This window comes from Hemicordylus capensis, chromosome 3 (assembly GCF_027244095.1).
Source record: "Hemicordylus capensis ecotype Gifberg chromosome 3, rHemCap1.1.pri, whole genome shotgun sequence".
In the NCBI taxonomy this organism is placed as follows: Eukaryota; Metazoa; Chordata; class Lepidosauria; order Squamata; family Cordylidae; genus Hemicordylus; species Hemicordylus capensis.
Window position 1 is genome coordinate 7,764,736 of NC_069659.1, and position 111,930 is coordinate 7,876,665.

General features: G+C 48.7%; 2 protein-coding genes across 4 annotated transcripts; both read right to left on the minus strand.

Moving 5' to 3' along the window:
- Window positions 1–11,516: 11,516 nt before the first annotated feature.
- On the minus strand, window positions 11,517–30,343 carry LOC128349839 (uncharacterized). Of its 2 annotated transcripts, XM_053306907.1 has the most exons (3): window positions 30,316–30,343; window positions 23,299–23,355; window positions 11,517–20,762 (listed from the first exon to the last, which is right to left on the minus strand). In XM_053306907.1, exon 3 carries the CDS (start codon window positions 16,499–16,501, stop codon window positions 14,816–14,818), a length of 1,686 nt encoding a protein of 561 aa, XP_053162882.1. In that variant the 5' UTR covers window positions 16,502–20,762; window positions 23,299–23,355; window positions 30,316–30,343; the 3' UTR covers window positions 11,517–14,815. The 2 variants fall into 2 exon arrangements, with proteins under 2 accessions (XP_053162882.1, XP_053162883.1); XM_053306908.1 differs by lacking the exon at window positions 30,316–30,343 and having other exon boundaries at window positions 23,295–23,312.
- Window positions 30,344–40,466: 10,123 nt separating this feature from the next.
- MAP6 (microtubule associated protein 6) lies at window positions 40,467–101,291 on the minus strand. Of its 2 annotated transcripts, none has more exons than XM_053308670.1 (4): window positions 99,469–101,291; window positions 58,062–58,278; window positions 53,763–53,959; window positions 40,467–40,649 (listed from the first exon to the last, which is right to left on the minus strand). In XM_053308670.1, the coding sequence occupies exons 1-4, from the start codon at window positions 100,302–100,304 to the stop codon at window positions 40,520–40,522; spliced, it is 1,380 nt and encodes a 459-aa protein (XP_053164645.1). In that variant the 5' UTR covers window positions 100,305–101,291; the 3' UTR covers window positions 40,467–40,519. The 2 variants fall into 2 exon arrangements, with proteins under 2 accessions (XP_053164645.1, XP_053164646.1); XM_053308671.1 differs by having other exon boundaries at window positions 53,800–53,959; window positions 99,469–101,290.
- Window positions 101,292–111,930: the final 10,639 nt, after the last annotated feature.

A 111,930-nucleotide genomic window follows, 5' to 3' on the forward strand; every position in this document is an offset into this window, starting at 1 on the left:
ATGCCCCCTGCCACCACTTCAGTCCGCCCAAGTTTGTCCATCCCGTTCATGGCCGGAGTGTGGGGGATGAGAGCCATGTGGGTGTGGCACTTGGCATCCCCTGGTGGGCCTATCTGGACCTGAGAACAGGTGAGATGCTCCTACACACCTGCACAGTGCAAGTCTTCTTGAGCACTGCACGTCACGGACTAGGATGCTTGAGATTCTCAGTGCTCAGGCACGCGGGAACGAGTCTCCTGTGCTCAGGCCCAGACAGGCCCACAGGCTGCCACCCCCGCCATAGTGGAAGCCTGCTTGGCTCTCACCCCACACCCTAACCCACCCCTCCAGCCGTGCACATGGCAGCCAAAACAGGAGATATTGTCTGCAGTGGCTGGGGCTGCTGGGGAGGGAGGGGGAGCCCCCCCCCCATGCTGAGGACTGGACTTCATCCCAGAAGTCTGGTCTACAGAGCAGGCTTAGTCTGTAAGGGCAGGATCACATGTCTGAATCCTTCTCTGTGCTCACCTTCCCTGTCCCGATGGGATGGAGCAAGGGCATCATTCACAGAGCCAGGGAAATGTGTGCAGAGGGAAGAGAAGGCTTCTGCCCCGACTTCGCCTCCTGCTCCTTCAGGCCCCAGGTCAGGCGAGCAGAGGATGCCTAACAGCCCGACCCAGTAGGGGAGGATGCTGCAGCTGCCTCCGAGAGAGAGAGAGGCCCGCAGAGGGAGGCGCGGGAGGCCGGCGGCGGCTCGGAACCCAAGAAGCAGCAAGGCCTGTGGAGCTTCAGGAGAAGCAGGAGGGAGAGGAAGGCCCGCTCCTGTGCATGGCATGAGTAACAAGCTTTGGCATTGGAAGCAGCAGCGGGGGGGGGGGGGGGACGGAAGAAGTGAAGGGGCGGAGTCCAGAATTGTTGGGGGAAGAGTCCGCAGGAACGGCCTGAGCTGCAGAAGAAGCCGGCCGCCACGAAGGGAGAGGGAGAGCCTCCATTCCCTGCAGCCGGTCCCCTGGATCTGGAGAGCGGGGCAAGAGGTCGGAAGCGCTGCCGGACACGTTGCACGTCCTCTTGGACCCGCAGCAGCACACTGACCCTGCGCCCGCCCGGGAGGCTCCTCCTCACTGCCGGCGGAGCCCTTTGGATCAAGAGGAAGGTAAAAGGAGAGAAGCTGCATGCTGCGGGAGGGGAGGAGATAGGAGGTCTGGTCTGGTCTCCCCTTCGCTCTTCTCCCTTCAGCTGCTCCTGCAGTGAAAATGTCCCAGAACTGCAGTGAGTGTCAGCCAGCAGCATCAACTCTGGGGGGCGGGGGGGGGGGGCGGCTGCCAGAAAGAGCGAGCTCTTCCCTCCAAGCCCAGGTTCTCCCGTTGCTCTCAGCAAGCAAGCCGCGAGTCTTGAGCTGCGGGAAGGGGAAGGTTTCTCCTTGCAAATACGACTTTTAAGTAATCCTTCTTTCCTTTCTGCTCCTCTCTGCAAGGAGGTAAAGGGGCCAGTTCAGACGATTCTTTTAAACGCGCCTTTAATATGTCAGGCTTTTTACACGTGGGTAGAGTGTATTCTTCCAACAACATATCTGGAAGCCTATTGCCCATCCCTCCCCTCTCTCTATGGTTCCCAGGCTTCCTTGGTTGCATTTCCTGCTCCAACCATAGACACAAGCACATACAATGGTAGAGTCATGCACAGTGATCAACGGTTGAGATGTAATGCTTTTCAGAGGCATGCTTACCTGCCTCCTAGCTTGAAGCCTACAAATTAAATGGGCATGTTTGGCGATCTCAGGGTACACCCCAGCTGTATATATTAGACCAGGTGCTTGCAGTTTGCAAGCATTCCTCTAACTCCCAAATTCTTACCTCGCTCTCTGTGATTCTAGAATTCCCACCTCTATGAGGTATCCTGCCCCATGTTTTTCAGTGGAAGATTTCTGAATGTTTCCTAGCAAAGTAATGCATTTTGATTGGGTTTGGAATAGGATTTCTTTTTTGCTAGTCTAGGTGAGGTCCGCAACCTACCTCCAAAAACTACAAAGATGTTTCTGTCTTTTGTGCATTGGTCTGGGAGTGTGTATGTCAGTGAGTGAGTGAAGCCAAAGCAACGACAGACAGACAGACAAAAAACAAAACAAAACAAAAACAAAACTGGGGGGAACCCCTTTTACAGGCAAGGGTCCTCACAGATTCCAACCCCAGATTTCTCCTGGAGAATGAAAAGAGACAGTTTTGCAGCTGAAAGTGGGGTGCTAGATAAGGCAAACAGGAGGCAAGGGACCAGGGGATCCCTCCAGCACAGCCCCAAGCGTGGCCCCCCCTGCTTTGCCAAGTCGCCAGCTCAGCAGCGACAGCTCAGTCCTTGGCTCCACACATGCGCGGAGTCAAGAACCAAGATGCCTCCGAGCCCTTCGCCCAGTAAAGGAAGGGGAGAATGGTTGGGGCTGCACCAGGAGGGCCAGTAGTGGTGAGTGGTGGAGCCGGCAGCCATGCCACCCGGATAAGCTGCTTTTCCCCTCTCCCGCCTGGCCACCACTTAGCTTTGGAAGGGCCCTCTCCCCTTGTACTTATAATGGAGAATCCTCACCACATTCCCTTTTACAAGTATATTGGCATCCAAACCTGTTCGATGAAATGGACCAGCCCATCAGTTCGACTGAACTGGCTAGTTCAGAGCTATGGATCAGGTTGAATAGCTTTTTATTCAAACCGAATGGTGTTTGGGGTTCATGTACACCTCTAACCAGAGATCATTCATCAAAACGAAGTACTTTTCCACACATCGCATAATTAGTCTACTAAATCCTCCTAAACCCTTTTATAAATTTATTGGGACACCCACTCACCGCACCCACTTGCTCTTGATAGAAGGAGATGGGTGGCAATAACCAGCATTTTGAACTTTTACACAGAAACCTATTGGGAGCTAGTGCAGTTCTTTCAAAATTGGTCTTATAGGGCCCCTTTGGTTTGTTCCACAGACGATTCTGGCTGCCGCATTCACTTCCAATTGCTGTTTCTGGACTGTGTACAAAGGCAGCCCTATGTAGAGTGCATTCCAGCAGTCAAGCCTAGAGCTGATTACCATGTTAACATAAATGATTTAAGGTCATCTACTTCCAGAAATGGCTGTAATCGCATAGCCATCAAATGTAGGAAGGAAAGTTGCCAGCCTCTTCTTTGCATTTCCACCATTACTTCTAAGAAGATATCCTCTTCTGTTATAGGCTCTGACCAGTTTTCTCTCTACACTGCAGCACTGTGACAACTGGAAGATGAAAAATGGGGGGAAAGCCATGTGAGGATTGTTAGGAGGTGACAGATGGAAAAAGAGAAACCAGAAGAGACTGAAACCTGGAGCAGAAGGGAAGAGCAGGACTGGATCACCTGCTTCTCAGCATGAAATCCAACACGTAATGAATGAAGAAAGAGTGAAAAGCCTGTGCCCTCCTCGTAGGAAAGGCTTGAGTCTTGAGCCAAGCTTTGAACCTCAGTGGGAAATGCACACAGAGAAGAAAATGTGTGAGAGCTTGGAGTGTGGAAATGGGTTCAGCAGGGGTGGAACTCTTACTCTGCACCATAGGAGCCACACTGGGGAGAAAGCATATGAATGCTTGGAGTGTGGAAAGAGTTTCCGCAGTAATAGAGATCTTACTGTAACATAGCAGTCATTGGATAAGGGGACAAGTACATGTGTGGATTGCTAACCAGTTGAAGGACAGGAAACAGAGGGTAGTATAAATGGAGAGTTTTCACAATGGAGGGAAGCAAGAAGTGGGGTCCCCCAGGGATTTGTACTGGGATCAGTGCTTTTTGAGCTGGTCTCGGAGAGGAGAGCTGGTCTTGTGGAAGCAAGCATGAACTGTCTCCTTAGCTAAGCAGGGTCTGCCCTGGTTACATTTGAATGGGAGACTAGAAGTGTGAGCTTCTTCCCCTCAGGGGATGGAGCCGCTCTTGGAAGAGCAAAAGGTTTCAAGTTCCCTCCCTGGCTTCTCCAAGATAGGGCTGAAGAGATTCCTGCCTACAACCTTGGAGAAGCCGCTGCCAGTCTGTGAAGACAATACTGAGCTAGATAGACCAATGGTCTGACTCAGTATATGGCAGCTTCCTATGTTCCTATGTAGAAGCAGGGTTAAGCTGTGAGGTGGTCAAATTTGCAAATGATACCAAACTCTTTTGGGTAGTGAAATCCCAAACGGATTGTGAGGAGCTCCAAAAGGATCTCTCCAAACTGGGGGAGTAGGCAACAAAGTGGCAAATGTGGTTCAGAGTTGGCACGTGTAAAGTGATGCACATTGGGACGAAAAACCCCAACTTCAAGTATATGCTGATGGGATCTGAGCTGTCGGTGACTGACCAGGAGAGGGATCTTGGGGTTATGGTGGACAGCTCATTGAAAGTGTCAACTCAATGTCAGTCAGATGTATAAAAGGCCGATTCCATGCAAGGGATCATTAGGAAGGGGATTGAAAATAAAACGGCTAATATTATAATGCCCTTATACAAAACTATGGCTTTAAAATATGCTCTCCATTGAATAAAGCATCCCCTTCTCTGTCTGTTTTCAGGAAGGCCCTCAAGACTTATTTATTTTCTCAGGCTTTTAACTGAAAATTTCAAACTATTGTTTTTTATCTGCAAGCTTATTTTATTTGTTTTGTGGATTTTAATTCTTTTATATTGTTTTTATATTTGGTTTTTTCTAATGTGTACACTGCCTAGAGATGTATATATCAGGTGGTACATAAAGATGATAAACGAACCAATAAATATTTTTTTAAGCCCTTGGAATCATATTAACTAAAGAATTGAAAAGATCTTGCAAACAGAACTGGCTTTAGACCCTTTTATTTTGTATTAGGTGAAGCATTTATCCATGGAGAATATGGAATCAGTTGGCTAGAAGCTTGCACCTGACAGGAGGTGCCAGAGGCGTATCTAGGGAAAATAGCGCCTTGGGCAAGCAATGAACTTGTGCCCCCTGTCCAAACATCTGACACCCATCTTTCAGATAACTTTACCATAATATCAGCTGAAAAATACAAGTCTGAAGGTCACATACAAGCCACATATCTGAATATGTGTACAGTGACTTACATTATATTAATTTTAAAAAAAATTACCTGTAGCCCCTTTGGGGGGCTTCCTAAAGGCTGTGGCTGGGGGTCTGCAAAGGTCCTCCCTCCCCCCTGATGTCCTCTAGGGCCTCACAGGGACCATTTGAGCATGTGCAGTGGCCATTTTTAAAAATATATTTTTTAAAAAAAATGGCAGCTGAAAACAAAATGGCCACCATGCATGCTCAAGTGGCCTCTGTGAGGCCTGGTATGGCTTAGGGCCTCACGGAGGCCATTTGAGCATGCACGGTGGCCATTTTGTTTTTGGCAGGCTTTTAAAAAAATTAATCTTAAGAAATGGTGCCCCCGCCCGGGGCACGTGCCCTGCCTGCCCCACCCTAGATATGCCCCTGGGAGGTGCTATGCAAAATGCTCGAAGTAGAGAGCTGTTAACGTGAATGGCAGCAGTGTGTAATGTATAATACATTATTATATTCCACTCTAGATACAACTCTTTCTCACACACATAGACACAGTACTCTTTGGACCTAACTTCCAGGCAGAAGTCCAGTCCTCCATGCCTCAGGGTCCCTGATAGCTGAGCAGACATCTGATAAAGTAGTGATTCTATTAGATTAAGCAGAGGGAGAGCAACTGGCCCTATCCAGCCTCAGTAGAGCATTCCTCCCGTGGTTGTTGGTGGCATTTGCCTTATGTTCCTTTTTAGACTGATAGCCCTTTGGGGACAGGGGCCCATCTTATTTATGTATTATTTATTTTTCTCTGTAAACCACTTTGGAAACATTTCTTGAAAAGCAGTATATAACTATTTCTTGTTGTTGCAGTAACCCAAATAAAACGTTAACTTGATTTCTGGAGAGTGTCCTTTGAAAACTTGGCTGAAGAGCGGTATATAAATAGCGGTAGTAGTAGCAGGTCATGGTTCCAAAATTACCTAGGTATGCCTCCCTCCCACACCAGGAATATGGATGGAAAGAAATGCATTTTTACAATTCTAGTCCATTCAAAAAACTGGATTTTTACTTTCTTTCATTTCACATTGATGTATAATGAAAAGCATATAGCTTAGTATCAGAACAAACCTAACTTATGAAATACTGAACAAGATACTTCCCACTGACCTGCACATACCACATTTTGCACAGGCAATGCCACTCAAATCAGCTGAATGCATTACTTTTTACACCAGAATATGCTCAGGGAAAGGTTGAAACATTGGTGTGGGGAAGGGGAGTATTTTTAGAAGAAATTCTGAATCAGACACTCACTGACCTGAAGATAATTTTGTATGGACAGTCCAACCAACCACTCTCTCCACTGCTTTGAGCCCTGAAATGAGACCAAAAGCAAGTGGGGGAGGGGAGACCATCTTTCCTCCCCATAAGACATCCAATCACACAGATGCTCTTCCCTGAACTATGAACTCATCCCCTAAGGGAGACGACTTACATCAGATAGTGCTTACATGTAATCAGTCACCCATCAAAATGGAAAATGGGATTTAAGGGAGAGTGAAACCTCAGAGTTGGTGGAGAGCCAGAAACAAACACCAGCGCAGGTGTGTGTGTGACGAGGGAACAAGAAGGGCCAGTGTCCCAAGCCAGCTGCCTCTGCACCAAGTCTTACTAGTAGCCTCTTACCTCAGCCCTCCTGTCCCTCCCCTGGAGGCGCTGGACAGAGGAAGGACACAGTGCTATCTAGCTGCTGCCTCTAAGAGTGAACAGCTCGCGCTGTGAGCCATCGTGCTTGTACGGGATAGAGGCGAGCTGGCCACCTCCGAAGCACAAACAGCCAGGAGGGGTGTGTGGCGACGGTGAGGACCTGGAAGCAGGCTGGTTTCTGGGTCTCATAGTGCCTTCCCCCTCACCAGCACAGCGTTTGAGGCGGGGGAACTGGCTCTCCCGCTCTGACTGCAGCAAGATCAAGGGTTTTCTTTGGTAGAATACAGGAGGGCTTTACCACTGTCTCCTCCCGCATAGTGTGAGATGATGCCTTTCTGCATCTTCTTCCTATATCACTGCTACCCGATATAGGAGTTTCCCATAGTCTGGGAAACATACCAGTGGGGATTCGAACTGGCAGTTTCCTATGTTCCTATGTAGACTAGACCCTCCCCTCTCCCAGCGTGCTACTGCTTTCCTCTTACTTTCATAGGAACAGAGTAAGCTGCCATATACTGAGTCAGACCCTTGGTCTATCTAGCTCAGTATTGTCTTTACAGGCTGGCAGCGGCTTCTCCAAGGTTGCAGGCAGGAATCTCTCTCAGCCCTATCTTAGCAGTAAGGAGTCTCTTTTGCTGGGCACAGGGTCAGTGAGTGTGTAAAGGACTTACAACCTTTCCTGCAGCGCTGCTGAGCTCTTGCATCGCCCTCCAGATCCGAGGGAGGGAAACTCTCATTCTCCCTTCCCAGCCGGCTTCTGCTGCTCAAGCCGCTCCTGCGGGTGTAACGATGGTTTCTCCTGCCTGTCAACAAGCCCTTCCCTGTAGGGTTTTAAGACAAGCTAGCTTTATTCAGATTTCACTGCTTCCTCCTCCTCTCCAGATAAACTTCCGTTTAGCATGTCTTCTGAGTTTGCTCATGCTCAGTCTCCCTGTTTGTAGCCACTCGGTTGCCCATACCTTGAAGAGACTTTTGGCCCGTAATATCAGAACCTGTTACCCTGGAACAATATCAGAAACATGATGTCTGGAATGGTTTTTTTGAGCAATGTAATTCATTATCTTTAAAACATTAAAATTTTCATTTTCATTTTTTTAAATTTAAAATGTTTTGTCTTGGGCACAGATTCAGTTATTAGAGTTTTAAATAAATAAAAAACTAACTACATTGTTAAAAATTATGTTTAAGATGTTTGGAATGTTTTTTTCTCTGAATAATGTCGTTCATTATCTTTAAAACATTTTTAAAAATGGTGCTGTGGGAACATGCGCAAGCCTAATCAACTGTGCAGGTTTGCTCACTGCATCTGTCATGTCCCCTTATTAGCTCTCATTGTGTGGGGTTGCAGCAGAGGCACTGCTGTTTGCACACACAGGTCCTGAGTTCCAGTCCTCTACTGGGCTCCAATCAGTTTCCAGGGACCATGCTCCCACTCCTGGGCTGGGACCCAACAGATCCCACTCCCCCCTTCCTTTCAACTCCAATGGGTGTTCTTTTCAGGAGGACTGTACATGTTCAGCACCCTCTCTTATTCCACCAATCCCACAGATTTCAACCAGGTGGGCTTTTCTGATGGTTCCTCATCTCTGATGCACGAGGCTGTCGGTTTCCCCTTTCCCTGTCAGATTGCACTACCCCCAACATATTTCTTGGATACATGTTCAGCTATTAGAGGTGTTGTTACTCACAGCAGAGGTGTTTAGTCATCTGGACAGGGGCTGAAAATGTTTTGTGCTTTGGGAAGATGTGCAAGCCTAATCAACTGTGCAGCTTTGCTAACTGCATCTGTCAGGTCCCCTTATGAGCAGGAAACCCATACCCTGTTTTCACTTCTCCTGATTAGAGACTTGATAATACATTGTGTTTATCACCGGCTTCACCCTTCTGCAAGATCATGGACAATTTTTCTGATAACATCTTTTACTGCAGAAGCCTGGTTGTTTCATGAGACACTAGGCCTCGTGAAAGAGATTTCAATCCTATTTCAACAAGGTATAGTATTTTTGCCTGGGGGCAGGGACTGTTTCTTTTTAGACAGGTTTTTATGAGGATATTGTTGACGGAGAGCTGGAACACTACCTTACACGTGGCTTAGATGGGGACGGTGAAGATCCCGAAGGCCAGATGTCACTGACGAATCACCTTTTTGTGGAGAATGAAGTCAGGTAGACTGGACGGAGATTGATTGCCCCGACAGAAGTTTGTAAGTATTCTGGCAGCCAGCATGGTGGTTAGAGTGCTGGACTTGGACCGTAAAAACCTGTCCAGATCCTCATTCGACCATGACACTTGCTGGGTGACACTGAGCCAGCACTTAAACGGCCTGACCTGCTTTGAAGGGTTGTTGTGAGAAGAAACTTAAGTATGTAGTACTTTACTCTGGACTTCTTGGAAGAAGGGCTGGATATAGAAGAGACTGTATGAGGCTACAGGAGAACAGGACTTTATCAGCAGTTGCACCCAAAAAGCCTTTGTGAAATTCAAGTGCTGGAGTTTATGTTGTGGCCTCTCAAGTGATAAGACTATGTTCGACTTGCCAGGTTTTTTAATGTCTCTTCAAAGTCACAAACCCACAAGGGGGGTGAATGTGAACATTATTATCATTATCATTTTTTTTTCCTTTTGGCTTTTATTGCTTTTGCCTCCTGCCCAGGATTGCTCATTGGGTGAAGCCTTCCCAGGCTATATAACACAGCCACAGCAGCTGCCACAAGCCCCATATTAGGACATTATCCCCTGTTTGGGACTTTGGGAAGGGGGGAAGCTAGGGCAAGCAAGGAAACAAAAAACAATTATTGGAAAAAATGCCAAAAGACCAATTTGGAGTGGCCTCAGGTTTTACTTATTGTGTTGCTTGCCTTGAGAACTAGACCTAAGAAAGGTTATGACCTTACTCTTTTGGGGATGTTGGTTGGCCCACCCTGATCCCAGCCCAGAATGTTGTCCCTACAAGGCGGAAGGAACTGATGTCTCGTATGCCTATTTTCTCTCTCTCAGTAAGCAGGGTCCTCCCCAGGTTCTGTTAGTGAAACCGTGGTCAAGTACAAGGGAAGGAGTACCTGGATCCCTGCGCCCCATAGCTAAAAGGTGATCCCAGGGGAGTCTCCAGAAGACATTAACCCTGACCCAGAAGAAGGAACTGCTGCAGGCCTTCTTCGGGTACTGTGCCAGCAATTCCACTTCAAAGGCCACTGTGCAACTCAGGTCATGGTAGATGCAGTGAAAACCCAGTCGTTTGCCCAAGAGGTCTATGCGGAGGCCTCCAAGGTTTCCAAGCTCTAAGCGACCTGCCAGGCTTTAACCCTTCCTCAGGGCCAAAGACTCACACAGGGGGGCGTCTGGGCGTCTCTCCCTTTTGAACACTTGCAACTTGACTCTATTGCCTTACCTCCTGCACAGGGCTACCGCTTTGTCCTTGTGATCCGGGATCAGCTGAACATCACGGATAACAAGGCCCCTAGAGAGAAGTGAAAGGAGTTGAGGGGTGTCACTCAGAACTCAGCCACGGCCAAGGAGGAGTGGTGGGACGCTTTCTGCTCCTGGTTACCCAGCCTCTCTTGGCTCCGAAATCTTATACTCAGTATTATCATAATCACCTCCCTTCTAGTGGAGGAATGCTGTTGTATCCTTATGTCAATGCTCCCCAGGATGGGACAAGCTCCAAAGGGTCATGGGACCCCGAGTCTCATCAAGTTGACTCGTGAGGAGATAGATGAAATAAGGCAGAACGTGGACGCCAAATACTGTTCAGGCGGGCCCCTTTAAACAGGTTGTTTAAGGGGCCCGAAGGGGGGAGTGCTGGAATATTATTCAGCCTTAGCTCAAGTTTGTGCGATACAGGTAACTTGCTTCAAAGCAGGCTGTGACAGAGGCGCCCACGTGTATCTCTGTAACAGGAGGCAGCTAACCACTGATTGTTCCAGGATGTGACTGTTTGCTAAGAGCTAGTTTTTAGCCGACACGCTAAAATACAAGTAACAGAGATAATGTAGAGAAATGGGCCTGGCCGTCTAGGAAGGGCAGGAGCATCAGATGACTTGAATGTGTACAAGAGAGGTAAGAGGCCTATGCCAATCAGAGCTTGTATGTCTGAAATGTAACCATATCGGGATGCTTGCCTGAACTGAGCTTGTGTACGCAGGTGCAAGAACAAGTTGTTTATTGCATGGTATATAAGGAGGCTGCCCCAGATCTTGGGGCAGCCGCCACCTGAACTGTTTGCAAACTTGCTAATAAAAGCTTGTTTGAAACTCTGATACTGGTGTCCGGTGAACGACCTAACCAGGAGAACAAACAAGGTTCCAGGGAAGCCCCCCCAGGCCTACTCCCAACAGTATGAACCTAAGCGCTCCAGGTTCACACCTGATGGCAATCGGTTCTTGGAGAGATCCTTTGACTAATCAGCTAGCTTACCTGCACACCATCTCTCCCTTAGTTTTGATGTTAATGTTGAGAGGCAAAGTACCAAAGTGTGTAGCAGGCTTTTATATCCATTTTTCTGTTCAGTGGGTGTTAGATCAAAATCAGAAAACAAACCCTTATTTTGACTAAATTTGGAAATGATGGCTCCTTGTCCTTGCTCTCCAGGGGGATTTCCGAGAAAAATATAGGGAACTTATGAGAACAACAAACAACAAAATTCCCCTAGTGCTTATGCACTGTAAGAGATTTTTAAATGCCGCAAAATCCCTGTAGCCAGGAATAAATGGGGACCCAAAAACCCCTCACGCTAACAGGAACTGTGGATTCTTTTAATGGTCCTAGCTGTTGAGACTCCCAATACCCAAGAAAACACAAGAAGAATGAAGAGATTATATTTAATCAGAACAGATTTATTTTCTTACCAAAATTCAGACGAATTACAGTAGCAGACACAACACCTCTCTCTTCCTTACAGTAATTAAACAATATTAAGCTGACAACCCAAAAGATTGTCAGAACTTTCTCTCACTCTCTGTGGCTCATTCAGTTCCCCTGAGCTTACCAAAAAGGAACCAGGTGTTTCCTCCTTTGCGAGATGTTGGGTGTGCCAAATTGATCGATCAACTCCCTCTTTTCTCCTCTTGCTCTCTTCTTCCCTTACCCCCTGCGCCTTTCTATCCCCAGACTGGGGTTTTAAGTACCTTCACTCATTCCACCTACGTATCAATAGTGATTGGATAAAGAAGGGGTCTTGACCATCCATGACCTTCAGTTAAACCTGTTCCTTTTGACATTTAATATGATTGGCCAGAAAAATGGAATAAGGCATGCAGTGAGCGACTCCTTTCAAGTGGAACATTGAGTCTTGATGTACTCTTGTTCTGAGACAGTGAAAAAGAGGAAGTTTGCCTGAGCTGACAGGCCAACTTTCCCCAATTTTAGACAATTAGACAAAAGCTTTAGATGGGGACTGTCCTTGATGGAATGGAAGATTGCTAGGATGGGGAGTTTGGCATGGTCAAGGATGTCTAATTTGGACGTATTATGGGAGGCTTGGGACAGGCCCAAAGTGGGAGTGTGTCCTGGACCGTGAAAGGATGTCCAATTTTGAGCACAATGCGGGGGATCTGGGACTTTACCTATATAATAGCACTGCTCATGGGTTCATGCTAAGATGAAGGCCTAAACTGTATCGAGCAGACAGACTCATATCAAGCATTTATCTAATATAATATGGCTAACTTATCTAAGCACTTATTCAATATAAAAGTGACCTGACTAGGCCTTACAGCACCAAACCTTCCTCCTTCATGTCAGCTTGACGTCTGAGATGGAAGCTTGACAGTCTGCAAATAACAAAAATTGCAGAGAAAAACACATTCCTTCCTGAGTATGTACATCTGTTTCCCCTCAGTATTTAAAAACTCATTGGCCAGAACAGACTGCCGTAACAACCAGATTACAAGATGCTTCAGGACTTTAGACATACACCAGGCCTTGTGCAACAGCATGAGATGTGCAGAGTTCACGACCTGGCCCCAAATGCAGGCCTGTTCACAACAAGGTATGAGCAGAACCACTGTAAAACAGTGCCTCTTATACCCAGAATACTCAGACCATCCAGAAGGATCAGGCAAAGCAGAAAAATCCACTCCTGGCCACTGTCTCCAACTCTCTCCCTGATATCTCGGGTGGGTCCAGAAGTACTCCCAAACTGTGAACTTGTTCCTTCTGGGGAGTGTAACCTCATCCGGAATCAGTAGAACAGACACAGTTTGTTATCCCTGAAATTGCCCATGACCAAAGTTTATTGTACCATCTCTCCACATTTAGGTTAGCTAGTAGTTTCCATTGCTGTGCCACAACTGCCTTAGCAGGCAGTATTAAGAGAGTAATAATTCTTTATCTTCAACTTTAATATTATTTCCTGTAAAAATATGTAATAAAGCCAAGTCTGGAGAATACCCTACTCTTTGGTTCATTATATTACTAATTTCAAGAAATATTTTATTCCAAAACAGTTTAATTTTCTCACATGTCCACCACTTATGGTAAAACATACCTTTCTGTTTACAACCCCTCCAACATTGTATGGAATTTTGTTGAGAGAATCGAGCGAATATTGAAGGTGTTAAGATACCAGCAGTATAATATTTCCAAATGAAGTTCTTGAATGGAGGCTGAGAGAAAGAACATTGGTCTTACTGTGAAGGGTTCTTTTTCCCTGAAGTAGGAGATCCTCATAGTGGGTACTGTACTGCGCATGCCCGAGACAGGACTGGAACACTTGATTGTTTTGTGGGCATTACTGCCTCCTAGCCCAGTTCCAGGGCTGACGAGCGAGTAGAGTAGTGGTTGGTGGAGAGAGCTCGGAGAAAACAGAAAACAGTGACAGAAGATAGTTAACAGAGAACATACTAAATACTGATGAACCCTGAAGGTCGCCTCTAACTCCTCCCGGATGTGAAGACGTCAGTCTGATTTCCCAATACCCACGTCTGGACTATAAGAGGTACAGCTAGGGAGGGGCTGAGGATCTCCTACTTCAGGGAAAAAGAACCCTTCACGGTAAGACCAATGTTCCTTTTTCCCCTGAGTAGGAGATCCTCATAGTGGGACTTGCCCAAGCTGTAGAAGAGAGGTTCCAGGGATGCGAAGCTGTATCTCATAAGACTTGTTGAAGAATCGTGCGGCCAAATGCCGCCTGGGCGTCAGAGAAGCCCGATATCTTGTAATGTTTAATAAACAGTGTGAGAGACGTCCAAGTTGCTGCTCTGCAGATTTCCTGCAGGGGGACGTGTGCTGCGAATGCGGCAGACGTAGCGGCACTCCTGGTGGAATGAGCCATGATGCCACTGGGTGGGGGGGGATGTTGAGAGCAGAATATGCCAGGAGGGTGCAGGATTTGATCTATTTGGCAAGGGTGGCTTTGGAGACCTTCTTCCCCAAGGTAGATGGGTGGAAGGACACGAAGAGTGCATCAGAACGCCTAATATCTCTAGTTCTGCGGATGTATGTGCACAGGGCCCTGTGGACATCTAAGTGGTGCCAAAGCTTTTCTTTAGGGTGGGTTGGGGATGGGCAAAAGGAAGGGAGGACTATAATCTGGGATCTGTGAAATACAGAATTGATTTTGGGTAGGAAGGTAGGATCTAAGCGAAGATGTACTGCATCAGATTGGAACTCTCAAAATTCCTTTGCTGCAGAAAGCGCACTTAGCTCGGAAACCCTGCAGGCTGATGTAATCGCCACGAGGAAAAGGACCTTGAAGGCCAATATTTTCAGAGGGATAGAGGAGAGTGGCTCAAATGGAGGCTTGGTAAGCGCGTTGAGGACTTTGTTGAGGTTCCATGAGGGAAACCTTTGGATAGGTGGGGGGGCTAGATTGGTAGCTCCCCTCAGGAAATATGTGGATGCAGAGAGGCTTGAGCGGAGCCCGAAGTTGAGATATGGAGCACAGATGCGAGCGCAGAGGCTTGCCGGCGGAGAGTGCTTGGACGTAGTTGTAGATCTAGGCCAGATTGCAGGAATGCTAGAACCTCTGGGAACCCTGCGGAGATTGGGTCCAGGTGACATGCTAAGGACCATTTGCGGAATGCTGACCAGGTGACCTGATAGATCCGAATGGTGGACTGCCTTCTGGAAGCTAGGATGGTAGTCTGAACTTGGCGGGAGTAGCCTTCAGCCTCTAGGTGCGAGCACTCAACCTCCAGGCGGACAGCTGAAGCCATTGGGGGTTGGGATGAAGTGTTGGCCCTTGACTGAGTAGGTCTTTCCGAGATGGAAGAAACATGGAGGACCGACTGCCATTCCGACTAGGTCTGGGAACCACGGCCTGCAAGGCCAATGGGGGGCTACCAGAATGAGTTCTGCTTTTTCGAGTCTCAACTTTCTGATAACCTTCATTATTATTGACGTGGAAGGGAAGGCATAGAGAAAAGCTTTTGGCCATGGGGCCTGTAGAGTGTTGATTCCTTCCGCTAGAGGCGAGTGGTACCTGGAGAAGTAAGGTTGGGGCTGATGGTTGGCTGGAGATGCAAACAGGTCCACTTGTGGGTTCCCCAGCAGCTGGGTGATCTGAAGAAATACTGCCGGATGCAATGCCCACTCGCCTGGGTCCAGCGACGTGCAGCTGAGCCAGTCTGCTACATGGTTTTCTTCGCCCTTCAGGTGTTCTGAAGAGATGGACTGCAAATTGTTTTCCGCCCATCGGAGCAGGTGGTCTGTTTCCTTCACTGGACCTCGTGCCCCCTTGACGATTTATGTGGGCCTTTACAGTCACATTGTCGGTTCTGATGAGTATGTGTTGGTTCCTGACCATGTGTTGGAAGTGGAGGAGTAGCAGTTGAGCCACTCTGAGTCTGAGCCAATTGATCGGTCTTCTGGCTTCCCTCATGGACCAGGTACCCTGGGCCATTCGTCCCTGACAGTGGCCCCCCCAGCCTGCCAGGCTGGCGTCCATCGTAATTATTACTCGCCATGGTTCCGCCAACTGACGTCCATGACGGAGATTCAGGGATAGCCACCATTCCAGAGATTGACGGACGGAGTGGGGTATCGGAATCTGAATGCGGTGAGCTGACATGATTTCATTTTGCCACGGGAGTAGGATGTAGGAGTGCAAGATGGCACTCATGCCCACTGAAGGGGGCGAGTGCCATCTTGCCCATTGGGAGCATTCTATGCAGGCTATCATGGAGCCCAGAGCTTGTGCCAACACCATGAGGTCTTCTGAGCATTTGTGTAGAAGCGGGCATAGCTGACTCTTGATTTTGTCCCAACGTTCTGGGAGAAGGCAAATGGTTCCCCGTGCCATGTTGAATAGAGCTCCCAGGTGCACCAGTTGTTGCGAGGAGATGAGTTGGCTCTTGTTCCTGTTGACCACGAAGCCATGGTCCCAGAGGGCTAGAAGCGTGGTTTCCATGTCTTGGATGGCTTGTGGTCTCGAAGGCGCTCGGAGAAGGATGTCCAGATATGGATGGGCCCAGATGCCCTGTAGGCGTAGGTGGGAGATGAGTGCTACCATTACCTTTGTAAACACTCTGGGTGCTGAGGAGAGGCCGAAAGGTAGAGCCCTGTATTGGAAGTGTTTGCTGTTGTATGCAAAGTGGAGAAACATAAGGGATTTCGGATTGATAGGGATATGGAGGTAGGCCTCCGAGAGGTCGATGGAGGCTAGGAAATCTCCTGGTTGAATGGCCTCCTTTATCGTATGTAGGGATTCCATCTGAAATTTTCTTTTCTGTACAAATTTGTTCAACGACTTCAGGTCGAGGACCGCCCACCAGGACCAGTCCTTTTTTGGGACAAGGAAGAGGATGGAATAAACGCCTAGGTGCCTGTGTTCTGGTTGGACAGGCTCTATGGCTCTCATATGAAGTAGATGTTTCACTGCCTGGGATATCAGGTGGTGTTTGTGAGGGTTTGAAGACCTTGGTGTGGGGATGAATCGGTGGGGGGGGGGGTAGATGAGATGTCTATGGAATAGCCTTCTGAGACGACTTGAAGGACCCAGGCGTCTGAGGTGGTAGATATCCAAGTGGTAGAGAAGTCTGCGAGCCTGTCCCCTACAGGTATGGAGTCATTGTCTCCTGTGTGGATTGGGTGGGGAGGAGAACTTGTTGAGTGAGCCTCTGGCATTGCCCTTGAAACGGGGACGCCACTGGGTTCTGTAAGAATCTCTGGTGGGTTGAGGTCTGTGTTCTCTGTACGAGAATGGTGGCTGGTAGGTTCTCCTGTATGGACGAAAGGAGGAGTGTGAGCCGCAAAAGGACCTGCGGAAGTCTTTACGCGATGAGGGCATCGCCTTCTTTTTATCGCGCGTTTCAACTAAAACCGGCTTGAGTACCGGGCCAAATAGTTCTGCCCCTGCGAAGGGCGCCGCTGTCAGGGCCGCTTTGGATTTGTAGTCAACATGCCATGATTTTAACCACAGTGCCCTACGGAGGGCCACACCAGCCACCATTGCCCTGGATGACGACTGTATGCCGTCTAGACTGGCATCGGCCATGAGGGCAGCAGCTTTGGCCATCTTATTGATGCCCTGTCTTAGTTTGGGAAGCCCAGGTGGGACCAGTTTGACCAGGACTTTTGCCCACAAAAGGGATGCCCTAGCAAAGATGGAATTGGTAGTAGAAATTTTTATGGACAAGGCCGAAGCCTCGTGCCCTCCTATCCTCTTGTGATTTCAATTGTTCTTGACCCTCTGTGTGGAGGATGGCCCCTGACACTAGTTGGGCCACGGGTAGGTCCACCTTAGGTACGGCTAGCAATTTAGAAATGTCCCCTGGAAGCTGATAGTGCTTTTGGGGGGATTGATAATGGGCTTGGCTGAGATCGGGTGCTGCCACTCTGCACACATGACATTACGGAAGAGCGGTGGAAAAGGTATCGCCGGGGAGGGTGGTTCAGCGTTAGGGAAGACCTGCTGGTCGAAGGATGAGGATGGTTCAGCTGGGTCCGCTTGAGTAACATCGTTGATTGTGCACTTGGCTTTAGCCAGGAGGACCTCGAACTCGGCTGAGGAAAAAAGTCTAGTAGAGTTAGTAAGGGGGGGATTTCCTCCTCAGACAATTCCCCCTCCTCTTTGTCTGGTAGGGAAGGGGATGGGGGGGTGGATTCCCCTTCAGATGATGAGGCAGAGGATTGCGGGAGTGTAGGATTAGCAGGTGGGGGGAGGGGTTGAGGGAGAATGGGAGGAGGTTGAGGGGTGGGGGCTGGCCGGGTTTTGGGTCTCTTACGCCTCTCCTCCTCATTATCTGATGATGGGGAAGAGGAGAAAATATCTTTGTGCTTACGCTTGTGCCTGAGAGGCAAGGGCCTTGGGACGAAGAGACCGCGTTCATAGTTAGGAATAGCCCTGCGACGTGGGCTAGAGTCGGGCGAGGAGGAAGAGAGCTTGCCCGTGCCGCGCCTGCGTCTCACTTGCCCAACAATAGGGATATTGTCCTGAGGGGCGGAGATCGGAAGTGGACCCGTGGGGGCGGACTGGTTTTCTGCAGGACAGTTAACAGACAATGGTGCCCCAGTAGTGGAACTCTGGGCCACAAGGGAGTCAATGGAGAACTCCCTTCTGAAAAAATCCCTCAGCCATTGGGTAGCCCTGGGTGAGAAGGGATCCTTACTCACTGTGTAGTGGTGTCGCTCCTGAGTAGTGGGTGAAGAAGCAGGCAGTGTGGAGGGGAGATGTGGAATATTCGTTTCCCCCACAGTTTCTGGATTCACACTTGGCTGTGGGCTAGGAGTTGGTAAGTTGCCCATCGGGCTCCGATCGCCTCCCTCTACTGCTGCATGTTTAGGGGCTTCCGCTCTATGTTTGGTGCCATTTTTAGCTGCTTTCGCTTTTGATTTGTGGCAGACTGCCTGTATTAACAGGCGCTCGCTAAGACGCTTCCTCCCTTTGCCCCGATTGCTGACTTTCTTCTTCTTTTTTTATGGTGGCTTTAGTTGCAAGCAGATTAGTCTGCTGTTGCGATGCTGAGGCTGTCGCTTTAAGGGAGCGAGCTGAATCGGAGGTGCTGGGCTGAGCCACAGCAAATTCAATCTTTGAGCCCCCGCTGCCCAGGTACTGCGGCAGCTGTGAGGATTCCGACAGAGATCCCTGCAGGATCTCGTCTGCGTGGGCGGGCTCCATGGTGGAGGCGCTGACAAAGGAACAGCAAAAGGCAAACTGAAAGGAAAACTTTTAGCTGAGCCAATCGCAAATTGAAATAAAAAAGCTTTTTTTGGTAGATGGAAAGTTTTTGGAGCCGAAATCATGGAGGCCGACCCCCTTCCTGCCCTTGCACACTATAGGAAATGGTAGCGGAGAAAGGAAGACTGAGCAAGGGGGTAGATAGAAAGGGGAAAAAACTCACAGGAAAGCCTCCAATGGCTGCCGGGAGACAGAAAAAGCGGAGCATACAAGTGAAAAACGGACTTGGTAGAAGAGCTCTCTCCCATACGACCTTTCTTGAGCGAAACAGAAATGGAACTGGGCTAGGAGGCAGGAACGCCCACAAAACAATCACATGTTCCAGTCCTGTCTCGGGCATGCGCAGTACAGTACCCACTATGAGGATCTCCTACTCAGGGGGAAAAGCCACCTGGCTTCCATACTGAGAGCCAGTGTGTCTCCTGTATATTTTTACCTAAATCAATTTCCCATGCATTCCTTAACCCTATTGGGGGGGGGGGGGTCTCCGATCTCTATTTGTATAAACATTTTGTGTATCTTAAGCTTCATCTCTTTAGTAAGAGATTCACTCCTGCTAAAACTCTTTCCACACTACAAGCATTCATATGGTTTCTCCCCAGTGTGGGTTCTATGGTGTAATGTAAGATGTCCACTCTGGCTGAAGCTCTTCCCACACTCGAAGCATTCAAATGGTTTCTCCCCAGTGTGGGTTCTATGGTGTACCGTAAGATCTCTATTAATGCTGAACTTCTTTCCACACTCCAAGCATTCATATGGTTTCTCCCCAGTGTGGCTTCTATGGTGTAATGTAAGAGCTCCACTCTGGCTGAAGCTCTTCCCACATTCCTGACATCTGTACGGTTTCTCCCCAGTGTGGGTGCTATGGTGTGATGTAAGTTGTGCTCTACGGCTGAAGCTCATTCCACACTCCAGACATTTGTGTGGTTTCTCCCCAGTGTGACTTCTATAGTGTAATGTAAGATCTCCACTCTGTCTGTACTTCTTTCCACACTCCAAGCATTCATATGGTTTCTCCCCAGTGTGGGTTCTATGATGCTGTTTAAGATGTCCACTATGGTAGAACTTCTTTCCACACTCCAAGCATTCATATGGTTTCTCCACAGTGTGGGTTCTATGATGCCGTTTAAGATGTCCACTATGGTAGAACTTCTTTCCACACTCCAAGCATTCATATGGTTTCTCCCCAGTGTGGATTCTATGGTGTAATGTAAGTTCTCCACTGTGATTGAATCTCTTTCCACATTCAAAGCATTCATATGGTTTCTCCCCAGTGTGGGTTCTATCGTGTCGAGTAAGTTGTCCGCTACTGCTGAAGCTCTTTCCACACTCCAGACATTTGTGTGGTTTCTCCCCAGTGTGGCTTCTATGGTGTAATGCAAGATCTCCACTCTGGCTGAAGCTCTTCCCACATTGAAAGCATTCATATGGTTTCTCTCCAGTATGGGTTCTATGGTGTACTGTAAGTTGTCCTCTACGGCTGAAGCTCTTTCCACACTCCAGACATTTGTGTGGTTTCTCCCCAGTGTGGGTTCTATCGTGTCGAGTAAGATCTCCATGCTGGCTGAAGCTCTTTCCACACACAGAACATGTATGTGTTTTCTTCCCGGTGCAGGTTCTACGGTGCAGAGTAAGAGCTCCACCCCTGCTGAACCCATTTCCACACTCCAAGCTCTCACATAGTTTCTTCTCTGTGTGCATTTCACACTGAGGTTCAAAGCTTGGCTCAAGACTCAGGCCTTTCCTACGAGGAGGGCACAGGCTTTTCTCTCTTTCTTGATTCATTAAGTCTTGGATTTCATGTTGAGAAGTAAGTGATCCACTCCTGCTCTTCCCTTCTGCTCCAGGTTTTAGTCTCTTTGGTTTCTCTTTTTCCATCTCTCACCTCCTAACAATCCTCTGCTGGGTTTCCCCCCATTTTTCATCTTCCAATTGTCACGTACTGCAGGGAAGAGAGAAAACTGGTCAGAGCCTAGAATAGGAAAGGATGTCTTCTTAGAAGAAATGGTGGAAATGCAAAGAAGAGATTGGCTGTTTCCCCCCCTATATTTGATGGCTATGTGATTACAACCATTTCTGGAGATAGATGACCTTCAAACATTTATGGTAACATGCTTATAGCCCTAGGCTTGACTGCTGTAAGGCACTCTACATGGGGCTGCGTTTGTGCATAGTCCAGAAACGGTAATGTTATTGAATGCAACAGCCAGAATGGTCTCTGGAACAACCCAAATGGACCCTATAAGACCAATTTTGAAAGAACTACACTGGCTCCCACCCAATATGTTTGCGTGTAAAAGTACAAAGTACTGGTTATGACCTATAAAACGCTTAAGAGCTTGGGTCTAGAGTATTTCTTCATTGTCATGAACCACTATCACCTATTATAATTGTCTGAAGAGGTCTGCTTACAGTTGCCATTGTTTTTATTTTCCCCCCTAATGTGTATACTTCCTAGGGATGTATATATCAGGTGGTACAGAAAGATGATAAACAAACCCATAAGTAATTTTGAAAAGCTATTGGAATCAAATTAAATAAAGAATTGAAAAGATATTGCAAACAGAACTGGCTTTAGACCTCTTATTTTGTATTAGGGGAAGCATTTATCCAAGGAGAATATTTAATCAGTTGGCTAGATGCTTTCACCTGCCAGGTCGCGCCATGCAAAATGCTTGAAGTCGAGAGCGGTTAATGTGAATGGCAGCAGTGTAGGGGGCTTTAGGGCAGGCCAGGAATTAGAGACAGCTGGCAGCATACATGGCTGCCACACCTGAGGCAGGTTGAGGTTGGGGGTGTGGACACCACCAGGAAGATGGGATGTGAAGTTCTAATAGGGGAACATCAATATGGAGCCTCCGATCCATCATCAGCCTCCAGTTACATGGTGGCTTAATGTACAGAGTGTTCAAAATGGCCTAACATGTCAAGCTGTTCGCAACAAGACATCATCGTCATAATCGATGATGATGAGAACAATGTTACAGAAATCTGCATTCTATGGGAAATCTGTGGGCTGAAGATGCTTCTTTGGAAAAGAAGAAAGTGAGCTCTAACTCTCACTTGCCAAACAATGAAACTGACATTCTTTTGACTAAATCATGTCTTCAGTAATCAAATTATTACTCGGAGTAATCAGTAAGAGGGGATGTCAATACTAACATCTTTTGCTTTGACATTCATTGTCCTTAGTTTATGTTTTAGGGTGATGATTTTCTGTGGAATGAGTGACATCATGGAAGAAGACACACGAGTTACAAGAAAATCTTTGCCCTTCTCTTTGGTTATTACACCTCCTAATGGCATTGCTCCATATTTGATGGCATCTTTATGGAAAGGGCTGAAAAAATGGTGGCTCAGTTCACCACCTGACAAGGTTTTTACTAGTCAAATGACTCCTTGAGATATGGCGGTGCACTTGCTATTGGGAAGAAGATATACTAGCCTGCCATATTGTATAAGCACACTGACTGATGATAATACATTATTATATTCCACTCTAGATGCAACTCTTTCTCACACACTTACACACAGTGCTCTTTAGACCTGACTTCCAGGCAGAGGTCCAGTCCTCCATGCCTCCAAGTCCCTGCTAACTGAGCAGACACCTTTTAAAGTGGTGATTCTATTAGATTAAACCAGGGTGGATTTGATTTAAATCAAACTGATTTAAATCACGATTTAAATCACTAGCAGGGTGGATAAAAATCAATGATTTTTTTAAAAAAATCAAAAAAATCCAATTTAAATCCAAAAAATCCATTTTTTTAAAAAAAAATCATTAATTTTTATCCACCCTGCTAGCGATTTAAATCAAATCCACCCTGGATTAAACAAAGGGAGAGCAACTGGCCCTATCCAGCCTCAGCACAGCATCCCACCATTGGCTGTTGGTGGCATTTGCCTTATTTTCCTTTTTAGACAGCCCTTTGGGGACGGGGCCCATCTTATGTATATAATGTTTATTTTTCTCTGTAAACTGCTTTGGAAACATTTCTTGAAAAGCAGTATATAACTATTTCTTGTTTTTGTTGTTGCAGAAACCCAAATAAAATTTTTACTTGATTTCTGGAGAGTGTGCTTTGAGAACTTGGCTGAAGAGTGGTATATGAATATCTGTTGTAGTAGTAGGTCCTGGTTCCAAAATTACCTAGGTCCGCCTCCCTCCCACACCATGAATATGGAAGGAAAGAAGTGCATTTTCACAATTCTATTCCATTCAAAAAATGGATTTTTACTTTCTTTCATTTCAGATTGATGTATAATAAAAATCATAGCTGAGTATCAGAACCACCTGAACTTGTGAAATACTGAATACTTCCCACTGACCGCAACATACCACATTTTGCACAGACAATGCCACTCAAATCAGCTGAATGCATTACTTTTTACACCAGAATATGCTAAGGGAAAGGTTGAAACTTTTTTTGGGGGGGGCAGTATCTTTAGAAGAAATTCTGAATCAGACACTCACTGACCTGAAGATAATTTTGTATGGACAGTCCAACCAGCCACTCTCTCCTCTGCTTCGAGCCCTGAAGTGAGAGCAAAAGCAAGTGGGAGAGGGGAGAGTGTTTGAGGGAGAAATTGGCTCAATTTCCACACTATCTTTCACCTTACCACAGCGTTCGAGGGGGAACATTGGCTCTCCAGCTCCTATTGGAAGAGGCAATGGGCATGCATACACCCTGACGCTATTATCAAGGCACATGTGTGCCTGTCGCCAGTTTCAATGCCAGAGCAGGTCAATCAGTTCTCTTGCTTCCACAAGAGAATCAGTTTTCCCACTCTGGCTGTGGCAAGAGCCAATATGGCAACAGCGGGGGGGAAGGTGGCAGTGGAGGCAGGAAAAGGAGGCATGAGCAGCAGTGTGGGGAGAGACTGCGTGGCTGCTAGAAACAGCTGCACAGAGGACTGGAGTTTTGTGCGTGAGCATGCAAGCGAGCACCTTAGAGGGAACACAGGTGCCGAAGGAAAGGGACGTGCTAACTCAAGGACCAGGAGGGTGGGGGGACTGCTCAGTTCAGCAGGTTCTGCTCTAGCCAGAAGCCCAGTGAGGAAGCAGCAGTGGAGGAGGAGGAGCCGCTCATCGGAGAACCCCATTTTGTGATGGGCTGAGCATAGTTTTTCACTCATCTCAGAGTAGTACTCGAGTAGATTTCGGCAGCCCTGCTTATATACACCATGGAATCAGGTGTGTTTCAAACGGGAAGAACTGAAACAACACAGAAGAGTTTCCCAGCGGAGCTTTGGCCATTAGCTAATGGTCAACTGACAGTGAGATTATGTAAACCAAAAATACAAGCTATGTAAGCCAGCAATTCATACTTTTTGCATACAAAGCAATAATGTAATGTGTGCTGTCGAGTCGATTTCGACTCCTGGCACCCACAGAGTTCTGTGGTTTTCTTTGGTAGAATAAAGGAAGGCTTTACCACTGCCTCCGGAACGGGCACGTACGTGTTACTGACTTCAGCTCTGGAAGGCTAATGACGGGGGCAGGGGCGGCAGGGAGGAACGCTGCCACCCCAGAAACTTTAACGAAAACCACAGCGCCGGAGGGGGAAGGGATAAGTACTACCCACCCCACCCTTAAAGGTACAACCCCCCCTCTGTGCCGAACCACCGGACCAGATCGGAACCGGACTGGTTCGGAGGCCTCCAGCATGACCTCAGAACCAGTTCGGGTACATTCCTAATATTTTCTCTCTAAGGTGTACCCGTAGCTAATCCTGTGCATGGCGTCTCTCCTGAGAGTTCACGAGTGGAAGCACCGTGGTGATTGGGCAGTGGGGATTCCTTATGCAGATAAGAAGGAGGAGCCTGTGATGGTTAAGGTCAGTTGGAATGCAACTCTTACTGGCTGGAAGATCTTCCTGATTGTAGAGGAGAGGAATTACACACACATGTATGAAAGGATAGTGGTCAGGGTTTGTGAGGGCTGAAAAAGCCCCTTCGGGGAAGGACGCTGCCACTGTGTGAATTAGATGAGGAAACAAGATGAAAAAGATCCGTTAACTCAGAAAGTGGGGGAGGAGAGAGAGAGAGAGAGAGAGAGAGAGAGAGGTGGGGTGGGAGAAAGACAGAGGGGAAGAGCGAGTGGAGGAGAAAGAGAAAAAAGAAGAGAGGGGAAGAGAGAGAGAAAAGGAAGGGTGAGGGACGGGCCCGAGCCTGTGAACGGTCTGAGGGGGAATGAGTGGCCATGGCGGCGCCTAGTATTCATTCATTCATTCATTCATTCATTCATTCAATTTGTTTCTATTGGCAGCAAGGAAGGGCGCAGTCAACCACTGCTGTTGTTGGGGGGGCTACCGAGGCCATTTCCAGAGGGAGGGAGGCAGGCAGGCAAGGGATGGGCCCGGGCCTGTCAGCTGCCTCAGGGGAACAAGTGGCCATGGTGGTGGCAGCAGCGAGGAACGGCCCAGTCAACCACTGCTGCTACTCCTGTGGGGGGAGAGAGAGAGAGAAGGGAGGGGAAGTGAGAAAGAAGGGAGGGTGAGGGAGACAGGCAGGCAAGGGCCTGTCAAGCAGACTGAGGGGATCGAGAGGCCATGGCAATGGAAGGGCTCAGTCAACCGCTGGTGCTGGTTGTGCTGCTCCTTTGGGGAGGAGCAGGAGTGGGGCTCGGGTGAGGAGATTGCTGGGGATAGGGGGCTGCAGCTTGGCCAATAGGCGCCAGCAATGCTGTAGTCGCGAACAAGAGGGGTGAGGGGGGTGGAAGCAATGGGATGGAGGAGGAGGAGTGGGGCTTGGGTGATGGTGAGGAGATCTCAGAGGGGAGGGGGCCTGTGGCAGGGGGTGAGGGGAGCAATCAGGAACTAGTGAGCAGATACTCTATGCGGATTAAGCAAGTAATCATCATCATCATCATCATCAACTAGTCAGGCATGTGGGATAGACTTTTGGCACAATTTTCTCTCCCTGCCTGAGATGTTGTGGGAGAGTTGTTTTAATCTCTGACACAGAAACATTCTGGTACGAAATAAATTGAAAACTTTGTGTGTGTGTCAAACATGAATTTTTGGTTTTTGCTCTGACAGGGGGGAAAGGAGCAGTTCTACCCATCAAGCCTGAAGGGTCACCCCTGTTGTCATTGTGGCACCTAACAGAGCCCCACTTATAGCCTCTTCAGGTGCTTCTCTCCCCCGATTTCTCCCTCCTGGGATCCGACAGAGCACTTTGCCCAGGAAGGTCCCAGTCAGGTTGGGGGTGAAGAACTGACCCCAAGATTTTACAAGAGGAGAGAGCCCAAGGTGGGGTGGGGAAGCCAAACTGACAGGCAGGTCCCTTAAGGCTTGCTTCTCACTTATTTATTTAACATATTTATGTCCCGCCCAAAGCCCTCATCTCTGGGAGGCTCACAATGAAATAGAAAAATTGGTCTAAATGGATTATCTAGACCCATTTCAAACTGGATCAATCAAGTACTAACACGCAGATGCTCTGCATAGGTCAAGCTAGTAATTTATTATTTTTCGCAGATAAAATCTCTTGGATTCAGGCCGACCTAGATGGAGACTCCACAATTAATTTGATATCTGAGCTGGAGCTGCCCAACGACTCCTCTTATGTGATTCGACTGGATCGGTTTCAGTCTGTGACTCCTGAGGATATGGACAAGCTGCTTGGAGCAGTGAGGCCTACCACTTGTTCTCTTGACCCTTGTCCAACATGGCATGTTCAATCTAGTAGGGAGGTTGTAGCAGACAGCCTGGTGGAAATCATAAATGCTTCTCTGAGGGAGGCAGGATGCCTCCTTGTCTTAAGGAGGCAATTATTAGACCTCTTCTAAAGAAGCCTACATTAGACCCCTCAGAGTTGAGCAACTACAGGTGAAACTCGGAACATTAGAATATCGTGCAAAAGTCCATTAATTTCAGTAATGCAAATTAAAAGGAGAAACTGATATATGAGACAGACGCATTACATGCAAAGCGAGATAAGTCAAGCCTTAATTTGTTATAATTGTGATGATCATGGCGTACAGCTCATGAAAACCCAAAATCCACAATCCCAGAAAATTAGAATATTACATGGAACCAATAAGACAAGGATTGTAGAAGAGAACAATAAGACAATATACTCTGAAAAGTATAAGCATGCATATGTATTCAGTACTTGGTTTGGGCCCCTTTTGCAGCAATTACTGCCTCAATGCGGCGTGGCATGGATGCTATCAGCCTGTGGCACTGATGAGGTGTTATGGAAGACCAAGATGCTTCAATAGTGGCCTTCAGCTCTTCTGCATTGTTTGGTCTCACGTCTCTCATCCTTCTCTTGGCAATGCCCCATAGATTCTCTATGGGGTTCAGGTCAGGCGAGTTTGCTGGCCAATCAAGCACAGTACACTGTATGCTTTTCAGAGGTCCGATATTGTTCTATTCTTCGAGATCTGAGCTTAAGTATGGTGTCCCTCAAGGCTCCGTACTTTCTCCAATGCTTTTTGACATCTACATGAAACCGCTGGGAGAGATCATCAGGGGATTTGGAGCTGGGTGTTACCAGTACGCTGATGACACCCAGATCTACTTCTCCATGTCAACTTCTTCAGGAGCTGGCATATTCTCTCTAAATGCCTGCCTGGAAGCAGTAATGGGCTGGATGAGGGAGAATAAACTGAAGCTGAATCCAGATAAGACGGCGGTACTTATTGTGCGGGGTCAAAACTCCAGAGATGATTTTGATCTCTATGTTCTAGATGGGGTCACACTTCCCCAAAAGGAAGAGGTTCGCAGTCTGGGAGTACTTCTGGATTCACACCTCTCCCTGGTTTCTCAGGTTGAGGCGGTGGCCAGGGGTGCTTTCTATCAGCTCCAGCTGATATGCCAGCTGCGCCCGTTTCTCGAGATCAATGACCTCAAAATAGTGGTACATCTGTTGGTAAGCTCCAGACTCGACTTCTATAATGCGCTCTACGTGGGGCTGCCTTTGTACGTAGTCCGGAAACTTCAGTTGGATCAGAACGCGGCAGCCAGGTTGGTCTCTGGGTCATTTCGGAGAGACCATGTTACTCCTTTACTGATGGAGTTACACTGGCTGCCAATAGGTTTCAGGACAAAATACAAAGTGCTAGTTATAACTTACAAAGCCCTAAATGGCTTAGGCCCTGGGTATTTAAGAGAGCGTCTTCTTCATTACAAGCCCCACCGCCCAATGAGGTCATCCAAGGAGGTCTGTCTCCAGTTACCGCCAACCCGTTTGGTGGCTACACAGAGACGCACCTTCTCGGTCGCTGCCCCGAGATTGTGGAATGCGCTCCCTGCTGAGATACGATCCTCCCCATCTCTGGCAATTTTCAAAAAACACCTGAAAACCCATCTTTTCACCCAAGCTTTCTCAGCTTCCTAATATTTTTGGGTTTTAATTCCTGTTTATTTTTAAATTGTTAAAGTGTTTTAAAGTTTTTGTATATGTTTTTAACTGGTTTTATGTTGTAAACTGCCCAGAGACAAAAGTTTGGGGTGGTAGACCAATTTGATAAATAAATAAAAAATACAAATTACAACAGATAAAATGGATAAAATCAGAATAATGCAAAATTAAACAAGGTTAAAAACTATCAAAAGAGTATCTAATTAAGAGTCTGGGTGAGCAGATATGCCTTGACTGACTTTCTAAAAGTGGCCAGAGGTGGGGAGGCTCTTCTTTCACCAGGGAGCGCATCCCGGAGCATCAAAGCTGCAACAGGGAAGGCTGGTCCCATAGGGGTCCCCCGGTCCCTTGCCTCCTCTTTGCCCTGTCCAGCACCCCACTTTCAGCTGCAAAACCGTCTCTTTTCATTCTCCAGGAGAAATCTGGGCTTGCAAACTCTGAGGACATTGCCTGTAAAAAGGGTTTCTCCCAGTTTCTATCTATCTATCCATCCATCGCTTTGGCTTCACTCACTCACTGACATACTCACAGATCAAAGCACTAAAAACAGAAACTTCTATGTAGTTTTTGGAGTTCCAGACCTCACCCAGATGAACAATTAAGAATTAATAATAATAAATTCCATAACAAAATGCATTACTTTCCCAGAAAATGTGTATAACTCTTCCACTGAAAAGCTTGGAGCATGAAACCTCATAGAGGTAAGATGGGTTAGAGTTGCAGAGAGTTACCTACGTGGGTCTGTCCCTCTGAATCTGTTCTCCAAGTGGGTATAAAAATGGGGCAGTTTTACCCATCAAGCCTGAAGGGTCACCCCTGTCTTCACTCTGGCACCTTACAGAGCCCCACTTATAGCCTCTTCAGGCACTTCTCTCCCCCGATTTCTCCCTCCTGGAATCCGACAGAGCTCTTGGCCCAGGTAACCAGTCAGGTTGGGGGGTGAAAAACTGACCCTGAGATTTTGCAAGAGGAGAGAGCCCAAAGTGGGGTGGGGGAAGCCAGACCCCCAGGCAGGTTTCTTATTTATTTAACATATTTATATCCCACCCAAAACTTACATCTCTGGGAGGCTCACAATGAAATACAAAATAAAAAGGATAAAATCACAATAATTTAACATTTAGACAGTGTTAAAAGCTTTCAAAATGGTACCTAATTAAAAGCCTGGGTGAGCAGATGCACCTTGACTGACTTCCTAAAAGTGTTCAGAGGTGGGGAAGCTCTTCTTTCACCAGGGAGCGCATTCTGGAGCCTTGGGGCAAATACATTGAAGGCCCATCCCATAGGGGTCCCCTGCCTCAATCTAGCACCCCACTTTCAGCTGCAGAACTGTCTCTTTTCAGTCTCCTGCAGATATCTGCAAACTGTGAGGACCCTTGCCTGTAAAAGGGCTTTCCCCCCATCCCCCCCCCCCTTTTCCATCTATCTGTTGTTGCTTTGGCTTTACTCACTCACTGACATACACTCCCAGACCAAAGCACAAAAACCAGAAACATCTATGTAGTTTTTGGAGTTCCAGACCTCACCCAGATGACCAATAATTATTAATCATCATCATGTAGTGGCTAGAGTGCTGGACTAGGACTGGGGAGACCCGAGTTCAAATTGCCATTCAGCCATGAAACTAGCTGGGTGACTCTGGGCCAGTCACTTCTCTCTCAGCCTAACTTACTTCACAGGAGGAAGTTGTGAGGAGAAACCGAAGTATGTAGAACACCGCTCTGGGCTCCATGGAGGAAGAGCGGGATATAAAATGTAGAATGTAAAATCATCATCATCCTTCTCCTCCTCCTTCAGATTGAAATGAAAAGGTTGTGGCAGAAGAGGACCAAAATAATCCCAGTAGTAATTGGTGCCCTAGGTACAGTTCCAAAAGACCTTGAAGAGCACCTCAACATCATAGGGGCCAAAGAAATCACCATCAGCCAATTACAAAAAGCAACTTTACTGGGAACAGCCTACATTTTGCTACAATATTTATAACAACAACCACATCGACAATAAAATTCAGGCATCCCAGGTGCTTGGGAAGGACCCGATGTCTGGATAAAATGAACTAGTCAATAGCATATGTCTGACTGTGTGAATAATAATAATTAAAATCCCATAACAAAATGCATTACTTTCCTGATAAAATGTGCAGAACTCTTCCACTAAGAAGCTTGGAGCAGGAAACCTCATAGAGGCAGGAGGGGTTAGAGTTGCAGAGAGAGAGAGAGAGAAGAGGTTGGGAGGAATGCTTCCCAATTGCAAGCCCCTGGTCTCATAGATATACTTGGGGTGCAATCTCCAAACATGCCCATTTAACTTTGAGGCTTCGAGATTGCAGGCAGGTAAGCAGGTTTCCACAGAAGACCAAGGAGCCAAAGCATGCAGTTCTGCTTTGGAGAAGCATTGCTTCTCAACAGCTGATCACTGTGCATGACTCTATCATTTTATGGACTTCTATCTATGGGAAGGTGCCGTGTTTGGAGCAGGAAATACAGCAGAGGAAGCCCGGGAAGGAATCATAGAGAGAAAGGGGAGGGATAGGCCGTCATCTGGGGAGGGGAGGTACACAGTAGGATTCACTCCACCCACGTGGGTAGAGTTTAATCTGAATCTGTTTTCCAAGTGGGTATAAAAAAACCATAGACATAATAAAAACACATTTAAAAGAATCCTCTGAACTGATCCCTTTTTCTCCTAGCAGAGAGGAGGAGAAAGGGAAGAAGGATTGGTTAGAGCTTATTTGCAAGGAGAAGCTTTCCCTTTTCCATAGCGCAACACTCGCTGGCTGCTGAGAACAATGGGGAGAACCTGGGCTTGGAGGGAAGAGCTCTTGCAACACCACCCCCGCCCCTTGATGCTGCTGGCTGTGCTCCTCACAGTAATGCCGAGACACTTTGCGCTGCAGGGAGGCTGGGCCACCCTCCCCCCCTCCCCCCCGCGTGCTGCTGCTGCTGCTTTCCTCTTACCTTCCTCTTGATCCAAAGTGCTCCGCAAGCAGTGAGGAGGAGCCTCCCGGGCTGGGCGCAGCGTCAGTGTGCGTATCAAAGGACGTGCAACGGTTCATGCAGCTTTGCCGACCTCTTGCCCCGCCCTCCAGATCCAAGTGAGGAGGAGCAGCTGCAGGGAACGGAAATTCGCTTTTCCTTCGCAGCGGGCTTCTGCAACTCAAGCCGCTCCTGCGGGCTCTTTCTCTCCACCCCACCTCCCTCTTGCTGCTTCCAATGCAGCACCGGCTTTTTATACATGCAATGCACAAGATCGGGCCCTCACGCCTTCCTCCTGCTCCTGTAGCTACTCAGCCTTTGCTATTTCGTGGCGTGCAAGCCGCGGGTCTCCAGTGCCTCCCTCTGATTGGCTCATTCCCTCAGTGGGCCTCTCTCCCATTTCTCTCATTGGCTAAGCCATAAATGAGAGCGCTGGGGGTGGGGCGGAGACGGAGGCAGCAGGGGGCTGAGGAAGAGAGGAGTCCATGGGGAAGTGGGGATGATGCAGGCAGCAAAATTTCCTGGCTGCCATCAAACAGCCGGTCACAGCATCATCCCATCTGTTTCTGAGGTGGGGGGGGACAGTCCAACCACATCTGAGAACCCCTGCCACAAGTCCTTTTTTCCCCTGAGAGCCTGCAGCTTCTTTGTATGAGCAAATGTTCCACTGTTGCGAGAGTGGATACACTTTTTACCATTCTCCCCATATCTTTTGTACACATAGAAATCTCTCTTCTGCTCCTCCATCATTGTCTTTTAGTTTCAAAATTAGAAACCTTTAAACCTTTCCTCACCGGGAACATTCTCCGGCTCCTAGATGGTAAACATAAGGGTGCTTTCCAGCTTAGACCCTGCAAGGGGGTTGCATCGGATCTCGGAAGAGTGCTTTTACTTTTCCTGCCTTGTCACACCGCAGTCCCCATGCTGACCGCAGGGTGCTGTTCACATTGCCAATGTCTTGTCTCGAATTTAATCGCTGCAATACAGAGCTAGGACGTTGTATATCAGGTGTAAAGAAGTTTCAGTTTGGGGGGGGTTGTTAGTTACTGCAAGACAGTTCCCACTGCCGTTTACATTTTCAATGCGACTTGCTTGAATGGAGGCATTTTGCTGCTGTTGAACAGCTAGCTGGAAACTGCCAAGGTAAACATATGAAGTAAAGTAAACATAAGTAAGGTAAACTTAAGAAGCTGCCTTGGATTAAGCCACAGTCCATCATGCTCAGCACTTCCTGCCCCAGGGCTGCACAACTTAAGCCCTCCAGTAGAGGTGTGCAAACAGATTTGAATCCGAACCCGTTCAACATTGAACCGGTTCGGTTCCAAGGTTTGGGGTTGAGTCGAATCTGTACCCGGCCACTCAGGTTCCCACTGTGCAGGTGCGACAGCCTCCAAAATGGCCACCGCGCCAAGGTATAGGGAAGGCTGGCAGGGGGAGGGGGAACTGTTGCTGACCCCACCACCACCTTGAAGAAGCCCCCCCGGAGGGGTATGTTAAAAAAAGGAAAAGAAAATTCATTTTTTTAAAAAAGCTCAATGAAAATACACCCCTGAACCAAATCAAAAAGTGGGAGGGTGTTTGAAGGGGGCCCAGGTGTGGTTCAAACTCAAACTGACATGGGCCAAGTGGTTTTGTGCACACCCCTACCCTCCGGATTTCCCCCACACACAGCATTATTCTCAGCATGCCCAACCACAATAGTCAATAGCCTGGGATGATGGGAGTTGTAGGCCAGCATCTTTAGGGGGCTATGGTTGTGGAGCCCTGGTTGACCCTGACTGGCAGCAATTTTGCAAAGTCTCATGGAGAAGTGTTTCTCAGTCCTATTTGAAGATGCTGCCAGGGACCAAGCCTAGGACATTCAGCATGCAAAGCAGGTGCTCCAGCAGTGAGTGATAGATGCTCCTGATGTACATATGAATCTACCATACTCAGTCAGACTATTGCTCCAGACAGCTCAGTATTAACTTCACTGACTGGCAGCAGCTCTCCAAGGTTTCAGATGGGGAATTTCCCAGTCCTGGAGATGTCTGAACATGCCAGCGATTAAACATGGAGCCTTTTGCATTCATGGAAGGTGCTCTACCACTGAGTAACAGCCTCATCCTCATCCTCCAAAAAAAGCTGCCTTCTACTGCATCAGACCATTGGACCATCTAGCTTAGCATCTGGCCCCTTCAGAGCTTGCTACGCCCTGGCCTTGTTCTGTCCCTTTTGCATTTCCAGGACTGTAAGAAGCTCTAACTGAGAGCAGGGAAAGCCCCCTGGCCCTGTTCATTTGGTTATCCACACCCTTCCCTAAAGAAGGCAAGAAGAGAAACTTTGCCTACAAATCTCCTCTTGGACAGTCGATTTAGAATATGTCACCCAGAATCCATACTCTAGAGACCCACACAGAAGTGTATTCACAATCAATGAAAAGAAGGCATAGATGTAAAACACTGATATTCATTAATTGATTTGAACCAATTATGCACATTTCAACATGCAACAGACACAAAAACACATCCATCACCACTGGTTCCCAAGACGCTTCTAAAGTAACAGTTAGTAAAAGCAAATCAAATCAAAAGAAAAAATCTTATGAGGTTTTATACAACCATCTTGCTCCAACCACAGGTTTTGAGTAGTCATGTAGTAGATTTACCAAGCCTTTGTCCTAGAGCAAGCCCTCATGAGGGGGAGAAAAATGCTGAATCATCCCCTCCATGTGTTCAGAACACAGGCTTTCCCCTTCACTTTCCTGTATCTCCAGTAGATCATATGCTTCCACCAAACCCAATTATCAACAGAGTGTTGATAATTATCAACAGCACTTCTCTTGTCACTTCACCTCAGGCAACATTTGGCTCTCTAGATGTTGCTGAACTACAACTCCCATCAACCAGAGCCACAATGTATTGCATCTGGGAATTATGGGAGTTGTATTTCAGCAACACTGCTTACCCTTGACCTGGACAGTCCACCTCATCCTTTAATAGAGCGGAAGGATGCCACGGATTTGGGTCATGACAGTCCAATGGGGATATCCTTATGTTCACCTACACCCTGTAGGGCTGCAGTCCAAAACCCTACCATTTCAGCCCGCCACCTCATTACTCACCATCTGGAGAACAGCTGGGCATCACCACATATTAAGGAGGAGAGCTGGTCTTGTGATCGCATTAGCAAGCATGAATTGCCCCCTTAGCTAAGCAGGATCTGTCCTGCTTTGCATTGGAATGGGAGACTACACATGTGAGCACTGGAAGATCTTCCCCTCAGGATGGGGTGGCTCTGGGAAGCGCGCCTGCACACTTGCATGCAGAAGGTTCCAAGTTCTCTCCCTGACATTTCTAGGAATAAGCTGAGAGAGATTCCTGACCTGCAGCCTTAGAGAAGCCATTGCCAGTCTGTCTAGACAAAACTGGGCTAGATGGATCTATGGTCTGACTGGGTATAAGGTAGCTTCAATGTTCCTATGTTCCTAAGGATGGTGTGACATTCCGCCTAGGCTAATCCCTGCAGGGAAACCAAATGCATAGTTTAACTTTAAGCAGATAGAAGGCCAGATGCATCATGGGAATGAAGCCATGCCAGTTATGGATGTGACACTTTCTGGATGGTCACCATGCTGGCCACCCACCCCCACCAGCTCCTATTTCAGAGTGCTGATAGAGTGCTATCCCGATGCTCTCTCTGGGAAGCTCCATCTCATTCCTGCAAATCTTATTGGAGCTCTGATAGCATCGAATCGGTCTCTTGTTGAGAGGGCACTTTCTCCCTCTTTCATTTGCTCTCACCATTGACTCCTGTCATTAATATTGCTCAGTTGACATTTCCGTTCTACAGCCTGGAGATTCAGGGTGGGGCGGCGGGAACTAGAGGCTCACACCGTTGTTCTGAAAACTGCATCAAGCAGCATCTTGATTTGTATTCTAGGGACTGAATCCTGCTTTCCAAACCTGCTGAGGTGGTGTCAGAAAAAGGCCAAACTGGAGATCCTGCTTCCTGACTCCAGCTGGCTCCAGATTTCTTAGCAACTTCCCTCCATGGTGGGACCCGTCTTTCCTGGGTGACACCCCCCACACCCCAAATGTTTGTGGTGCTGCTTGCCTTGGCAGATTGGGGAGAAAGGTGGTGATGGAGCAAGAAACATTCCACCACCCCGTGAAGGCTGTTTGCACAGAGGAGGTGGTCTTAGGGACCAGTAGGAGCCCTTTCTGAAGATGCTGGGCCCTCCGCAGCTGCCCAAAGATCCTGACCCCTGACTCCATCCTTGTAAGCACCATTTCATTCCCACAACACAACAGAGAAGGCATTTATCTCAAAGGTGCTGACTGACTGATACATAGTTAATGAACCTATTTAAATAATGTATCCTTCATTAAAAATAGAAGACGATAATTTCTTTTTATGTTTTTACCGAGAGGGAGAAATCCTGATTGTGACCTAGATATGTCACAAAGGCTGATGGTAATGTGTGGGGAATCCTACCCAGCATAAATAATAATGGAAAGCGGGATGAAGATATGACTAATGCATGCTTAGACAGGAAAGGAAAAAATGAATGGAACGATTAGGAAGGGAAGGGAAACAAAGGATGAGGGGATTGTATCTGAGCAAGGCAGGAAGTGTAGGTTTTAGTCTTAAGGCTTAAGAATGTTGATTCTTAAGGCTTAGGAATGTTGATTCTTATGGGAATGCATGGAAAGAGATGAAGAGGCCCGTTCACACATTACGTTCAACACTCATACGACGAGTGTACAGTGTACGCAGGTCCATATCTGTACACAGGTTCAGCAATTCACACCTTATGCTGAACACAAGTACAGAAGTCCACTTCCTATCTGCACCAGCATTTCAGGGGCCTGTATCCAGGTCCACTTTTTAAATGAACACAGGTACAGTCATTCACACAAACCCATGTATGACTGTACAGACATCTATACACTCATACAGCATCATGTCTGAATCGGGATTATGTGTGATAGCTTGTCAGATAAGAGGAGAAAGACATAAAAATACTCGGGACGGCCTGGAAATGTTGATATAAAAGGATAGATAAAACTATTATGAAACTCCTAATAAAAACCAGTAGAAGGTGTGGCTGGCAAACTGGGAGGTATGGTGTGCAATGTGTTTGGGGTGTGGCCAAGCTATCTTGAGTGTACAGACATCTATACACTCATACAGCATCATGTCTGAATTGGGATTATGTGTGATAGCTTGTCAGATAAGAGGAGAAAGACATAAAAATACTCGGGACGGCCTGGAAATGTTGATATAAAAGGATAGATAAAACTATTATGAAACTCCTAATAAAAACCAGTAGAAGGTGTGGCTGGCAAACTGGGAGGCATGGTGTGCAATGTGTTTGGGGTGTGGCCAAGCTATCTTGAGTGTACAGACATTACAGCATCATGTCTGAATCTGGCAAGTATTCCGATTCAGCTCGAACCAGATGGATCTTTGAGGAACTTGTGTACCCTGGGTATAAGCCCCTTTCAGTGAACGAAAGGAGTGGGGCGGCATCCTTATGACTTCCTGGTTTCACTTTTGCACAGGTGGCTGGTGGGGTTGCCGGTCTTGTTCGGGAGTGAGACAAACTAGAGATAAGGTGGGATAGTATCTTGTGCGGGAGTTGTTTTCAGCTGTGAGCAGCAGCTTATCTCCTAGGGAAGACTAGGATAGAAGGAGGTGGGTCTTACAGTGATGTTGTCCGTTTGAGTTAGCACACAGTATCAAATGTGTGCTAACTCAATTAGCACACTTTCTGAACCATGCCACGGTTTTTCCACTCCATGTCTCCTTACTTTGGCGGCTTGCCCCAATAGTACCAGTTGCAGGGGAGTAACGAGAGGGCATGCCCTCAACTCCTGCCTGTGGCTTCCAATGGCATCTGGTGGGCCACTGTGCAAAACAGGGTGCTGGACTAGATGGGCTTCCTTGGGCCTGATCCAGCAGGGCTGTTCTTGTGTTCTTATCTATGCAGGAATCTGCAAATTGAATATTTTTGGAAGTGACTGATCAGTACCAAACAGGTGAACTTCAAGGACCTCTGTGTCATCTGAACTGACAGCAGGAGAGGAGAATTGAGCCAAGGGCTGAGATTTCAATGCTACAAATATGACTGTTAATGAAACTTCTTCTGCAGCCATTACACTTTGGTGGCTCCTTTGCAATTGGTTAGACTGTTGATCAGCAAGATGTTTTAGGATAGTATTTGCTTTGAAACTTCAGTTCTCAATGGGAGAGTATTTAATTCAACAAGTTGTCTTATTGGTTTGTAGATGTATTGTTTGACTGGAATGAATAATTGCATATGTATGTGGAAATATTTTTCATTTGATCCTTTATTTTCTTTTTCATTCATGTTCTGCGGTTAGGGGACATTTTTCCCTTCCCCTCTCTGTGCTTTTATTTTGCCTTTACGCTCTGAGGTGGCTTTCATACTTACTGGGAAACTGAAACTTTGGAAGAGATTGCCGAAGACTGATCATTACCAAATGGGTGGCCATCAAGAACTTGGGCATCAACTGAACTTACCACCAGAGAGAAGACGGATTCAAGTCTTGAGATTTCAGTACTACAAGTATATAAAATTCCTCTACTGAGGACCACTTATATATATATATATATATCATTCATGGGACTCCACAGTGTTGTAGAATATTCTGGAGTGTGTCCAAGAGTGCAGACTCAGTACATGCAAGGTGATGCTGACCATGCCTAAAACAGATTTAAGTCACGTTAAGCATCTTGACTGGGGTCCAAAGAATATTTTAGCTGCACCCAAGACATGGCCAGCCTGCTAATGAGGCTGGGTGAGGTGGCCACCTCAAGTGGAGGACTGACAAAGGCAGCAGATTGAGAGACCAGGAGAGCTGGTCTTGTGGCAGCAAGCAAGAATTGTCCCCTTTGCTAAGCAGGGTCTGCCCTAGTTTGCATTTGAATGGGAGACTACATGTGTGAGCACTTTAAGGTATTCCCTCAGGGGATGGGGCTGCTCTGGGAAGAGCATCTGCATGCTTGCATACAGAAGGTTCCAAGTTCCCTTCCTGGCATCTCCAAGATGGGGCTGAGAGAGACTCCTGCCTGCAACCTTGCAGAAGCTGCTGCCAGTCTGTGTAGACAATACTGGGTCGGACGGACCAAGGGTCTGACTCAGTAGAAGGCAGCTTCCTGTGTTCCTAACATTGCTCAGCCCACTGTGCCCTCAAACCATACCCACTACTGCCCTCCACCCGTAGCCAGACCAAAATTTAAAGGGTGTGTGTGTCAGACATAGTAGGGGGACCTGCTTATCTGTCCTGAGCAAGAAACAACAGATTAGATTAGCTCCTGCCATGACAGTTACAGGCAGTGTCCACCTCTTCAGATGAATGCTGCTGTAACCGTGAGCAGCATGGCGAAGGGGTGGTGAGCAACCCGCCAGGGTAGGAATTCTGACCTATCTTGTAACCCTATGGGGCTTTTCAGCATAGGGCCTCAGCATGTCATGATCCATCCCTGAGCCCAGACACAGGTTTATCATCTCTTGAAGAATGAGGCTAAATTCAGGGGATTTGATGCCTCCAAGGGTGTAGGAAGGTTGGAGTGGGCCCTGGGACAAAAGTGGAGAGGCTCCCCCACCCGCCTGCTCTTTCTCTTTCTCCCCCACCCTGGGTCTTTGCTACAGGAGAACTGTGAGACAGGGGTGTAACTATAATAGGGCAAGGGGAGACAGTTGTCTGGGGGCCCACTGCCTTGCCCCCCCCAGGCAAGTCATATGACTGACTCCCCCAGCCGTACACCTGCCCGGGCTTCCTTCAGTTGTATTCGTCTTCCGAAATTGATGTGAGTGTGAAGACCTGGAGCTACCAGAACAGCAGGTCTTTCTCTAGGACCATTAAATGACTTGCATCGTCCACAATTGACAAAACCTCTGGGCCCACTCCAACCTTGCTATGCCCCTGCCCTTCAGGACTGGGTGACCACCAAAATGTTCTTGGCACACCCTTTCTTTCACTCCTCTGCAAACAACAACAACAACAACAACAACAACAACACACACACACTCTTTCTCTCACACACAAACATGAATGTATTCATCCCCCTGGCTCAGAAATATATATATTTTAACCTATAGACTTACTACCTACATACTGTAATGACCTGAGTACAGTAAAATCTAGATTCCCTCCCCCACTCTAAGCTTCTTCGATGAGGTCATCTTAAATTCAGAGACCTCTTCCTTTCGGGTAAATACAATATAAACTGTATTTAACCTGTATTTTTAAGGAGGCCATCTTAAATTCAGTCATCTTCTATTCGGGTAAATACAGCGCTGTACATACCTCCTGAAAGTCACCTTAAGTGGCGCAGCGGAGAAATGCTTGACTAACAAGTAGGAGGTTGCCAGTTCGAATCCCCGCTGGTATGTTTCCCAGACTACGGGAAACACCTATATTGGGCAGCAGCGATATAGAAAGATGCTGAAAGGCATCATCTCAGACTGCGCAAGAGATGGCAATGGTAAACTCCTCCTGTCTTCTACCAAAGACAACCACAGAGCTCTATGCATGCCAGGAATCGAAATTGACTTGACGGCACATTTTACCACTTCATATATCTCCTGGAGAGGGCTCGATAGTGTGCCAGTACACACAAAACAATAACAAAACTCTCTCTCTCTCTCTTGCTCTCTCTCTTCATCCCCTTGGCTCAGAAGTATAATTTTAAAACCTATAGACTTACTACCTATATTATATTGACCTGAGTACAGTAAAACCTGGGTCCCCTACCCCCCAGCTTCTTGGATGATAGAAATCAGGGGCTCATCTTCAATTCAGGGACCTCTTCCTATCGGGAAAATACAGTATAACCTGTATTTAACCTGTATTTTTAAGGGGGGCATCTTAAATTCAGAGTCATCTTCTCTTCCGGTAAATACGGTGCTGTACATACCTCCTGCAGAGGGCTCCATAGTGCACCAGTGAGGTGGGGAGGTGGGAGGGGGAGAATGAAGAGCTCTCTCTCTTGTCCAGCCAGTGGTGCCCCCTCCCTCAGGGACAAGGGATGTGTGTGCCCCCCACCACCAATTATAGCGATGCCTTGGGTGCCTTATGCAGAACTGCAGCTGGCAGAAAACATGCGCAGCTGCTCCTCCCGAGTGGAAGTGCTTTCCCACTCAGACAAGGGTCCCAGCTGCTCTTGGCTTGGCTTCCACAACACCCTCAGAACAATCCAGGCTCATTACGAGTGGGAGGAAGACACTGCCACCCCTGATCCAGCCGGCCCAGGGAGACCTTCAGAAGTGATTCACAGGCAACCGGAGGTGCAGCACCAGTGTGGGATTTCTTTATTGTATTCAAAGGAGGCTTTACGGGTTTCATGCAGCCGACATGCTGGTCCCAGCAACTTGCTCAGGAGTGGAGGGCAGGGGTTGGACTTCCGTGGGCTGCTCCTGTCCTAAGGAACCTGGTTCCTCGGCTGTAGCACCTGTGGCTTGATCAGGGGTCCTGCAAGCAAAAGAGAGGGTGTCGTCATTCCACACCAGTGACTAGACTGATCGCAACCCTTGATCTTGGTAGGGACCTGTTGCTTTGTGGTGGTGGTGGTGGGGATTTCCTTAGGAAGGCAGGGAGTTCTCAGGCTTGGATCCCTTTGGACTCATCTGTTGGAGATGGAGTCCCAGGGCACCGACTTTTTGCACTGACTATCCTAATGACCACTAGGGGCACTGGGAGGGGAGGTAGTGAGTGAGGGTCTCCTTACTTGCCCCTGCTTGCCTCTACTCGATGACCCCTGCCTGCCTTGACTCCTCAGGCACTTCCTGCAGTGAGTCAGCCCTCTTACTTTCTTCCTAGAGAGAAGATGGAAACATCTCTCCCTATCCATTATGTAGCTGATAGATAGGACTAGGTCTTTCTTATCCCAAATGTACTTCACCAATACATCAACTTAGTATTTAGATTGTACAATAGGCTCCATGCGCCATGCAACAACCAAACTCTGGAACTGGAGCGGGTAACTTCTTTTGCTGGCGTTTTGATAAATCACAAACCCCAACGCCATCATCCTTTCGATGACAGCTCCTTTGGCCGTTGGGGCTGGGGGTGATGGCAGTTGTAGTCCAACAACATCTGGGGACCCACATCTGAGAGCCTCTGTTGTAGGGAATGCAACAATGAGAGCCCAGTTCATAAGTCATAGGAACAATCTGTGGGATTGATTCTGCTCTCAAAGGCTAGTCTCAACTGATGCTACCAGTCTGGGCCTTTAAACTGGTTTTTACAACACCTTGTGTTCTCTCTGCTGGGCGTTCCCAACCTTGGGTCCCCAGATGTGGTTGGATTTGAACTCCCATCATCCCCAGCCACAGTGGCAAAAGGATGATGGGAGTTGTGGTGATACATACCAGCAGGGATTCAAACCAGCAACCTCTGGCTTGCTAGTCAAGTCATTTCCCCACTGCGCCATTAGGTGGCTTAAATACCAACCCTAAAAAGGAGGTTTTTGAAAAAGCAGTTTCCTGTGTCCCTATAATCAATTCTTGTATTGAATATAGCTGTGCCTGTACTTTCACACATCTTTAAACAGACCAGGTCAACTCCAAGGGCTCATGTTGTGATGCTTAAGATAAAAATATAAGCATAGGACACAATGCGGAATATTTATTGGCCAAACTGGCTATTCATCCCGCCCCCTCCTCCTAGTGTTTATTCATTAAAAAAAAAATTTCTGATAGTCAATCATTCCTTTCTTTCTATTTGACTTGTCATAAATTTGGGTAGGGAATTCTCCTAATTCAAATTGTCTTGCAAAAATTCAAGTTTCATTTTTTATCATGGTCTGAATTGGACCTGCAGTGTGTGTGTGTGTGTGTGTGTGTGTGTGTGTGTGTGTGTGTGTTTTGCGGGGGGGGGGGGCGGCTTTAACCCATTAGTCTCACCAATTTCTCCATCCAAACTGTCCTCTAATACCTTGTGGTTGTGGCTGCTCCTAACGCTGGAAGGAAACTCCATTAGGCGCTGATGGGAGCTTCCTTCATGGGGTCAACAGCAGCTGTGGGGTGGAGTGGGGTAGGGTGTGGGGAATATTTGCCAGGATCCCAGCACAAGAAGTGAAGGTTGAATACTCCCTCCCCATATGTGCTGGTCTTGATCCTAATCACCTCCCCACAGTGGATATTTTCATTTTTTACAATAAAGAGATGGAAGCCTTAATGATGCATTGAACAGCCTGTGTGGTGGAGACCCACAACGTCCCTGTGAGGGAGTCTAGGCTCCACAGTGCTGGCTGCACCAAAGTAACAAGGAGAGTTTCATATCTGAGCAGGGTATTGGAAACCTGCCTCTCTCTCAATGCACTCCAACCCTCCACCACACGGAGGAGGGCCCATTCACATGTAACAGAGTGGGGAAACCCGGCTTGCCACTGAAAGTCCCCCAGGCAAGGAGTGGCAACTAAGTCTGGCTCCCTAGTGAGGGTGTGTGTATGAGATGCAGGCTTGCCCCGTCATGTGTGAATTGGCCCTCAGCTTATTTTTGTTGAGTTGATAGATCAGTACCGGCCCATTGCTGTTGGTGACTGGAGACGAATGGCAGTGAGCCCCCTTGATCCTGCCCCCTGGGCCAGAGAGCTTTGGTCCTTTGCCTCCCATGCTGGCCCTATTCTCTACTTGACAGGCCCTGAAGCCACCCCTCTTCCCCACACTGGCCTCCCCTCCAGGGTATGCCGCTGCTTGGTGGTGTAGGCTAGTGTGCTTTGCACGCGGAAGGTCCCGGCTTCCATTCCTGGCAGTATCTCCAGTTAGGACTGGAAAGATTCTTGCATGAAGCTTTGGAGAGCTGCTGCCAGTCAGTGTAGACAACACTGAGTTGGATGGACCAAGGGTCTGACTCAGTAGAAGGCAGCTCCCTATGTTCCTATGGAACATAGCTTGTATCCAGTAATAGCTTCGTCTTCTGGCCTTTCCAAGTTGCTGCTGCTGCACCAGCACCCACTTATTCTCTCCCTCTAACATCAAACTTGTCTGCTTTGTCTCCTCCATTTCAGGAGAAGACAGACAGGTTTGGTGTTGGGGGGCAGGGAGAGTGAGCGAGAGTGCAAACTGTTGCTGGTGAGGAGGGGCTGGCAGACAAAGCTGTGGCTGGAGTAAAGTTCCATTCACACTGCCTTGATGGCCTACACCACCAAGGGGCAATTCCAATGGTAACGGAATCAGGGTTTTTGGACATCATTTCGTTTCTGATTCCGTTACCAATGTCTTTTGATGGTTTCAGACATTGTCTATAATATTTAAGAGTTTTGTAAAACTATGGCCAAGTAAATGTTCTCTTGCCAGTGGGCGTATATAATATCAATCAACTTGAAAATCTGCCTATATTTAGACATTGAAAATGTGGTAACATGTCTGATTCCGTTACCCTTGGAATTGCCCCAAGGTGCACACCAGGTGGTGAGGCTGGTGAGAGGAAGAGGGGTGACATCAGGACCAGTGAGGAGGGGGATGGGACCACTGAAGGGGGGAAAGCCAAATGACTGGGGCAGTGGCAGCAGTGGCACAAATTTCATAGGTGAAATTTGCCGCAAAATCAGTAGAACTGAATCAAGTAAGAATCGAATTGGAGGAGGGGAAAAGAAGCTCCAGTTATGCCACAACATGTGCCACTCGATTAAAAATCTAGCCTTTTGGTTTACAGTTCTTGTCATTAGGTTAGTTTACACTATCATCATAATCGTTACAGTTTAATTTACAGTTGTGAGCGCATTTTCAGTTTTGCATGTCGGTTTCTGCTTTTGGCGTGTTTACATGCATGTATGCACACACCCAATTTTGTGGACAAGATGGCAGGTGGAGTCAATGAATCTTATCTCGAACCCAGCTCATCACATTTTTGTGTTCTTAATAGGCATGTCATTGAGCAAACCATTTCATGAAATGGGTGTTCTAAGACTACCCCAGAGCTGAAAATAATGTTTTGAGTTTCCCAGAAGCACATGTCAAACAAACGTAAGCTGCTGTTCGCATGTGCAAAAGTGTGTTAGGCGCTTCTAGATCAGTTGGTCAGATGAGGGTGTCTTAGGAAAAGCATAGGAAAGCTGTTTCACACATGAGCCACGTTGAGTGGAATCCTGATGGAATATAGACCTATTCGGACATTACGTTGTGGTGTCAATGATACTTTTTGGTGTCAATGATAACATACACGTCTTTGTGTCAATGACTGTACATGGACACAAAACGCATATGTGCATATCTGAATCCATGCGTACAGGTTTTTGTGGCAATGACTGTACATGGACACAAAATGCATATGTGCATACCTGAATACATGCGTACAGGTTTTTGTGGCAATGACTGTATGTACATGCATTCATCTTAAAGGTATACCTGGGTACAGGACCCTTCAAATGCAGGATAGAGATAGGAAGTGTACCACTGTGCAGGGGAGAGCTGGTCTTGTGAGCATAAAGTGTCCACTTAGCTAAGCAGTGTCTGCCCTGGTTTGCATTTGGATGAGTGACTACATGTGAGTTCTGTCTGCTATAAGATAGGGGAGAGGACCGTAGCTCAATGGCAGAGCATCTGCTTGAACGCAGACGGTCCCAGGTTCAATCCCTGGCAGCACCTCTTGGAAGGGCTGGGAGTGTCTCCAGCCTGAAACCTTGGCGAGCTGCTGGCCTTTTGACAGCAGGTAAGCATGAGTCTGTTTCAGTTGACCTTTGAAACCTGAACGCTGTTATGCCCCTCCCTCACCTGATCTCTGCTGTGAGTTTCCTGGTCATCTTTGCAGTTTAGTGTTTTTGTAGGATTTTTCCAGTGTTTATTGTTTGTTATTGTAAATTGCTGTGATATTTTACTGAACACTGGTATAGAAACATTTCTTAAATACAACAAAACATTAAAAATGTGATTGTTTCCAATCCATGAGATAGTTTTGTTGATTGCTTATTAACTATTGTTAAATTGAAATATACACATTGCCAAAATCTCAGCTTTGATGCCTTTTTGAGGTACTGAAGGAAGCATGATTTGAAAAACTACAGCTGTTTACTTGATCATATGTACACTCTGACGTTCTTCCATGATAGAACACAAGGCAATGTTCATAGGGTTGCCAAGTGGCCTCCCATCCAGGGGCTGGCGAGGCGAAGACAAGCTTAGCTTAGCTTTAGCAAAGTGACTGAAACTCACGCCATGCCTGGGGGCAGCAGCTCTTACTCTTTCCTAAATGGAAAGGCCATCTGTAGGATTTTGAGGTCATTCACACCACCGAAAACTCTTTGGGAGCTGTCTGTGCTTCCCATTTTCAGTTTTGTGGGAGCAAACAAATAGGTAGGAGGAGGAGGAAGTGATTGTGTGGAATCCAGGCAAGAGGAAACGCTGGGTAGGAGGAGAAGGTAGGAAGGCATCTTTTCCTCCTGTCTTGGTCAAATGCTGGGTATGGAAGTGGGGTAGGACAGTGCTGTCCCACCCAGCCTTGGCTCCTACCTGGATTCTACACAATGGAGCTCTTCTCACGATCAGTGAGAAGAGCTCCTCCAAAGTCTGCGGGGAGAGCAGGTTTGCCTGACCCTCCCCACAGATGATCACTCGCCCTTTGCTGGGCGGTAGGATTGCCGCTGTCCTGCGGTCCACCCACGGCTCTCCTGGCAGCTCCAAGGGTCGGGTGCAGGGAAGTGCCCCCCCAGGCCCCAAGAATGCACCGTGTGAGTGTGCAGTGCGTTACTGGGATCCCCCCTCCCCCGAGTGTGCCTGCTCCCTTAACCTCATTTAACTGGGAGGCAACATAGGTGGGTTTGCCGCCATGTAGCCAACAGGATCGGGTGCCATCCTGGTGGTTCACATGAGCGTGCAAAGCTGGGCTAGGTTCCCTTAGCCCGGTTTCGCACGCTCATGTGAATAGCCTCAATGACATCTCCCTCCTCCTACCTAGTTGTTTGCTCTCACACAACCAAAAATTGGGAGCACACACAGCTCCCAAACCTAGACAGGACCCATGTCCTGAGCTCAGTTTCCAGCTGTGTGAATGACCACTTTGGGTTGGTTGGTTGGTTTTTTAATTCCCCACTATACAAATATAAGAATACACTGGAATCAAAAGAAGCTGAAACAGTGAACTTGCACCCCCACCCATTAAGCATTTGCGGTTACGGACTGATCCGCTAAAACCTGAGTAGAGCAATCTGCCAGTTCAATGGATCAAAACTTGCAGACTGAACTGAAAACAACTCAAGGAATGAGCAGATTTGATTCACTGCTGTGCCTTCAACGTTCCACAGTCATCTGTGTAAATCCTTTCGGTTGGGGGTTCTCAAACTTGGGTCGACACTGGCAGATGCTGCTGGACTAGGACTCCCATCACCTGCACCCGCAGTGGCAGTGGATAATGGGAGTTGTAGTCCAACCACCTCTGCTGACCCAAGTTGGATAACTCTGCTTTAGGTTCTCAATTCTAGGTGAGGCCAACTTCTAAATAATCAGGATTGTGCCAAGTTAGCTTAACAGCTGTCTTAAGAAGAACCAGACACTGCACCATTTCTTTGTTACTTCTGCCACCTAAAACTGACATTGCACCATTTCTTACTTCTGCTACATAAAACTGGCATCTTCCACAGGACTTACCCTCAGGTTGCTTTTTTGACTTACCCAGTCACAAAAATAAAATAAAATCAAGAGGGTAGGTGTTCATCTTCAGAATTTATGATTTATTCATCATTGTCCAGAATTTTTTTTTTAAGGAAGAAAGGGAAGCAGGCCTCCTATTCAAGCAAGCACACAGTCCACAAGCACACTGCAATCTATTGGCAATACATTAATATCAATTTGGTTGTGATTATTAACAGCAAAGTTGAAGATAGTGCCAGGAGAAGACGTGTACTCTAATGCTCTAACCTGGTTTTGGGAAACTTTTTTATTTTTGGTGTGATATGGAATTGAACCCAGGCCACAAAATATTAATTAGATACCTCGTATCTGCCTCCCGGAGGCCAGAGCAGAAATGAATCCATGGAGGACCATGAGTTTTCCAACATAAACACTGCGAATGAGCAAAGCAGGTGATTGTGGTATTTATTTCTTTTTCTTTTTTCTTTTGCAAAGCCAAGTGGGGGTATATAAACAAGCCGTGGAAAGGATTTTTAGCACCATCTTGCAAAGAGGGCAAAATAAGAGAACACGAACAAACAGCGGCTGTGATCAAACAAGCAGACAAAGGTGTCGAGATATTCAAAAGGGAAGGAGGGGAGGGGAAGCCAGCAATCAAATATTTGTACAAGGAATGCAAAGAAATATATTACACAAGTTTGCCAAGACAGAGATCTTATTTTAGAAGAAAATTTAAATTGTTTTTTAAAAAATCATCATGTTGGCATTCAGCACAATAAATTTCAGGTGATTTATGGTCAGCCTTAGATGAGACACTTGGTAGTTTATCAGAGAATTGTGTGTGTGTTTGGGGAAACCCACTAGAAGTCTGTTGCTTCCTCAATAACCCATGAGATAAAGCAAAAGAAAAGAAAACAACCATTTCCTTAGAGAGGAGTTCCCACATGGACCAGCAGGGGGCAGTTTAAGCATTCTACGAATGAATGATGAACCATCCAAAGGTAAACATTTGTACAGCCGGTGGTATGTATGTTTAATGGAACTTATTCCCAGATAAGTGTGCACATAATTGCAGCCTCAAGAGCTACAGAAGTCAGTGGGAGTGAGATACTGGAAAGATGCAGTCTGAACTGGCCCACTGATTTTATCCGATCCCAGAAAGGAAAGCTGACTGAAACTGAGTTGGCGTTCTTGCCCCATTGCTAGAGGCTGGGAGGTGAAATGCCACATTGGGCTTCTCAATACCCTACCAATATTCCCCTGTGCATCCCAAGATGACAGATCAACCAACTGGAAGGGAAGGGATGGTTCCACTTGAGACACAGCTAAGGAAATGCCGAGGGCAAGGAGGAGATGAACGTGCTTTGTAGCCCTCATCCTGTCTCTACATGATGCTGCATTTGACATCTGGAACAAACTCTGACCCAGAGAAGTTCTACATTTGGGGATTCCCAGTTTCAGATGCACCTCTAAATCTGGAGTTCCCAACCTGTCTACTCCAGTGCGCTTTCCAGATTAAACCCCACAACAGAGTCCCTACAGATCTGCTTAAGTGTGCTTCCGTACTCCCTGTGTTGTGACACCACAGTCTCTGCTCGGACAGCAAGGTGCCTTTCACATTTCCGATGGCTGACTTCGGATTTTATCTTTGTGTTATCATGCGACAACGTTGCCAGTCCGTTGCAGAAAAGTAGCTGTATTTTCCCACTGTAGGAGTTTGAAATTCTGGGGGTCGTTTTCCATACGATTCTGCCAAGCCGAAGCATTTTACCCCTGTTTTAGGGTTTAATGTGGAAAGCACCCAGATGTTACTGAAGGAATTGCCGCTTGGGGTTATGGGAGCTGTAGTTCAGCAGGATCTCTGGGAAACCACAGGTTGGGAATCCAGGTTCTAAACCATGGCCCAGATTTCTTTGATGCTTGGCTCTTCTTGGGTACCTAGCAAGATGCTTTAGGATGGAGAGGCATACTTAGGTTGCACACCTCTTCAGAGCTGTGCTGTACATAATCACACAATGTCCATGTGCCGGTTTTTCTCTAAGCATTCTGAGTAGCAAATGAGCATTATGGGCCAGTGAAGGTCACTCCATGATGCATGCACGTGTTTCTTTAAACAAACGAAACCTGCGGGAAATGTCAAATAATTTCCACACTTCCTGACAGAGATTCCTGAACGCCCCATTTCCCCCTCAAAAATACACACAATCCTGGCTATACGTCACACTCTACACTTCTAACACAGCTACGCCTGGAAATACACCACGAAAGAATTCATTACACAGACTTAAGGGTCAAAAGCGTCCGGGCACAAGCCATATAGAACACGTCACACACGATACGCTACAATTGGGTTTCTGCATTCCATTCAGTAATCAAGCCAACCACATTTGCTAACATATATATCATACAGCTGTCCCTAGCCTTTAGATATGTTCTCCTAAGCCAGCATTATTTCTGCTTATTCTCAGCTATCTCCAAAATGAGCATTTGCATTCTGAAAATTCCATCGCTCTAGAATCATCATCATCATAATTAATAATAACAATTAATAATAACAATTAATAATAATAATAATAATAATAATAATAATAATAGGTCCGGGGTTCAACATCTCCATAGCAACAGGGTCCTTGCAATGCAGACCTTGTGATGCTCCTTAACTGCCTTTCTCTGTGATTTCGAAAACTAATTGGCAAAAATGGGGCCTGGCAAGAATACCACAGAATGCCAGCTTCTCCTCACTCTGCCCAGTGTAATCTTCTAAGTCTTTTTAAAAATAATAATAATAATTTAATGACTGGCCACAGTGATCTCACTTGAGAAACCAGCAGATTAAACTAAACTTTTTGACTGTTGGAACCGAACACATCCAGGGCAGGGATGTGGTCGGACTACAGATCCCATCATCCCCTGCTACAATGGCCTTTGTGGCTAGGGATGATGGGAGCTGTAGTCTGACCACATCTGAGGGCCCAAGCCCTGATCTAGGAGCTCAGTGGTAATCAATCTAAATTGTATCGTCAGAAGCCATGCAGACAGAGGAACACGCTGCTTTGCTTTTTCACTCCCTTTCTGCTGAACAGAACATTACTCTTCTTTTCCTTGGACCCCCGAGAAAGGTTTCCCTCAGAGAATCAGGATGTTTCAGTTGGAAGGGTCCCTTAGAGGTCTTCTAGTCCAACCCCTTGCTCAGTGTAGGAAACTGCTCCAGCATCGCTAACAGATGGCCGCCCAGCCTCTGTTTGAAAGCTACCCGTGAAGAAGAGCCTGTCACTTCATGAGCCGTGTTCCCTCTGACAGGAATTCTCATAATCCCCAGCCAAAGGCCATTGCAGCTGCGGATGCTGGGAGTTATACTGAACATCTGGGAATCCATGTTAGAGGGAATACTGTTCATGAGGCAGGCTGTTCCACTGGCAAATCCTTCCCAGTACCGAGCCTGAATCCACTTCCTTGCCACTGCAACCCATTGGTCCTAAGCAGCAACAAAGAACATGGCCACTTCTCCTCCTTGGTGACGGCCTTTCTGGTATTTCATGACAGGCATCATAGCCTCCTTTAGTCTTCCCTTCTCCTGGCTAAACATAACCAGTTCACCCATTCCTCAGCAACTGGATCCTGTTCGTGCCCATGTGATAGTCATCATCTGAAATGTGGCCGTCTACTGAATCTATTGAAGTGAGTTCTGACCAGAACATTTAGACTGGTCAGAGAAATCCCTGGGTATTTTTGATTCCCAAACCTGGACATTTAGTTTGATTTTCTGAGAGCTTGACCTACATTTCATAATCCTGCCCTAGGAAGACCTGCAGGATGGGGACAATTTGGGTCGTTCCCTTGTTCAGCACTCCATGTATCCAATGGATGTGCAGTGAGGAGTGGGATCGTGTCCACTAGCGACACCCCTGAAGCCTCTGCATTCGGCATGTGAAAGCGGCTTATTATGAGCCTCTCCTCCAGGCGGCAGGGTACCCTGGAAAGATCTGGGCTCCTGATCATGTGGAGGAGCCTTTTGTGTGTACACACGGACAATGGAAATGCAGACGTTGGCGGGTGCCGCCAGAGGGTGCACCAGTTTCAGGGCCGGGCTCGGTGGACCTGATCCAAACGCCCCTCTGCACATTCAGTGACTGTATTGGGGGGGGGAATGTAGGGGTCCCTAACACAGGGATGGCCAGCTGTTCTTAATAGGCTTCCCAGCTGTTGTCAGACTACAACTCCCATCATCCCCAGCCCTTGTGGCTGTGGATGATGGGAGTTGTAGTCTAACAACAGCTGCAGAGTTTCAGGTTGACCACCGGTGCTCTAATGTTTCCCGGCGGAAACCCAGAATGTGGCGATAGGCAATTTAACATTTCAAACCTCCACTAAGTAGACGTTAGATCTCCAAACAGCCTGGCAGTCAAACCAGATGTGACGGCCCATGTGCGGCAGGGGCTGAATAGACAACGGCACACCAGTGTTCCCTCTAAGAGGGATTCCCAGATGTTGTGGACTACAATTCCCAGAATCCCCAGCTGTAATGCCTTTTGCTTGGGGACTATGGGAGTTGTAGTCAACAACATCTGGGAGTCCCTGTTAGAGGGAACACTGTTGCCCACCTAGGTCTCCCCGTCATGTTTCTAGCAGCACTTTCCTCCTGTTGTGACTTCACAATGGGCTACATCTCCCACCCAGTTCCACATCACTGGCTGCTGCTAACAGCAGGGGTGGGGGAATGCGGAACATGGTGACACTGGACAGAAAGGGGGGATTGGGGGGAATGGGGCTGCCCGTAGCTCAGTGGCCGAGCGTCTGCTTTGCATGCAGATGCATCTCCAGGGAGGGCTGGGGAAGACCCCCTGCCTGCCAAAACTCTGGGGAGGCACTGCAAGAGGAGAGCTGGTCTTGTGGTAGCAAGCATGACTTGTCCCCATAGCTAAGCAGGGTCTGCCCTGGTTGCATATGAATGGGAGACTAGAAGTGTGAGCACTGCAAGATATTCCCCACAGGGGATGGAGCCACTCTGGGGAGAGCAGAAGGTTCTAGGTTCCCTCCCTGGCTTCTCCAAGATAGGGCTGAGAGAGATTCCTGCCTGCAACCTTGGAGAAGCCACTGCCAGTCTGTGAAGACAATACTGAGCTAGACGGACCAAGGGTCTGACTCAGCATGTGGCAGCTTCCTGTGTTGCTAAGTCAGTGCAGACAATGCCGAGCTAAAACAGCCAGTGGTCTGACTCGGTATGAGGCAGCTGAGGAGGGTCTTATACATTCAGATGGGATGCCACAACATGCGGAGGAGCAGCAAGAGAGAGGGCATGCCCTCCCCTCCGGCCACTCGTGGGCCACTGGGTGAAACAGGGTGCTGGACTAGATGGGCCTTCTTGGGCCAGATCCAGCAGGGCTCTTCTTAACCTACTCAATGCACAGTGGCTGGGGATGATGGGAGTTGTAGTTCAGCAATGGCTGGAGGGCCAAGGCTGCCTGGCTGCCTGCCCCTGGGCTAGATGCATTCACCACCACATCTCCCTTGGGCCCTCATCCTGAAAGCCACTGGTTAGAAAGGGTTTGACGCTACATCTTTTGAACGGTTTAGAAGGCCCCGGAGGAGGCGGGGGCCATAGGGCAGCCCTTCCGTTGCCTCTCACAAGGGTGCAAATGTGGAACTGGTCCATTATCTGGACCAGAAAGGCTCAAGTTTAAGGTGGGGTGATGGAGGGGAGGGCTGATGCTGCAAGTTACTGAGCGCAAGGATTTGACTCCTGAATTCTCTTAGTGGCGCGAATGGAGGTTTTTCCTCCACCAGAACTCCACGGCATAAGGCAAAGCTTATGCTAAACTTCCAAGCGTAGATCCCAAGATGTTGTTGGACGACAACTCCCATCGTCCACAAGCAATGGCCAACAGGGGGTGATGGGAGTTGTAGTCCAGCATCAGCTGGGAACCCCAGGTTGGGGACCCCTGGGGTAAGGCATAGAAGAGGCATTAGCCCTGTGATCACTTTTCCTTCCTCATGTTGACTGAAAACGTGGAGGGCTGGCTAGGAGTCTGTTGCTGCCTGGACCCCACCCTCAACCTCCAGGTATTTAGCAGAGGTTGAACGTGGGACTCCACACCTGATGACTCCACACACCTGGTAGGGCTTTTGATCATGCATGCAGCTCCATAGCCACGGGATGAATGCACAGAGCAGAGGTGCACCACTCAGGCCCTCCCTCTGTTGCTGGACTACAACTCCCATCATCCCTAGCCACTGTGGGCAATAGTCAGGGATGCTGGGAGCTGCAGTCCAATGACAGGTGGAGGGCTGAAGTTGTGTTGCCCTGGCCCAGAGGCCGGAAGCTGGGCCAGCAGACCTACGAAGGTCAAGGACAGGACCCAGGGGTGATCCGTCTTCCCCTCCATGCCTTCGGTCAACGTCTGGAAGGAATGATGCAACCAGGGCTTGTTGCCTGAAGACCCTTGATAGTTTTCAGGAGAGCTGAAAGCAGCTCATGAGAGTTTTGGCTTAAAATGGTGAATGCACACAATTTTGTGTGACCCAACAGGTCTTGCAGGTTCCTCTAATCAAACAGGCCTCGTGGGTTTTGGTTATTTTTTTTTTTTTTAAACAACAGAAAAACCAACCCAGCCTGTTTGCCAGAGATCAACAGGGGATGAGTGTGCATGCAACCAGCAGCAATTCTCTTCTGATGCGCCTTCGACTCTCCAGCTCCGTCTCCCATCATGCCCTAAATCCATAACGCACGGTAATTGAAAGCGGCTGTAATCCGGAGCGCCTTTTCCAGCCCAGATCCCCACTTGCCTGCCCTGCAGCCAAACCCCAAAACAGCAGCCTTCTAATCCGCCTTGGAAATCAAACATAAAAAGCTTCTAATCGAATCGGAACACAAGCAGATTAGAAGCCTCTAATTAATTTTGTGGCCTTTATTTTTTGGAAAAAAGAATGAACGAAGGAGAAAGAAAGGAGGAGAGAGAGAGAGAGAGAGAGAGAGAGAGAGAGAGAGAGGAGGAGAGACAGTAAGTGCAGTGAAATTTACTCTTTTGCTTCGGCCAACTTATTGTTCATCTCTTTACTTTTCTCCTTGTCCTCGGCGTTGGTGCTGCTGGAGCCCTCGGCGCTCTTTTTCTTGACGGACCGACTGGACGCCACCTGCTTATCTTTGGCCTTTTTCAGCGGTTTATGGCTTGTGGTCGTCTTTTTTGGTTTAGAAGGCTGAGGGCTAGGCTTCTCCACCTGGGCGGGCACAACCGACAAACCACCGACACAGAGAGAAATACGCACGACACACAGGGAGAGGTAGGAAAAAAGGGAGTTTAGAGAAAAAGGCGCGACCTGGTGGCAGGATTTCATTTACCGGGCAGGATCGGAGACCACGCCTGCGGTTCGTAACTGATCAAGAAAGTGAATGGTCACTTCTGAGAATCTCGAGAATCTCTGGTGTGTTGCTCCATCAAGGGGTTTGATTTGGGGAGGGCTAATACTGATACTAATACTGTCAGTCCCAAATGTATGCACTGGATTTAAGCGGGGGGCAGGGGGGAGAGAAGAATCCCCTGCCCTGGAGATCCAATTTCAGACCAGTCACCATCACTAGTCGAGTCTACTTCCTTTTAGATTGTGAGTCCTTGGGGATAGGGATGTGAAAACACGTTTGACGGCGAATGTGTTCGATGTCGAAACGGTTCAGTTCGACGATTCAGTTCACCCCATTCGGTCCGACCCCAGACTGAACTCCCTCACCCTGTTCAGGGGGTTCGTGATTAAATTACAAAAAATGTTTTTAACTTACTCTCTCCAGGGGTGTTCTCCAAGGCAGTGGGGGGGGGGGTGGGGGTCCTCAGAGGTTTCCCCTCCCCCCACCAGCCTTCCTTGGGTCCAAAACTGGCCCGTTCAGCCGTTCTTCGGCCCATTCGGGCCTGCCATTTTGGAGGTCACCGCACCTGCACAATGGGCCTCTGTGTGGACTGGGAATGGCCTGAACGGGCCGAAGAATGGCCGAACAGGCTGGTTTTGGACTGAAGGGAGGCTAGCAGGGGGAGGGGGAACCCTAACCTCTGCAGACACCCCCCCCACTGCCTCAGAGAACAACTCCAGAGGGGGTAAGTTTTTTTTTTTTAAAGAATGTTTGTGAACTCCCCCTGGACCGAACCGAAGGGGGGGGGGGGTTTCCGAGGGGGTGCTGGACCAAACTGGCCCAGTCCGGTTTGGTCTCGAACCGGACCAGCCAGTTCCATGCACACCCTTACTTGGAGACAGGGAACCATCTCTCTCTCTCTCTTTTAAAAAATGTAAACCATTTTGAGTAGTTTTGTGAAAAGTGGTATATAAGTATTCCTAGTAGTCATCATCTGGAATTAATGTAAGCCAGGCCCTTAGAGCAATAATCTTCACTTTTTTCCAAGCAGGGGCCAATTTGGCAAAAAACCCTTCGATGCGAGAGCCCTCTCCCACTGTGCTGACCTCAGCCGAGTCCTGTGTTTTCCTCAGTGCCGAGAGGGCCCTTTAAGAGAGATGGAGGCCTCTCTTAAGGGCTCTGTGGGGAAAGCCCTGGGAAGGCCTATACTCCCGCATGCCCTTCAAGATGGTGCCGGGGCTCAAGAGGGCTCCATTTCCCTTAAAGGAGCCCCTTCTCCCGGCCCTGGGCAAAGTGCAGCACTGCATGTTGGGAATGGTGATCTCCGCATGGTACCAGGAGGACTGTGCAGAGTACTTCGCTCTGGCTGAAGCTATGCACAAACCCAATAAACAATTAGGGGGTCACACCTTTAGGGTGGGGGGGGGGGCGCACACCAGACCCCTGGCCTTGCAGTGAACACTGCCTTAGAGGCTTCCAGGCACTGGGGAAAAGTCAGTCACTGATTTATTTATTTATTGAATTTATATACCGCCTAGTATAAAACTCTCTAGGCGGTGTACAGAATTAAAAACATAAAACATAACACAATTACAATCTATTAAAAAATAAAATCATCATAGATAAAAACACATTAATAACACATTGAAATTTAAAAAATTTAAAATGTACGGCAGAGGTGTCCAGCCTTGAGTTCCCAGATGATGTTGGAAAACTTCCGCCATCCTCAGCCACACAGTGGATGATGGGAGTTGTAGTCCAGCAACCTCTCAGGACCCAAGGTTGAGAACCCCTGAGCTATGGGAAGGCCAAATGGGTTCCCCCCCCTTTCAGTTTCCAAAAAGCTCCCATTAATTGATAATCAGGACAGGAAAATATGGTACAATCATGTCAAAAGTATCTGCATTTGAAAACCCAGACACCATGAGGCCACAATTTCCTTTGGGATGTACTGGGGGGAATGTATTATGTTTTGGGATTGAGCCTCTCATTAAAAAAGAGGAAAATGTCCACATAGCAAGTCTGTCAATAAACTGAGTAGCGTTTTTTATAAGCCTTGATTTCTGCTTATAGTCCATTTTGTTCTTTGTTTGCGCCAGTTTTTAAGAGTTCCTCCCTGTGTGTTTGGAAGTTAACGAATTGAAATCATTTCAGTTCAGTTCTTTCTATTGCCTTTTATGTCAATTTTGAATTTTTTTTATCGCCCCACCCTTAAAAAAAAAAAAAGGCTACAGGCGGGCCTATTGCTGAGTGACCGATCACGAGTTCTGCAGGGAGAATGTCTGAAGTTCAACCTTTGCCATTTCTAGTTAAGAGAATTGCAGACGAGAGGCCTGAAATACACCAGCCCACAAGGTTGGCCAGCTGCTGCCAGTCTGCACAGACAATACTGGCTAGATGGAGCAAAGATCTGACTCGGGGAGGCAGTGTTGCATGTCAACAACAGGGCTCGCCATGTGGCAAGGCAAGAGGCCCCCTGTCCCGGCTACGGCCTTCATGCCTTCCTTACACTGCTTTTCTCACTGGAGGAGAAGGGAGATTTCCTGGCAGGGCTTTAGACGGGATTGGGAAGGGCTTCGGCAAAGACTCTGCTGCACACGTGCCGTTTTAGACGTTGAAATGGAAGACGGGTCCTCTGAGATACAGAAAAACCAGTCGGCTGACTCGTGATTTCTTCGAGATCTGACTGAGGTGGGGAAACCTTCCTCCCTACCTCCTCTAACATTCCGGCGGTGGTGCAGGAGGTCTCTTCCACCAGTGATCTTTAAGCTACCCGCTGCTGGTACCCAGAAGGCTGTGCGGGGCAGCGGCGCCCGACCCGGCATCCCGCAGGGGGGCTGCTCCACCCCTGCTGTTCAGCTGGCCTCTGCACATGCGCAGAAGCCAAATGAGCAGTGGGGGATGGGCAGCCTCCCCGCAAGATGTGTAGCTGGGGGCCAGTGAGCAGCACTCTGGGGATGGGGCATGGGAGGGAGGGGGTACTCTGATGGGGGGGCACTCCAGGGGAGGGGGTGCTGAGGGCTGGAAAAGATCACTTTAACTTGTGGCAAACGTACCCGCCCCTGGTAAATGAAATGCTGTGTGGGGTGGCAGGTACGTTTGCCACGGGTTAAAGTGATCTTTTCCAGCCTTCACTGCCTCTCACCCCCAGCAGCACTCACTGGCCAATACTGCCCTACCAATGAGGGCGTGCGGAGATACTGTGGGGACATCCTGAGCCCAGAAAACAGGCATCTTTATCGGGATATAACCTGCAGTCCATATATAAATTCTCTCGGGTTGTCAACTGTAACTGCAGTTATTCCTGGAGATTCTCCCCTCTGCCCCCCCCCAAGTATTTTTCACATCATCTCTATTTTCACAAATCTCCAGAGTCCCTTTCAAGAGTCTCCTTGAGATGGATGACGATTCCCAGAGAGGTGGGTTTTCTGGAAAATGTTGAATGGGAACATTTCTCAGGAAATTTTCTGGGGGGAAATCCCATGCAGATTTCCCCTCATTTGCATAAAAAAAATCTATTGAAGAAACCACAAAGCCATAGTGGGAGAGGAAAAATCACTGAACTGGGTGATCAACCAGACAGAAAATGGACAGGATACAGATGGGTCAGTTCTGCAACTGACCCAAACTTTCCCTTAGATCAAGGGCTCTCAACTTTGAATCCCTAAATGTTGCTGGACTACAACACCCATCACCCTCAGCCACAGTGGATGATTGGTGTTGTAGTCCAACAACATCTGGGGATCCAAAGTTGGTAACCTCTGCCTTAAGACTGTGGGGAGCAAAAGTTTGGATTTCAGGGCTTGGAATGGATGCACCAGCCCACTTTTATGCCACCAGCATAAGAAATCTAGCAGGAACATCTCCTGCACAAACCCCACCAAAGCAAGCGGAGGTTGTACCTGAACATGTCTTGTATTAAGGGGGCTTGCACTGAAGCCAGATTGCACTGCCAATCCCCTTCCTTCCTTCCCTCCTTACCTTTGGAGATTCCTTATGGGGCTCACTATAGAGGCTGCGTATCCTTCTTCTCTCGAGGAATTTGTTATCTGATGGACCAGGTTTAGCGCCCTCGGCGGTGAATTGAGCATTGTAGCTTGTTTCGTGAAGCATCTTCTCTTCCGGAGGTTTGTACTGGAACTTGGCTTTGGTGGCTCTTTCTGGCTGTCTGCTTTCTGTCCAGGGTCGAAATTCGTTTCTGGAGGAAGGGCAGGGATGAATGAAAAATGGGAAATAAAACAAGATGGGAGAGGAACCCCAACACAGGGTGGAGTTCCAGTTGCCTTCCCAACTGTATTGGCCAAGGCTGCTGCTGAGACTCATGAGGTGGAGCCTGGGAGCTAAAGGGAGGAGCTTCACAGGTGAAGGGGTGGAGCCTGGCAGCATAGAAAACTGGGGCATATTTTTGGGTGGCACAGAGCCCTTCTGGGGGAATGGGAGGTCCTCAGAATTACTCCCCTGTGATCACTAATGCTGCATTAATTGAACTCAGCAGCAGCACCGGTGCTTCTAACATAGCACCCGGGTTTCACCAGTTAGGATGTTAGCCATGGGGGAGGGATTCAATTCACTCTTTCATTTCTTTTCTTCTGGCACCATGTAATACGTGCGTCTGCAGCTTGATAAAACAATTGCACAAGACCCAAATATAAAGCAAGCAAATTTTACTTAACACCACACACTTGTGCACAACTCTTCTTACAACAGATCCCAAAATGGCTACTGACCTAGGTTCCAGTTCTGCTGGTGTTCCCCAGAACTGCGTCCCCCCCATGCACCCATTCACAGAACATTTTGGTTCCTACTTTCATCACAAGGAGGCCATGCAGGAGGGGGCAATGCTATTGAGGAGATTCCACACACTACCTAGGGACAGGAAGTGCCCGCTGTTTCCAGGAGGTACAGTCCAGAGATCCATTTGAGATCTTTGGCCGCCCCCCTCAGCGAGACAGAATGGCCTTCAGTCACTGTGGCTTCATTTCATGTTGACATGGAATTTTGTATCTGGGAGACAGACCTCATACTGCATCTCTGTCTGCTTGCTGACTGAAAGGCTACAGCTAGATACTGACAGCAGACTTGCAATTAATCACCGTCTAATCAATATGGCAGCTCAGTAGCCTGTCTTGGATGGATCCTAGTGGTCCCCTGGGATCTCCACTATCTAAAAGCACGAGCAGAGCTGTACTCTTCCTTGTATGTCTGCCAGTTGGGAGTGGCCAAGCACATATACTCCAACCGGCCATATAACCTCTAATCTTTCCTGGTTCCTGATCAATCACTGCTCCAGCCCTATTCAGACATCAAGGGCCTTGTAGACAATCATATGGGAGTGGTTTGTGGGAGTCAGTTTATTAGCCCACATCCAACCCTTCACCGCCTACAGCCCCCGATATGCACGGGCTCCCTAGGATCAGGTGATAAGGAGAGAGAGAGAGAGCTGAGTGTCATCTGCATATTGCTGACAACTCAGTCCAAGTCCCCGGATGACCTCTCCCAGCAGTTTCATGCAGATGTTAAACAGCATGGGGGGACAAGACCGAACCCTGCAGGACCCCACAGGCCAATGGCCACGGGGCCGAGCAGTAGTCCCCCAGCACCACCTTCTGGACCCTCCCCTCATGAAAGGACCGGAACCATTGCAGTGCAGTACTAAGTCGCAGCGATTAAATTTGAAACAAAGCATCCGACATATGACAGGGAAGAGAGCTGATTTTGTGGTAGCAAGCATGACTTGTCCCCTTAAGCTAAGAGGGTCTGCCCTGGTTGCATACAAAAGGAAGACTAGAAGTGTGAGGTCTGGAAGAGATTCCCCTCAGGGGATGGAGCCGCTCTGGGAAGAGCATCTAGGCTCCAAGTTCCCTCCCTGGCAGCATCTCCAAGATAGGGCTGAGAGAGATTCCTGCCTGCAACCTTGGAGAAGCTGCTGCCAGTCTGTGTAGACAATACTGAGCGAGATGGACCAAGGGTCTGACTCAGTATATGGCAGCTTCCTATGTTCCTATGAACGGCACCCTGGCACTTTCATCGGGAATGCGGTATCACGACACAGGAAGTGTGGAAGCACACTTCAGAGATGTGTCATGACCCCGTTGCAGGGTCTAGTCTGGAAAGCGCCCTGGTTCAGTTGAACCAACCAGCTGGTTCCCAGTCAGTTTGACCAAACTTGCACGAACTGGTTCGGCGGTGAGAGGGGTGAGGGTGGCAGCAAGCTGTGCAAAGGCACCCCTGGCCACTGCTTCCACCTGAACTTCCAAAAGCAGAGCCAGGTCCAGCAAAACCCCCAAGCTGGATACTTGCTCTTTCGAGGGGAGCGCAACCCCATCTAGAACTGGTCGAATCCCCTCATCCCGATGGGCTCTCCTACTGACCAACAGCACCTCCATCTTGCTTGGATTCAATTTCAGTTTATTAGCTCACATCCAACCCATCACGGCCTCCAGCCCCCGATTCAGGACATCCACTGCCTCCCTAGGATCAGGCGAAAAGGAGAAACAGAGCTGAGTGTCACCTTCATATTGCTGACAACTCAGTCCAAGTCCCTGGATGACCTCTCCCAGCAGTTTCATGTAGATGTTAAACAGCATGAGGGACAAACTGAACCCTGCGTGACCCCACAGGCCAATGGCCATGGAGCTGAGCAGTAGTCTCCCAGCACCCTCTTCCCCCAAGAAGGACCGAAACTGCTCAGAAGCAGTGCCTCCAATCCCTATACTTGAGCGGAGGTCCAGGATGATACCACGGCCGGTGGTATCAAATGCCACTGAGAGGTCCAGCAGAACCAACAGGGATGCACTCCCCCTGTCTATGTTAAACGTGAGCTTGGGCACAGGCCCCTTGAAATGCAGGATACAGATAGGAAGCCTATAGCAATAGCAATAGCAATAGCACTTACATTTATATACCGCTCTATAGCTGGAAGCTCTCTAAGCAGTTTACAATGATTTCAGCATATTGCCCCCCAACATTCTGGGTCCTCATTTTACCGACCTCGGAAGGATGGAAGGCTGAGTCAACCTTGAGCCCCTGGTCAGGATTGAACTTGCAACCTTCTGGTTACAGGGCGGCAGTTTTACCACTGCGCCACCAGGGGCTCTTTCAGCCTACTGCTGTGCCTGCATCCAGCATCACGTGAATCACTGTAGCTGTGTGCAGATCATTCTGTACCCATGTACGGTGTACACTCGTGCAAATGTTGAACATAAGGTCTGCAGAGGGCTCCTAGGTTTGCCATTTGGAGAATGCTTTGCTAAAATGTCAGCCCTATTCAGGTATTAAAGCCCTATTCACACTCGTACAGCAAGTGTACAATGTACAGAGGAGCAGATGTTATAAAGTGCAAGCAGCACTCACAGTGGAGAAAATGGAGAGGAGAGCTGGTCTTGTGGTAGCAAGCATGAATTGTCCCCTTTGCTAAGTAGGGTCCACCCTGGTTTGCATTTCATTCATTCATTCATTCATTCATTCATTCATTCATTCATTCGATTTCTATACCACCCTTCCAAAAATGGCTCAGGGTGGTTTACACAGAGAAATAATAAATAAATAAATAAGATGGATCCCTGTCCCCAAAGGGCTCACAATCTAAAAAGAAACATCAGATAGACATCAGCAACAGTCACAGGAGGTACTGTGCTGGGGGTGGATAGAGCCAGTTACTCTCCCCCTACTAAACAAAGAGAATCACCACATTAAAAAGTGCCTCTTTGCCAAGTTAGCAGGGGTTGAATGGGAGACTACATGTGTGAGCACTCTTAAGATGTTCCCCTTAGGGGATGGGGCCGCTCTGGGAAGAGGACCTGCCTGCTTGCATGCAGAAGGTTCCAAGTTCCCTCCCTGGCATCTCCAAATGGGGCTGAGAGAGATTCCTGCCTGCAACCTTGGAGAAGCCACTGCCAGTCTGGGTAGACAGTACTGAGCTAGATGGACCAAGGGCCTGCCTCGGTATATGGCCGCTGCTTATGTTCCTATGTCCTGCTCCCCACTGTCACCCGCCCACCATCCCAATGAACATGCTTACAGTGCTGCCCTCTTCAGACAAATGGCGACATAAGTATGTTCGTCAGGCAAGAGGGGTGAGTGACAGTGAGGGGGTGGGATTAGCGGACAATCTAAAAGAAAGAGGGCACAGGAAATAATGGGTTGCCAGCTTTTTCCTGGCTAGACTCTTGAGCCTTTAACCTGGAGCTGCACAACGTCAGCCCTACAGCCGTCCCTGGACTGCAGCTCCCATCATCTCCAGCCACAGTGGCCAAGAGTCAAGGATGACGGGCATTGTAGTCCAACATTTGCAGGAGGGCTGAAGTTGTGCAGCCGGCTTTAATGGCTGAGTGACAAGCAGAAGTTCAACGGGTGAACCTTTCCCCCAGCGTGCACATGGGGTGACAGGAAAAACTTTGCCTCGTGATGATTTCTGCTTGTGGACCAGCTGGCTCTTAGGGAAAAGCTTGGCAGGGCTGCCTATGTCTCTCTGCCTTCTACACAAGCCCCTCTTTCAGCCACCACCAAACTCAATGAAAAAACATCACGGAGAACAGGAGTTGTGAGCTGACTGATGGGGGAATGCCTCCTTCCTAGGTTGTTCAATCAACGGGGTGATCTATGTGAGTGACAGCAGCCACTGGGTCACCTAGCGCTGTGCCCTTCCCCAGGGCAGAAGCACACCCATTGATTAAAAGCAAGCAGGTCGTTAATATTCTGCACACGCTCCAGACTGGCAGCAAACAGCTTGTTAATCACTGAAGACCACACTGGAAACCACATCATGAGTTACGAGGCTGCAGCTAATTCGTGAAATGTATCTGCACACAAATGAGCTCTATTTGCATTAATGTGGCAGGCACTGGGGCCTTGATTCAGCCAGGGAGATTTGCCCATGGATGCAGCAGCTTCTACGAGCAAGATCAGGATCCATGCACACAACCGTGTTTTGCACATAAGAACAGCAACATAAGAACAGCCCTGTTGGATCAGGCACAAGGCCCATCCAGTCCAGCATCCTGTTTCACACAGTGGCCCACCAGATGCCTCTGGGAGCCAGCTGAAATAGCACAGTCCTTGCTGCCCATCTAAAAACAGGCAGCAAAGTCTGTTCCACCTTATGGGTGCCACCACCAAAAGGGTCCTGTTCTGAGCACACATCCGCTATAAATTGGAAGTTGGACCCAATTTATTGTTGGACCAGAGGTGAGGAGAGCTGGCCTTGTGGTAGCAAGCATAACTTGTCCCCTTATAGCTAAGCAGGCTCTGCCCTGGTTGCATATGAATGGGAGACTAGAAGTGTGAGCACAGTAGGATATTCCCCCTCAGGGGATGGAGCCACTCTGGGAAGAGCTGAAGGTTCCAAGTTCCCTCCCTGGCAGCATCTCCAAGACAGGGCTGGGAGAGACTCCTGCCTGCAACCTTGGAGAAGCCGCTGCCAGTCTGTGTAGATAGTACTGCGCTAGATGGACCCATGGTCTGACTCAGTGTATGACAGCTTCCTATGTTCCTATGACCCAGAGGAGGGCCTAGGCTGGCTCCCGCTGCCAAGGAACCTTTGGCAAACTGTGTCCAGTGGGGCCCCCTCCAACCTGGGAAGAGAGGGCCCCACTGAGAGAGTCCTGAGAGAGTCACTCCGCCCACCACATAAAGGATATGGGCACAGGTGTGGTCTCAAGGGTCGGCAGTGGACCCTCAGCACCCACCCAACCACAACCCTAACCATGAAAGGACCTCCAAGGCAGAGCAGAGTTATGGGGCAGGCTCATATGGTGGGGTGGTGGAGTCATAGGATGGCTTTAAAAGCTTTAACCAGCACTGCCCAAGGAGGAGAGCTGGTCTTGTGGAAACAAGCATGAATTGTCCCCTTTGCTAAGCAGGGTCCACCCTGGTTGGCATTTGAATGAGAGACTACATGTGTGAGCACTGTCAGATAGGATGGGGTTACTCTGGGAAGAGCACCTACATGCGCTTGCATGCAGAAGGTTCCAAGTTCCCTCCCTTGCATCACCAAGACAGGGCTGAGAGAGACTCCTGCCTGCAACCTTGGAGAAGCTGCTGCCAGTCTGTGTAGGCAATACTGAGCCTGATGGACCAATGGTCTGACTCGGTATATATGTTTCTCGGTATATATGTCTTATGTTTATTTTTAGAATGTGAGCCCTTTGGGGACAGGGAGCCATTTTATTTGTTTGTATTTCTCTTTGTAAACTGCCCTGAGCCATTTTTGGAAGGGCGGTATAGAAATCAAATTAATAATAACAACAACAACAACATACAGCAAGTGCCGCCTTTGTAAAGAAGCAGATGAAACAGTGGACCACCGAATCAGCTGTTGTAAAAAGATTGCACAGACTGACTACAAACAAAGGCATGACAAGGTAGCAGGGATGATACACTGGAACATCTGCAAAAAATACAAGCTACCTGTAGCCAAAAACTGGTGGGACCATCAAATTGAAAAAGTTGAAGAAAATGAAGATGTAAAAATATTATGGGACTTCCGACTACAAACAGACAAACATCTGCCACACAATACACCAGATATAACTGTAGTCGAGAAGAAAGAAAAACAAGTTAAAATAATCAACATAGCAATACCAGGGGATAGCAGAATAGAAGAAAAAGAAACAGGAAAAATTACAAAATACAAAGATCTACAAATTGAAATTGAAAGGCTGTGGCAGAAAAAGACCAAAGTAATCCCAGTGGTATTGGCGCCCTGGGTGCAGTTCCAAAAGACCTTGAAGAGCACCTCAACACCATCGGGGCCACAGAAATCACCACCAGCCAATTACAAAAAGCAACTTTACTGGGAACAGCCTATATTCTGCGACGATATCTATAACCATTGACAATAAAATTCTGGCATCCCAGGTCCTTGGGAAGGACTCGATGTCTGGATGAAACAAACCAGTCAATAACACCTGTCTGACTGTGTAAGTAAATAAATGATAATATGGCAGCTTCCTATGATCCTATGCTCCAGAACTAGTAACCAGTGAAGCTGGTACTTGCTGGGTATAGTGTTCTCTGAGAGGAGAGCTGGTCTTGTGGTAGCAAGCTCCACTTGTCCCCTTAGCTAAGCAGGGTCCACCCTGGTTGTCTATGAATGGGAGACTAGAAGTGTGAGCACTGTAAGATATTCCCCTCAGGGGATGGAGCCACTCTGGGAAGAGCAGAAGCAGGGATGTAGCTAGCCCGCTGGCGGCCCGTGTGTGGTCGCGGCGGGTGCCCCAATAGCCCCGCCCCCTGCGCCTGACATCAGACGCAGGGGCAGTTAGACAAAGGCTGGTGCTGCGTTCGCAGCGCAGCCTAGGAGCGGCTCTTCCCTGCAGGGAAGAGCCGCTTCTGGGCTGCGTTGCGAACACAGCACCAGTCTTAGCTTCTGAAGGGGCCAGGTGGCCCCTTCAGGAACTAGTTAGGCTGGCGCTGCTTTGCAGGGAAGAGCCGCTCCTGGCTGGTGCTGCGAACGCAGCGCTGGCCTTTGTTTAGCTCTCGAAGGGGCCGCGCGGCCCCCGCTCGGAAGCTAAACTCCCGCCTCCGCGTCTGAAGTCAGATGCGGGGGGCATGTCAGGGCCGCTAATGGTGGCTCCTGATTGGGCATGGCTCGGGTTCTTTGAACCCATTCGCCCAATTATAGCTACGCCCCTTAGCAGAAGCTTCCAAGCTCCTTCCCTGGCAGCATCTCCAAGATAAGGTTGAGAGAGACTCCTGCCTGAAACCTTGGAGAAGCCGCTGCCAGTCTGTGAAGACAATACTAAGCTAGAGGGTGGGCCACTGTGCGAAATAGGATGCTGGACTAGATGGGCCTTGGGCTTGATCCAGCAGGGCTATTCTTATGCTCTTATGTTAGATGGACCAAGCGTCTGACTCAGTATATGGCAGCTTCCTATGTTCCTATCTCTTGTATCTTATCCTAACCTTGTACTGGTATCTGGAAGAAAGAATTCCCACAAGGTTCCCTTGGAGTTCCCAGCAGTTCAAGATGGCACTTTCCCCAATGGGCCTAGAGATGTCATTTTCTTGGGCTTAATGGGAGGATATGGGAAGAGGCGTGCCACTAAGCATCCCTTCATTAAGAGCTCTGTCTTGTGCACATCATCAAGACAAAAGACACATGAATAATGTAACAGGCCCATGTGAGCAGCTAAGGAAAAATCCAAGAAGCCAATCTCACTCGGGTGAGATGCACCAACCGATTACAGAATTCGTGCAGAATGAAATTTCCAGCCCCATGCTTTGCTGCCCCATCTGCAGGTAGTGAAAGGAGTGGGGGCATTGGGGGGCTGTTCATAGGTGCAATTAGGAGTTGGGGGAGAGGACAAATCTCACTGGCAGCTGGCATGGGCACAATTTTTTGGGGGGGGGCAGAGTATGCTACATCACCATATCACATCATTTTTGGTGTGTGTGTGTGAGCGTAAAACAAGCCCCCAGGCAAAAGAGAAATAAGGTGATCTGGGGGTCTGATTTCAGCCCCACTCGTGCCAATGGCCCAAAGATTTAAGCATAATGTTTTCATGAGAGAACTTCCTGGGCACCCTTCTGAAGCATGATCAAGAGTGACATTAAGATAAGAGTCTTGTTTTTAGTCAAAAGAAAGGTCTTATAGCTGCAGGCAGCCTAGTCCACCACTAGCCATATACACTCCCTGTAGTGAAGCGTTTTATGCACCTATCGCACTTACTGAATGCAGCTGCACCAATGTTGCAAGCACTCATGCATATTTCACAACATTTAGCTGTGGGGAATACTGGTGCATCTGTGGCGAGTACGACTGCCACGCCAATCCTGATTTCACCATTGCATGCTCATTCCTGCCCCAAGGAATAATAGAAATAAGGAGGAAAAATAAAAGGGTCTAAAGAAGCCAAAAGTTGGACAGACTGTGTGAATCTATCAGTCTACAGCTGAGAGAGCAGTTGAGAAGAAGAGGGAGAAAGTGGGGTGGGGAAGGGGGAGGTCTGCTCAAGCCTCTAACAGTTTGTTGTGGCTGGGTTTACACAACCTTTTCAGTCTAGGTTTAATGTGGGTTGCCACCACTAGAACCAGGTGTCATCCCATGAAACTGATTGCCAAGAAAATTAGGACCGACAAAAGGAAGTACTTTTGCACACAATTAACCTATGGAATTCTCTGCCACAAGTTGTGGTGATGGCCACCAGCTTGGATGGCTTCAAACAGGGCTTAGACAAATTCACAGAATACAAATCCATCAATGGTTACTAGTCTTGGTAGCTACAGGCTACCCCCAGGCTCTGAGGCAGGATGCCTCTAAAAATAAACCCCAGTTGCGGGGTTAAACTGTGGAACCCTCTGCCACGGGCTGTAGTGGTGGCCACCAGCTATACGGCTTTAAAAGCATTCTATCAATGACTACTAGTCCTGATGACCATAGGCTACCTCCAGACTCAGAGGCCCAATGCTTTGGAATGCCAGTTGCAGAGGTGTAACAGCAGAGAGAGGTAGGGATGTGCACAAACCAGTTCGGCGTTCTATTCCTAGAATGCCGAACTGGTTCAGAAACCGGCGTTCGAACCGGTTCCAATGCGGGGGGTGGGGGCTCCTTTAGGGATCGGGGAGGGTGCCCTTACCACCACCCCCGTGTTTGCCTCGCCGGTGCTGTGTTTAAAGAAGGTCCTGTAGGGCGGCCGTGTACCGTCTTGCTGCCCTGGTGCATGTTGGACCGGAAGTACCCGGTGCACACGCATGCGCCCTCCCCTATCCTTAAACATAAACTCTCTCCCCCACCACCGCTGAACCGGCTGTCGCCACCTCCATGCACATCCCTAGAGAGAGGGTGTGCCTTCATCGCCTGCCTGTGGGCTTCTCAGGGGCATCTGGTGGGCCACTGTGTAAAACAAGATGCTGACTAGACAGGCCTTGGGTCTGATCCAGCAGGGCTGTTCTTATGCGACTGTGTGAACCTAATTCCAAGGTGGGAATCTCAGGACACAAACCACCTCGGCATGGCTTCACACAATCACATAAATGCTGGTAACCCACATTAAACCTAGGTTCAAACGACTGTGTGAACCAGGCTAGTAAATATCCTGGAGGAGAGAATTAGGGTGGGGGGGGGGATCTGTGTGTTCCTGTCCCTGTTTCCCATTCTGTTCAGGGTTTCTTTTCCTGGAGGGAGGAGCAAGGCTGGCTGAATACATCCTCCTCCTCCTCCTCCTCCTCCTCCTCCTCCTCTAAGGGACTGGGAAGACATTTCATTGCAACTCCAATTTGTAACACTTCCAAAGAGCCACCTCAGTCTATTACACCTTTCTTAGGCTGTTCTCTGCCTGCCAAACACCGTACTCTTTTATCCTTCAATAACACTTTCCTTTAAAAATAAAATAAAATTAAAGGCTGCTGAATAGGACATTTCATCTCACAAGAGATCTGGCTGCACTTATTATAGAACTGCTGCAGTCTGGAGCCATTCAGAAACAGTTGCTATCTGGATAGATAGTTGTGGAGGTGCCAGGAAGGGAAGTCCACGCCTTCGAGTGCACACGGGCACACAGAAGCACTTTTCCTTTTCCAAAATCAGGAGAGAATGGATGCACTCGGTGGTGGACGTCCCATGCATTATTATGGAGATGCTCGATACTGGCCAGAAAGTCAACACATTTGGGCTGGACTTCGTAGCGAGTTGAAATTTGTAGTTGCCAGACCCCTGGGAACATAGGAAGCTGCCATATACTGAGTCAGACCATTGGCCCATCTCGCTCAGTATTGTCTTCACAGACTGGCAGCGGCTTCTCCAAGGTTGCAGGCAGGAATCTCGCTCAGCTCTACCAAGTTGGAGATGCTGCCAGGGAGGGAACATGAAACCTTCTGCTCTTCCCAGAGCGGCTCCATCCCCTGAGAGGAATATCTTACAGTGCTCACACTTCTAGTCTCCCATTCATATGCAAGCAGGGCAGACAGCAACATAGGGAGGCTGGCAGCAGCCCGTGTGCGGCCGCCATCACGCCCCCTGGCCCCGCCCCCACATCTGACATCAGATGCAGGGCCCCAGCTTGCCACGCCCCCATGTCTGATGTCAGGTGCGGGGCGTGATCTCCCTTCCAAACGGGGCTGTGCGGCTGAAATAACGCCCCTCGCGTCTGACGTCAGGCGCTGGGGGCGCGTCTGGGGCCGTGCTCATGGCCTACGATTCGTGGCGTCCCGGGTTCTTTGAATCCGTTTGCCCAATGGTGGCTCTGCTCCTGAGGGCAGATGCTGCTTAGCTAAGGGGACAAGTCATGCTTGCTACCACAAGACCAGCTCTCCTCTCTTCCCTACCCCCTTGCAACTCATTGGGTGGGTGGGGTTCCTTGAGGTCTCTGATGTCACACTGGGCCCTTACCCCTTACCCCTTCCCCACCTCCATCTTCCATATGACTTTGAAAACTAGAATCTTGCAGATTAGTCTGTGAGCCAGGCCCACAAATTTTGGCTATTGGTATCATCTTAAGGGACAAATGCTCATAGAAGGTTGTGGCAAAAGCAGGGAAATGCTTGACTAACAAGCAGAAGGTTGCCAGTTCAAATCCCTGCTGGTATGTTTCCCAGACTATGCTGCAATATAGGAAGATGCTGAAAGGCATCATCTCAAACTGTGCAGGAGGAGGCCATGGTCAACCCCTCCTGTATTCTACCAAAAGACAACCACAGGGCTCTGTGGTCGCCAGGAGTCGAAAGCGACTTGACAGGACACTTTACCTTCACCCCCAGAAGGGAAAAGAGGTGATAGCATTGTTGCACTTACAGTTTTCTCTGTGTTATCACCCCTTCTTCATCCTTACCAGCGTTCCCTCTAACGGGGATTCCCAGATATTGTTGACTACAACTCTCATAAACCCCAAGCAAAAGTCTTTACAACTGGGGATTCTGGGAGTTGTAGTCAACAACACCTGGGAATCCCTGCTAGAGGGAACACTGGTCCCTGCCCCCCCCAAACAAGTAGGGTAAAATTGCAGTTGTTTTTGCACAGAGGGGAGGGTCAGGGTTACGGCAACAATGAACCAATTGTACTCTCTCCATGGAGTCAGGCTCAGACTGGCCCACAGGGCAAATTCCCGGTGCACCCCACCCGCAAGGCACCCTTGCGCCCCGAATCCCACCCTTAATTACCCATTCTGCTCAAAACCCGGCGCCCTCGCCACATACATTCCACCGCCCTCTCAGTGCCTTCAGTCCGGCCCTGCATGGTGTCATCTTTGGTGGACATTCCCACCCATTTCCATTCCTGACAACCCTGAGAACATTTCATTGAAGGTTTTGTGTCCTTAAAACTTTGAAAAGTTATCAAAACACCCTTGCACTTTTGACCACAGCAGGCCTGATGGTCAGGACAACCAAAGCGTGAGCACACCCTGGAAGCTGAACGTCTTGCAAAGTTATCACCTCTTTAGGGGTGTAAACCATGTCAGAAATCACAATGAGCATCCATCCATCCATCCAGAGGGTACCAACCACTCCAGCGGGCTCATGTACTAGAATAAGCAGAACCACCAAATATATGCAACGTTTGCAATGTATTCTGGTTGCGGGATTTGGGTTGCAATACAAAAGTGTGTGTGTGTGTGTGTGTGTGTGTGTGTGTGTGTGTGAGTGATGTATGTACACAGACAGGTTTTGATCAACAGCACAGTCAATGCCTCAGGAAAGCGCTCTGGGGACTTCTGCATCATTTAAACACTGTTTCCTACTCACTGATGATTATTTCATGGAAAAGAATTACTGAACCCAGGTCCTCAGCAGCAAATTTAGTCCTGTGCCAAGCAGCAGCTCCAACATCAGGACCACCCCCTTGGGTCTTGGGGGAGTCTGCAGGGCAGGCTGAGTGCTGAGCAGCAGATGGCCAAGCTGGGAGTCTTTTCCCCCTAATTAAACACCCACTATATAAGGACTTGGTGAACGAAAGTGGAGACGGCAATCGACAGCTTTTTGCAATGTCACAGGTGGTGTTTGTGTGGAAGCCATCATTAAAAAACAACAACCAAAAAAAAAAAAGCCACTTACAACTCTTGCTTTCAAGACTGTGTGAAATGAAGCTTCAATCTCTTTAAACATTAACAGCCATTGTGGCTTGTTTTAAAGGGTGCATCTAGACCTGCTCCTTTGCCACATTTCTGTTCTGAGAAATACTGTGAAAGCCAGAGTGGTTTAGTGGTTAGAATGTGAGATGAGGACTGGGGAGACCCGGGTTCAAATCCCTGTTCAGCCAAGAAACTCACTGGATGATTCTGGGCCAGTCACTTCTCTCTCAGCTTCACCTACCTCACAGGGTTGTTGTGGGGATAAACATAACCATGTACACGGCGCTGGGTTCCTTGGAGGAAGAATGGGGTAGTGGTTAGTGTTGGACTAGGACTGGGGGGGGGGCTGAGTTCAAATCCCCATTCAGCCATGAAACTCACTGGGTGACTCTGGGCCAGTCATGTATCTCCCAACCTAACCTACCTCACAGGGTTGTTGTGGGGATAAACATAACCATGTACCTTGCTCTGGGCTCATGGGGGGAAGAATGGGATAGAAATATAGAAATAAATAAATATCAGATGCTGTCCCAGAACAAATCCTCTCATCTCCCCTGAATAGTCATGGTTCCTTATGACTTTCCCTATAACAATTGTTAAATTTGTGCTATGCGCGCATCACTCCAGTTTTACAAAGAGGCCTTGTGCGCATGCATGCATGCATTCATGTCCATACATGTGGCTTTTGTTTGGGACTGTAAAAGAGGCAGGGTCCAAAATTATGAAGTTGCCTGCTTTAACAACTACTAAAATAAAATACTAGATAAGGCAAACAAAGTGCCTGCCTAGACCAAGAGGTTTCCAACTCTGGGTCCCTAGATGGGGTTGGACTACAGCTCCCATAATCCCCAGCCATAATGGCCTTTGGTCAGTCCTAGACAGTTGCTTTGGACGGCCACATACCTCGGGTCGCCTTGGCCCTCTATGTGGCAATTTGCTCAAGGCAAAAAGAGTCTGGCTTGCAGCTGGTCTGATCTTCCAGGAAGATGCTGGCATCAGCAAATAACTTGCTGAGTTGCAACCATAATATTTATTGATGTAGGGAGGGGAGGAATGGGGAGGGGGTGGGGGGGGGTAGGCAGAAGGCAAGAGAAAAAGAAAAGCCTTAATAATTATGGATCGAGAAACCCATCAGGATAATTTGAATCATGAAGGATCTCACGTCCATCCATCACCAGGCACTTTCTATTAAAATTATAATTGCTTGATGCTCCCCCGTGTCCCTGGAGAGGGTGGAAAAAAGAAGCATGGGGACTCAAGGTCACTGCAGACAAGACAGAAAGGAGCGGGCCTTGAAAACAGAAAGGCTCGCCATACAAATCCAAGGATTCATATGGTGAGTGCATCGAGAATGAGCTTCATCCAAGCCAGCCTTGTTGTACACTGATAGATTGCATGTGTGGCATCCTGAGAGGAAAGCAGAAGAGAAATACAGGAATACTCCTGGTGCTTGACAAGCCCCCCGAGTTCTGAATTCACTGCAAACCAGGTTTAGTTCAGGAGTCTCAAACTGCAGCCCTCTTGCGGATGTGGGCCCACAAACCCCATAATTCCTGGCCAATGACTTTGTGACCGGGGATGATGGAAGCTGTTGTCTCAACAGCTGGCGTGCCACAGTTTGAGACCCCTGGCTTTGCTCAGAGTACCACAGGCATGTCTGTGGTACAAAGTTTAAATTGTTCAGGCTACTAAGCCCTGAGCATTGATGAATAAATGGGCAAGAGACAGATTCTGCTGGGAACTTTCTGCCGCAACGTTGTCAGAATGCACTCTAGAGCAAAGAAGCGAGGCTAGGATTCTGACTGTGTTTAATACACAATGCTGATTCTGGAGTTCTTCCTGCACCTGAGCTGCTAGATAAATCAAATCTAAAATACTGCAAAATCCTCTTGCAAGACCTTAGATCTGAGCTGTCTACCAGCCTGGGTTAAGGGATCAAGGTTAATACGCAAACATAGAGGTATTTTGCAAAAGCCTGCAAAGTTATTATCCCGTCTAACAAAGTGCACTGCTTTGATCTGGTAAGCAAAGCTCTTGGAAAGGTTACGAGAATTGTTTAGAAAGTCTTAATGAGCAGAATAAAGCAAACACAGCTTTCATAGCAAGAGGGAAGGAGGACTACCATAAAATTGGGAGTGCCTGACTCGAAGTGGAAAGAATGGCAAGTCTGAGAGAACCGTGGTGTGTGGGGAACCCATTCACAAGAATTACAGGGTATGGCAAACACATTCATAAGAATGAACTCCAAGAAACGGCAGGGGTTTGTGTGAGTTTGTGATGCTAGGGAGCACCAGCTAAGATCTGGCTTGATGCACCCAAGAAGCCTTTAATTACAGCTACTCCTTGGACTGTGTGTTTATTTGCTTGCATGTTGTGTAAGCCACTGAAATGTAATTTGCACCCCCGCACTTCCAATGCACCAAAACTATTATTAATTCTTCCTCCTCCAGCCCTGGGAAGTTAGCACAGTGGTCTGACTCGGAAAAAGGCAGCTTCCTGTGTTCCTGTTGTTCCCGAGAATAGTGGAGAATAGCCACTTTCTTGGTGAATAGGTACCAAAAGTGCCGTAGGGAGCTTGTCAGCCGCCGTGGGACGAGCTCAGCCAGCGGTCCCCTGCCCCTGTGCTAAAGTGTAAGCCTGTCCGTGTGTGCCGGCCACACCCCTGCATATGACAACATACACAAGGGGGCGTGGTCAGCAGGCGCAAGATGGGCCTGTCTGCTTGCTGCACTCGGTGCCTCAGTTACATGCCGTTGCGGCCCAAACTCCAATGGTGCGCGAACTAAGACCAGTGCAGTGTGTCTGGTGTGGGGAAGGATGAGCTACTCTGGTGGCCCTCCGTAAGTGTGGGGGAAAGCCTTTGGTGGCCCCCCAGAAGTGCTCGTGGCCGTGGTGGCCGGGGGACACTTGTCCTCCCCTGCTCAATGGTGGCCACGCGCCTGGTGATTGATTGATTGATTAAGTGCCATCAAGTCAGTGTTGACTCTTAGCGACCACATAGATGGATTCTCTCCAGGATGATCTGTCTTCAACTTGGCCTTTAAGGTCTCTCAGTGATGCATTCGTTGCTGTTGTAATCGAGACCATCCACCTTGTTGCTGGTCGTCCTCTTCTTCTCTTTCCTTCAACTTTCCCCAGTATTATGGACTTCTCAAGGGAGCTGGGTCTTCACATAATGTGCCCGTGCCTGGTACCAAGAAACTATTGCTAGGTCTGTGCAATGTTGGGTCGTGAATATCAGAAATGGCTCAATACGGGCCATTTCAGAGGAGGTTGGAGAAGTTCCTGATCAATTTCAGCAGGGATTTCTCTGACCTCATTTGCGGGAAATCAGAGCTTCCCGGACCTCTGAATGGGAGTGGGAGTTGCGCTCTCTTTTTTAGCTATCATGACTAGCAAAATAAAATAAAATAAAACAAAACAAAACAAAACAAAACATCTTCTGCCCTCTGTCTATTTGCCTGCCTGTGCATTTATTTTCTTTTTAAAAAAGGGTTTAGCCCCCCCCCTTTTTTACTCACATCTTAAAAAACAAATAAAGTATCTGATTTCTTGGTTTCCCTCTGAGATTACTGGGCGTTTTATTACTTTTCTTCACAATGAGTATACTTTCCTGGTTACTTAAAAAAACAATAATTTAAAACAAAAGATGGGTGGGATCACATGTAACTAGATACATGGATTCAAGCCATCCTTACCTATTTGTAGGCCAGCTTCCAGGGATCCCCTTATAAAAGGGTTTTTGAGAGTCTGTGTGTGATTTTTAAAAAACGTTCCCCATAAACTTATGTGGGGATTTTCACCAAAACAAAAAACAAACAATAAGCACCCCCCCCCAATCTGACCTAGATACCAAACGATCCCAACATTATGAAGGATCCAAAGGACCCCAAACCAACATTTGTGGGATTGGGTCAGATGGGGCTGGACCCAACCCCTAATAATTACTCTATTCGGGTTCCACACAGATTCTGCAATCAGTGGTTGCATCTCACCCCAGTGAGATTGGCTTCTTGGATGTCTCCTTGGCCGCTTGCATGTGCCTGTTACATTATTCATGTGTCTTTTGTCTTGGTGGCGTGCACAAGACAGAGCTCTCGTAATGAAGGGATGCTTACTGGCATGCCTCTTCCCGTGGCAAAATTCAGACCATCCTCCAAACCATGGTTTGGATGACTGAGAATGAGCCGCAGGCTTGAGTACGCCCTCCCTTCCCCACTCCTTCCTTCTCCTCTTGCACGCGGCTGAATACAATGCTTCCCGCTGTAATCAAACCACAATTTGCTGTTGTGTCCAAATCAACCAACTGCTGTTTGTGCAAACTTTCCAAGCCACAGCTGCAAACCAAGATCATACTCGGAGGCTCTACACAGGAGCCGTGCCGAGAGCCTAACCGGGCTCTGTGGGGAGAGCGGGCTTAGCCTGTTCTTCCCGCACACAAGCAGGGAGTTCACCCTGGGCGGCCGGATTGGCCCCCCACATGACTACCGGCTCCGTCACGGAGCCACGTCAGGGCGGCGGCGATCAGGGGCATCCACAAGTGCACAGGGCATTCTGGGGAGACCCTCGAGGCTGGGAGGCTTGTTGGAGCCTCCGGGTTGGGGGGGGTCTCCTTGTGAGTCACCATGCTGCAGAGCCATGCCATGGTGACTCACGATCACCAAAACGGGGTTAGCAGAGTGCTTGCTCCACTAACCTCCTTTAAGTGGGGCGGGGGGGGGGGAATCAAGTGGGCCAACAACCAGGAGCCACATAGCTCCTGGTGGTTCTCACGGCTGCTTGAAAGTGGGCTGGGCTCCCTTAGACCGCTGTTGAACGGTCATGCGAATAGCCTCACTGTCTTACAATCCTAGGCTGACATAGAGGCTGTTCTCACGCACAGCCTAACCTGAGCTCGGGATACCCAGCCTGGGTTAGGCTGTGTGTGAGAATCCCCAGGATCGGACCTGATCCTGGCGGGGCAGTGCTGCCTGGCCCTGCTATTTACCCTGGCTGTTAGCTGAGGTGAAGGGAGCAAGTGCTTCCTTACCTGCCCTGGCGACTTGCTCGTGTGCAAGCGCAGACTGCTTCCAGCCTGGCCGCCCACAGAGACAGGAGCCTAGAGTGCCCATCTCTTGGGGGGAACTCCTCAATGCATCGCACATGTCTCATGGTGCATTGTGGGATTCATGGAGGCTGGGATGATGAGTCCCAGCTTCGGATCAATCCGCCTCGTGCTGCGCTGCAGGGAGCAGGGCTAATTGTGTGGGTGTGTGCTGTGTGCTCCCACCAACAAAACAACGGTCATCTTTTTCCTGCTAACTGGGCAAAGAGGCACCTTTTACTGTGGTGATTCAGCAGGGGGAGAGTAACTGGCCCTCTCCACCCCCAGCACAGTACTTCCAGTGACTGTTGCTGGTGTGTGTCTTATGTTTCTTTTTAGAATGTGAGCCCTTTGGGGACAGGGAGCCATCTTATTTCTTTTTGTAAACCGCCCTGAGCCATTTTTGGAAGGGCGGTATAGAAATCGAATTATTATTATTATTATTATTATTATTATCATCATCATCATCATCATCATCATCATCATCATCATCTGAGGGAAAGGCAAGGTTTGGGGAGCCTCCCACCACCACCACTACCTGCACTGGGCGTGCAGGCCCATGTGAATGGCCACATACAGTGCAATGTTATGTGAATGGCTTTGCATTTACACAGGTGTGCATTAGTGCGCTCTTGCACAAGTAAGAAAATGGCAAAAGGCAGCAGCATGATGGTACAACCACTGGAGGGCTGCACCATTGCACAACTATATTTGCACAATTTGGTGCTTGCACAGGCACACTCTTCCTCAGCTGCATGAATGCAACATTACAACATGCATGCAAAGTGGTGTGGAGCCAGCGTGGTGTAGTGGTTAGAATGCTGGGCTAGGACCGGGGAGACCCGGGTTCAAATCCCCATTCAACCATGAGACTTGCTGGGTGACTCTGGGCCAGTCACTTCTCTCTCAGCCCAGTTTGCTAGTTTGGAGGCCACAACAGATTATAGCTCGAGGAAACCAGATTGTCTTCAGTCAAGGCAGGAGAGAAAGGGGCAAGGGGAGGGGAGGAAGGCATGCTCCAACCCAGGGCTCCTTCAAAATGCATCAGAGCAGGCGTGTCCAACCTCAGCCCTCCAGCTGTTGCTGGACTACAACTCCCATCATGCCCAGCCATACTGGATGATAGTCAGGGATGATGTGAGTTGTAGGCCAACAGCTTCAGGAGGGCCAGGGTGGGACACCCCAGCTTTAGAGAACTGGGGTAATTTTGTTTTCATTTATTTAATAAGTTTCTATTCTGCTTTTCATAAAGACTGAAAACGGTTTACAAATAAGACACAAGAAACAAGAATTGCAACCAAACAGTGGCCAACAGCCTAACAGTGCACTTGTACAATGTACAAGGAGGATGCAAGGCTGCACTCAGGAACAAAGATTCGCAGAGAGGCACTATTATGCTCCTCCACAGAAGTTCCCTTTCAAATATATGTACCACAGGCCATGCATAGGGACAGAGAAACACAGGAAGCTGCCTTCTACCGAGTCTAAGATTGCAGGCAGGAGTATCTCTCAGCGCCATCTTGGAGATGCCAGGGAGGGAACCTGGAACCTTCTGCAGGCAAGCAGGCAGGTGTCCTTCCCAGAGCGGCCCCATCCCTTCAGGGGAATATATTACAGTGCTCACATGTGGTCTCCCATTCAAATACAAGCCAGGGTGGAGCCTGCTTAGCAAAGGGGACAATTCATGCTTGCTACCACAAAATTATGCAACTGTTGCATAAATGCAAATATACTGGTGATAGCACAACACTAGCCTGCAACACAAGTGGTTAGCACAGCAGCCTTGCACTGGTCAGGATGTCAGCCAGTACAACTGAAATTAGAAAGTAGCAAGCAAGAAAATCATAAATCCAACAGCTGACACACACATACCTGGGAGATATCATTAAAAGAAAAAAGGTTTCATGGAACAGAAATGTCTTTAGTTAAAAACAGCAAGTGAATGGGCCACTTAAATCTCTCTCGGAAGGAGTTCCACAACTCTGGGGCCATCACTGACAAGGCCCTGTCCTTAGTACCTGCCAGATGCATCTCAGCTAATTGCGTACCAGAAAACAGGGCTTTGGGGGCAGAGCTCAAATGCAGCCCATGTTCAGGTTGCCGTATGAATTCTTCCTAATAGATTAGGGACAAGCTGTGGGCCCAAAACATGTTTCTTAAGATGCAACAGCAAATCATTTTGTTGGGAGAAGATAAATAAATGGTTGCCCCATTGAGTCACAGCACTGACAACTAGGGATGTGCAAACCGGTTCAAACTCGAACCGGTTCGAATTCGAACTGCGTCAGTTCGATGGTTTGAATTTGAACCAAACCAGCCATCAGGTTCGAGCTGCAGGTTCAAATTCGAACCAAACTGGGTGTGTGTGTGTGTGTGTGTGTGTGTTTGATTCGAACTGGTTCGAACTGGTTCGAACCTCCAAAAGTGGGTGGGATGGTAGCCGGCTGGCATCCATGGGTACCTACCACCCAAACCCCAAAGCAATTGGACACTCGAATGATTTTTATGACATTTTGAATTTTATTTTTATTATTTTCTCATAGGGTATAATGGGACTCCAACCAGCCCATTATTCCCTATTGTGGAGCACACATGGGTGCCAACAACCACCCAAACCCCGAAGCAACACTCCTATGATTTTTTATGAATATTTTAAATATTTTTAATTGCTTTTCTAATAGGATATAATGGGACCAGATCTAGCCCATTATCCCCTATTGTGGAGCACCTAGGGGCACAATGGTGGGGTGGGTGGTAGGCACCCAGGGGTGCCGTCCACTCACAAAACTCCAAGGCAATCAGACACTCCTCTGATTATTGGTGAATTTTAAAATTATTTTTGAATTCCTCATAGGGAATAATGAGGATTGCAGAAAATGCATAGCTTCACGTCAGGGGCAAAGGGGTGGCCTAGAGCAGAGTGTGGTGGGTGGTAGTGCCCAAAGGGGGCAAGTAAGCTATCAGAATTATTTGAAAGGAATAGGGCAAAAGGCTGATTTTTAGTTTACGTGTCTTTAAGCTTAGCAAATAAGAGTGGATTCATGGTTTGTCATTGAAAATCTCATATGCTACCAAAGAATCTATGCTCAGAATGCCTCAGAAACAACAAAACCCAGTACCCCATGGGTTCTCAACCCATTGGGGTGGTTGGCACCCTCTGTGCACTACACCACCACTCACTCTTGGCCACCCCAGCACCCCCCAAGTGTCTTTAAGGTTTTTCTCCATAGGGAAGAATGGAGGTTTCAGCAGCACCATAACTGCACTTGGGGGGTGCTGGGGTGGCCCAGAGTGAGTGGTGGTGTAGTGCACAGAGGATGTTAACCCATGGGGTACTGGGCTTTGTTGTTTCCAAGGTTACATCCATTCTGCATATCTAAAGCCTATGTAAACTCCCCTTCATTGAGTTTTGGAAAACTCCAAATTACTGGCATGGCCACTCCACACATCAAGGAGAAGTGGCGAGGCATAACAGAAGCCTCTGGGGGTTTCCCCCACCAAAAGCTGCTGAAACTGGAGGATTTTTTAAAGCCGGACATACTTCGGGCTAAGCCAGAATGCACAGCCTCGATTCGGGGGGAAATGGAGTCCAGTCCTGGTCCCTGATAGCCCACAGCTACTTTGGGGTAAATGCAGCTCATGTGTGGCCCACTCCACAAATGCCCACTCCATTCTGGAGGAGATTCAAAGTAAAAGCCCTGTTTGTAAAGCCTCCAGGTGGCCCTTTTGTTTGTCCAGGGACTGAGCAGTCCTAAGAGATCAGGATGGTTAATGGGTTTCCTGGGGAATGCAGGAAGGAATGCAATCAAATGTGATAACAAACACATTTGCTATCACATGTAACCTGAGCCTTTTTGTCTGTGCTGATTCCATTAGCCTGCAATTTTCTTCATGACAGAGAGAAAGCTCTGATTTCTGCTTTAAACTTCCCTGCCTCTTAAATTGTCTGGGGTGTGGGTGGGTCGGGGAGAAACATGAGGTGATGAAGGCAGTCACTCACAATGGCAAGGGTTAAGCGTTCTGCTGTTGGATCCAGCTTTGGGCAACTTCTTATGCCAAACTAACAACAAAAAAGCTCTCTCGTCGCCTCCTCTCTGTGATGTGATTTGTGATTGGCTGGAGGAAAAACCTGGAACAAGTCGGTGGGAACGCACAGGAAAAAGATCTGCCAGTAGGATTGCGGAGAGGAGCCGACCCTATGTGAACTGTCCATTTAATCCCTCGAATTAAACATCTTGCAAATCTGCTGCGATTCCCTTTCCTTTCCAGAAGCTTAACTTGCCGCTCGCTCTTTTGCTTTCTGAACTGGCTTTTGGGCTTGTGATTCCATGCCATTTTGTCCTGCAGGGAGATTTGCACCACCCCTTTCCCCCCCTTCCTGATGTCTTCAGAGTTTTCTGTTTTAACTTCCCAAGAGCCCCTTCCTATCTTGAGTGTGATTGGATGGGTATGCGAGTTTTAAGGTACAATTAGCTGGCTTAGGACCAGGAATTTCCTCAAGACCGAGCTATCCTGAACAGAGCCAGGGAGCCAAGATAGGCTGGGCCCTTCTGGACTTTCAGAGGGCCAGTGAAGCAGGGTTGTAGGGGAGAGGGGGAAAGAGAGTGAGAGAGAGATCACAAACAACAGAAGGTCAAGGGGACCCGTGGAAGACACAGACAGAGCAGACATTAGGAAGACACAGCAGCCCAGCTCCTTGGGGGGAGTTGGGTGGGGGAGAAGAATCAGGGAGTCATAAGAACATAAGAACAGCCCTGCTGGATCAGGCCCAAAGCCCATCTAGTCCAGCATCCTGTTTCACACAGTAGCCCATCGGATGCTTTGAGAAGCCTACAGGCAGGATTTGAAAGGGGCATGCCCTCCCTCCTGCTGTTACTCCCCTGCAACTGGTACTCAGAGGCATCCTGCCTCTGAGGCTGGAGGTGGCCTATAGCCCTCTGACTAGTAGCCCTCAATAGACCTCTCCTCCATGAAGTTATCCAAAACCCTCTTAAAGCCATCCAGGTTGTTGGCTGTCACCACATCTTGTGGCAGAGAATTCCACTAGTGGATTATGTGTTGTGTGAAAAAATACTTCTGTTTGTCGGTCCTAAATTTCCTGGCAATCAATTTCAAGGGATGACCCCTGGTTCGAGTGTTATGGGAGAGGGAGAAGAATTTCTCTCTAGTGTTTCTTAGTCAAACACTAAGACACACACACACACACACACACACACACACACACGACACATAAAACCCATTTTGGAACAAATCTCAGGCTTTTCCCACTGGACTTCCAGTTTGAGAAAAGCCCGAACAGACTCAGGAAAACTAGACAGAAAAAAGTGGGGGATGGGGAGGTGGAGAGGGAACGGCTCCTCACTCCTATGACTAGACTGTGGTTTGGCTTTCTGGCCATGGTTTGACTCTGGGGACTGGCTACCAGTCAGAGGGCTGTGGGCCACCTCCAGCCTCCCAGGCAGGATGCCTCTGAGTACCAGTGGCAGGGGAGTAACAGCCGGAGAGAAAGCATGCCCTCATCTCCTGCCTGTGGCTTCCAGCGGCTTCTGGTGGGCCACTGTGCAAAACAGGACGCTGGACTAGATGGGCCTCCTTGGGCCTGATCCCGCAGGGCTGTTCTTATGACTGGTAAAGCATGTGGAAATGATTGTGTGGAAGCAAGGCAGGAGGAAAAGTCAGGTATCTACCCCAGATGCTGTAGCCTTGCCTTGTATGGAGGGTGCTGCAGTCCCTCAACAGAAGGAATAGTCGAAGGGAATGTGATAGGGGTTTTGCACGCTGATGCTGGAATTTCATGAGGAGCTTTGTGCAGCGATGTTGCAATTAGGGGAGGCGGAGAAGGGAGGGAAGGACCTTGACAAAGATTTAGCAGAAGCATTAAGCTTTAAAGCATGGGCTATAATTATTCTGTTTTGAAAAGCTCCTATATTAGCTTGCATTCATTACCACCTGGCAAGAATAGCCTGCCAAGTTATCAGGAGGGCCCTTGAAGTCCTGAAATGGTATCTAGGGAAGCGCTAAGGGGTTTAGCTGCCGATTAGCCAGACAATGCTATTATTCAGGGAAAGTGCGCCTGTCTTGGATATCCAAGAAGCAAAGATGGGGGCCTGGGAAGTGAGAGGAACACAGAAAATTTAAGTAAAGTTGTGCCATTCGAACCAACAACCTCTTGCTCCCTAGGCAAGTTAGCATTGAGTAATCCCATTGAAAATAATAGGACACATAAACTTGTCCTGCTAATTTCAGTGAACAAGTGACTGGAGTAGCCCATGTCATAACTGTAACATTTAAGTGTGTGTATCCCTACACGCACGCACACACACACACAATCTCTAAAATCTCTATGGGGTACCTGAGGTGAAGATATACGACAGGATGGGGTACACTTGTTTAAAAAGTCTGGGAACTCCTAGTCTGAAGGACTAATCTCAATAAGACTTCCTCTATCAGGGAAATGTTTGACTAACAAGAAGAAGGTTGCTGGTTCAAATCCCCGCTGGTACTACACTATACTATAGAGAGCCAGCGTGGTGTAGTGGTTAGAGTGCTGGACTAGGACCGGGGAGACCCGAGTTCAAATCCCCATTCAGCCATGAGATTTGCTGGGTGACTCTGGGCCAGTCACTTCTCTCTCAGCCCAGACGGGTTGACTTGACGGCACACTTTACTTTAGTAAAGGGGTTTTTCTGTGGTCGTCAGGAGTCGACACCGACTTGACGGCACAACTTTACTTAAATTTTCTGAAGCCTGCCAGTCAGACTGAGGAGAGGGGCGTGCTGAGCTTCAGGACATAGCCAGCCAATCAGGAGGAAGACTCCTCCTTCCCCTTCTGCAGCAGACACATCACTGAAGATGTAGGGGCTTAGATGGACAACAAATAGCACAGCTGCAGTGTAGGGAGGCAGGAGGGCTTTGAGTACCCCCTGGGAGCCCTTCAGGTAGCCTTAGGGGTACTAGTACCCCCTGTTGGGAACTGCTGCTTTAGCCAACTCCCTGAATAGTACTACTGAGACATTTAGTCAGGAGGTCAGTATGGAGGAAGAAGACAGAAGGAACAGCTTGGGCGGGGCACTGATTGACTGTGCTGTCTTTGCCTCTGCCCCACCTTTCCTCAGGTGTGTAAGATCTCCTTGGGCTGTGGCTTTTCTGCTGCTATATAGGGCAGGCTGGCCCAAGGGCTCTCATCCTTGTGGCTCTCAGCCATGGGGCGAGCTGCCTGGGGCCCAGAAGATCTTTCTCCTTCTGCCCTGAAGATCCTTCTTCCTGCAATCAAGAAGTCAGCAAGAGATTGCACAAGTCTGGTTCTGGTTTTTACTTAAGCCAAGAAGCCGTGGTGGGTTAGTCTGGGGAGATGTGTCTGGGAGAGCGAAAAAGTGGGTATGGAGTGTGGGCAGCAATATCATGGGTAGCGGGCAGAGGGAGGTATGGCGGTGGGAGTTGGGCAGGCCATTACAGGGGAAATCGGTCCAGGCAACTGAGGCTTGTTCCTTTTTCTGGCCCTTCTCCCAACCCTCTGACCCCAGGGAGCTCTGAGAAAACTCCCTCAAGGATTAGGGTGCTGCTGCTGAATGCCAGGTCAGTTAACGCAAAAACATCTCTCATCCACGATTTGATTGTGGATGAGCGTGCTGATCTGGTATGTGTGACGGAGACCTGGTTAGATGTGCTGGGCGGGGTTGGTCTCTCTCAGCTTTGTCCTCCAGGTTTCCAGATCGTGCAGCAGCCCCGCCTCGAGGGCCGGGGAGGAGGCGTTGCAGTCATCTTTCGAGAGACCCTCCCCGTTTCCAGGTGCCCGGTCAGGCAATCTCAGAATTTCGAGTGTTTGTCCTTGAGGGTGGGCCTCCGAGATAGGCTGGGGATTCTGCTGGTGTACCGACCACCCCACTGCACTTCAGTCTCCCTACCTGAGCTGGCCGGGGTGGTCTCGGAGGTGGCCTTGGGTACCCCCAGGCTTATTGTTTTGGGGGATTTCAATGTCCACGCTGAGGTCCCCCTAGTGGGTGCGGCTCAGGATTTCATGGCCTCCATGGCAACCATGGGCCTGTCTCAATTGGTATCGGGCCCTACCCACGTGGCAGGACACATTCTGGATCTGGTTTTTGCTGACCAGGAAATAAATGATCTGGAGGTGGGGGAATTTGAGACCACTCCCTTGTCATGGACAGATCATCATCTGGTGGGGTTTAGTTTGACTGCTCTGTCTGCCCTCTGCAGGGGTGGTGAGCCGATTAGGATGGTCTGCCCCCGGAGGCTTATGGATCCGCTTGGATTTCAGACGGCCCTCGGGGAGTTTCCAGTGTCCAGAGCTGGTGACCCTTTCAAGGCCCTGGTTGATCTCTGGAATGGAGAGATGGCCCGGGCTGTTGACACGGTTGCTCCTAAACTCCCTCTCCGGCTTGGTGGAGCCCGTTCTGCTCCTTGGTTTTCCTCGGACCTTAGGGCGATGAAGCAACTCGGGCGACGGCTGGAACGACGCTGGAGGAAGAGTTGTCGCAAATCCGACCGAACATGGGATAGAGCCCACTTTAGGGACTACTCCATGGCGGTGGGGGCGGCGAAGAAATGCTTTTTCATCTGCCTCCATTGTGTCTGCTCAGTGCAGACAAACAGAGCTGTTTCCTGCGGTAAAAACCTTGCTCCACACATCCCCCCAGACAATGGGGGAGGAGTCATCTACAGTTCTTTGTGATCAGTTTGCCTGTCACTTTGCAGATAAAGTCACTCGCATCCGTGCTGACCTGGACTCCAGAGTTTTGGCAGTTCCGGCAGATGTGCCTCTGGTACCATCTGGTCCCGTTGTGTTGGTTGGTGCGGCCTGAGGATGTGGACAAGATCCTGGGCAGTGTGCGGGCGACTTCGTGCGTTCTTGACCCTTGCCCTTCATGGCTAATAAAAGCTGCCAGGGAGGGGACAGGCAGATGGCTGGAGGTGATCGTTAATGCCTCATTAAGGGAGGGCAGGATGCCATCGTGCCTCAAGGAGGCGGTGGTAAGACCACTATTTAAAAAGCCCTCCCTTGATCCCTCCAACCTGGATAACTATAGACCTGTGTCTAACCTTCCCTTTTTGGTGGCGTCCCAGCTGCAGAGGGTCTTGGATGATATGGATTATCTGGACCCTTTTCAATCTGGCTTCCGCCCCGGGTATGGGACTGAAACTGCCTTGGTCGCTCTAGTGGATGACCTATGCCGGGAAATAGACAGAGGGACTGCGTCCCTGTTGTTTCTGCTGGACCTCTCGGTGGCGTTCGATACCATCGACCATGGTATCCTTCTGGGCTGCCTCTCCAGTATGGGAATTGTAGGCACTGCGTTGCAGTGGTTCCGGTACTTTCTTGTGGGGAGGGTCCAGAAGGTGGTGCTGGGGGACTACTGCTCGGCCCCGTGGCCGTTGGCCTGTGGGGTCCTGCAGGGATCGGTCTTGTCCCCCATGCTGTTTAACATCTACATGAAGCCGCTGGGAGAGGTCATCCAGGGATTTGGACTGAGTTGTCAGCAATATGCGGATGACACTCAGCTCTATCTCTCCTTGTCATCTGATCCTAGGGAGGCGGTGGATGTCCTGAACCGGGGGCTGGAGGCCGTGATGGGTTGGATGTGGGCTAACAAACTGAAACTGAATCCGGATAAGACGGAGGTACTGTTGGTCAGTAGGAGAACCAATCGGGATGAGGAGATTTTACTGGTTCTGGATGGCGTTGCACTCCCCTTGAAGGAGCAAGTACGCAGCTTGGGGCTACTACTGGACCCGGCTCTGCTTTTGGAAGCTCAGGTGGAGGCAGTAGCCAGGGGTGCCTTTGCACGGCTTCGGCTGGTTCGCCAGCTGGTCCCTTTCTCGAGAAGGCAGATCTGGCCACGGTTACCCATGCCTTAGTCACGTCGCGGCTGGATTACTGCAACGCGCTCTACGTGGGGCTGCCCTTGAAGAATATCCGGAGACTGCAGCTAGTGCAAAACGCGGCAGTGAGGGTTTTATCCAGAGCTGCCCGTTGGAAACACATCACTCCCATTTTGAAAGAGCTGCACTGGCTGCCGGTTCATTTCCGGGTCCAATTCAAGGTGCTGGTTTTGACCTTTAAAGCCCTTAACGGTTTGGGCCCGGGGTATTTGAGGGACTGCCTGCTCCCAAGGGTTGCTGCCCGCTTGACGAGGACATCTGAGGGGGCCCTGTGCTGACAATGAGGGAGGCCTGGCTGTCGTGCACTTGGGACAGGGCCTTCTCTGTTGCTGCTCCTAGACTCTGGAATGCTCTCCCAGTGGCCATTTGTTCCTCGGACTCCATCATGGCTTTTAGAAAGCTTGTTAAAACTTGGCTTTTTACCCAGGCTTTTACATAATCGTTTTTACTGCTGCTTCTGTGTGTTTTTACTTGTATTGTTTTTATGGCTGTTTTTATATGTTTTTATATTTTTAGCTTGATGTTATTATTGCCTTTTTATTGTATGTTTTAACGAAAGGCGGTATATAAATGCAAAAATAAATAAATTAAATAAATAAATAAAGTGCGGATAAGCATATATAAATGGGATTGATTGAATGATTGATTGACTGACTGACTGATTGATTAAGTGCTGCTAAGTTGGTGTCGACTCTTAGCGACCACATAGATAGATTCTCTCCAGGATGATCTGTCTTCCACTTGGCCTTGAAGGTCTCTCAGTGGTGTATAAATGTAAATAAGCATAAATCGGAACAAATCTGGGCCATTCACATTGCTGTTTTTTAATTGTGGCTGATTATGATTTGCAGTCTTCTCCCCATCCATCCCATCAATTTCTGGCCAATAAGGTTGCAGAGGAGGTGGGACATCCCACCTCCTGCTTCCTATTACTACATTTACCTGAGCTCAGGTAGACAAGGAGTGAGTGTGTGTGCATGCGTGGTTTCTGGTTATTTTTATTTTTATTTTTTAAAAAACTTTTTTCTCCCAGTGCTCTTGCGCAAGTAGATCTGCATGGGAGCACAATCCAATGTTCCATATTCCATCTACTGTCATTAAGCACTTCTTCAGCTTTGGGAATTTCACAGGGTGGGGTGGGAAGCCCAGGCACCAGGTTATGTGCATGCAAACTTCTCAGGTTATGCGCATGCAATCTTCTCAAACTCCCCACTTTTGTTTAGTATTAAAATTGGCAGCATCTCCAGATAGGGCTGAGAAAGACTCCTGCTTGCAACGTTGGAGATGCCGCTGCCAGTCTGTGTAGACAGTACTGAGCTAGATGAACCAATGGTTTGTCTCAGTAGAAGACAGCTTCCATTGTTCCTATTTTTATCCATACTTATTTTCCTGTATCTATATGGGGTGTCCACAGTCACCTAATGGCACAGTGGGAGCAAGAATGTCTAGGGAGCAAGAAGTTGCTGGTTCTAATCCCCTCTGGTATGTTCCCCAGACTATGGGGAACACCTATATCAGGCAGTAGTGATATAGGAAGGTGCTGAAAGGTCATCTCATACTGCGCAGGAGGAGGCAATGGCAAACCCCTCCTGTATTCTACCAAAGACAACCACAGGGCTCTGTGGGTGCCAGGAATTGACACCGACTCGACGGCACAACTTTACTTTATATGGGGTGTCAGAAGCCGGTAAGATCTTGTGAGATATCCTGGCGGCTAGCCCGCCAAAGCAGCCCTCCCCTTAGCCCAGGTTAGCAGAGCGAGCACTCCGCTAACCCAGGCTTCCTGACCGTGTATTGCCACCGCGCAAGTCTGCGCCCTGGCAACACACGAGGAGACCCCCCATCGGGAGGATGCAAGCAGCCTCCCAGGCTCGGGGGTCTCTCCAGTATGCCCTGCGCGCTCACGCAGGGCATCCTGGAAATTCTGGGGGCCGTGCGGCCCCTGATCCCCGCAGCCCCTGCCGGCTCCGTGATGGAGCCAGGAGTCGTGTGGTCGGACGATCTGGCTGCACAGGTTGCTGCCTTGATCATCTGCGGGGAGAGCGGGCTAAGCCTGCTCTCCCCACAGAACCCCCTCTGGTGGGTCTCACTGATTGTGAAATTAGCCTCATTGACAGGATGTTAACAAGGGGAGGGGGGAAGTATACAACAGGCATGAGGAAAGTGATAAATACTTGGATATCTGGTTTTGGAGTTGTCTGAAAACTAATTATGCTATTTAAACCCAGAAGTCTTCTAAATCCACCTTTGCTTTGCTTCTTTAAAACCAATCCCCTTTCCCTTCTTCCTATTTATTTTTGATTTATCTCGGTTTTCTCTCATTTATTTTAATGCCTGCACTTAGTATGCATAGCGTTTGTTTTGCAGAATTAATAGAGGGTGGAAGGGACCACTTTATACAATTTGGAAAGGGGTGGGATTAAAAGGGAGGGCTGAGATTGGCTGGATAAATCAGGGCTTCTCAACCTTGGATCCCCATATTTGTTGGACTACAACTCCCATCATTCCCAGCCATATGGCTAGAAATGATGGGAGTTGTAGTCCAACAAATCAGGGGACTCAAAGTTGAGAAGCCCAGAACTCAGTGAAACTTCAAACTGTTCTGAAAACAAAATAGAATTTAATTACACTTAGAAAAAGGAACAGTCAACATCCTGAACAGAAAGCTGCTGGCCTATCTATATATTTCTCTTAGGCGTACCCATCGCTAATCCCATGTGTGGCAGCTCTCGCGAGAGTTCACAAGCAGCTGCCCAGATAGCAACGGGGATGGGGGAGAAAATGGTGGTGGCAGCTGGCTGGCTGGCCGGTGGGCAAAGATAACAGCAGTGAATGGGACTGGCCAGCCAGCCAAAGTAAATGGGGGGTGGAGGTGGGCAGGGAAGAAGACAGCCAGGGGTGGGTGGGGGAAGAAGGTGGCAGGTGGGTGGGTTGGCTGGCAAAAAAGTGGTGGCAGGGGTGGGGGGGAAGCGGTGGCGGCGAACTAGAGGTGCAGATGCTCTGTGCCCAGCCCAGCAGTATAATTCAGACCATGCTGCCATGTATGGCTATAAAGACAAATTAAGCAGCCAGAAACAGAAGGGACCCAAAGAAGCTGGAAGACACCCGTCAACTTTCCAATTTGTGCAGAGCACTCAAGGCCCACCTTGAGGCAGGGTTGCCAATCTGTACCAGACCCAGAGAAATTGCGCTTGAACCCTGTGGGTGGGTAATTGGGCTCCCCAGAGCCTTTCATTGCTGCATTAACGTATTTCTCACAGCACCCTTGCAGGCCTCTCGTGACACCCTAGCCTGCCTCAGCAGAGCATTGCGTAATTCCTGGTTATCTAACCTGGGACATTCATACCCTGCCAAGAGATGGCACATTTCATACCAAACAAGTCTGTCCTGCCCTCAAATGCCATTCATTAAACACACAAACAAATATTCATGCTCACTTTGCATGCAGAGTTTTGACTACATGCTTTTCAGCAGGGCTCTAACCTGTAATTGTCTAATTGTTGAGGTGCATATATTTTAAAAAAACACTTTAAATATTTTCATTATAAGTCGTTCAGGTGTGATTCTAGAACAGCTAGTGGCAAAAAACATAATGAGGGGAGAGAGGATTTTGCTGTATGTTAAATACTTAAGGAAGTAAGGTAATTAATGTTAGTTTATTTACCTCACTAATGAAGCTTACTTGATATTTTCGAAATTATGCAGAAAATGGGTCAGATTTCTCTTTGAAAATATTCTCTTTTTGGGTTAGGCCAAGCCTTCCAGTCTAGTATCCAGGCTAGTTTTCTCCTCCTGTCCAAGACCATGTGGTAGGAAAGACTCAAGTGGGGAGAGAAACCAGTGCTAGACCAGCTGAAATCTGCAGGGGAGATGACCCAGCACCCCACCACACACCAGGGGTCTGCACGGAACCTGGAGGTGGAGGGAGGCTCCTTTAAAGCACCTACCTCCCCGCCATGTTTCCCCCTCTGGTGCTGCTTCAAAAACTGCTGTCACAGGGTGGCTCTATCCCTCTTGCTGCCCTGATCCGCATCATACCAGAAGTGGCCTGCGCACGTATTACGCTGACCGGGGAGGCAAGAGGGTATACAGCTGCCCCGTGCCAGCGGTTTTTGAAGCAGTGCCAGAGCGGGAAGTGTGGCAGGGGAGGTAAGGACACCCTCCCTGCGCCTTAAAGGAGCCTCCACCCCCGCGTTCGAACCGGTTTGAACGCCGGTTTCCGAACCGGTCTGGCGATCTAGGAGCAGAATGCCGAACCGGTTCATGCACATCACTGTTGCACACATGGTCTCACCCAGCCCAGTTCCTGGCCAGGAAGGACGCTCAGGAAGCTGGGCTCCTAGGGGGCTGGAGGAGTCTCCTCCCTACCAGACTGCACTGGCTTCTGCTGCTTGGTCTGGGGCGGAGGAGTGAATGAATGAGGCTTCTTTAAACAAGGGAGGCCTTTTACTTTGTTGCAAAGTTCTAGTCTGGTGGATGGGGGAGCAAAAGGGGGAGCAGGAAATATTTGGGGGGAGAGTACCCACTATTCCTTGCTATCTTCGGAGTCATCCCTTAAGTCTTTATAAAAACTGCAGCGGCAAATACCAATTTATAAGAGTTCTTTCAGGATAAGGCCTGCTACGTCACATGTAGGCGATGGGAGATCTGAGACATGGTCTAAGAAGAGGGAATGCCCTATTCAAGATCTGCCTGCTGTGACACATATATGAAGATGGGAGACATCATCTTAGACAAGGCACAAGAGGGGAATGCCTCTTCTGATATCAGCAATGACACATGTATCACCTTAAAAATGAAGTATGTTTTTTTTACTTCAGACCTCTTTTCCCCCCCACTCATACACAAATTTATGTGTATGGCTGCCAGTCTATTTCCAAATACAATTTAAGGTGCTGGCTATTTCCTTTAAAGCCCTAAATGGCTTGGGCCCCGTGTGTCTTAGGGCTGAATCTACCCACCTGACAAGGTCAGCTGGGAAGACTCTGCTCTACGTACCAACAGGCAGGGCCTTCTCAGTTGCTGCCCCCAAGCTGTGGAACGGTGTTCTCAGCTGAGACCTGCATGGCTCCCTCTCTCCCAACCAATAGGAGGAAAGTGAAGACTGCCCTTTTCCCCCAGGCTTTTGGCCAATGAGCTGTCCTTTGCTCTTTTTAAATGGATTTGTTCTTTTTAAAATGTTATAAAATGCTCTGAGCCATTTCTGAAAGATAAAGCCAAGTATGCACTAGGGGCCTTATCATGACACATAGAGGCCCTAAGCTATGACAAGCTTGGAGGCCTCCACAGCATCACAAAGCAATTATTATTCTAACAAAAAGGAGAATGAAAATAGAAAAAAATAAAGCTTTTTTTTTTAACTGGGCAAAGATGCAATGAAAAACTAAGCCTATTTGCATTAGGAATACCTTTAAATGAAAATGCATTATGTAAAACGTGAAAATTAGTCATTTTCGTATTTTTAAAAAACCATTGTGAGGTCCCTCATTAATGTAAGGCCCTTCTTATTTTTGCAGGTGGCAACCCTAAATATAATTAGGGTTGGGCTTAAGGCCAAAATTCTAAACACGCAGACAGGCAACCCAATCTTGTATGTGAAGTTGGAAATAAGTCCTACTAAGTTCAGAGGAAGTCACCTTAAGTGATGCAGCGGGAAAATGCTTGACTAACAAGCAGAAGGTTGCCAGTTTGAATCTCCGCTGGTACTCTATCGGGCAGCAGCAATATAGGAAGATGCTGAAGGCTATCATCTCTTACTGCGCGGGAGGAGGCAATGGTCAACCCCTCCTGTGTTCTACCAAAGAAAACCACCGGGCTCTGTGGGCGCCAGGAGTCGAAATCGACTTGACGGCACACTTTACCTTACCTTAAGTTCAGAGGAACTTATTCCCCCAAGTGTGTTTAGGGTGGCAACTTGAATCAGAAATGAACTCCAGTAAAGTCAGCGTGATTGGTGTCTTCCATGTTTACTTATTTTTCAAAATGTATCATTCATATTCTTTTCATGCCGGTTGTCCCCTTTGCCCTCTCTCTTGCAGTCTCATTGCATCAGACATTAAATCTGTCATGCCTTTCACTGCGCAAAGCACAGCTTCATGCAAAGCTTCATGCAAAAGGTGTGATCATTTTGGCAGACATCAGCCTGAAGCTTGGGGACCTTCAAGTGCTTCCCACCCACGTCCCCCATGCATATGCAAACTGCCTTCTATGGAGCTAGCCACTGATCCATCTAGCTCAGTCCTGTCTATTCCGGAAATGACTCTACAACATCTCAGACAGAAGGAAAGAAGGAAAAGAAATAACAAAAGGAAGGAAGGAAGGAAGGAAGGAAAATAACACAAGGAAGGAAGGAAAAGGAAGAAAAAAGAAAGAGAACAAAAGGATAAGAGAGAACGAAAGATGAAAAAAGAATGAAAGAATGACTGATTTTTAAAACCAGAGAAATTTTCCATCTGGTTCCTAAAACTGAACACGACTACAGTCTGGATCTACAACTCTGTCTTTGCTTATAGACTTGACTCCAGTCCCCAGCCTTGGAGGCATTACATTACGCTGCTTCAGAAGGCTCAGCAAGGGCACTGAAACAACCGACTGAGCTCCCAGAGGAACTGTCCCTGCCAGCCGGCTCTCTCTGGTGCCTGAGTACAGCAAGAGGGGAAAAGGGAGATCGGGTATCAGTGATGTTTGAGTTTAAAATCCCGTCCTGGTGGACCCAAATATCCAAAGGCAGGGAAAGGCATAAACTGATACTACCATTTGAAAAGAAAAGAAAAATAGAAAGAAAAATGAGCATAACACATTCTATTCTTAGTTTTGAGGCTAAAAGAAGCTGGCTAATATTTCAAACCAGACGGCAGATCCTGGCTGCGTGGCCCCCCTGCTTCCTTGGTTTATTAATCCTGCTCTCCTTCGAAGCTGCTCTGCATATGATCTCCACTTTTCATCTTAACAACACCCCTGTGCAGTAGGCTAGGCTGAGAGACAGTGGCTGGCCTCGGGTCACCTAGTGAGCTCTAGAGCTGAGCTGAGATTTGAACTCAGGTCTCCCCAGTCCTAGTCTGATGCTCTAAGCACTACATCATGTGGGGTCCTGCAGCCTTCCTGCCCCCTCAGCTTCCAGTCTCCTGGCCTCTAGAGCTGCTTTGCTTTTCTATATCCTTTGGCTCAAAGGGAGTAGAACAGCCACAGCAAATCCCGTTTAAGCATTAGAGCCAGAAGGGATCTTGAAGGTCTTCTAATCCACTTCCTTGCTCAGTGCAGAACTCTGTGGCAGCATCCCTGACATATTCCCACCCAGCTTCTTCTCTGGAAACTGCTAGAGAAGGTGAGCTCACCATTGCATGAGGCAGACGGCTTCATTGTCAAAAGGCTCTTCCAGGCAGGACATTTCTCCTAATGTCTGGCCTAAAGCTGCCTCCTTGTCATTTCAGGCCACCAGTTCGAGTCTTGCCTCCATCATCATCATCATCATCATCATCATCATCATCATCATCATCATCATCACCACCACCACTCATCTCTTTCTCCTAGCGGGGCTTCATGTTTAGGCCAGAGCTGGAAACCAACATGGTGGTGGAAAGGAGACAGAATGCCTTGCCGGTCCCAGACCATAGATTCTAAAATTACAGAGCAACACTGCTGCAATTCAGAAGTTCTGTGTTTAGCTGTTGCCCATATGGAGGAATGCCTGGGGTCATCACGTGTCGTGTGGCCAGTTCCATTACGGAAGAAGGATAGGACAGAAAGACAATAATGGATTTTGGTTGTCCCATTTTTTTTTAAAAAAGAAGTTTTTGCTATCATCCAGGTTTATGGCGAGTTTGTGGCAGTGAAATGCAATCCCTGCATTTAGAGGGTAACCCATACTCATGCCAATTACAGCGACGAAAGGGAGACCTGCTAGAGGTTGATAAAATTATGCATGGTGTGGAGTGACTGAATACAGAGAAGTTTTTCCTCTCCGCTAGAACCAGAGATCATGCCATAAAACTGAGTGCTAGAGATTGAGAACAAAGGAATCTCAATCACATAATTAAGCTATGGAATTCTCTGCCATGGGATGTGGTGATGGCCATTAGCTTCGATGGCTTTAAAAGGGGCTTAGACAAATTCATGGTCTATGAGTGGCTATTAGTCCTGATGGCTATAGACTACCTCCAGGCTCAGAGGCAGGATGCCTCCCAATAAAGCAGCAGGAGAGAGGGCCTGCCCTCCCCTCTTGCCTGTGGGCATCCCAGAGGCATCTGGTGGGCCTCTGTGGGAAACAGGATGCTGGACTAGATGGGTCTTGGGCCTGATCCAACAGGGCCGTTCTTACGTTCTGGGGAAAGCAGATTCTGCTGGGATGAAGAAAAGACAGAAGATAACATTGGTACGAGGGGGACATCAGAAAGGATAGTACCTGGTGCTGGGGGATGGGGTAGTGGCGTTTTGCAACAAGAAATCGCATCTCCTGCAATTCGATTCAACAAGGCACTTAAATAAGACCCTTGTGGCAAGGGGCGGGCAGGGCAAACGGGTACTGCATGTGGCGCAGCAAAATGTTGTGCGCCAGCATTGCTGGTTGGCCACCATGGGACACAGGATATCGGACTAAATTCTGCTTTGACCCAACTAGGCTCTTTTTATCTTTTAGGGATGGTGGCCAAGACCCTGGGTCTTGCATTTCTTCCCCATTACAGGGGAGTAGCTAGAATTGAACGGAGGGGTGGGGGGTGGAGAGACAAATGCCTCAGAGCCCCTGAGGGAGGGGCCCCTCTGGCCGGGCAGCAGATCAGCCTTTGCTCCTCCCACACACACACACCTCCCCGCCTCATTGGCACACTGCCGGCACCTGATCGGAGGACTCGTCTTGGTTTCAAAAACAGACACGAGCCGTCTTCAGGAGGTATACATGTAGGTAGTAGGTCTATGTGTTATAGATAGAGAGAGAGATTTCTAATCCAGGAGAATGTGTGTGTGTGTGTAGGAATCCGTATGCATGGGGAATGTGTGTTGTTATTTGCAGAGGAGTGAAAGAAAAGGCGTGCTGAGAATGTTTTGGTTGTCACCCCGTCCTTATGGGCCTTCTGTAGCAGACTCTGGGGTGGGGAGGAGAAAGAGGGAGCCCCTCTTCACTTTTGTCCCAGGGCCCACTCCATCCTTGCTCCGTCGCTGCCCCATGAACTCATATGCAACATGGTCAGGTGGCAGTGAAGTTCCGTAAGGCCCTCGCGTCAGACGGTTCTTGCTCTGAGCCAGAATGCGGACCCTCCCCGTATTGGTCTCCTGCCCGTCTCCATGTGCCACAGGAGCAGCGCGATGCAATTCAGGGCCGAGGAAGGACTGGAAAGGAACTGAAGCAGGGATGGAAGGCGAAGCGACCGATGAGGACGCACACGAGGACAGTGGTGTGTCATTGGGAAGGATGCAGACCAGACGGCCAGGGGGCGGGGGTTGAGGAAGGCTGAGCAATCAGGGGAGATGCTGGGAAAGTGCTCAGTAAGAAAGGGAAGGAGTAAGAGGAATTCCCAGCTTGCAATGCAGCTGGCGACTGGCACTGTGCAAATTGCAACAATGCTGGAACAATGCTGGGAAAACATGTTCAATGTCACTTCTAGTTTGACCCTTAGAAACTCCTAACCGAAGAATGTAAGAGCTACCTTGCTAGCCCAGGACAATGTCTATCTTGGGGTGACCAATTCTGAACTAGACAGACCTGAGGCTTTCAGCGGTTGTTGGACTACAGCTCCCATCATCCACTCCAACAACCTCTAGAGAGCCTCAGGTGGGCCACCCCTGGTCTAGCCAGTTCACAATTTAGATTCCAGTTGCAGCCAGGCAAGGAAGCTCAGAAGCAAGACATGAAGACAATGATCTTTGCAGTTTGTTCCCAGTACTCAGATACACTGCTTCTAGACTTGGAGGTTCCTTTTAGCTTAGCAGCTGTTAACAAACCCATTCTTCATGAAGTTGTCTAATTCTTTTTCAGAGCTGTCTATGCTAGTGGCCATCACCACATCTAAGAGGGATGGATTTCATCAGTTAATTCTGTACTGTTTGAAGTACTTCCTTTTCTCAGGTCTAAACTTGCTGCCAGTCAGTCGATGAGTGAGTGACACTCTCCACTACCAAGTTCTAATATTACAATAGCCTGCATGAACGAGAATTCCCTTCTGCCACACACAGTATTTTCCTTTGGTCCAGTCCCAAACAACTAGGAGTGCAACAGCTGAGTCTAGAAATGTGTTCAATTAACTGATGAAGAACACGCTGAGTTAGGGATTCTCAAACCTGGGTACCCAGATGTTGTTGGATTACAACTCCCATTGTAATGGAGGAGGAGAGCTGGTCTTGTGGTAGCAAGCATGACTTGTCCCCTTAGCTAAGCAGGGTCTGCCCTGGTTTGCATTTGAATGGGAGACCACATGTGAGCATGGTAAGATATTCCCCTCAGGGGATGGAGCTGGTCTGGGAAGAGCAGAAGGTTCCAAGTTCCCTCCCTGGCAGCATCTCCAGGTAGGGCTGAGAGAGACTCCTGCCCGCAACCTTGGAGAAGCCGCTGCCAGTCTGTGTAGACAATACTGAGCTAGATGGACCAAGGGTCTGACTCAGTATGTGGCAGTTTCCTATGTTCCTATCATCCCCTGACACAATGGCTGAAGGCCAGAGATGACGGGAACTGTTTTCTACCAATATCAGAGGATTCAATTCAAGTCTGAGAACCTTTGTGTTGAGTGATTTTATAACACCCCCAATTAATTCTGCGGCTCATTAAACACACACAAAAAAACATTATTCTCAGAACAAGTACTTTTTAAAACCCCCATGGAATTAGCACCATCTTAGAAGAGGCATTCGCTGCTCTCTCTCACAGACAGAAGGGTGGGCCTCTTTCAAGGTTATATGACATGTGTGTTTCACTTAAAGACAGAGACAGTATGCTTCCCCACCTCCCAGAATGACCGTTTTACTCATAAGTACATTTTTGCATATGTAATAGATTTTTTTAAGTAATTGAAACACATACAACAATTAAAACTCATACGATTCATTAAGATTTCTTTAGTGGGGTGACAGCCTGACAAGCAATCCCACTCCAGGATCTCAGGTAGGAGTTGGGGAAACATTCTAGAAGGCTACATCCAGCCAGTGTTGACAGGTTTGGACAAGCACTAATTGGTTTTCATGCAGACCGGCAGCTCTGCCTTCTACCCTAAATTGATACTCTTATAAAAATGTTTGATTTTTATAAGAGTATTTTGTGAAAAGATCCAGGTGACCGAAAAAACAGTTCTGAAGACCGCATTTTACCTGGAATGAGCCTGCCTCATATATCTTTGCAAATTCTTACACATTCTCTCAGAATCGGATGATATTTAAACACAGAGTTTGGAAAATCCAGTTCAATTGTTATAGCAAATTGCAGGTCCTCGTGTGTGTGTGTGTGTGTGTGTGTGTGTGTGTAAATCATGCATCAGCACTGAAATCCAAGCCTAGTACAACATTTCAGAGGCAAATCTGATATTTTCAAACCCAGAAAATGTATTATACTTTTAACGCAAGCAACAACAACAACAACAAAATGTTTTCTTTGATGGTGATTTTCTTTGATCAACACTTAGATAAACCCACCTGGATGTTCTTTACAAACTCACAAACATGAACTGCACAAGAACACAAGAGTAAAAAGCTATGAACACAAAGAACTTATGGGAGGAGAGCTGGTCTTGTGGCCACAAGCATGAATTGTCCCCTCTGCTAAGCAGGGCCCACCCTGGTTTGCATTTGAATAGGAGACTACACTGTAAAATATTCTCCTCGGGATGAGGCCAGGGGTAGAGCCACCACTGCGTGAACGGGTTCAAAGAACCCAGACCACCGCTCCCAGGGGCCGCGCTTCGCACCCCAGCAACGCCCCCTGCGTCTGATGCCAGATGTGGGGGCTGTGGTTTAGCTTGCAAATGAGCCCGCAAGGTCTCATTTGCAAATAAAATCAGCCAGCGCCGCACTTGCAGCATGGCTGGAGTGGTTCTCCCTGCCTGAGCCACTCCCGGCCATGCTGTGGATGCAGCGCTGGCCGATCTTGCTTGCAAACAGGGCCCCGTGGCCCGGTTTGTGGACTAAATTATGCCCTGCTGTGTCTGCCATCAGACACTAGCGTCTGACACGAGGGGGGGGGGGCCTGTGGCGGTGGGCTGAACCTTGGCCGCCGCTGGCCTCCCTCTGCCACTGGATGAGGCCGCTCTGGGAAGAGCACCTGCCTGCTTGCATGCAGATGGTTCCAAGTTCCTTCCCTGGCAGCATCTCACAGAAAGGAGACTCCTGCCTGCAACCTTGGAAAAGCCACTGCCAGTCTGTATAGACAATACTGGGCTAGATGGACCAGTAGCCTGACTCGGTTGAAGACAGCTTCCTATATTCCTCCCTCCAAAAGGCCATAGGAAGGCATGAGATTTCCAAATGGCCATTGGCCATTCAGAAATCCCATGCATTCCATGGCCATTTGGAAGGAACCAGGGTTCTCCTTGGGCATCCCCAGTCATTCATTCTAGTACATTCTCTAGAGCAGGGATTCTCAATGCTGGGTTCCCTGACGTTATTGGACTTCAACTCCCATAATCCCCAACCAAAGGCCACAGGGGCTGGGGATTATGGGAGTTGAAGTCCAATAACATCTGGGGGCCCGATGTTTAGAATCCCTGCTCTAGAGCACCTGCCTGCTTGCATTCAGAGGGCTCCAAGTTCCCTCCCGGGCAGCATCTCCAAGAAAGGACTGAAGGAGACTCCTGCCTTCAACCTTGGGGAAGCCGCTGCCACTCTGGGTAGACAATCCTGAGCTAGATGGATCAAGGGTCTGACTCAGCAGAAGGCAGCTTCCTATGTACCTATAAACTACCTTATATTGACTCAGGTCCATCTAGCCGAGTGGTGTGACTCCCCAGCAAGGCAGTGGCTTGGCAGTGACTCTCCAGAAAGGGTCTTCCCTAAGATCTGAGACCCGATAACTGGTGATGCCAGATAGGGAACGCGGAACCTGGTGCATACAAAGCGTGGGCTTGGCCACTGAGTTATGGGCTCCTCATTCAGACAGGTGCAGGAGAACTTCCTGGTGGACTGTGCCAGCGGGGTTAGAGCTGCCTGTCTCCCACAGCTGCCGCCTGAGGTGGCCCCCGCCCCCCCGCCTCATGGTAGAGCCGCTTCTGACTGGGTGGATACCCAGGAGATGAGACCAAGACCTATAGCCAGGAGTTCTCAAACTGGGGTGCCCAGATGTTGTAGAACTCAAACTCCCACCAATGACTGTAGGCCCTTTTGACTGCGGGTGATGGGAACTGTAGTCCCACGACATCTGGGCACCCAAGTGTGAGAACCTCGGATTAGGCAGCAAGTCCGGCTTAGCCGGGAAAGCGTTTTGGATTCTCACCTGTAGGAGGACGTGCTCACCCTTGCCGTTACTTCCTCCTTGATCTGCCGGTTCAGAGCGTCCACCGCTGCTCTCCCTTTGCTGCCCTCCAGTGTCACGGAGAACCCCGCCGCCGGCTTCTGCTGCTGCTGCTGCTGCTGCTGGACCCCCTCCTCAATGAGATGGACGGTCTTCTTGGTCTTCTTGGTTCTTCCTTCTTCGGGCCTGGCTGCCTTGGGCTCCTCTTCTTTCCCTCCTCGCTCCTCCTTCTCTTGGCTCACCTGAGCCTTCCTCCTCCTCTCCTGGCTGCCTGATCTTTCCTTGGAGCCTTTCTCCAGGTCCACGGCAGGGATGGTCATTGCCTTCGGGATCCAGGGGTGGTCTCCTCTCTTGGGGATGGGCCAGGCACAGAAATCCTTCTGGTACTGGGTCCTGTTCCCAAAGGGTGTCTCCGAAGGATGGTATTCATTCCGGGGCTTACAGCTGGCCTCTGGCCTCTGCACCTTCCAGGCCTTGTAGTCCTGGCGCATCACCGACTCTTCCGTGTGGGCCTGCCCGGATTTGTGGAGGCCTCCCGAAGGAGCCGTGGGGGCATGGTCCACAGCCACGGAGGTCGCCCTGGCAACTGCATCCAGGTCACCGCCAAGGGCAGCAGGCTGGGTCTCGATGGCAGAGGAAGGGCGTGGCTGCTGCTGCTGCTGCTGCTGCTGCTGCTGTTGCAGGACCACATGAGTCCCTGGGATGTCAGTGGCCTCAGAGTACTTGGTGAAGACCAAAGGCACCGCGATGTCTGCCTTGTCCAGCTGGTTCCAGAAGCGGGCGATGCAGCACGCCCGGGTGATGCACGGCCAGGCCATCTTGTCGGCCTGGCCCAGCCCCTCCCCCGCCTCCACTCTGGAGCACCAGCTGCCCCTAACCCTCCACACAGACAATGAGCCCACCAACTCTGCAACTCTCCAGGCCCAGCTTTACATCACAGATGCCGTTTTGCAAAGGTTTCTTTTTGTTTTGTTTTGGGTAGAGATGCACAGATCCAGTCCTGTGTGCCACTCACGGAGTCGGCCCTACTTCGAAAGTTGGGGCGGGGGGGGGTGTTCAATTACTTAAAAAATAATAATAATCTGCACAGTTCTAAAGGAGAGGAGCATTAAGAAAAACAAAACCCACCCGCAAAACCTGCCCTTGGAGGACTGAGAGTTGATTAATTCCCCCCAACCAGAATGGTGGCGGTGGGCGGCGGTGGGGAGGCAGCAGTGAGTAGGTAAAGAAGCCACAGAGCGCAAGTCTCAGAGCAGAGACACGCGTTGATTGCGAAGGGGGAGACAATAAATCTTTCCCCCGCCTGCTCTCCCCAGCGTCGGAAACCCGAAGAGAGGCTGCAGAGCGCTGCAGGATTCCCGGGTGACTTCGGGCCAGCAAGCAGCACCCAGGATTCTTCCCGGGAATCCAAGGCGCGCCGGTCAGTGTCCGCGGGACTGTCTCACGGCCGAGACGGGCGGCGATGTCTGGGCGGAGAACTGGGGTGGGGCGGTCGTCGGGATCTGTCCATGCAAGCCCACCTCTCGGCGTCCGTCTCGGCGCAGCAATCTCGGCCTCCTGGATGGCCCGACCGGCGGCAGCCCAGCGGGCAGCCCGGCGAAGACGGAGAGGGCACGGCCGCCGCCTCTGCTCACGGCCAGGGCCTCCCAAGCGCAGCCATCCTCAGCAGCAGCAGCGTCCGACAGGAGCAGCAAAGGCGGGCAGCATCGCGCGGCGGCCGCTGCAGAGAAAACACGACCCCACCCAGCGGAGCTCCCAGCCAAGGATGCTGCTGAGAGAGGGAGGGGGGAGGAGGGAGGGGAGGGCAGGCGATGCGGTCGGATCACCTGCCTCCGTCAGCACGCAAGCGCCTGCGGGGGGCGGGAGGCGGAGGAGGAGGAGAGGAGGAGGCAGCAGCCATTAACCTTTTCCATCCTAGCCAGGCGCTGGATGCTTCTAGGTGCCCTGCGCTGGGCTCCGTTCCGAAGAAGGGGCTGAGGCGGCCGTGTAGCTCAGCGGGGAAGACGAGAAGCATCCGTTTGGCGTGCAGAAGGTCCCCGGTTCGATCCCCGGCAGAGCGCGCGGAAAGAAGACTCCTAGCCTGGAACCTTGGAGAGCTGCTGCCAGTCAGAGTTGCCAGTCCTGCGCTAGAGGGACCCAGGATCTGACTCGGTATCAGGCAGCTTCCCGTGTTCACACCCAGCAGGGCTGTGCATCGGAGTTTGAGGAGCAGCTCCATACTTAAAGGGGGCAGGCGAAAGATACCTTTTTGGGGGGGGGATATACTTTGGGGATTGAAGATGTGCGTTGCTGGGTTTGGCAGGGGGGAGTCCTTAGATGCTTGTGTGGGGGATGACCCATAGCAGGGAGGGACATCAGAGATAGTGGAAAGGCCTTTGGCCCAGGCTACCTGCAGCAGGCTTCCCATGGCCGTGGCCACCTGGCCAAGAGCTGAGGGGGTGGGAGGGACTGTACCACTTTGGACTGCAGGTGGGGGATACCAAATGGAATGATACCTCCTCCCAAGGAGAAAGAAAGGCACCCTACTTGCCCATAGAAATATGATGTGCAGATGGGACGTCTGGGGGAAATGTTCAAGGCAAGCCCAGCCCTGGTGCAGGGGTGGCAACTTGTGCCATGTGCTTAAATGTAGAGGAGCACTCCAAGGTGGCATCTTCCATCTATAGTCTGAAGTGGTACAGTCCAGGGTCTCACCTCCTTCTGCAGCAGGTCTAGGCCAGACCTGGGGTGACCTTGAGGATTCTGAAATCTTCCCTAGAGATGGGGACAGGCTGGGCTGGGGGCCCTGCAGAGCGCAGATGGATGTCTTCCTTCCATAACTGATCAACACTCATCTTTTCTTTAGAGGCTTCTCTCCATCCCACTCCCCACTCCTCTAAAAAGGAACATAGGAAGAAGCTGCCATATACTGAGTCAGGCCATTGGTCCATCCAGCTCAGGATTGTCCACACAGACTGGCAGCAGCTTCTCCAAGGTTGCAGGCAGGAATCTCTCTCTCAGCCCTATCTTGGAGATGCTGCCAGGGAGGGAATGTGGAATCTAGATGCTCTTCCCAGAGCGGCTCCATCCCCTGAGGGGAATATCTTACACATGTAGTCTCTCATTCATATGCAAACTAGGGTGGGCCCTGCTTAGTAAAGGGGACAATTCGTGCTTGCTAATGGCGCAGTGGGGAAATGACTAGCAAGCCAGAGGTTGCTGGTTCAAATTCCCTCTGGTCTGTTTTCCCAGACTATGGGGAACACCTATGTCGGGCAGCAGTGATATAGGGAGATGCTGAAAGGCATCATCTCATACTGCACGGGAAGAGGCAATGGTAAACCCCTCCTGTATTTTACCAAAGGCAACCCAAGGGCTCTGTGGTCACTAGGAGTAGATGTTGACTTGATGAAACACTTTACCTTTACCACAAGGCCAGCTCTCCACAATCCATGGGGGTAATTAGTAGCCACAAAGTGAAATAAAATAAAAAATAGATCCATGGTCAGAGAAAGAAGATATGGGGCAATAAAATCCCATCCAACTTCTGTTTATTTATACATTTATATTCTGCTCTTCCTCCAAGGAGCCCAGGATGGCGTGCATGGTTATGTTTCTCCTCACAACAACCCTGTGAGGTAGGTGAGGCTGAGAGTGACTGACCCAGAGCCACCTGATGAGTTTCATGGTTGAGCAGGGATTTGAACTCGGGTCTCTCTAGTCATAGTCCAACACTCTAGCCATGGAACCGGAACCGGAAAAGCTAATTCGGCTCAAATCCGAACTGGATTCGAGCCGGTCCGGATTCGTGCACACTTGAACTGCACTTGGTTTGGGTCCGAACTGAGCTGGTTCAGAGGGCCCGGAGGCCTACTGGTAAAGGGGAATCTGGTAAGGGGGAGCAAAGGGGGGCAGATGAGGCCAGGGGAGCTTCCATTAAAGTAGAGCAGGAGGGAGGGAACTTATAATGTACCTTGGAAATGCTGCCAGTGGTGCCAGAGGGCCTCACCCACCCCCGCCGGCCTCCCCCTGAGTAGGCAGGGCCAGTTTGGGCCTGGTTCAGGCCTCTGTGCAGGCTTGTAGGTCACTAAAATGGCCTCCACACAGGCTTGGAGGCCATTTTAGTGACCGTGCCTGTGCAGAGGCTTGAAGGGGGCCCCAATGAGTCTACTTAGGGGGAGGCTGGTAGGGGTGGGGTGAGGAGCTGCCGCCCCTCTGCCCACCAAACCCCCTTGCAACTGCCGCCGCAGCCACCCCCAGAACTTCTAAGGTTCATTTTAACTTCTCTCCCTCCTGCCCTATTTTATTATTTATTATTATTTTATTATTTTTATATCCCGTTCTTCCTCCAAGGAGCCCAGAGCAGTGTACTACATACTTGAGTTTCTCTTTCACAACAACCCTGTGAAGTAGGTTAGGCTGAGAGAGAAGTGACTGGCCCAGAGTCACCCAGCTAGTTTCATGGCTGAATGGGGATTTGAACTCGGGTCTCCTCGGTCCTCAGGTCGAACCGGGTCTGGTTTGGTTCCATCTCAGACCAAACTGGGCCCAGTTCGGTTCGACCCAAGCCTTTTGAACTGTGCCAGCTCAAAGCCGAGCCTGGCTCAGTCTGAGCCAGCTCACATACCCCTACTTATCAGTGCCAAACTTGACAAGATGTAGGAGAGCCATGACTGGGTTGTCTCATGTCTTTCTCCACCCCAAGACTTTATTTATTTCTAACACTTTTATTCCACCCTTCCTCCAAGTTGCTTATAGGGAGCTGCCTTCTACTGAGTCAGGCATCTCATCCAGCTAGCCCAGTATTGTTCAGTACTGACTGGCAGCAGCTCTCCAGGGTTTTAGATAGGAGTCTTTCCAGATCCTCACTGGAGATGCCAAGGATCGAACCCGGGACCATCTGCATGCCAAGCTGGTGCTCTGCCTCTCAGTGGCAGCCCTTCCCTTAGCTCAAGGTAATGGGTATGGTTAATTTCTCCACTGTGCCATTTTATCACAACAATCCTCTAAGGAGGTTTGGCAGAGAGAGAGAGAGAGAGAGAGAGAGAGAGAGAGAGAGAGAGAGAGAGAGAGAGAGAGAGAGAGAGACTGGCCCAAGGTCATCCAGTGAGCTTCATGGCTGAGTCAAGATTTGAACTCGGTTCTCCCCACTGCACCAACAGCTGGAGAAGGGCAAATCTAATGCCGGTGGCAGCAATGGGGGAAGAAGGCTTAACCCTTTCTCCTCCACAATCCCTTAAAACAAAACTATAAAAATACACAATTAAAATATTAAGCTAAAATATAAAAACATGTGTCTGACTAAAGATTTAAAATACAAGCATAAAAGAACCATACAGATTACAATATACAAAGAAGCAGCAGTAGAGGCAATCATATAAAAGCCTGGGTAAAACGCTTTTAAAAAACTGTGATGTATTCTACCCAAGAAAACCGCATGGCTCTGTGGTCTCCAGGAATCAACACCGACTCGACAGCACAACTTTACCATTACTTTAATGACCAAATACTGCAGGGAAAATGTTTCCGCAGGTCTGAACCCCAGTCAGAAATCTTGGGGAGGGGATAAACTTTGCAGCACTCCCTGGAACCAAGTTATGGAGGGCCAATACGTATGTGAGGGGTGGGGGTGGGTGGGTGGTTTGGGTGGGGACTGGCATCCCCCTGTGGCTGTATCCCATGCCACAAGGGATATTTTGAGTGTGGGAACAGAGGGAGCTGCCTCCTACCGAGTCAGGCCCTTGGTCTATCTAGCTCAGGATTGTCTTCAAAGACTGGCAGCGGCTTCTCCAAGGCTGCAGGCAGGAGTCTCTCTCAGCCCTATCTGGAGATGCTGCCAGGGAGGGAACTTGGGACCTTCTGCATGCAAGCAAATGCTCTTCCAATGAGCGATGGCCCCATCCCCGGAGGAGAATATCTTACAGCAGGCAGCACTCACCCAAATGCAAACCAGGGTGGACTCTGCTTAACCAAGGGGGCAATTCATGCTCACTACTGCAAGACCACCTCTCCTCTCCAAACCATGTCTGATCCAAGCGTCTCTGTTCCTCATTCCCACATGCATTGACACACAGAGGTTCCAGTCACACATTGCCAAGTGACTTCACATACATCCATGCTTGTGGCAAAAGTGTTCTCCCAAAAGAGACTTTCCCTTCAGTATCCATGTTTTGAAATGGTCTTCTTGGGATATCTGGGAGAATGTGGCAAACAGAAATTGTACCATGATGTGAGGCCTTATCAAAACACGATTTTACCACCTGGATACTGAAGGGAAATCAACTCATCGTGGTTTTTCCACCTCAAAAGAGAAGGTCAGTCCTGCTGAGCCCTGTTCACACGGGATGTTCAACATTCGTACAATCTATGTACAGTGTATACAGGTACAGATCTGTGTTCACATGTTATGTTGAACACAGGTACACTCCCTATCTGTACTTTGCATTTGAGGGGCCTATAACCAAGATCACTTTTTAAATGAACACAGGGTTCAGCCATTCACACAAACACATTTACCACTATACAGACATTTGAATGCAGGCACAAAGTAATATCTGATTAGGGTTTCTCTATCCCCCTCTTGTTCACACCTTTTTTCATGGCTCTGCTTCTATGTCCCATGTACATATGATCCCAGTTCTTTCTCTCATTTGCGCCCACAAGGGATGGGTTGAACATCCTCAACCCAGAGTATCCAGAGTGACTTCCTTGCTATTCTCTCTGGGCCAAGAACATTAACCTGGACTGCAGCTTGGTTCTGGATTAACCTCATAGCCATATGTCAGGGCCTGGAGATTCATACCACAGTCTTAAGGTTTTGAGTGGGTCATCGTCATCATCATCAAATATTTATAAACAACATTTCAACAAAAAGAGTTCTCAAAGTGGTTTTCACAGAAAAAGGCATGAGAAGATTTCTCCCTGTCCCCAAGGGCTCACAATCTATTAATTATTTTATTTTATTTAGTTAGATTTATATGTTGCTCTACTCCCATAGGACTCAGGGCGGCTTACAAGCAATAACATACAAAGCAACACAGTTCTATAAAATACATCATACATAACATCATAACCACAACCCCATACAGTACTCATTACATGACATCATAACCATGGATTACCAGATCACTCTACGACCAGCTATCTCAGCGACCGAACACCCGACGGAACATTTCCGTCTTGCATGCCTTACGGAAAGCCAACAAACCATGGAGAGCTCTGATATTATCTGGGAGACCATTCCATGGAGCCGGGGCCACCACTGAGAAGGCCCTGGCTCTTGGCGATTGCAGTTTAACATCCCTAGGGCCCGGGATCACCAAGGTATTACTTTGGGCCGATCTCAGGACCCTGCGAGGGACATATTGAACAAGGCGGTCCTGGAGGTATGGAGGGCCCATATCGTGTAGGGCTTTAAATGTTAAAGTTAATAAACAAACATACAGTAGACACCAGCAACAGCCACTGGAGGGATACTGTGCTGGGATTGGATATGGCCAGTTGCTCTCCCCCTGCTGAATATAAGGCAGTCACCACTTTAGAAGGCGCCTCTTTACTCAGCCATCATTTATTGCATATATACACACCAATCAAGGCTTTCAGTTTTTATTTATTAAATCGTTTCTATTGATTGATGACATGCCGTCAAGTTGGTGTTGACTCTTAGCGACCCCATAGATAGATTCTCTCCAGGATGATCTGTCTTCAGCTTGGCCTTGAAGGTCTCTCGGTGGTACATTCATTGCTGTCATAATCGAGTTCATCCACCTTGCTGCTGGTCGTCCTTTTCTTCTCTTTCCTTCAACCTTTCCCAAGATTGTGGACTTCTCAAAGGAGCTGGGTCTTCGCATAATGTGTCTGAAGTATGATCATTTGAGCCTGGTCATTTGTGCCTCGAATGAAAATTCAAGACTGATCTGTTCTAGGATCCATTTGTTTGTTTTCCTGACTGTCCATGGTTCATTTCTATACCACCTTCCAAAAAGATCTCTAGGCGGTTAACAGGAAAAAAACAACACAATTAAAATAACAAAATTAAAACTTACTAAGAGAATCATTTCTCTTAGTAAGTTTCCCTATGTAAGTTCTCTATGAGAGCCAGCGTAGTGTAATGGTTAGAGTACTGGACTAGGACCGGGGAGACACGAGTTCAAATCCCCATTTAGCCATGATACTAGCTGGGTGACTCTGGGCCAGTCACTTCTCTCTCAGCCTAGCCTACTTCACAGGGTTGTTGTGAAAGAGAAACTTAAGTATGTAGTACACCGCTCTGGGCTCCTTGGAGGAAGAGCGGGATATAAATGTAATAATAATAATAATAATAATAATAATTTCTGTCTCACACACACACACCATAGAGCAGTGGCAGAGTTTATGCTTTGCATGTTAAAGTTTCGATCCCAGTATCTCCAAGTAGGGCTGGAAGAGCAAAGGCCCTTGACTGTGATAACAACAACAACAAATATTTATATACCATACTTCAACCAACATTCTCAAAGTGCTTTACATAGAAAAATAAATAATACATAAATAAGATGGTTTCCTGTCCCCAAAGGGCTCACCATCTAAAAAGAAACACAAGGCAGAGGCCAGCAACAGCCACTGGAGGGATGCTGTCCTGGGGCTGGATAGGGTCAGTTGCTCTCCCGCTGCTAAATACAAGCGAATCGCCACTTGAAGAGGTGCCCCTTTGCTCAGTTAGCAGGGGTACTGAGAGCCTAGAAGGCTGCTGTCAGTCAATGCCGGCAGTACTGACCTAGATGGAGCACTGGTCTGACTCAGTATATGGCAGCTTCCTGTGTTCCTAATTAGCGGTGTGCATTCTGTTGTTTGCTGCTGCTGTTTGTTGTTCACGAAGCAAGCCCCCAGATCTCTCATGTCTCCTCCTGGCTACCATAACAGCCCCTTGCCAAATTCTCTCTTAGCTGCCATCACTCTTTCTCCTAGGCAACCTAAACCCCCACCCTTCCCGTAGAAAACTGAACGTGCTGGACAGCACCCCAGAATTGCTGCCTTGCTGCCTTTCCCAGACAGGCGTTTTCAGTACTAAAAATCGTTGGACAACTCCCCAGGCAACCTGCACACTGAACTATCCGAATGAAAGTTGGTGCAGTCAGTGCAAAGGAATGAAGGCGCAGAGAAGAATGGATTAACCCCCCTGCTTCTTAATGCAGCATGGCCTGCCCATTTAGAAAGCCTGAAAGGCAGATCATAGGCTATTAAAGTGCCCGGGATCTTTTTTCTTTTTCTTTTTTCTTTTTAACCAAAGTCTTCAGAGCATCTGTTTGCAGTGGGGTGGGTGGACAGGGCTGGTTTCTGTCCCTGGGTGTGGGATTTCAGCCACCATCAGCTTTTCCCACAACAAGGGAAGGAGCGTGCTCTTAAATCTGCAGCACAACCTTAGACCGTAAATGCTGTCTAGACAGGAGTAACGCAGGCCTACAGACACAGTACGCACTCAAACTAATTTTCACACACCTCACAGTTTTTAGGAAACAGAGAAGCAAGGAGAGATTTCTTGAGAGAAAATGTTGCACCCTAGGGACTAGCTGATGACTAATTTGGGCAACTTGCCTAGAGCAGCTTCCTTACGAGGCAAGGCTACAACATCTGGGGCTTTTTAGTTTAGAAAAAAATGATTACAGGGAGATGTGATCGAGGGCTACAAAATCATGCATGGTGTGGAGAGAGTGGACAGAGAAATATTCCTCCCTCTCTCATAACACGAGAGCCTGGGGCCATCCCATCAAAATGACTGCCAAAAAAGTAGGACTGACAGAAGGAAGTACTTTTTCACATAACATATAATTAACCTATGGAATTCTCTGCCACAAGATGGACTGACAGCCACCAGCCTAGATGGCTTTAAGAAGGGCTTAGACAAATTCATGGAGGACAGGTCTATCAATGGCTACTAGTCTGAGGGCTATAGGCCACCTCCAGCCTAAGGAGGCAAGATTCCTCTAAATACCAGTTGCAGGGGAGTAACAGCAGGAGGGAGGGCATGCCCTCACTTCTTGCCTGTGGGCTTCCCAGAGACATCTGGTGGGCCAATGTGGGGAAAAAGATGCTGGACTAGATGGGCCTTGGGCCTGATCCAGTAGGGCTGTTTTTATGTTCTTTTGCTCTAAGGAGACCTTATAGAAATTTTTGATGCAACTAAATTTAGAATAGTAACACGATGAGGAAAATGACTCATAGTAATCCCACTGACATTTAATTTCAATGGGACTACTTTGAGTCATTTTCCTCATCATGTCAGCCACTGTACAATTCTGGCTTTCCCATCTTTAAAAAGCACTTCACAGAACTTGAAAAGATACAGGTTGACACCCAGTCTCAATTACTCCTGAGCAGTCCTGTTAAAATCAAGTAGTCTGTTAGGGTAACTCTAGAGAGAGTAGTACTATTGTATAGCTTCATCTGGATGTCAGCCACAGAATTATCAAGGACAAGAACAAGAGAAAAAAGTAAGACAATTAAGGACAAAGCTAGATTTATTTTATGGATCCGTTTCTTCATTTGGGTATTCATACTGCACCATTTTGCAAATGTCTTAAGACAGTTAATATTAATAAAATTAAAACAATAAATCACTCTAAAAAAAACAAACCCCCCAACAGCACTTTCCGGCTAACTGCACCAGTGCAGTGAGGAAGGGGCAGTTTTTGATGCTCTTCCCGGTTACCGGCCATCCTTTTGCCTTGCTAATTCTGCCTGGTTCTCAGGAGTCTCCCTGTTTGCAGCTGCATCTCCAGGCTTGGAGATTGCACTTTGGATATGCTCAGGAACTGCACTGCAATGTGAGCTCTCAGTCAGGAACTGCACTGCAATGTGAGTGCACATGGGGACAGGTCACTTAGTTGGCAGTGGGCTAGTCGCCCCCAGATCTGGCTGCAAACAAAACAAATTGGAACGGGGGTCCAGACACATGCCTTTCCCTTATACTGGGGACCCCAGCTAAGTAGACTCACAGAGTTAACTACAGTGAGTTAACGGGCATCCAAGGCCACTCTAAACATAGAGTGAACCGCCCGTGCCTTGTACTTGGAATTGCAACAAGCACTACCTTGTGCTCCATTCAGGATTCCATCCAGCCACTTTCGGACTCCCTTGTATGCTGTACTTGAGGCTCCACTGAGCACCCCATATGCTCTCTTTCAACCTACAAAGAGCTTGAAATCACTATCTGGAGCTGTCTTTGTGCCCATCCTTTCAGCTTGCCTCACACCCATAGGAAGATGGACCCACGGAGAAACCTTTCTCGTGGGCATCACCCCCTCTACTAATCTCCACAATTCTCCTGCTTCCCCACCACGCTGAGGGGCAAGATTCTGCAGCCCAGATTCTGCAGCCCATAAGTCCCATTGTCCAGATCAGGTGAAGGTGAACGCTTGCCCCACTCTTGCCCGCTCTGCCCCATCTATCCCTTTCTTAAATCCAACCCCATCTCTCTATCACTTAAGTCTCTTTCTCTTGCCCGCGCGGGAACCTTACACAATTAGACCTCAAGCTAAAGCATCTCATGGTAGTTGGTTTATTTAGAAATGTATTTTATTGCTCTTTAAGTTAGAAATGCCTCATCGTAGTTAATTTGCTGAGTGACATATTTTATTGCTTTAACCACACAATTCTCTTCCAGTATCCCCCTCCCTCAAATAAATTCTGCTTTTAATTTTGAAACCATATTCTGCCTCAATCCAGTCATTCCTTGAGTCCAAATGTTTGCACAAATTAGAACTGGTGGAGATGACCCCCTTTCAGAGCTAATCCCCACCCAAAGCCCGAACATTGGGGTGCTGACCAAACACCCCGGGCCAGTTCCATTAACATCCCTCCCCCAGGAAACCCTTAGTGCTACCAGAAAATATGTCCCTAGGGGTTGCACAGCCTTTGGGTACATATTTTCAAGTGGCACAGAGGGCTTCCCGGGGTAGGGGAGGGTGTCAAAAAGTGCCCCTTGCTCACTACACCAGGGCAGTTAGCTGGGAAGTTCTCTTAGGCTGCTCTCTTGCAGCACAGGGTTAAACCTTGCTCTGTATGTCAGCTAGTAAAATCAGTAAAGGTCTTACAAAGGTATAGTGTGCCGTCAAGTCGGTGTCAACTCCTGGTGCCCACAGAGCCCTGTGGTTGTCTTTGGTAGAATACAGGAGGGGGTTAACCATTGCCCCCTCCCGCACAGTGTGAGATGATGCCTTTCAGCATCTTCCTATATCGCTGCTGCCCGATATAGGTATTCCCCATAGTCTGGGAAACATACCAGCAGGGATTCACACTGGCAACCTCTGACTTGCTAGTCAAGTCATTTCCCCACTAGCAAGCAGGAATTGTCCCCTTTGCTAAGCAGGGTCCACCGTAGTTTGCATATGAAAGGGAGACTACTTCCCCTTAGGGGACAGGGCAACTCTGAGAAGAGCATCTAGGTTCCACATTCCACTGAGAGCCCTGGAAGCCCTTGGAAGAAAT

Coding starts and splice junctions, on each gene's coding strand:
- LOC128349839 (XM_053306907.1), bottom strand. CDS start 16,501: ATGAGAGCCATAGAGCCTGTCCAACCAGAACACAGGCACCTAGGCGTT.
- MAP6 (XM_053308670.1), bottom strand. CDS start 100,304: ATGGCCTGGCCGTGCATCACCCGGGCGTGCTGCATCGCCCGCTTCTGG. Junction 53,960..58,061: donor CCCATAAGGAATCTCCAAAG/GTAAGGAGGGAA, acceptor GTGCCCGCCCAG/GTGGAGAAGCCTAGCCCTCA. Junction 40,650..53,762: donor AAGTTGGCCGAAGCAAAAGA/GTAAATTTCACT, acceptor TTTTGCTTGCAG/GACCCCTGATCAAGCCACAG.